Source organism: Sciurus carolinensis, chromosome 13 (assembly GCF_902686445.1).
Source record: "Sciurus carolinensis chromosome 13, mSciCar1.2, whole genome shotgun sequence".
Classification (NCBI taxonomy): domain Eukaryota; kingdom Metazoa; phylum Chordata; class Mammalia; order Rodentia; family Sciuridae; genus Sciurus; species Sciurus carolinensis.
The window spans coordinates 87,216,815-87,360,993 of NC_062225.1; the positions used below are offsets into that span (position 1 = coordinate 87,216,815).

At 43.9% G+C, this 144,179-nt stretch overlaps 1 protein-coding gene and 1 long non-coding RNA gene across 2 annotated transcripts; both read left to right on the forward strand.

Annotated features, from left to right (window-relative positions):
• The first annotated feature begins 7,147 nt into the window (after window positions 1-7,147).
• On the forward strand, window positions 7,148-99,566 carry Nol10 (nucleolar protein 10). The gene is made up of 21 exons (XM_047523315.1): window positions 7,148-7,310; window positions 10,696-10,741; window positions 13,803-13,901; window positions 18,947-19,024; window positions 20,751-20,788; window positions 22,135-22,271; window positions 23,617-23,682; window positions 25,513-25,573; window positions 27,003-27,088; window positions 32,689-32,767; window positions 33,831-33,980; window positions 36,615-36,681; window positions 41,289-41,341; window positions 72,247-72,373; window positions 75,751-75,830; window positions 76,003-76,101; window positions 77,808-77,897; window positions 85,540-85,713; window positions 85,971-86,215; window positions 95,518-95,620; window positions 98,701-99,566. Exons 1-21 carry the CDS (start codon window positions 7,245-7,247, stop codon window positions 98,818-98,820), a joined length of 2,064 nt encoding a protein of 687 aa, XP_047379271.1. The 5' UTR covers window positions 7,148-7,244; the 3' UTR covers window positions 98,821-99,566.
• A 25,059-nt stretch (window positions 99,567-124,625) lies between these two features.
• On the forward strand, window positions 124,626-129,002 carry LOC124963576 (uncharacterized). Its single transcript, XR_007104748.1, has 3 exons — window positions 124,626-125,678; window positions 126,514-126,710; window positions 127,507-129,002. It is a non-coding gene; the product is annotated as an uncharacterized LOC124963576 (long non-coding RNA).
• Window positions 129,003-144,179: the final 15,177 nt, after the last annotated feature.

A 144,179-nucleotide genomic window follows, 5' to 3' on the forward strand; every position in this document is an offset into this window, starting at 1 on the left:
CTAAAGTGTAGGTTTTCCAAGGTTACCAGTTTTCCTGCTAATGTCTTTTATCTGTTCTGAGATCCAATAGAGGACACTATGTTGCACTTAAGACTTAATTGTTACAGTATACAGTCCTGTGGTCTACTTGGAAATTGTATAGATGACATTTCAAAGGAGATACCCTGTTGGTTTTGACTGGATATTCATATAAACTTTTTAAAGAGATGAGTGATAGAGCTAACCCTTATCTGTAAGTTTTGAATTTATATTGTTTCATCCCATGTACAAAACTGTTCTTTTCTACAAAAAAAAAAAAAAAAAAAACGACTTAATTGTTTGAATTGAGCATGCCTGTAATCCCAAGGACTCAGTAGGATGAAGGAGTAGGATCACATGTTTGAGACCAGCCTCACCAACTTAGCGAGGCCATAAACAACTTAGGGAGATCCTGTCTCGAAAAATAAATAAATAAATAAAATAACTGGGGATGTAGCTCAGTAGTGAAATGCCCCTGGGTTTCAATCCCCAGTACCAAATAAAATAAAAAAGACTTGATGGTTTGTAATTTGTGAAAGATGTGTAAATGTGAGCTAGGGGGTGTAGCTCAGGGGTAGAGCAGTGCTTAGCGTGCACGTAGCCTGGGTGCAATTCCCAGCGCACGTACAAATGAATAAATATAAACTTCACTAGACAACTTACTATGAATTTAGCACTTGCATTAATAAAAACCAAAACAAAATTACACATTATTTTCTAGAAAATCTTTATTGATTTTTTTAAAGCAAAACTTTAAAACTTCAAACTGATATCATTCAAGTTAATTTGATATAAGGATTCACTTTTTTTTTTTTTCAGTATGGGGGACTGAACCCAGGGTCTCCCAACCGCTGGGCAAGCGCTCCAACACAGAAGCACCCCGAGCCCGGGCTTGTTTTGATGAAGGTCAGCTGCCTCTTTGCTAAATGAGTAAGCGGCACTGCTATGACAAGAGGCAGTTGCTTTCTCTGTCCCTACATGCTCGGGTTCTGCTGATGATTCCATTCTTGCCACCCCATCCCTGGCAGCTGCAAGACCTTCTTTTGCACAGTGGGCTGTGACATCATTTGACTTCCCTTGGCTCAAACTTATCCCTTTGACATTAGTTCCTACCATCACCCTCTCCCATTGGGTCAAAGTAGTGGCACGTGACACCTGTGACCTGGAACCTTAAATATGAACTTGGCACTGAATTCAAGCAGCAGCATTTCTCAGAACAAGGCTGAGCAGAGAATCAGATTTGCACATCTCAATTACTAAAAAAGACCATCAAAATAAAAAAACACCCTGAAGGTTATTTGGGGAATGTACCTATAAAACTCTGGTGTGAGAAACAGTGCAGTAAGATCACACATGGGGAGACCCTGACATCTGGGGGTCCTGGAGGGGAAGGAGGGTGCCTGAGCGTTACCCAGGTGTGTAAAGTGGGGGAAGTTTTCTCTGTCTCTTGTTTAGTTATGAGATGGGCTCTTGCTACCCAGGCTGGTCTTGAACTCTTGGACTCAGGAGATCCTCCTGCCTCAACCTTCCCAGTAGCTGGGGCTGCATGTACATGCCACCTCACCTGGCCAAGGAGGGTGTTCATAGTAGCTAGAAGAGCAGGAGGAAAGGCAGGAAGGGTGTGAGGAAGGGTCTCAAGGTTTTCCTTTCTTTTTCTTTTGGTACTAGAGTTGGAACCCAGGCGTGCTCTACCACTGAGCTATAGCACCGGTCTCTTTTTTTTTTTGAGACAGGGTCTTGCTAAGTTGCTTAGGGACTTGCTAAATTGCTGGGGCTGGCCTCAAACATGTGATCCTCCTGCCTCAGCCTCCCAAGTTGCTGGAATTACAGGTGTGCTCCACAAGGCCCAGCTCTCATGTTTTCCAAGTTGTAACTCTGATTTGGGAAGAGTGTGGTGAGTGGCAGGAGGTAGGTGGCAGCATGAGACACAGGCTGGGAAAGGAAGATGGGGCCATGTGCCGAAGGATCTGGAGCCACCCAAGTCTTCATATGTGTTCTTTTGTCTGTAGGAGAATTGAAGAGTTTTGAGTAGCAGTGTGCCACGATCAGACTTGCCTGGTAGAGATGCTCTCGTGACAGAAGTCCAGGAAAAGGGATCACACCAGACCTCCGGTGGCAGTGGGAGCAGAGGAGACGAATCTGCCCACTGGCCACAGAGGTAAAGAACTCGCAGAGGAATCCCAAATGTTATTTGAAGGTTTCTGGAAGGGTAACTAATACCAGAACATTTTGGGTTGGTTAGAGTCTATAAACTGCTAATTTTTTCTTTTCTTTTGGTTCCTTACTAACCAAGGTGTGCGTAGTGTTCATGCTGTCTTTTTAAATGTACTGTGTTTTGCTAAATTTAAAAATCTAAGGTGCAGCGACAGTGTCTGTAGTCCCAGTTACTCAGGAGAACGAGGCAGGGAAGTCACTTGAGCCTGGAGTTCAGGTCCAGTGTGGGCAACTCAGTGAGATGAGTCTCTTAAAAATAGTGATAAAGTAAAAGTTCATTAACTATAATCTGGACCCTTACTTCCTACACCACTAGAGGAGAAAACACAGCCAATTAAACATACTGGTACACAGGACACATCCTGATTTCTGGTTTGTTAAAAACAGACTAGACTCAGCAATTAGCAGCATAAACTCTAGATTTTCAGAGCAACCCTCTGAAGAGGGTATTTTTAGCATCCTCATCTAAGAAATGAGGATGCAGAGGCAGAGAGGGTTGGGTTAACGTGCTCTCACAGGTAGCAGGAGGCAAGTCCAGTGCTCAGAGTGAGGCAGTGTGGTGCACCTTGCCCAAGAACAGCATCTCGTCCAGCACTATGGTCAAGTTCATTGCTACCTGGGGACTGGATGCTGTGTTAGACACGGTACTAGACACATTACATCTGCATTACAGCCTTGTCCTTGATAGAAGCAACCCAGCAGAGAAGTAGGTCAAACCCTCAGGCCAGTGTGATTGGGAGAGGAAGCTGCTCTGGCTCTCGGACCCAGCACAACTCATTTTATCTTGGAGAAAATGCTATGTTCCCTGGGATGTGGTTCCTGACACTTCACTGTACCACTCCTGGAGAGACAAGAGTAGAAGAGTTTGACACCACAAGGAACCATGGGCCCCGAGCCATGCTGTTTTCAATATCACCGAGGCTGGACTGCATGGAATGTGAGGCAGGGTGGGATGAGGAGTGTCAAGGTCTTGAAACCCGGGCGATGATGGTATTGGGGGTGGGCCCTTACAATGGGAACGGCTCTCTTGTAAAATGGGTCCAAGGGCGCTCCTCATCCCCTCTGCCCTGAGGTCAGGGTGAGAAGATGTCTATGAAGGAAGCAGGTCCTCGTCAGATACCAGAACTGAGGCCTCTTGGTCTTCCCCGCCTCCAGAATGGGGAAGTTTCTGTTGTTTTAAACCATGCAGTTCAAGGTGTTCTCTTATAGCAACCAGAAGGGACTGAGACAAGGAGACCACTGGTTCATATTTACTACGAGTGCCCCATAGGCCAGGCACTGGGCACACAGAAGTGAACAGGTCCAGTCCCGTCATCAACTCTGTATGAAGGAGAGAGGTCACCTTGTAATCCACGAAGATAACTGCCACAGATTTGCTTCAAAATCACCTAGAATAATCCAAGAGCGAGGCCGGGCATGTGGTCCATGCCTATCATCCCAGCGACTGGTGGGAGTGGGGGTGAGTGGTCAGGGTCTGAGGCAGGAGGATAGCAAGTTTGAGACCAGCTTGGGAAACAGTGAGACCCTGTCTCAAAATAAAAAGGGCTGGGGGTATAGCTCAATGGTAGAATGCCTGCAGTACCACAAGAAACAGAAAAATCCAAGGACGAGGGAGTAGTGAGGGAACCTCTTAAACAAGATGGGTCCTGCGTGGATTGCAGAAGCCCGGGATGGTACGTGTGAGTGTGGGACACCATCCTACATTCCCATAGTTACCAAAAGGATGGAGAAAGGAAGTGACAGAGTGACAGACACATTCAAAGAGTCCATCCCAAGACTAATAAAGATTTACAGGCTCTTTAAAAATGACACTTTTATTTGCCTTGAGGTGATCTGGTGGCCTGAGAAAACATTTGTGTCTGAAGGCAACTACCCAGTGTAGACATTTAATACAGTGCTACTTTCAAGTTCACTATTAGTGCATTTGCAGGGTGTACTCGGTAATAAAAGCGTATCAGTCAGGAAAATCGAAATTGCTATAAAGGTATTTATGGAGGGAAGCATAAGATAACAAGTAAAATATTTAGCAGGCGAGTTTTGAGGAACGGGTGGGGCTTGGGTAGGAGGACCTGAGAGGCATTATAGGGTCCAGGTCAACAAAGATTCAAAGCCTGAATGATGATACTACCACGAATGAAGCAGCAGGCCCATCCATGGATTTGGAAATAGAGTTGAATCAAGTGAGGCCAGGAGGTCAGGGGCCCTTGATTATCAAAATCAGGAGTAGGCTGTACCTAGAAATTCACCTACAACACTTGCAAGCACTTAGTAACACAATTCTAAGTGCTTTGTAGTCCTGTGGGCTTTTACAACACATTCTTGAGTAATAAAATCGTGTGTAAAATTATTCAAGCTTTCTTTAAAGTCATCCTGCATATTTTGGAAAATACGTGTTTTCTATCGTTATGCCTTGTTTGACAGGCCAATTTTATCCCTGCAGAGCCTTCGGTCTGTCAAGGCACTCTGACTCCCCGTGGAGGGCATGCCTGGGGACTTCCTCAAAGAAAGTCTCAGGCAGAAGGTAGAATTTGGAAGGGAACTTCAGAGATGGTTATAACAGGGGGGGAAAAAAAAAACTTTTTTGAGTGACATGGAGCGAGCATGTAGGTTAATCTGTGAGGTCAGTGATTGCTGAAGAAAGCAGATGGCAGCCCCATTAATCACCAGTCGCTCAGTCCAGAAGTCCTTACCCTGCTATGTGTCAATAGAATAAGGCATGTTCTAAAATTGATTGTGGTGATGGTTGCACAACTCTGAGGATACAAGAGCTCATTACTTTGTATACTTTTTGTGTGTGTTGCTGGGGATTGAATCTGCATGCCAGGTAAGAGCTCTATTACAGAGCTACATCCCCAGTTCTGTATGCTTTAAATAGATTATTTTTATGTTAAAAAAGGAAATGCTAGTGGCATTTGGATGGATTTTGTATTTATTTAGTTATATAGCATTTATTTTCAGCTTTATTTTACAAACACTTCCATGATTATTATGTGCCATGCGCTGGACTCTAAGCACTTTACAAAAGAATATATTTCATCCTCATAATAACACTGTGAAGTGGATACTGTTATCTCCATTTTACACAGGCACAGAGGCACCCAGAGGTTACTTAAGGTCATTCAACTAAAAATGGCAGTCAGGATTTGAACCCTGCCAGACTGGTTCCAGAGTCAGATCTTCAGTGTTCTATTATAGTAATTTCACATTTAGGTCTTTATGGAACAACCAAATTGTTCTTTTATAGTGACTGCACTTTACATTCCTACTAGCAACATATGAGGGTTCACATTTCTATTATGTTGCCTTTTCCAACCACATTTGCACTTAACTATGAGGGTCTTGGATTTGTGTAAAAAGGACAGAGATTGGAAACTTATCCTTACTTACAATGCTAAATGTAAATATTTGATAATGCCTAATAAAGACCAGACATTGCCAGGTACTGGGTGGTGGTGGATGGGCAGGGTAGAGAATGTGGACAAAGGACATACAGTTCATTCAAAACTCTCAGTCTAATACTGGTGCAAGGGGGATGAAATGATATACTTGGGTTTTAGGAAATATGGTAGTGAAAGGATTTTCAAAGAAGGATATAGGGAGATCAGTTGGAAATGTGATAATCCAAAAATGATGGATATTTGAACTTGGGCAGGAGGAGTGAAAACAGAATTGAGTTTTGAAGGACTATTTCAGAATTAAAAATGACAGGTTTAGATACTGAGTGTGGGGACCAGAGAGAGGAGTGAAGACACTGCTAATACAATTAACCAAGAGAGAGCACAGTAGAAGGTTGAGAGCTCAGCTGAGGAAGGTAGTTGGACAGGTTAGGTGTTGGGCTGACTGGGATCTGGACATACCAAGTTTTTATAAGCAATGCTTTTTTCCTTGAAGTGAGGGCTAATCTAGCAATACAATAGTAGGGTTACCATGCATTTTGGGACACTGAACCTTGAATCCACTTATTTCTCCAATCTATGATTTGGAAAAATGCCAACCCTGCTTAGTAAGGGAAGTGGGTACCGTTCTGCTTTCAAAAGGCCTAGTGTTAGCCTGCACTTGCCCCTGCAGTTTTTATCTAGCTAAGAATTCTCAAGTCCTCCTACTTAGACAACAGTAGAGGCAGTTCTCTATGTAGTAACAATCAGCATAGAAGCTTGTGAACACTTTTAGAAAATGAGAAATACGGTACTGAGTTGTGCTGTCGGGCTAGCTCACCGCCTCAAAAGACATCAGGTTCAAACACACTTTTCCCGCCAATCTTTTTTTTTTTTTTTTATTACTATTTTCTTTTTTCTGTTTGCTTTCTTCTTTTATTTGCTTCATCTGCAGATGAATGTTAAGTACCGACAGGAACATCTAACTCGCCCCGCACCCGGTGCAGGGGATGAACGCGGGCCTCGAGCCTGCTAGGAAAGCCTCTGCCAGTGAGCTGCGCCCCCGGCCTTCCCCCACCCTCCATTTTACTTTGAGACCGGGCCTCGCCAAGCTGCAGAGACTGGTCAGGAACCACGATCCCACTGCCCCAGTCTCCCAAGCAGCCGGGACCACTAGCGGGCGCCTCCGCGCTGGACCAGCACTACATTTTTGAGGGCCATGTATTCCTAACGTGCAGAAACGCCGGAGGAAGGCAAGAGGAACCAAAAACCCACGTCCACTCGGAATCCGCCCGGTGGGCGTCGTCGCTGACCCCACCCGCCCCTGCCCGGGAACGCGACACCTAGAAGACCACTGCCTGCCGCCCCGGGAGTTGAGAGGAGAAAGAGCAGGGTCCGCCATGCCAGCCCCTGCCTCCCCGCCGGGCCTCGCCGGTTCTCCCAGCCGCACCCCAACGGAGATTCACAACACCCTCTTCCGGGAAGTGCGCGTCCCGGCCCCGGAAGTGCGTCATCACCCGGCGCCAGCCGCCGCACGCCCTGCCCCGCGCCGCGCGGTGCCCGGGATTCCCTTGCTGTGCGGCTCAGGTGCCACAGGAATAGGGGCTGCAGCTAGCGCCCCCGCTTCTCGGTGCCAGCATGCAGGTCTCCAGCCTCAACGAGGTGAAGATTTACAGTCTCAGCTGCGGCAAGTCCCTTCCTGAGGTGAGTCCGCCCACGCCCCCTCACTGGCACTCTCGGGGGCGAGCGTTCCTCGCCCGGCAGCCGCCGCTCTCCTTAGTCCTGGACCTGGCCTCGGCCTGATTTATCTGGGCCTTTTCGGTCCCCGATTCGTGGAGGCCCAGAGGCGGGTGGCTGTGAGCTGGGAGTCTGGTCGATCCTGGTAAAGAAGGACGCTACTGTCACCGCGCCAGAAACTGGACCGAGAGGTGATCAGGGTCGATGAACTTTGCTGGAATTTTTGTGAAGTTCTCCAAACAGACGACGCGTCCCTTTGGGCTTCTGTGCGTGTCTACAGTCATGGCCACGCCGAGCAGGAAAACGTGGATAGATCGGTTGACAGATATCTCTTCCCTCATTTTAACGTCCTCCCGGTTTTCATACCCGTTCATCAGCTGTTTGTTGAGCTCCTATTAAATGCGAGATCCTAGGGTCACAGCACTGGACAAAGGGGATCCAGACTTTACACTCTCAGCATTTATGGTGTAGAGGACAGTGTCTTCGAATCTTGCTGAACTTGATTCCATAGTGTTACTAGAACGTCAGAGACAGAAGGGGCTTGGACAAATGGGTAATACTCCTCCAGTCTTTTCATGTTTGAAGTGTGCAACTGAGATCTAGCCAGGGGAAAGATGACTTATCCATGGTCACACACTAGACTTTGAAGCTTGGTTTTTAGTTCTTTTAAGTGATGGTCAAGCCTCTGTTCAAGCACTTCCAAAGGGAAACTTTTTGTGGAAGCTCATTTCCATTTGCAGGTCTCCAATCTCAGGGAGTTGAAAATTTATAGTCTCAGCTCAAAATTCTCAAGACTGTGCACTTGTCAGAAAGTAGTTTCCAAATGTACTGCTTGCTAGTATACCACTATAATACTAGTAATTCCTCATCTTCCAGTTGTTCTTCACACAGGTGATCTTTCTTATTTTGTATTTTCATTGTGCTTATTTGTTGAGAGTTAGTATGTGCAGAGAATTCCATTTTTGTTTTTTTGCTATCCTGGGGATTGAACTTAGGACCCTATGCATGCTGGGCAAGGGGCAAACCCTCTACCATTGGGCCATGTCTCCAGCCAAGGCAGCTCTATGTGTTAAGGTACATAGTGAATGTGTTAGATAAAGATCCCTGTTGGGGAAGAGGATAATAAATGAATGAGCAAATGAGAAGACAATTTCAGATGATACAAAGTGCTTTCAGTGATGAATGGCTGGGAGTGGGTAAGGAATGAGCAAAAACAAAAAAAGTTTTATTTTTAATACTGAAAGTTTGAAGCTCTAATAAACCTTGAAAACCTTGAGTAGTAAATAGTTGTATATATTTTAGCATTACCTCCTTCAAATGTAAAGGCAAATCGGGTCTTTTTTTTCTTTTCAGCAAGAGAGAGGTCCCTATGCAGTGAGAGACAAGGTCACCAGCATCCCCAGAATTTGCTTGCTTTTGCTTTCTTGTGTGTGTGGGGGTGCTAGGTTTCTGATTAAATTATTTGGTAAGGTATGGTTATTTTCTGTTTTATACTGAGGATGCTTTACCAGCCTCTCATTTTTTATTTTGAGACAGGGTCTTTCTAAGTCACCCACACTGCCCTGGAACTTGTAATCCTCTTTCCTCAGCCTCCTGAGTACTTGGGATGACAGCATGCACCACCACACGTAGTGTAATTCTTTATTAGCTATAATTTTATAGAATATTGAGAGGATGACTTAATTTAGTGAAAACTTTTGGTTCTTTGATGAACTTTAAAAACACTTTTGGCCTTTTTTTCCCTTGTCCCATGCTGACTCCTTTTCCTGTGTGCTGTCAGTGTTTATAGAAACTCCTGTATGAACTTTCCTTTCTTCCCATCTTCACTGCATTGAAGAATTCCTGGCCTTCCAGGTCCCAGGCCCCCAGGTAGAAGGAACTCCCCTTTGCCCCACACTCATTTGTTCAGGAAGGATGAGATCTATGATTGTCTGAAATTTCTCCTTTGTGATCAAAACTTCTAAGAATTGTGAGCAGACTTCTAAGAATTGTATTCTGGTATTTGGTGGGGGGCACCTTGGTAATGTACCTTTGTTCTGCTTGTGTTAAATTGATGTGAAAGAACACATTGAATGCCCCAAAATAAATTCAACATAACATTTAATTAAAATGTTACTGCCTAAAGTAAAATCAGAGCAATACAATCACTGGCATAAATCTGCTTCAGTCCACTAAACACAAAGGCAAGAGGAAGCTCTGGCTCAAACCCAGGCTCTTCAAAGTATTATTCTGTTCTGCATGTAGACACTGCCTCAGATGTCACATTTAGGGACCTGAGTGGTAAGTCTGTATAACCAGAGAGGCCTAAAGATTATGCTGTCATGTCTAATAAGGGGTATACATTGACTTGTGCTTTTAGAGGAGACACATGGTCATTTTTCTTTTGCTTTTCTTTTTCTCCTTTAGGGCAGAGTTTCTTCACCATTATTGACATATTGACATTTTGAACGGGTCAGTTCTTTGTTGCTGGGGCCTGTCTTATGCATTTATCATAGGATGTTTGGCATTGTTCCTGGCCTGTACCTGCTACATGCCAGGAGGGTAACCCCCCCACCCCAGTTGTGACAACTGTATTTTCAGGAATTGCCAAATGCCCTTTGGGGAGCAAAATTGCCCTGGTTAGGAACCATTGGTGTAGGATAATCATAATTTGACAAGTGCTTCCTTATTGTCACTTGATCAGGCAGCAGAATTGAGCCACTTGCTAGGTTGGGGTATAGAACAAAACCGGATGTCAGTGAGTATGACTGTAAAGCATAACATTTATTTATTAGCCAGCGTCAACTATTTGGCCAGTTATTTATCAGTTTTATTCTTTATGAAAAAGAGGTATTTCAGATTTTCTCTTTTTATGTAATATTCTCACTTACTAGATGTAGTTATTACATACATGAGTTATAACACATATTTGAGGCTTACTACTTTTCCTTAGGTTGGTTAGATGAGTTAGTTTTCTTTCATGTGAAACAGAAGTTTGAGAAACTCATTGTCTAATATATGTATGCATATACAAGAAAAAATCCAGAATATCTCTTAACAGTAGTAGTATTAGGATCACAGAATATTTCCATCTTCCGTGTTGCATATTCCTGTCAGGCTTGAATTTTCTAGTATGAGTAAGTATTACTTTTTTTTTTTTTTCTTTTATTTTTTTGTAGTTGTAGATGGGCAGCATGCCTTTATTTTATTCATTTATTTATATGCGGTGCTAAGAATCGAACCCAGTGCCTCACACATGCTAGGCAAGTGCTCTACCACTGAGCCACGACCCCAGCCCCAAGTATTACTTTTGTAAGCAGAAAATAATTTAGGTAAATTTGTCTTAAAATATAATCTCTTCATTTTCTTTAAGTGGCTGTCTGACAGGAAAAAGAGAGCACTGCAGAAGAAAGATGTTGGTGAGTATTGTCTCTTCCTGCTTCAGTGACATTAGTGATCCATATTACAGAGCTCTCACTCGTCCACTGTTGTCATATAGAAGTGAGGAGTTACAAAATGCAAAGGGATTAATATAGTGGAAAATGAACACTTTTGCCTTTTTCTTTTTAAGAAACTTTTTTGTTGCATTCGATATGGTCCTGGGAGGTTTGGGATTTGATTTTATTCTACTTCAAAACTAATAAATTAGCCTCTTGCTTCCTGGGTCAGAGATAGGGAGTTTATTACTCACAGCACAACAAATGTAATGAGCGTCAGCATACTTGTGCCAATTTCCACTTGAGTCCCATGGGGATATTCAGCACCATGCAGATGGATGCTCCCTACACGGTGGATTTGGGTTGCAACTGAGACAACCTGAGCTGGGATTGCTACTGCTTTTATAGCAGGCAGTAAGGAAGTCTGCTCTGTCCAGAGGGGCATATGACTGCATCTGTCAGGTAACCCTGAGAAATGTCTACATATAATAGTGGCAGTGCCATGCAGTCTTGCCACAGGCAGCAAGATGTATGAGAACACAGGCCCAAGGAGGACCAGCTCTCCCAGCGTTCAACAGTTGAATAATTTCTTTGTTCCCCAGTGCATCAAGATCTTTTTCTGTTAAATCCATTTGTCTGTTTTTGAGATAACAAGCATTTTTTTTTCTGAACAAAAGAATTGCACACAATGTACGAACATAAATAGCAAAAGATCATTGCAGAAGATTTTTATTCTTTTGTAATTATAATTTTTTCCCACGTTTTGGTGCATTATAGTTGTAATGCCCTGATGGGAAGACTTTGAGTCTTTAACTTAATGGCAGCAGGGAAAATCAGAATGTAAGATTAATTCATAAATCATTTTGGTGGACAAATTTTCTTTAAATTTTCTCTATTACAACTTATCATAGATGAAGGATTTATCTTTCTTTTTTTTTTGGTACCAGAGATTGAACCCAGAGGTACTTAACCACTGAGACACATCCACAGCCCGTTTTATTTTTTTATTTTGAGACAGGGTCTCTCTAAGTTGCTAGGGCCTTGCTAAGTTGCTGAGGCTGGCTTTGAACTTGTGATAACTCCTACCTCAGCCTCCTTAGCCTCTGGGATTACAGATGTGTGCCGCCATGCCTGACTTTCCCTTATATTTTATTTAAAACTAAGTGTATAAAAATAAAAAATTGAACAGTTTCTGGATGTAGAGTAAAGATCGCAAGGTAAGAATAGATTTTATATAGTACTAAGGTTAGAAAATTAGGTTTTTAAGTCAAAAGAAAACAAAAATTACTGCTTTAATACTTACAGATTTTGATTATATCTGATTAGTCCACGCCCTCCTTCTCATGTGTAACAAAATGGATTCATGGGGCTGGGGTTGTGGCTCAGTGGTAGAGCACTTGCCTAGCACATGTGAAGCACTGGGTTTGATTCTCAGCACTACATAACAAAATAAATAAATAAATAAATAAAATAAAGTTATTTTTTAAAATCCTTTTAAAAAGCAAACAAATAGAAAACTGGATTCACATTATTTAGGGAGAATTTTTTTTTAATTATTTTAAATGGACACAATATCTTTATTTTATTTATTTATTTTTATGTGGTGCTGAGGATCGAACCCAATGCCTCACATATTTGAGATAAGCGCTCTACCCCTGAGCCACAGCCTCAGCCCAAGAAAATTGTTAATGGACTATTTCTTCCAACCCATTGCAGAACTAATATGTAGTTTTTTTTTTTTTTTCGTGTAAGGGATTGAACCCAGGACCTTGTGCTGCTAAGTTAGCATTGAGTTATACCCCATTTACCCCAAGATCCTCCTTGTCTCTCTCCTTTTTTTTTTTTTAAGGTACCAGGGATGGAACTCAGGGGTACTTGACCGCTAAGCCACCTCCCTAGCCCTATTTTGTGTTTTATTTAGACACAGGGTCTCACTAAGTTGCATAGGGCTGCTGTTGCTGAGGCTGTCTTTGAAACTTGAAAACCTTCTGCCTCAACATCCTAAGCTGCTGGGATTACAGGTGTGTGCCACTGCACTGGCCCTCCTTGACTCTTATGTTTGAGTGTAATAAGACAGCAGTGTGTTGTAGAGTGATAAATAGTGTTTGCAGCAGGCGAAAGTGTTAGCATAGCAACCAGCCAGAATCCATACTTTTTTGTAGGAAGAAATGGGTTTTTGTGAGAGTGGGTGTTGTTTTGATGCAGACAGGTCACACTAAGTCTTTCTCTAATGCAGCTCCTCCTGGCCACAGAGTGGTGCCGGCAGAGCCACAAGCTAACTTGATTCTCTTTCTTATCAAGAAAGATTTGGGGGGCTAAACCTATTATTTAGGAAAAAAAAATTTAAGTTGTTTTATACCTATGTTTGAATAATGAGTGTGGTTTAATGTTTATTCTGTTCCCCTTAATTCAGTTCAAGAACTTAATTCAAGAACTGGGTGCTTGATACATTATTGTGATTTTTTTTTCAGTTAATGAGGACACTCTTCCTTTTTGAAAAGTAAAAATAAATTACATAGTATGTGAGTCAACTTCTTGTTACAAAATAAACCTTAAAAAGGAAAGGTTTATTTGGAGGAGGTTTCAATCCCTGTTTGATTGGCCCAGCTGCTTTTGGACCTGTGGCAAGGCAGCCATCATTGCAGGGAGTAGGAGACGGAGGAAGCTGCTTACCTCATAGGCAGGAGATGAGAAGGGGAGAGGAAGAGTGTCCCACAGTCCCCTGTGGTCGTACCTCCAGTGACCTAAGAGCTCCCATGAGGCCCCACCTCCCTGTAGCGCCATGGGCTGAGATCCAGGCCTTTAACAGTTGAGCCTTTGGGAGATGTTCAAGATCCAAACAGTAGCACGTAGCTTAGAAAGACTAATGTATGAGTAAGAAGGAACTTGCATCTTAATGGGTGGGCTGTGCTAGTGTCCTTTCCCAAGGCCTGGAAATGTGTGGGATGTAAATTGCCTGTTTGTAGTTGCTGTGACTGTTGAGCATGCTTTGTTCTCCTGTGATAGAGATTAGTTAAACCGGTTACTTTTTCTCTCTCTGTAGATGTTCGTAGGAGAATTGAACTTATTCAGGATTTTGAAATGCCTACTGTGTGTACCACTATTAAGGTGTCAAAAGATGGACAGTATATTTTAGCAACTGGTAAGCATCCTTTTGGTTCTGATTCACGTACATTTCATAGTGTGAAATGCTGTGGTGGGAAAGGTCACATTTTTTTACCCTAACATTTTATTATAAAAAAATTTCAAACAAAGAAATATTGAAAAAATTGTACGTTGAGCACCCATTTACCTAATACCTAGATTCTGCAATAAATAGCTTATTCTTTATAATAATAAATAAATAGTTTACTGTTTGCTTTCTCACATATCTCTTTATTTCTCTTTTTGTCCATCCATCAATCTGTCTTGGTTTTTTGTTGTTGTTGTATTGGGGATTTACCTAGGGGTTCTGTACTCTGCCCCTCTTGCCCTTTTTTTGCGACAAGGTCTTGCTAAGTTACCCAGGTTGACCTTGAACTTGTGATCCTCCTATCAGCCTCCCAAATAACAGGTTACAGGTATGTGCCACTGTCCCTCCTTCCATCTTATTTTTTGTCGCATTTTAGAACAAGTTGTATGTATCAGCTTACTTCACCCGTAAGTACCTTATTAGCATGTGTGTCATTAACTAGAAATGAGTTTGTGTGTGTGTGTGTGTGTGTGTGTGTGTGTGTTATAGTGCAGGAAATTGGGCTCAAGACCTTGTTGTGCTAGGTAGGTGCTCTAATGCCGAGCTACATCTCCAGCCTTGCGTAGGTCTTAGGTTTACAATTTGTTGAGTTTTGACAAATGCACACACCTGTGTAACCTAAACCCCTGTCACAATGCCGAACATTCCTTCCACCTAGAATATTCCTTCATGCCTCTCGCAGTCAGTTCCTGTGCCCAGCCAGGCCAAGGCACCCACTGCCCTTATTTTTTTTCATTGCAAACAAGTTTAGCCTGTTTTAGAACTATATAGATGCAATCATGCATTGTGTATTTTGTTTTAAGATTTATTTTACTTAGGATTTTGTATTTGAGATTCAGATATGTTATTACATGTATCAATAGCTCGTTCTTTTAAAATTAATTACCAAATAGTTTTTCATTATAATGCAAATACTCTATCCATTTTCCATTTGATGGATACCTAGACTAATTTTTAGCTACTGTTGATAAAGAACTGTGAACAATTTTAAATACATCTCTATTGGGATACATGCTCTTATTTGTCTTTGGTAAACCTAGGAGTGGACTTGCTGGTTACTTTTTTTAGAAAACCTTCAGACCGTTTCTCAAAATGGTCATATCATTTAGACTTAACACCAGCAAGGAAGAAGGACTCCAGGAAGGGTCTCATGACTTTCTGCTTCATGCAGTAAAAAAAAATTATAAGATTTTACATTAACATTTTTTATGCTAAAAAACATGAAATATAGGGGACTTTTAATGCGTTATAATGTAGAACAGTATTGCTGAATGGTTTTTTGGTTGTGATTTTGGTGCAAATGTTGTGTGTTGTCCACAACCTTTTCTTAGTTTAATACTATCTATATCCCTTTTCCAACCATTTTCTGTGTGTGTGTGTGTGTTTGGTACTGGGGATTGAGCCCAGGGGTTCTTTACCATTGAGCTACATCCTCAGTCCTATTTTTTTTTTTTTTAGTTTTGAGAGAGGGGTCTTGCTAAGTTGCTTAGTGCCTTGCTAAGTTACAGAGGCTGACCTCCAATGTATGAACCTCCTGCCTGAGCCTCCTGAATCTCTGGGATTGCAGGTGTGCACTACTGCACCTGGTTCCAATCACTTTCTGTTTTCACACCTTTGTGCACACCTAGGCTAATCTTTTTTGTTCTTTGTTAATGGTTGTCTCAGTATTATCACAGTCCACATCTCTTGCCTCCAGGTTTATTTTCAGAAACTGGTAAGGAGGATTTAGGAAACACATGCTATATGGACATAGTTGTTGAGAACTAGAAGGAACTTAGAAACTTATTTCATTTTGTTCATCTTCTATAGCCAGAGATATTAAGTTCCTGACTAGGCTCACAGTTTTATTATCTAAGAGGGCTAGGATATAGATTAAGGAGTTAAATATGTTAAACTATACTTTTTAAAACTTCAGTTTTAATTAATTAATTAATTGACTATAGTAATTTTTTTACCCCCAGGCAAAAATTAGTAGCATTTTTCCTTATTTCGAATGCTTTAAAAAATTTGTTTTGATCTTTTAAATTTTTTATGGATTGAATTCAGACTGAGCTATGTTCCCAGCCCTTTTTATTTTTTATTTGGAGACAGGGTCTTCCTAAATTGTCCAGTTCAGTCTCGAACTTGGGATTATCTTGCCTCAGCCTCCAGATACCTTTTTATTTCATTTTTATCTTAATATTTCATCAAGAATGTGTAAAACATGGCTGGTTGGTCTGAGGAACTGAATTTGCATTTTCATTTGATTTTAATTAATTATTTTTTACCCTGCTGGGGATTGCATTCAGGGCCTCTTGAAGGCTAGACAAGTGCTCTACCTTTTGAGCTACATCCCAGTCTAGTTTTAATTAATTTAAATAGCCACCCATGGCTATACAGTTGTTTCTGTGGTCCAGAGTCCCTCTGGTTTGCCTTTCTCGAGGCCTTTCTCTGGTATTGGTAGAGGATGTTTACTTGGCATCACCATTTTATTCAACAAAGTCTTGATTTCTTTTTTCTTTTTTCAGTACTGGGGATTGAATCCAGGGGTGCTCTATCACTGAGTTACATACCCAGCCCTTTTTATTTTTATTATTTTTTTCAATTTTGAGACAGGATCTTGCTAAGTTGCCCAGGCTAGTCTTGAACTTGTGATCCTCCCGCCTCCTGAGGCACTGGGATTATAGGTGCAGGCCACCATGCCCTGCCCATCTTGATTTTGATCTTGATCTCTGTCTCTGCCTCTTTCTTGGATTGCCTTTAGTGTTGTAGGACTGTGGCTAAAACAAGTTGAATAAGATTGTTCCCTGAGGTGTTTCAGTTTAGCTGAAGAAATAGACTCTTCCAGGGAATGAACCCAGGGGATATGCTAAATATTGATCTGCTACAAAACTAATCAGCGTTTTGTTACCTTTTGAAAGCATTTGGGTTATGATCATGACAGATTTGAATCTATTCTTAGTTGCATTATTAGCCTTGGGAATGAGAAAAATAAAACAGGAAACAGAAGGACTCCTTTTATTTATATTTATCTTTTTTGTCACTTTTTTTTTGTGATGGCCAGAGTAAAACATGTAAACCTTGTAAATGATATAAAGATAAAAGGCAAAAACAAAACCCAAAACAAACAAAGTGGAAGGAAGGCCCTGCATATATTCAGCCTCACATACGGCCTTTCAGACACTCATATGTACAAATGGTCATCATACAACAGTGGGCTCCAAGTATATTCACTGTTTTTAAAAAAATTTTTTTTAATTTGTTCTAATTGGTTATACCTGACATTAGAATGCATTTGAAACATTGAACACAAATGGAGCATAACTCCTCATTCCTCTGGCTGTACATGGTGTTGAGTTCCACCAGTAGTGTAATTGTACATGTACAGAGGGTGATAATGGCTGTCTCATTCTACCGTCCTTCCCATCCCTGCTGCCCCCAGCCTCCCCTCACTCCCTCTGCATAACCAAAGTTCCTTCATTCTTCCCTAACCACCCCTCACTATGGACCAGCTTATCAGAGAAAACATGTGACCTTTGATTTTGGGGGGGATTGTCTTATTTCACTTAGCATCATATTCTCTAGTTCTATCCATTTACCTGCAACTGCCATAATTTCATTCTTCCTTAAGGCTGAGTAATGTTCCATTGTGGTATATGGACTACAGTTTCTTTATCCATTCATCTATTGAAGGGCATCTAGGTTGGTTCCATAGTTTAGCTATTGTGAATTGAGCTGCTATACATTTACTGGATTTTGTTTTGTTTTTTTGTTTTTGCGATGCTGGGAATTAAACCCAGGGCCTTTTGCTTGCAAGGCAGTCGCTCTACCAACTGAGCTATATCCCCAGCCCCATTTACTGGTTTTTAAACTTCTGTTTATTTATTGTTTTGATGGTGCTGAGGATGGAACCCAGGCCCTTGCACATGCTAGGCAAGCGCTTTGCCAGCTGAGCAACATCCTCAGCTCTGAACTTTTCACTTTTATAGGAAATCTTAGGCTTTGATCCATGCCAAAACCAGAAATTATCTCATTTTCTTTTTAAAAAAAATTTTTGTTTTAAAAAACAATCTTCTTTTTCCCTCATTACAAATGTGATAAATTTATACAGAATGCGCACTTACAGAAATAACATAAAACCTTTTGCAGTATAAAACGCGGAAGTCTTCAGAATTGCCCTTCTCAGAGCTAGGCAGTCCCTGTGAGGTCGGTACTTGTTCCTGCACCTTTTCGCACATGGAGTGCTGACATCAGCAGCGTTCGGTTCTACAGGCTTGGGACCAGAGTGCACCCTCTTCTGTGGCTCTTGCTTCTGTTTTCTTCCTCTGCAGTACATGTCGTAGCTCTCCGCACCAGGAGTCACAGGTCTGCTCCTCCTCTTTATGAGGTGCATAATGTTCCCTTGAGTAGATTTACCACCGTTTATTTAAGCATTTTCCTGTCAGGGGACCTTTTATTTGCTTTCAGTTTCTGGCCATTGTAAACAATGCAGCAGCAAACATTCTTCCTGTCTTTGGTACGCTTGTGGGGACGTTTCTTTAGATTCAGTTTGTGTAAGTTGAAATGTAGTTTCAAGGTATATAAACAAGACATATCCTACAGGTGTTGCTGGATTGTCCTCTGAAGAGATTGTATCCACTACACTAATCAGCAGCAGTATGTAAGAACACTGTTCGGCCCTCCCAGCGGTACAGATCTTCTTCATCTTTGCCATTCTGATGGACAAAATGCCTTCATTGTTCAGTCTACTTTCATTAGTGTCTTCGTGAGGCTTATTATTTGTATTTCATTTTCCATGACTTGCTTGTTTGTCCTTTGCTCATTTCCCTCTTGGACTGCTTTTAAGTTCCTTTTGTTTGATTTGCCTACAACAAATCCTGCCTACCTCTGAACAAAAAGTGTCCTCAGCAGTTCTACAGGATATTGACTATGAAAAGTCTATCTTTAGGTTTTACATTGCTTTAATTTTTTTATAGGAACATATAAACCCCGGGTTCGATGTTATGACACCTATCAGTTATCCTTGAAGTTTGAAAGGTGTTTAGATTCTGAAGGTAAGACACTAACTTTGAGTTTGTAAAAATAGCTTTTGATATTTGTCTACTTTTCTGCTTTTCAAAATGGAAATGGGGTGTTGTGCTAGTCAGCTTTGTCACCGTGACCGAAATACTTGAGAACAACAACTCAGAGGAGGGAAAGTTTATTTTGGTTCCTGCTTCAGTGGTCGGCCATTGTTCTGGACCCAAGGCAAGTCAGGACAGCATGGTGGAGAAGTGCTGCCCGCCTCATGGTGGCCAGAAAGCAGAGAGAAAGTGGGGAGGGGCCTCAGGGAAGATGCACCCTTCCAGGTCATGCCCTCAGTGACTTACCTCCTCCAGCCAGCCCCCACCTGCCCCTGTTGCCACCCAGTCAGTCCACTAGAACTAGGACGGGCTGATCAGCTTACAACTCATAATCCAATCACGTCGCCTCTGAAATAGCTCTGCATTACTGCAGGAACTTTTGGGTGACACCTCATATCTACACCATAACAGTTGTGTATGAGTTTTTTATTGTTATGTAGCAGATTATTACAAACATGGTGGTTTAGCATACATTTAACATTTACTCCTCTGTAAGCCTTTAAGTCCTTCCAGTCCTGCTGAGTTCTGTGCTCAGGACTGAATCAGGGTGTCAGCAGGTGTGCTCTTATCTGTAGGACTGAGCACAAGACTGCTTCCAAACTCACTCAGGTTGTTGGCAGAATTCAGTTTGTTGTGGTTGTGGGACTGGGGATCCCATTTCTTGTGCCAGCTGGCCATGCGTGGCTTGTTGAGGCTGCCTGCATGCCTTGTCACATGGTCACTTCCACATTCAAGCAACAGCTCATTAGATCCTTCTAGTGCTTTCACATCTTTCTGACTTTCCCTTCACTGCCAGCAAAAGGAAACTACTTTTACAGTGCTTATGTGATTATAAATCTGCCGTTTGATATGTAATGTAATGTATCACAGGAGTGGTGTCTCAGCAAGTCACAAGTTTCACATTGGCAGAGGAGGGAGGATTGTATTCAAGTGAAGGTCACGGAGGGTAATTCTCATTTTTTGCCTTGCATAGAAGACACATTAAAATGGAGAAGTTCAACTTTTTATTAGTTGGCCTGGTGTTGGGGATCGAGGGAAAAAGAAGTTAATGGGAGGTTGCTAAGGGCCTCACTAAGTTGCTGAAGCTGACCTTGAATGTGTGATCCTCCTGCCTCAGCCTCCCCAGTCACTGGGATTACAGGTGTGTGCCACCACGCCCAGGGGGAGTGTTCCTTAGAATTATAAGCGCATTCTAACTTGTCTCACCCTTTGCCTTTTAAAACTAGGAATTCTGTGTGCCACGGGTAACAGTGGTTTCATTCTTTATTTTAATTTAGCAGGTAAACTATGAATAGGTAAAGAGTTACACCATTACCCTTTTTTAATCAACATTTTAAAATGTTTTTTAATATGTATTTGAAAGTCTTAAAAATTATTTTGAACATCTTGGTAAAATAGTGACAAAATTTAGAAGTCATATTTGTGCATTTATTTCAGTTCTATAAAAAAATCTAGATGGTATATCTTTAAAAACTGTAAACCTTTGAATTTTCCATTTGTCATTTTGGGGGCAATATGACAATTTCATTCTTGTATGGGTTAAATAGTATTTCTGTGTAATTTCCGTGTTGGATTAGAATCTTTGCCTCAATTTGTATTTGTATTTTAGGAACGTTGGTTGATAATTGCATTTTTTCCCCCATTTCTTGTTTTCCAGTTGTCACCTTTGAAATTTTATCTGATGACTATTCAAAGGTATGTTTGACAGCTTTGGTTTGTGCTGGCTATATTAAAGGAATGAGCGAGTGGAATTTATTTTTATAAATATAAAGATTTTCAATTTTCAGTTGTTAGAAATGGTTGTGTATTAGATAACCTCTTTTTTTCTCTTAATATACTTGTAGTTTAGCACATGGATGATGTGTAGTATTTTTTAGGATAATTGTGGTAGGGATGACCTTTGGCCTGTCCATTTAGCTTTCTGTATCATGGATGAGACCTTATCTCCATTTTTAAGAATTGGTAGCAGTCATCTTTTTAAGACTATCTTATGTTCTAGATTTGCAGTTCTGATTTTTGAACTTAACTCAAGTTTGTTGCCAGGTTGGCTTTGCTCTCTTATTTGTAAGTGAAGAGTAGACTTGCATTCTTATACATTTCATTTTCTTGACCCAGCAAGTGGTTGTGGTGTCTTCTCATACAGTTCAGAACACAGCTAAATAGATTTATTACTTTGCTTTTCTTGGTGCCATTGGTCCATCCTTCAATTCTTACGGTCATTTTCAACAATTAGAAAATCATCAGTGAAGGCTTTATTCAATTTAAAATGAAAAATTTTTATGAAACATCTTGGTATTCCATTAATATGTACAATTTTTATGTACCAGCTAGAATAAATTTAATAAAATAAAAACATTACTTGGTGATGTTGAATATCATTGTGAGGGCTGGCAGTGTAGCTCAGTGGTAGAGTGCTTTCCTCCCTCTTGCAAGGCCCTGAGTTCAATCCCAAGCACCACCAAAAAAAGTCATCTTGAAGGAAAATTGAACTTTCTTAGCTGACATGCTTCATGTATTGTCTTCAGTTCTGGAAACTGTGAGTTCAGTTTATCCTTTTAACTGTGGTAGCATTTATCATGTATTTTTGGGACATAATTTTATAACATTTTCTCTAATATTGATAAATTTGCATTTAAATACCATCTGTAGATTTTTCAAACACTTTTGTAGTATATAAAAAATAAATAAGGAGTTTCTCAAACCCTGTGTGATAGCTGTGGGGTTATTAGAATGTGTTCTTTGGTGAAACAGGAAGTTGCTCATTGTGACTAAAACATACTGGAGCCACGTCAGTGAAAGTGTTTGTTTTAGCTCTGTCAGTTAGAAGGAAAGGTTTACAGAGATGCTGTCAGGGTGCAGGAAGGCATTAGGCTCCAGTGAAGAGTTGTGATTCTTAATCGCACTGGAGTGTATGGGAAAGCCTGGGTGTTCAGAGAAAGCAAGTGTGAGCAATTAGTTTGTTTTGCTTTGCTTGTTTTAGTTATGATGAAATAAAAACTTTGTGTAGAAACCGAAGTAAACTGATTTTCTTTTATTTTCAGATTGTCTTCTTACATAATGATAGATATATTGAATTTCATTCACAATCAGGTTTTTACTACAAAACCAGAATACCAAAGTTCGGGAGAGATTTCTCTTATCACTATCCATCCTGTGACTTGTACTTTGTTGGTGCAAGGTATTGGATCCACTCACTCTTTGCTTTCTCCTTTTCACTTCATGAACAATCAACTTCTCATTAAATTTCCTGTATATTTTGTCTATTTAAATAGCCTTAATAGATAAGTGATGCCTGGTTATTATTTTTTAAAAAAATCTTGGTGGGATGTGTTGGGCACATGCACTAGCTGCATAGGAGGTTGAGGCAGGAGGATCACAAGTTCAAAGTCAGCCTTAGCAGTTTAATGAGGCCCTAAGCACCTTAGTAAGACATTGTCTCAGAATAAAAAAGATGGGGATGTGGCTCAGTGGTTAAGAGCCCTGGGTTCAATCCCCAGTACAAAAAAAAAAATTTGAAAACCTAGGAATAAGCCAAAAATAAGTCCAATAGTCTACATATTGGTGCATTTTATGGATAAGAGGTATCATAATGTTTTAATACCTGTTATTCCACTTAATTAAACATTCTAACAGTAAAAGTATTTATGACAGTTTTTATGTCACAGTGGGTCAAGCAGGAAATGTTGGTAGGAAACATAAGCCTGTTCAATATAGCCCAGTTGCCACAATATTGTTTATTTTACTCTGTTTCCCATATTTCTCTTTATTTCCCCAAACTTGTAGTTCCTGCTTTAAATTTATTCCGTATCAGTAATGAATTTCTCTCTGGACCTTTTGTAATTAAGGTCCTATGTGGTTATGGATTCTAGTAAAAAAACGTTGGGGAGCAACTTTAAACAAAAATAATATATGATCCCTGCTTTTAAGTTGCTTTAGTTCCAAGGTGACTAAATCATTTAGGATGCCACCTTTGACTTCTGTTGCCTAGTGCTCTAAATCCAGAGAGCTAACGTGTGCAGCCTACTAGGATGATTTTGTTGGTGAGAGCTGTTAGCCCTGTTGTGTCGTATTCTAAGACGTTTTATCCTTATATGTCACCTTTTTTATGAATATAAAAGAATTCATATCCTTTTTTGAAAATGTAGAAAAGTACAAAAAAATTCATAATTATGCCACCCAGAGGAAACTTTTGCTAGTATTTTTATTGTATTTCCTTCTAATTTTTTCTTATTTTTGTATTAGATGCATTATATTTCTTTTGGATCCTGCATTCTCCATGTTATTTGTAAATAGTCTAATTCATAATATTTCCTCAGCAAGTAGTTTAACTCACCTTTATACATGACAGGTTTATAAATAAGATGAATATATTTTAGATCTGAAATAAATCTTTTTATCAGTTTTACAAAGGGTAGTGATGAATTATGAGTGGTATATATGTATATAGGTCTGAAATTTATATTTATTTAAAGAAAAGTTTATTGTAGTTTGCCAGATTTTTAGCTTTCTTTATTACTTTGCAGCTCTGAAGTTTATAGATTAAACTTAGAACAAGGACGATACCTGAATCCTCTACAAACTAATGCCGCGTGAGTATTTGAAGTGATGCTGTATTTATTTTGACCAGGAGATGGTGCTAGGTGCTCAAGTCGTTATCAGATAATCTGTATTGTGTTTAAGTAGAACTTTGGTCTACTTAGTTTAAAATTTTTTTCTTAAAAAAAATTCACCCAGAGACCTGTTGATTTCTTAAAAAAATTTCAATTCTCACTTTAAAACTTCTAAAAATTCCTTTGAAAGGACTCCACTTAGGTCTGGGATGTGGCTCAGTGGCTTCATACTTGCCTCACATGCATGAGTTCCTGAATTAATTCCCAGAGCTGCAGCAACAACAAAACAAACAAATACTCAGCTTAATATTTTTATTTGCAGTGTTAAGTTTTCTTTTATGATTTTGCTTTGTTTGTTCCAGATTTTCTCATTTGGAAAATTTTGAATTAGTGTGTGATTTTTAAAAAATTTTATTTTTATGTTATTAGCGTACATTTAAGGTTTAAAAATTTTCCCTTTTATCATACACTACAAACTGCATTTATATTTTATTCAAAGAGAAATTCTTTAGGAATGAATTTATCATTATCATCCTATAGAATAATAAATAGCCATGAGAATGAAAACACCACATGCCAGGCATTATTCTATTTTACTTACATCAGCTTATTCTAAACTGAAGTCAGATTTTGTGGTAGTTTCCACATCTCCAGTTCAGAGAGAGAGCCGTCTAGTGTCAGGGGTTAGTGGTTTGCCCAAGGCCAGACAGTGAGTCCAGGGTGGGAGCTGGATTGTTTCTCATCTGCGTGCAGGAAGAGCTTGTTGAATTTGTCTTATTGCTTTGAGAGTATTTTTAAAGGTTAGAAGAACATAGTGATTTATAAAACAAGTAAACTTGTTTCACATTGATCTGAAGTGCTTTTCTTTTCTTTCTTTCTTTCTCTCTCTCTCTCTCTTTTTTTTTTTTTGTTCACAGGATCGAGCCCAGGGGCTCTCTTCAGCTACATATCCAGCCCTTTTTGTTTTTTATTTTGAGACAGTCTTGCTACATTGCCCAGGCTGTCCTTGAACCAGCTGTCCTGCTGCTTCAACCTCCCAAGTTGCTGGGATTACAGGCCTGCGCCACCATGCCTGTAATGCTTTCTTTCTTTCTTTCTTTCTTTCTTTTTAAAAAGCTTGTAACTTCACGGTACATTATTGCATAACAAAAGTTACCCACTCTTTAGCTTCACGATTTCCTGCTTATAATAAAAGCTGCTATTTATTATGAACCTTTTTTTTTTTTTTTTGGCGGTGCTGGGGATTGAACCCAGGGCCTTGTGCTTGCAAGGCAAGCACTCTACCAACTGAGCTATATCCCCAACCCTTATTATGTATCTTCATACTGTGCATACTGCTCTACACTTTGCAGTCACTTTCATTTAATCCTCACAACAACCCAATGAAAGAGGTGAAATATCTACTTGATAGAGAAAGAAAACAAGACTCAGATCAGTGTACTCGGGTCTCAAGATTACCATAGTGATAGCCTGTGTTCCTAAGACTGCAACCTTGCCTTGGAAGAAAGTAGAATGACCTTTTCTTCTCTAGATGGTGGAATAGTGTTTCAGAAGGAAAGCCTGTCTTGTCTGTCTCCTGGCAGGCAAGAGGTTACCTGTTGCCTTGGGGATTAGAAGCTCTGGTGGCTGCGAGCCCAGGCTTAACTCCTTCATGCCTTGCTGTTTTTCACTTGCAGGTAACGAGAGAATATGCACATTCTGTCTCCTTGGAATTTGGATTGACTGTTTATTTAGAAAGTTAATTGAATACCTCTTCTCTCAAAAGTAGATGCTAACTAGTATTTTCTTCCTGTTGCTTTACTGTTTTAGGGAGAATAATGTTTGTGACATAAATTCAGTGCATGGCTTGTTTGCCACAGGAACAATTGAGGTATGCATATGCTGACTTTATTCCTTTAAATATTTGTTTCATGTTTGATTGTGAATGGGTTTTTTAATTTAAAGACCATTGCTTGATTACTCAGAGCAGAATGGTAATAAGGTGATTGATGACCTTGGTTTTCTGTTTGCATATAACATTGACTTTTGTACACAGACATGTACTCCACAACTGCTGACTGACTGGTCATGCATCAGAGTGGGCAGGCACAGACGTTGAGCTGGGGTACTTGTAGATAGCTAAGGACAGCCTGCCACCGCCCTTGGATTGTTGACCCAGGAGGAGCACTGCACACAGCCACCCTGGTTCTTATGGGAGGCAATATTTCTTGGAGTTCCAACTCTCATTTATTAGATGGCTTCACATCTGTGAATTAGTAATTTTTCCTAAGTCTGAGTTTCTTCATTGCTGAGACAGTAATACAATCACAAGCTGCTTAATGACATTTCTGTCAGTGATGAGCCGTATGGGCTATGGCCCAGCAATGCTGTAGCCATCTTTGTGTTAGTACACACTGTAATGTTTATACAAGGATAAAATTGCCCAGTGCTGTGGATCTCAGGTCATATCCCCATCATTAGGCAACATGTAACTGTACTTACCTTATCAACTCTTCAGAAGTGTGGGTGACATTCACATGAAATAACCTGTGTAAAAACAGCATAAACTAGAAAGGTATGTAGGATAGTGTCTTGTACATGTCATATAGTAGCAGTCAGTAAAAATCAAACACATACACAGTACTTTTCTTTTAAACTACAGTAACTTTGAACCAGTGTGCTTCATGTTTGTCAAGAATTTTTCTATGGGGCTGGGGAGATAGCTCAGCTGGTAGAGTGCTTGCCTCGCAAGCACAAGGCCCTGAGTTCGATCCCCAGTACCTAAAAAAAAAAAAAAAAAAAAAAAAGAATTTTTCTAGATAACTGGGCATGGTGGTGCACACCTGTAATTCTAGGGAGACTGAGGCAAGAGGATTGCAAGTTTGAGGCAATCTGGGCAACTTAGCAGTAAATAGGACTTAGATGTAATTCAGTGGCAGAGTACTCCTAGTTTCAGTCCCCTGTTCTGCAAAAAATATTTTTTTCCCTGAGATTTGCATTTTTCCTTTGGGATAATGATAAATATTCAGTTTTAAAAGATGCACGTATGCCAGAAGTATGTAATAAAAAATGTATTGCCCTGTACCTTCCAGATACTAAATCCTATAACCTACAGATAACTCATGACCAGTTTTTTTCCTTAATTATAAAAGGAAATCAGCTCGTGGAACAATATTTAAATAGTATTAAAAAGGGCATAAGGTAAAAAGTTAAATTTTTACTTCCCATGAGATAAACAGTCTTAATAAATCTTATTTTCAAATGTGTTTTAAATTTTTCTGCTAGTAACTTTCATTTAAAATCGATTTTCATTTGTTTAGGGTCGAGTGGAGTGCTGGGACCCAAGAACTCGAAACAGAGTTGGCCTGTTAGACTGTGCGTTAAATAGTGTCACAGCAGATTCGGAGTAAGTGGAAGTTAATTTGTAGTATAACTGTTATCAGCTTTCTGATTTAAGCAAATGTATCAATGAAATTATAATAAATTGCTACAGGATTAAACTCTTTAGGAAAAAGTTGTACTGTCTGTGACTATTTTACATAAACATGCTCTCATGTAAAAGCTGACTAGGTGGGTGAGCCAGACAGAATTGCTTTCTTCCTCTTTTTCTTTTTCTTTTTTTTTTTTTTTTTTTGCAGTGTTAGGCATTGAACCCAGAGCCTTGAACATAGTAGGCCAGTGTCCTGCCATGGAGCTATATCCTCAGGCCTTTAAAAATTTTTTTGAGACAGGGTGTTGCTAAGTTGCCCATGCTGGCCTCAACCTTGTGCTCCTCAGCTTTTGGAGTAGTGGGGATTCCAGGCATGTGCCACTGTGCCCAACCAAATAAAATTCTTTTCTCACCTACTACCCAGAATGCCTTAGTTCTTTGGTTGTTGTGGAATTTGTTAGTATATTATAGGAATTTATATTCTGATTCTGTAGGATCTAATGATAGGACCAGGGATGTACCACTCCAGTTAACAGGCAAAAAGATGTGCTTCAAATGCTAAGGGTAAGGAAAGCAAGAGCTTTCAGTGTTTTCTTGCTCTTATTTGTCTAATTCCTACACTAAGCACATTTGGAAGAGGAGTACATACTTTGGGTTGAAAACCTCTAACACAAAAAAACAGACTTAAGTAAGAAGGAAAAGCCCTTGCCTCTCCCCACTCAGCAGTGGCATGGTGTCACGGTTATCCTGTGTTCGTAGAAACATGTGTAGATGACACTCTTTTGGGCAGATCCTTAACGTGGGGTTTGTTGCCTCAGTCAGTTCAGAAATGCCTTTCTCTGGTCTCTCATGCTTTTACCAGTTCATCCTCATTTCAGTTCAGTGAGAGTTTAGATCCTTACTGTAGTTGTATACTATGGACGGACGTGGCATGTCCGATGGCTCCAGGATACAGACTGAACTCTGAATTATTACAAAATTTTCTGCAATTTCCTTGTTTGGGGTGGAGAGGGAGAGAAGAATTTATAGTTCTTTAAAAAAAAAAATCAGTTTGTGTGAAACACCTTTGATCTAGAAAAAAAATTAAGAATCACTAAATTAGGAAGATATGTCTTTCTAATAGGTACTTTTTTTCTATGTGTAAATAAAGAATAAGTAGTTTTTTTTCAACTTTTAATTATGACATTTAAAGTGAACATAGGAACATTTTTGTCCTGATTTTTATTGTTTTAGTAGAGCAAACAACTTCATTAATTGTAGAATGGTATACAGAATAGTAAACAATTTTAAACTGGACAATTCATTCCTACATTTGCTAATAAAATAAATTAATGTAAAATGCATATTAATATTTTATTATATAGGCATGAAGTTAAAGAGCTTTACCCACTAGGAAGCAGAGGCTAATTTTCTCTCACTCTTAAACATTGACTATTCCTTGAAGTAGAATAGGAGACTTGGGTTCTGGAATAGGTTCTATTGTCAATTGTTACATCTTGGAAAAGTCATGTAGAAAGACAGGTTAGCAGAAGTTACTTGCAGTCTGTCTTAAGGCTATTCCTACTCTCAATTTGTGACCACAATGGAGGTAACATTGTAGAAAACCTAAGTAAGAGATGTGAAAAAGATATTCTTGTTGGGCAGGCATGGTGGCACACATCTGTAATCCCAGTGAATCAGGAGGCTGAGGCAGGAGGATTACAAGTTTGGCCAGCCTGGGCAATTTGGCAAGACCCTGCCTCAAAACAAAATTTAAAAGGGTTGGGGTTGAGGTTGTAGATATAGCTTTCAGGGTAGACCACTTGCCTAACATGTGCAAGACCCTTGGGCTCGATCCCCATTATTGCCAAAAAACTTTACAAATGAGAGAGTATTTATTCTGTTTATTTAAAAAAAATAGAATATTGATTCACAAACTTTTTTTTACTGACTTCTTTTGTTCTTAGAGGTAGGGCATTTTAGCTGTTGTGATGGAGTTTTTAAAAAAATAAACATTTTAAAATTTATTCTTAGTGAAAAAAGATGTTTAAAAGTTCTAGAAATACAAAGAAGAAAGTAAAAATGGCCTGTGTATATGTAAGTAAAAACCACTGATGCTATAAGATGGGTGTGTACAATTTGGTGATTATTTTCTGAGGGGAAATATCTAGAATCTGAAAAGTGTGCTGAGTTTAACAGCATATTTTTAAGGCATTTGCTCTCTTGCTGAATTGAAAACCTAACATCAGTTTAAATGTCTGCCCAGCTGCTCATAGTGTACACTCTCCCATTTCCTCAGCCCAGGGCATCCACCATAGCACAGTTGCTAACATCCCTCTCTTTTTTTGAGATGAATTTTGTTATGTTGCCCAGGTTGGCCTCAAATTCCTAGACTCTAGCAATCCTGTTTCCTCAGTCTCTTTAGTAGCTGGGACTACAGGTGTGGCTGCCACAGCTGGCTTCCTTATTACTAATCTTAAAGCGTTAGAAAGAGCCAGAGGATATCAATTAGATAAAACTTGGTAGAAATAATAGCAAACACATAGCACTGGGCACTATTCTAAGTTCTTTACATGTAGTAGCCTTTTGCTCTAGTTGCTGTTACTGTATTTACTTTACAGATGAAAAGCATCCATTATTGACATATTTACTATTAAGCCTTTAAGAATTGGTTCAGAAGCATACTTATTACCAAGGAAGGATGCTCCAAATATACATTACAGTAGGAAAGTAAATCACAGAATTTTATCGCATTCTTGAAAGATTCAGAACAGTGAACATGTATGTGTATAGTCAGATGAAAAAAATCTGGAGATAAACCAAAATGTTAAAAGAATATTTCTTTCTGTTTCAGTTTCAGGTTTTTTTTTTTTTTTTTTAATGCTTGACTTTAGTTTTTCCCCACAAACCTTGTAAGCTGTCACTTCTGTTACTTAACAAGTTCTGGAGAGTGGAGTCCATACAGAAAGAAAGAAAAAAGTGTAAATATGCATAGGGGAGGCAGGAGATCATTCTTTGCAGGAGAAATTATTTGCCTGAGAAGTCCCATAGAATCAACTGAAAACCTGTAAGAACTAACATGAAAGTTAAATTGGTTACAAAGTAAATGTACGCAGATCAATGACTGGTGTTTATCAGCACTGTCCTGTTTTATATAGAGGCCCAGAGTTCTCATTCACCACAAAAATTGCAAAATACTGTAGTACTTTTTCTGAAGAAAATGACAAAATTTTATTATGAAACAAAGTTTGCGTAAGTGGGAGAAAAATGTATCAGCATACTAAAGAATTTTTCCAGGGTTCAGTTTTAAGAGGAGGCGAAGCCTGGGGCTTCCTTCTGACAGCCACTTCGTTGGTGCTTCCAGGCTGAGGCTCTGGGTGGCAGAAGAGGCAAAGCTGCTGCTCAGTGCCCGCAGCCTGGCCTGGACCTAAGCCAGAGACTTGCAGCCTCGTACTGAGAGCAAGGACACGTGTCCATTTCTGAGTCGTGTTCCCTCTTTCCATTGTGGATCATTGCTTTTGTGCTGAAACTCCTCTTTGACGGGTAAGAAGCATATTCTAGAGATGTCTTTGGTGTTCTTAGAGATCTTACGGTCCTCATTTGGAGATTAGTCTTTCGTTTTACCTGGATGCAGCTAATCATGAAATGGAAATGTGTACACCCATGTCCAAAAATAAAATTGTTTTAAGTAAAAAACAGATTTTTCTGAGTGTACCTTATCCTTTTTTAATTAAAATGTAAGATAAATGTAGATCACATTCTGTATGTAAAATGTATTTTAAATTTTGGTTATGAAAGTGTGTATGCTAGAAATGTGATTTTTCTCCATTACATTTTTTTTTTTTTTGGTACTGGGATTGAACATGAGGGTACTCTTTTTTTTTTTTTTTTTAATTAAAATATTTTTTATGTTTACAGACTGCATTTTGATTCATTGTACACAAATGGGGTATAACTTTTCATTTCTGTGGTTGTACACAATGTAAATTCACACCATTCATGTCATCATACATATACATAGGGTAGTATTGTTTCATTCTACTATCTTTCTGTTCCCTATCCCCTCCTACCCCATTTTCCTCTATACCATCCAAAGTTCCTTCATTCTTCTCTTCCTCCTGCCACCCTACCTTGTTACATATTGTCATCCACTTATCAGAGAAAACATTTGGCCTTTGGTTTTTTGGGCTTGGCCTATTTCATTTAGTATATTTTCCAACTTCATCCATCTACCAGCAAATGCCATAATTCTTCTTTATGGCTGAATAATATTCCATTGTGTATATATACCACAGTTTCTTTATTCATTTGTCAATTGAAGGGCATCTAGGTTGGTTCTACAATCTAGCTATTGTGAATTGAGCTGCTATGAATATTGATGTGGCTGCATCACTGTGGCATGCTGATTTTAAGTCCTTTGGGTATAGGCAAAGGTGTGGGATAGCTGGGCCAAATGGTGGGTCCCTTCCAAGTTTTCTGAGGAATTTCTGTACTGCTTTCCAGAGTGGCTGCACCAATTTGCAACTCCACCAGCAATGTATGAATGTGTCTTTTTCCCCACATCCCCGCTAACACTTATTATTGCTTGTTTTCTTGTTAATAGCCATTCTAATTGGAGTGAGATGAAATCTTAGGGTGGTTTTTAAATTTGCATTTCTCTAATTACTAGGGATGATGAGCATTTTTTCATATATTTGTTGATCACCTGTATATCTTCTTCTGTGAAGTATCTGCCTAGTTCCTTAGCCCATTTATTGATTAGGTTCTTTATATTTTGGGTGTAAAGTGTTTTAAGTTCCTTATAAACTTTGGAGATGAGTGCTCTGTCTGAAGTGTGTGTGGAAAAGATTTTCTCCCACTCTGTGGGCTCTCTTTTCACATTATTGATTGTTTCCTGTGTTGAGAAAGAACTTTTTAGTTTGAATCTATCCCATTTATTGATTCTTGCTTTTATTTCTTGCGCTATGGGGGTCTTGTTAAGGAAGTCTGGTCCTAAGCCAACGTGATGGAGATTCGGGCCTACTTTTTCTTCTATTTGGTGAAGGGTCTTGGACCTAATTCCTAGATCCTTGATCCATTTTGAATTGAGTTTTGTACAGGGTGAGAGATAGGGGCTTAATTTCATTTTACTGCATATGGATTTCCAGTTTTGCTAGCACCATTTGTTGAAGAGGCAATCTTTTCTCCATTTTAAGTTTTGGGCACCTTTGCCTAGTATGAGATAACTGTACTTATGTGGGTATGTCTCTGTGTTTCTATCCTGTATCATTGGTCTCTTTTGGTGCCAGTACCGTGCTGTTTTTGTTACTGTTGCTCTATAGTAGAGTTTAAGGTCTGGTATTATAATACCTGAGGGTACTCTTAGCACTGAACTCAACCTCATCCCTTTTAATTTTTTGAGACAGGGTCTGGCTTAGTTGCTGAGGCTAGCCTCTAACTAGCCATCCTCTGCCTCAGCCTCTTGAGTTGCTGGAGTTATAGGTATGCACCACTATGCTCAACTCCATATTAGATTTGAAGTGAAGTTTAGCAGCGACCTTGTTACTTAGAATGAGGTTTGAAAATATATTCATGGAACTGAATATTTTGCCTTTCAGGATAAACAGCTTACCAACCATCTCTGCTCTGAAATTTAATGGTGCCTTGACCATGGCAGTTGGAACATCTACAGGGCAGGTAAATAATGTTTAAGTTGAAAATGTTGCATGGAAGTTGGTATTTCAGAGGCATGTGTTGGGAGAATCATTCTGTGGGAACAGAGAATGAGATGTTACTCTTGTAATCCCAGCTACTCAGGATCACAAGTTCTAGGCCAGCCTGGGTAATTTAGTGTGTGTGTAACAGAGGCCTATGGTCAAGAAAGTTTGAAATTTTGCCAGGCTCCTACTCTTGGAAATTCACAGTAGTTTTAAATACATATTGAAGGATCTGAGAATTCCTGCAGACAAGAAATGTGGTTAGTGGATACTTTAAAGGTTTGTGTGTGCAAGGAGCCTTTTCTTCACACAGCACCTTGACCTTATCACTTCCAGTGAGGTCATCAGTGAGCCCATCAGCAGTACTACTCTGAGGAGTAGGTCTGTCTTTCCATAAAGGCAGAGCCCACATATTTGGAAGTTTTCTCCAAGCCCACAAGAGGCCTGAAAGCCACCTCTATTAGGTACACTGCCTCTGTCATTCTGTGCTAGAGGGCCCTGTCACCTAGGCCTCAGACCTACTTCCCTAGGCCCCCTTGCCTCTAAAGACAGGGGTTTGAAGAGATTTCCCTACTCCTGAAGTGCCATGCGGCCAGTGTTGACCTTAATCTACGAGGACTGTTTTCATTCTCATATCAGTTGCTATAGCAGCGGTTGGTATGTAGTAGGCCCTCAGTGTATATTTGTTGAATTAACAAATGAAAAAAATTGCATGTTAAAAAAATTAACAAATGAAAAAAAAAAACCAAATACTAGGACTTTCCTATCATTCCTTTCTTAGTATAGATCAGGAGTTCTCCAGCTTAGTGTACCTAAAAATGACTCTCAGTTTTGAATTCATAAACTATACATTCTAAAGGTAATTTGGAAGTCTTTACCAGAGTATTGCTGGTAGAATGTTAGCACGCTGAGTAAGGGTGTTGATTGTGTTCATGTAAAGGTAACGAAGCAAATGATGGCCTTTTTTCTAACTTTCATGTGTTTCGTTTTAAGGTAAACAGTTTATTTTGTTTCAACAGAAGTAACTTGTTTTTTTCTTTCAGGTTTTATTATATGATCTTCGCTCTGATAAGCCACTGCTAGTTAAGGATCACCAGTACGGTCTGCCCATTAAGTCAGTTCATTTCCAGGAGTCATTAGATCTGATTTTGTCTTCTGACTCTCGAATTATCAAAATGTGGAATAAGAACTCAGTATGTATTTTTGGGTTGGAATCACTTCCGTTTCCATTTGTGTGGGTTCCCAGTGCTCTTTTGCTTCCCACTGCTTCTTTTGAATGATTTCAGTTCCTGAGAAGGAGATTCTGAGGATCCACATGGTAGCCTAGGAGGAGGCCAGGTGCTTAGATGAGGTCTGTGCTTTTGTAAGGTGGTCATGCTTGCTTTCTTCCCCTGAAGTTTTCCAGGGCTGCTAGCCCAGTGTGCGTTTTTGATGTTGAGTTAGGTGGAGAGAAAACCATTGTTTAAAAAAGTCTGTCCCTGACAACCCCTGAGATCTCAGCCTTCGTCATCACCCAAGAAAGGTTTCCCATGGACCATGAGTTATCTTTCCATGTCAGTGTTACTGTAAGTCCCAGTTTTATACCTTTCCTACCTTAAACAGGTGGGTTTTTAGAGATGACACCTTTATAATAATTTCTCATAATATTTTCTTAAAAACAATATTTTCAGGGCTGGGGAGATGGCTCAGTCAGTAGAGTGCTTGCAACACAAGTCCCTGAGTTCGATCCCCAGCACCGCAAAAAAACAAAACAAAACAAAACAAAAAAAACAATATTTTCTCTTGAATATTTTGATATCCCTTTCCTCAATTCTGAGTCTTATTTTAAAAAATAATAAAATTCAGTATTACTGTTTTTAACCCATCTTCTATTTTTTCATTTAAATAGTAGAAGGTAAGTTTATCAAATAAGTCAGGAAAAACATATTCAGTCTAACAGTTGCTTTTAAGACTTCTTTGCATTTAATTAATTAGAATTTAGAATCTTTTTCAATTTTGTTTTTTAAAATAACATAATAATTGCAAAACAGCATGCATAGTTTTAAAAAAAAGGTCACTTTTACAAATTTCATGTCTGAGATGAGTTTGGGTAGAAGGCCCAAGACTTCCACATTCATCTCCCAAAGGCAGCTGCTGGTCTCATGGGAAACTACAGAGCTCAGCCCTATCACCTTGTTTCCTGTCTCTGGCTTTCAGGCCATTGCTTTTGGTTTTTTAAGTTCCACTTTTTGACTCCAACCTCTGCATCTGCCCTGGAGGTTTAGAGCTGTCCTTGGGAGTTTTACCTCTCAAGCCCTAGTTCTGTGAGTTCCTCTTGACTATTTAAGTATTGCAGGGATAGTTAGTTAAGCTGTGTGCTTTGTGGGCTTTAAGTTTGCAGCATTTGGACAGCTTTCTCAGGAAGATTCAGAGTGTCTTAGATCAGGATTTTCTCTGCTCTTTTGCTGGCAATCCAAACTTCAGTGTTAAAACACTATTTTTGTCAGGTAGGGTGGTGCATGCCTATAATCCCAGGGACTCAGGAGGCTAAGGCAGAAGGTTTGCAAGTTCAAGGTCAGCCTCAGCAACTTAGTGAGACCCTGTTTCAAAATTAAAAAAAACAAAGAGGGCCGAGACTATAGCTCAGTGGTAAAGAGACCCGGGATTCAATCTCCAGTGCCAAAATAAATATAACACTTCTTAATACTACAAATGCATGTGTTTTTATTTTTAAAAATCCATATATACTGGTACTGAGGATATTACCTTGGCCTGACTTCTGTCCTAAAAGCAGCAATTTATCAGTTTGGATGTTTGTGTGCATTCCCCAGACTCTTCAGCTGTGTCAAGTTTTCTTGGATTTCTATAATGTGTAGCACGCTTTCATTCTTTGTTGTTCCCTGCTGTTCTAGTTCCCTTTCCCTTCCTTCCTTTCCTCCTCCTTTCCGTCCTTTCTTGTCTCAGTGGCACGTTGACTGCTGCTGTTGATGGAGCTTGCCTGGCTGAGGGCCACTCCCTTCGGCAGCCTCCCCGTGGCCAGGTGTTTTTTCTTCTAGTGAAGATTCAGCTGCAAGAGCCAGCAGACCTCTTCAGCATTGCAACGTAAAACCATCACACTGTAATTGCTACAGTAAATTTTATTTTGGCGTTTTCATTTCTTATGACTAAATACTTCCTCTTGACTAACTCCCAAGTTGCTCGGCTTTGCGTGACTTGCCTGCCTTGTTTATCTTTCTCATCTCCCTTCTCCACACCCATCTTCTATCATTTTTTCTTTTACTTTCCTTCTTTCCTTTTTTTAAAATAGAGCATACTACCCCACATTATCTACATCGTAACTTATCTACATCATAACTGAGACCTTGTGTATTTGTAGACTTCCATTTGTATTTCACGTTCATTGTCTTGGCCTTCTTGTCCTATATTTGTGGTGCAGGAATAGCAGGTGTCCTCATTACCATGGTGGCCGTTTCTCCTCTGAGTTCTTTGAGTACAAATTAAGTTGGGAATATGTCACAGATTATGCAGATTTTTAAAAAAATTGATGTACAACTTATTTTAAACTTTGCCCTTTTCCACCATGTGGGCATCATCTTTAAAACCGTGGGGCTTTTTTGGACAAGTTACTGCTCCAATTTGGGCCTTAATTTCTTCATCTCTAAAATGAGAGCATTTGATAAATTGATATACAAATTCTTTAAGATATTTTAAGTAAAATTTCTTCAGTTAGGTTATTTCATATATTTACATAGCAGTGGGTGGTTGAGTTATGTCTCCATTTTCTTTATGTAACATTTCCAGAAGTTATCTTTAACTATTTAAATAATTCATTTTACTTACTGTTTTAGGGAAAAATATTTACTTCCTTGGAACCAGAACATGACCTTAATGATGTTTGTCTCTATCCCAACTCAGGTATGTACAATGTAGCACACAATGTTCAGTGAGACAAATGTTGGCTATACATTTTTGAGTTTTAAACTATTTTTACTTTCTTAAGATAGTAACAAAGTACTTGGTATTGGGTATTTTACTTGGAAGAATAAAGAACAGGAAGTGGTATGGATGATTCAGGAAAAGGTACTCTTAATGACTCAGTCCTCATCCCGCCTAGCTATTAGTAGAAACTAGTAACAATATTTAGGTAGGCGTCAGGTGAAATGCTATTTTGGTGTGCTCTTTAACTCTTTTATGTGATTAGTAATAGTGGGTGGAAATTGAGGTTAGGGATTGAAGGAGGCTGGGGTTGCCTGAGAACACACAAATGGCTCATGAAGCCATGGGCTTTGGTGTGTTCTCTGTTGTATGCTGTTCAGCAAATTACACAATAGATTTCCATATTAACAGTACATTCAAGACAAATATGAAGACTTCCGGGGCATGAGAGAAGAATGAGAACAGTTTCAACTCTCAAACAGTATATTCTGTGTATGGGCACACACAGATAATCCTAATGCAGGGATACACAGCAGAGCTCCCAGAGTCCTGTCATGTGTATGGACACATGTTAAAGGGAGGACTTTTACCCAGAGTATTGAGAGAAGAGCCTTAGAGGAGATTTTGTTTGGCATTGAGTTTGGTGCAGTGAGTAAGGTTGGATTAGATGGAGATAGGGTCAGTGATCCACTGAGAGATTCTTACACAATTCTTGTCCCTAGGGCTTGACTAGAGATGGGGAGCCTCACACCTGGGTTGTGGTAACTCTGGGAGGACTTGAGGTGGGAACAGGTGGTGAAGGTCCAGAAGTGACATGCTAAGTGACTTGGAGTCTGTCTGTTGTCAGAGCACCTGTTCTGGTAAAGGGTGGATTGGTTTGGAACTAAAATGCCAGGACATGGTGTTTGGAGTTGAGATAGGGAGGACAGGTGAGCCAACAAGTGGAGAAAGGTCGTGGGTTCTAACATTTGAGTGTTAGGAGGTATTGGGACAATGGGAGTGCCCATGAGTCTCACACCTGGTAGCCCATCAAAGTCACTTGGAGAGCTTTTCAACTGCAGAGCCCTTGCATCTTCTAGTTGTACTGACTCAGAGTGTCCATGGATAGGGCCCAGAAATGTTTCTTAACATACTTCCCAGGTGTCATGCACCAAGCCCTGCACCAGCCACAGACCACCTGAGAGCTGTGTCTGGTGCACCGTAGCAACTATCCAGAGGTGAGCAGGTATGCAGAGAGAAAGGTTTGAGACATATAAGTAGAGATTATCTTGGAAGAAGCAGGAGTGAGTGAGATCACCAAAGATGAACGTTTGGAGTGAGACAGGAGGATTGTTAAGAGGGAGGAGGAGCCAGCCGAGAAACTTCACAGGAGTGGACAAGTGACCCTGAAAGAACTAAAGTTTTTGAAGTGCAGAAGAAGACTTAGGTATGAGAGTTTCAGTGAGCATCGATCAGCAAGTATAGGTATCACAGAGGTTGGGACAGGAAGGGAAGAACTGAGAATTATTGAATGCTGTGATATTATCAACCTGGGTACTGAATGCTCTAACATAAATTTATTATTTTTATAACCCTGCATGAGCCACAATTTTTCTTTCTTTTTTTTTCTTTTTTTTTTTTGTACTGGGGATTGAACCCAAGGGCACTTTATCACTAAACTACATCCCCAGTCCATTTTAGTTTTTTAATTTTGAGACAGGATCTCACTAAGTTTAGGGCCTTGCTAAGTTGCTGAGGCTGGCCTCAAACTTGTGATCCTCCTGTTTCAGCCTCCCAAGTTTTGGGATTATAGGCGTGTGCCACTGCACCTGGCTTTTTCTTTTTTGTCTGTTTTGTTACCTCTTAGGTCAAAGCTATTGGATAATGGCTGGTTACCTGGCTGTTGTGTGGCAGGGCCTTGGTTAGACTCTTTCTGAAATGGGCTCATTCTAGTTACACATAGAGAGAGAGAGAAGCAGAGGGGAACCTTGTCATTTGCATTTCACATGTGAGAGTTTGGAAGCTCTTGTAACAGTGGTATGTAGTTGCATCCTGGAGAATTCAGGAATATGTTGCAAGTGAAAATGCTGCAGCTCCAGTTGGGTTATTGAAATGATGGGGGCTGTGGGTCAGGGAGGTAGCTTGGTGGTAAAGCACTTGCCTGGCCGGTGCAAGGCCCTAGATTCAGTTCCCACGCCGCAAAATAAGAGGATCTGGGCTCAGTGTGAAGGTGAATGAAACAGGTCAGTTGTGGTCAGCACAGGGGCGAGGAGTGGGATTGGCTGGCGAGGGAATGACAGTGTGAAGGGTGGCAGAGAGGGGTGAGAGAACCTCACTCCAGAGTAGACCCCTCTCGTTTTCCCTTCTCATGACATTGACCTTTCTAAGCTCAGGCCATTGGTCTTGTAGGGTGTCCCTCTCCTGGATATGTATGACTGATTCTCATGGTATTGTTTAGCTAGTTCCTCCAGCTCTGTTTATCTAAACAGCAGTGAGGTCTAAAGGCTTAAGTTTAGGTTAAATATTTTGGATGAGAATAATGCAGGCTGAGGTCAGTCTTTAGTCAGCTGACCACCCCAAAATTGGCACGGATGAGGCTGGTTTGCTTGTTAAGGGGATCTCTCGATTACAAAGTATGGTTTTCTTAAAAGAAAGATTTTTAGGAGTGACATTTTGGACAGAGGAACAATCGTATTGTCAGGTAACTTGTAAGAGTCATCAGACATCCACCAGCTGCCCAATCATCACTGGACTGTGTGAGACAGCAGACAAGGGCAGGCGAGTCCCTCGCCTCTTAGTGGCTTGGGCCTGAGTGCAGTTGATTCATGGGCTTTGCTTTTTCTTGCTTTGCCACACCTTTTCCCCTCCGCTCCTCTCCGTATGTTTTATGCTTAATCACTGTGAGCTTAATCATATTTTTAAAAAGCTAAAACCTCCTTCTTTCTTTTTCTGCTCACTTACTCATTTTGGAGTAATTAAAGCCTAATCATGATGATTGTTTTGAAATGTTTTTCTAATAGCAAGACTGCTCAGAATATTGAGAAATGATTCTGCCTTTCTAGTTCCTTTTACGGCCAGGCTCTTGTTGCTCATTCAACCCTCTGTGCGGCTCTCGTGTTAAGCAGCTACTCTGTGCAGGTCAGGGCACTTACAGAGGCAGTGTGACTCTGTGACATTGATGTGCATCAGATTCACGACACTTAGTGTATCTGAGTTTCATCTCAACCTGTGGAAGCAGGATCATTGGTTTGAGAAACCATTGGCAAAGATAAAAGATGGACTTTGGGCTCAAGAAAGAGGGCCTGGGGCTATTTCAGGTTTAATGTTATGCCAATATCCCAGCCTCAGCTTTCTTACTTTCCTTACAGGGCTGTCCGAGACCGCTTGTAGTGTTAAACATAAAGTAGCTTTTTATTCTACACCATCATCCTCCGAATACATGGAAACCACCATTGGGGGCATCTCTAAAATATCCTCTGTGTCTTGCAGAGTAAACTCACGTTCCACACTTCAGTCAGAAGTTAACTCGGGGGAGGCACATCCCTGCTGTCCTCTGTGGTGCAGTTATGTTATCACAGCCTGAGCTGTTCAAAGCCAGTGCTTCCCCAGTGTATCTGGTGAAGGACTAGATGATGTTTCTTTTTTTTAGAGAGTTGTGTGTTTGCTAAGAGGCTGTTTGCAGAAGTGCTCAGTATATTATCCAGGACAAGCCAAATGCTTGCTGAGTTCAGTTTTAGAGTGTAGCAATCGGGAACCGAGGCTAGGAGGAGGCTTAGTAGGTGCGTCTCACCACATTGGGCAGCTGCTTCAGAAAACTTGGGGGAGCAATATGTTGCAAAAGTGGAAGAGAAAAGATAACAAAACTGAGACATCTGAATACTCTGGTACCAAATAGTCTAGTGCTGGAGAATAATGACTCTTTAGGTTGTCATTGCTATTAGGGTTATGGGGAATCCTTTACGAAAACTGGCCTGCCTTCATTTATGCTTGCTTACAGTGCTGATCCCACAGAGACTAAATTAACCACTGTCTTGGTCCATTCTGTCACATCTCTCTTGGGAGGGAAATGGTCACAGTATCATGAGGGCTGTGATTCCACGTGGTTCTTTTCTGGTGCAGCACCACATGGCATGCTCCTTAGTCATTTTATTTCAGCCAGGTGTGAAGTTTAATGTAAAAACTAGGAATTGACTATGACAATTGTGGGAAAAGTTGTGGGAAACACTTTACCTGGATTCTTCCATTCCTAAATAACAGAAAGAAGTTCTTAATTCCTCATTATTACTCTAACAAAATAGTACACTGAAACTACATTTAATTCATCTGTTTGAAACTGAAGACTTTGCCAGACTTGGTGTGGATCTGAGCACCTCATGGTGAGAACTGGTCATTAATTTAGCTTGGATAGCCTGGTGTTTCACAAATGGGGAAATTGGCCCTTCTGAAGATTGAGGTCCTTTATCTAGGAGAGGCAGGAACTGAAACCCAGGACCTGTCTCCAAGGGTGCCACTACACAACGTGCACCTCAGGCATTTTAAAATGTAAAATGTATAGAGAAGGGTACTTTGCCCCACGTGTTTACTTTTCCCCTTGTGTTTATTTTTAGGAATGCTTTTCACTGCCAATGAAACTCCCAAGATGGGCATCTATTACATTCCGGTAAGAAATACAAGTCAAAGTTATAATATTAATAAGGCAAGTGAAGGTGGTTCAGTTTTGAACAGGTGTGTAGAGGGACTGGGCTTTGTGTGGCTGTATAAGTGATGCAGAACAGACTCACTTCATGGATTCAGTTTGCTTCCTGGAACCAGTGAAGTGTTGTCCAGACACTTATGGGAGATTGTTTTATATCATGTTAAAGTAGACATTTGGAATAAGGATTTATCCTTCAGAATTATTCTTGTTTTCAGGCATTTCAGAATCTTAAACTTTCAGCTGTTGATCGAAAGACCTAAATCTAAAAGTCTGAACTTGTTCAGTCATTTCAGTGTAGTCTGTTTCTAAAAGAAACAGGTTCCACCCAAGGTTAACATGGCGTGTGGTGATGTGTAGTTTATAATTGACCCTCTTCTTTCCTCTTTAAAGCATTCTTCTTTTATGCCAGAACCTTCCCCACCTTAACCTCTTAGTTTATAGTGAGAAAGAAACATGAGAGATCTCATCTCCTAAGCAAAAGGATGCAGAGTATAAAGTTGATATTAGATTACTTTCCTGAGATTTGGAGGGAAGAGAAATGGGAGAACTGCGGATCAGGACTTGGGAGGTGAGCTCTCCGTGACCTCGGTCAGGCTCCAGTGATGGAATTACTCTGTATTTATGATGGTTCTTTTGGAGTAGCTGAACTATGTGAAGTATTCTGCCTGACACTGAGTTGCTGTGGCTTCAGGAAGCTGATGTTGAAAGTACTTTGTGATATTTCTTTTGATTGGTGGTGAAATGAAGGCCTCTCATATTGGAACCTTTGGGTTTCCTCAGTTTTCCTGTGTTCCCTTCCCTGGGCTCACTGGCTTCCATATTCCCATCAGTTGACCTGTCTTTCCTGGTGTTCGTGTTGAGCACGTGTTTCTGGTGGCATCAGCCGCATGCCAGGCACAGTGCTGTGCTGGCAGTGTGACAGTGCCCAAGAGAGGCCTGGAGAGACTTGAGGTGGGCTGTGGGCCGGTTGGAGGGGCAGGTGGAGTGGAGTGCAGAACAGGCGAGGATCTTGGCAGGAGGGTGAGTGGTGAGTGCTGAGCTCAGGGAGAAGAGCCAGGTGGGAAGGGTCTCATGGCCAGTGCAGGAACAAGGTCCTGGGGTTCTGGCAGTGTTGTAACAGGGAGCAATAGGATCAGAGCTGTGTTTTGGAAAGGTTACTTTGGCTGCCACGAGGAGAATGGATTAGACGGGATCTGATCCACCAGCAGCAAGAGTAGGCCAGGGTGGTCTACAGGAGGATGGGAGTGTCTGCCTGACTGTGCCAGACCTCCCTTTTAGTAGATGTGACTTTGGGTGCTAGGATAATTTGGGAAAAGAAGTCCAACCTGGCGGGCAATCATTTCAGAGGGTTTGTAATCCTTGAACTGCCCAGTGGCGTATCTCAGAGGTGTTCAGTGATTAAGACTTGCGTGAACCACAAGAAACACCTCCTCTAAGCCCAGCGTTATGTTGTCCTCCCCATTTCTACCCCTTCGGGGAGCAGTTGAGAGGCAAAACAGATCAGCTTGACATAAGTCAGCTGTCTGCATCCTCCTCCAAGGCGGGCTTACCATGTTCTCATCTTCAGCAACTGCCTGTTGGTGCCTTGGGTCTTAGATCTCTTCCCTGTGTTAGAAATGGGCTAGCAGGAAGGTGAAGGCAAGGCTGTCCGCCTCCCAGAGGGGCCATGCAGGCCCAGAGCCTCACTATGTGGTGTGGAGATGGGGGTTTGGAGACTGGCAATAAATCCTCTGTGCTGGCTCATGGGAAGCTGGTGACGGTGGGGTGGAAATGGAAGGGCTGTTGAGGTTGTAAGATAGACTTGGTGATCATTTGGATATGGGGCATAAGGAAGAGGAAAGAATCAGGGGTGACACCCTGGTTTCTGCTTGGGCAAATGTGTGATGCTGATGTCATCCCCAGGCCAGGAAGAGGTGGGGGAATATTAGAAATTATTTTTATTTGCTATTTTTGCATTTTATAAAATGACCTTTTGTAGAATAGACACAACTTTTGGTTTGCAAATAATATAAACATTTTCCTGTTTATTCTCAGTGCTTTAAAAGTATAAAGAAATAAAAATCACCCTCATACTGTTAAAGCTACTATTAATATTTGGATATTATACTACTATTAATATTTGGATGTATTGTCTTTCTGTTTATATTTATAATGTTATACATGTGAAATTGTATTTAATATACAAATTTATATCCAGGTTCCTTAAGTTAACCTTAGAGATATAGTACCAAGGCATTAATATTGCCAAAAATCTGACAATGTAACAATATTATATTAGAACTTTAGGAGACTAATTTTCTGGATCTATTTCTTTGGTTTTTTTTTTTTTTTTTTTTTTTTTTTTTTTTTACCAAGTAATAAAAACTTGAAGCAGCAGGAGCAAGAAGAGCTGATAACAGCCATTTGGTGAGAAACTGCTCTCTAGATAACTGCCTGGAACCCCTTGAGTTCTTCAGCCTTGTGACTGAGGTTTAACAGGAAGCTGTGCACAGGTCCAGAGCCCTCGCCTGCCTTAAGCCGCGTGCTACCGGCAGCTTGCACTGCAGCGCTCCCTCCCGATGAGGCCTCTGTCCCGCAGCCCCTGTACCACTGGTGTTTTATAGCGACTCTTATCTTTACTTGAACCTGCTCCTTATAGTACTCCTTCAAAGTGCAGAGAGCCTAGGGGTCTGAAAGGCCGTCGTTTTTCATAAGATTCTATCACACACTTCCAGAGCTGGTATTTGGCTTGAAGTTTCATTTGAGGCCTGTGGAATCAGCGAAGTGATTTATAAGACATGATTTGTGCCAAGTGTAGGCAATCTGGACTGATTTGTATTAACATCTTATAAATCAGTCATGAAATACTCCCACCCCACTTTGGGGCTGTGTAAAAATGAAGATAGCTCAGCATTCTTTCAGCTTGTTCAGTTTTGCCTTTCTGATACCATCTTTCTTGAATACTTGAAGTCTGTAGATACAGGCAGTTCCTGATTTATACTACCTGCTGCCACATCACTACCTAAGTAACTAACTAGTCCTTGGTGACCAAATGGGTTTTCTTTTTTTTTTTTTTTTTTTAATTTATTTTTATTGTAAACAAATGGGATACATGTTGTTTCTGTTTGTACATGGAGTAACAGCATACCATTTGCACAATCATACATTTACATAGGGTAATGATGTTTGATTCATTCTGTTATTTTTTCCTTCCCCCCACCCCTCCCACCCCTCTTTTCCCTCTATACAGTCCCTCCTTCCTCCACTCTTGCCCCATTCCCACCCCCCATTATGGGTCATCATCCGCTTATCAGTGAGATCATTCATCCTTTGGCTTTTTGAGATTGGTTTAGCTCACTTAGCATGATATTCTCCAATTTCATCCATTTGCCAGCAAATGCCATAATTTTATTATTTTTTTTTTTTTTGAATTGGATAATTTATTTTTGAGAATCTTCTTTCTATATACACACTCATTCATGCTTGCAAGAATAGTAGAACAGCAATGTCTTCTAGGTAGAGCAGATTATTGGAATCAGAGTATATCTGATGAAAGCCACCTTAGCATCTCTGCTCAGTCTCAAACAAAAAGATGTGGTTTATACCCAGTGATATCTTTACCAACTCTGTCCTTTTTTGAGAGTCTATATTTTCTACCCCATCAACATGATCTCATCAATATTAGCCTTTCACTTACCTGAAATGAGACAGACATCATTACCCTATGTGAATGTATGATTGCATAAATGGTGTCAATCTACAGTGTGTAGAACCAAAGAAATTAAAAGTTGTATTCCATTTGTGTAAGTGAATCAAAATTCAGTCTGTAAAAGTAAAAATTTTTAAAAATGAAAAGAATTAAAAAATAGTATTTCATATTATGTTGGAAGGAGAGAAACTTTATTTTCTGGAGAAAATATCATGTGAAAGAGAAGAGGTTAATGTATGAGTACAGCATACTCAACTTTCTTGTCAGTGAGATTTAAACCTTGACAAATATTAAACCATGCCTAGTATTAGACCAATGATAGCTAGTATGTAAAAAGTAGTAAACCCATGAATTTTTATTTAAACACCCTTTCAACTATCCTAGAGACAATGACTTGTCAAATATGAGTTAGCAATCTTTAAGTACAAAACATATAACTACAAGGTAGATCCTTCAAATAAAACAAAACATTTTAAATTTTAGAAAGGCATACTAACACATGATTTTGTTTGATGGCATATTAGTATGTTTAAATCTACACAGGATATAAAACCAGAACCAAAACACCATCAAATTTTTATAGAAAATTAATCAAAATTTTAAGATTTAGTAATATCACTCTAAAAATTTTGAAAGTGGACACTAACATGCTACATGAAGTAAACCAATCCCAAAACATAAAGGCCAAAAGTTCTCTATGATATGTGGATTCTAACACACAACAATGGTTGAGGGGAGATTAAAACTTCATTGGAATAGCCAAAGGGGGATAAAGAAAAGGAAGGGGGAATAGAAAATTCTGTAGAATAAATCAGGTATAAATTTTCTATGTTTATATATGAATATAAATCCAATAAAACTCCACATAATGTTCTAGCACAACACTCAGAACCTAATTAGAATGTTAAACTTCATGTATGTACTATATGTCAAAATGCACTCTGTTGTCCTGTATATCTAAAAAGAACAAAAAAGACCTGAAAAGAGTTAGAAAATGTGGAATCTTATAAACTGCTATGCTTGTGAATTGTTTTTGTACCAGGTATAGAGCTCAGGAGCACTTGACCACTGAGTCACATCCCCAGACCTATTTTTGCATTTTATTTAGAGACTGTCTCCCATTTGCTGAGATTGACTGAATTCATGATAGTCCTACCTCAGTCTCCCAAACCACTGGGATTACAAGCATGCAAAACTGCGCCTGGATATGCTTATGGATTTTTTTTTAAATTTATTTTTATTGTAAACAAATGGGATACATGTTGTTTCTGTTTGTACATGGAGTAACAGCATACCATTTGCATAATCATACATTTACATAGGGTAATGATGTTTGATTCATTCTGTTATTTTTCCTTCCCCCCATCCCTCCCACCCCTCTTTTCCCTCTACACAGTCCCTCCTTCCTCCATTCTTGCCCCCCTCTCACCCCCCGTTATGTGTCATCATCCGCTTATCAGTGAGATCATTCGTCTTTTGGATTTTTGAGATTGGCTTATCTCACTTAGCATGATATTCTCCAATTTCATCCATTTGCCTGCAAATGCCATAATTTTATTATTCTTTATAGCTGAGTAATATTCCATTTTTATATATATATATATATATATATACCACAGTTTCTTTATTCATTCATCAGTTGAAGGACATCTAGGTTGGTTCCACAGTCTGGCTATTGTGAATTGAGCAGCTGTGAACATTGATGTGGCTGTATCTCTGTAGTCTGCTGATTTTAAGTCCTTTGGGTATAGACTGAGGAGTGTGATAGCTGGGTCAAATGGTAGTTCCATTCCAAGTTTTCTAAGGAATCTCCACACTGCTTTCCAGAGTGGCTGCACTAATTTGCAGCCCCACCAGCAATGTATGAGTGTACCTTTTCCCCACATCCTCTCGAACACCTGTTGTTACTTGTATTCTTGATAATCGCCATTCTAATTGGGGTGAGATGGAATCTTAGTGTAGTTTTGATTTGCATTTCTCTCATTACTAAAGATGGTGAACATTTTTTCATATGTTTGTTGATTGCTTGTAGATCTTCTTCTGTGAAGCGTGTGTTCATATCCTTAGCCCACTTGTTGATTGGGTTATTTGTATTCTTTGTGTAGAGTTTTTTGAGTTCTTTATATATTCTGGAAATTAGTGCTCTGCCTGAAGTATGAGTGGCAAAAATATTCTCCCACTCTGTAGGCTCTCTCTTCGCATTGTTGATAGTTTCCTTTGCTGAGAGAAAGCTATTTAGTTTGAATCTATCCCAGTTATTGATTCTTGCTTTTATTTCTTGTGCTATGAGAGTTCTGTTAAGGAAGTCTGATCCTAAGCCAACAAGTTGAAGATTTGGACCTACTTTTTCTTCTATAAGATGCAGGGTCTCTGGTCTGATTTCAAGGTCCTTGAACCATTGTGAGTTGATTTTTGTGCAGGGTGAGAGATAGGGGTTTAGTTTCATTCTGTTGCATATGGATTTCCAGTTTTCCCAGCACCATTTGTTGAAGAGACTATCTTTTCTCCATTGCATATTTTTGGCACCTTTGTCTAGTATGAGAAAATTGTATTTATTTGGGTTTGTGTCCGTGTCCTCTATTCTGTACCATTGATCTACCTGTCTATTTTGGTGCCGATACCATGCCGTTTTTGTTACTATTGATTTGTAGTATAGTTGAAGTTCTGGTATTGTGATACCCCCTGTTTCATTCTTCCTGCTAAGGATTGCTTTAGCTTTTCTGGGTTTCTTATTCTTCCAGATGAATTTCATGATTGCTTGCTCTATTTCTGTAAGGTACATCATTGGGATTTTAATTGGAATTGCATTGAATCTGTATAGCACTTTTGGTAGTATGGCCATTTTGACAATTTTAATTCTGCCTATCCAAGAACATGGGAGATTTTTCCATTTTCTCAATTTCTTTCTTCAGTGTTTTGAAGTTTTCATTGTAGAGATCTTTTACCTCTTTGGTTAGATTGATTCCCAAGTATTTTATTTTTTTTTGAGGCTATTGCAAATGGGGTTGTTTTCCTCATTCCCCTTCAGCTGTTTCGTCGCTTGTGTATAAAAATGCTTTAGATTTATGCGTGTTGATTTTATAGCCTGCTATTTTGCTGAGTTCATTGATGAGGTCTAGAAATTTTCTGGAGGAGGTTTTTGGATCCTCTAAATATAGAATCATGTCATCAGCAAATAGTGACAGCTTAAGTTCCTCTTTTCCTATTCGTATCCCTTTAATTTCTTTAGTCTGCCTAATTGCTCTGGCTAGAGTTTCCAGGACAATGTTGAATAGAAGTGGTGAAAGAGGACATCCCTGTCTTGTTCCCGTTTTTAAAGGGAATGGTTTCAGTTTTTCTCCATTAAGAATGATGTTGTCCATGGGCTTAGCATAAATAGCCTTTACAATGTTCAGGTATGTTCCCACTATCCCTATTTTTTCTAGTGTTTTGAGCATGAAGGGGTGTTGTATTTTGTCAAACGCTTTTTCTGCATCATTGAAATAACCATATGATTCTTATCCTTAAGTCTATTGACATGATGGATTATGTTTATTGATTTACAGATGTTAAACCATTTTTGCATTCCAGGGATGAACCCCACTTGATCGTGGTGTACAATTTTCTTAATATGTTTTTGGATACAGTTTGCAAATATTTTGTTAAGGATCTTCGCATCTATATTCATCAAGGATATTGGTCTAAAATTTTCTTTCCTTGATGTGTCTTTTCCTGGTTTGGGTATGAGGGTGATATTAGCTTCATAGAATGAGTTTGGTAGGGTACCCTCCTTTTCTGTTTCCTGGAATACTTTGTGAAGTATTGGAATGAGTTCTTCTTTGAAGGTTTTGTAGAACTTGGCTGAGAATCCGCCTGGTCCTGGGCTTTTCTTGGATGGTAGGATTTTAATGGCTTCTTCTATTTCATTGCTTGATATTGATCTGTCTAAATTGTGTATGTCCTCCTGGTTCAGTTTGGGAGGAGCATATGTCTCTAGAAATTTGTCAGTGTCTTCGGTAGTTTTTATTTTGTTGGAATACTGATTTTTGAAGTAGCTTCTCATTATGTTCTGTTATCTCAGTGATGTCTGTCGTGATATTTCCTTTTTCCTCACAAATTTTAGTAATTTGAGTTTTCTCTCTCCTTCTCTTTGTTAGTGTGGCTAAGGGTTTGTCTATTTTGTTTACTTTCTCAAAGAACCAACTTTTTGTTTTGTCAATTCTTTGAATTGTTTCTTTTGTTTCAATTTCATTGATTTCAGCTCTGATTTTAATTATTTCCTGTATTCTACTATTTTCCAAATGGGTTTTCTTTAACCCTGTCCCATTTTCTGAATATCCTCCTTTTTCCGTCAGAGATGGAACTCTGGGGTTCTGTTTGCTTGTCTACTTCAGGGTCTGACTCATTTTCAGCTTCAAGACTAATGCCAGGAATATTTTTTCCAAGCTTGTTTTTCCTCTGAAACTTAATTTAATCTCTGCTTGGTTGGTCATAATGGACACCTTTGGCAGCTTGTAGACTCCAGAGGGAATCTAGTCCTCTGTGGCACCTACCTCAAACCCAGTGCTGTGGTTGATAACTGTTGCTGTAGAAATGTGTGCAAGTTCCAAGCCTCTGATGCAGTTAGCTCCTGCAACTCCTGGGTGCTGGGTCCTTGGGATCTGCTTGCTTGATAACGTGGATGTGTAAGAGGAAAATTATTATTAATTGTTTTGGAAGCTCTTTGATTTAGAACAAAAAGAATTGAGTTAGTTAAGGGTTTATGCTTTTGGTTTTGTTCTAAACATATAAATTTAAACTGCTATTAAGATTGTGTGCAGCATCACTGCACCCATCTCTTACAGTGGCATTTAGGTATTTAATTTAAAACTTTTTCTTAGGAAAAAATTCTATATGATATCTATTAAAATATTTTATTTATAATGAATCAACAAAACATACTAATTGATTATTTTAGCATTTACTATTTAATTTAAAACTTGGAAAGTAAGTACTTTTGGAACCAAAGTCCCTGCAGATGGGGCATAATTAGAAACAGGAAGGATGAACTAACCTACACTAGTGCTTCTGTTTCTAGTATGAAATGGTCCTTGAACTTCTCCAGCATAATTCATAAAACACCTCAAGTTCTGTCTTGCAAATAGAGGAGACTGGGTGTTGAGAAGGAAAAAACCTTGAGAATATTTGCCTAGCTTAATTTTTAACTACACAGAGGTTCGCGGTAGAGTGCTCGCCTTGCACGCATGAGGCCCTGGGTTGAATTGCCAGAACTTCAGAATGCACGCACACATATGCCACAACACACCCCTTCTAGAGACACGCAGAGTCAAAGGCAATGCACAGATTTTGTGGAATGTAGTAAAAGGGTGTGTCTGGGGAGTATCTTTGTCTCTCTCCTGCAGTGGTTTATTGCACTCTCCCTGGAAGGTTTGTGGCAGAGCAGGGGTTTTCTGAGACCATCAGGCTCCTTTGCTTCTGTCTCTGTAGGTCCTTAGTTACTCAGGACAGACATCTGTGTGCAGTACCTGTGGGGACCACAGGGCAGTAAGTGCTGCACAGGTTGGAGGTGGTCAGAGAAGCAGTAACTTAGAGCATTTGGAAGCTGTTTGTACACAGGTGGCATGGGAAATTTTGTAGGAAATATATGGATAATTGTAGTCTGGCACATTTTTTATTGTTGCTTAACAAGAACAAAACTAGGTGTTGGAGGTGTTTTTTTTTTTTTAAATCAGTATATTTTCTCTATGTACTTTTGTGCCAAAACCAAGTTTGGGTGCAAATGATTTTAACTGCCCTGTGTGTAGTGAATTGAATTTGTTTGGTTATAAACTCAGTCACTATTCAGATGTCTCTTATTTGTGGATAGTTTTGGGCCATATCTATGGGTCCTTCATAGATGACGTCTTTTTCAAGTCCAGCATTTAAAATATTATGTTCTGGTGTGCTTTCCTTAAGGCTTAAGAACATAGCCTCACTCTTTAACTCATTTTTTTTTTTTAGTCATCAATGGACCTTTATTTTATTTATTTATATGTGGTGCTGAGAATTGAAACCAGTGCCTCACACATGCTAGGCAGGTGCTCTTTCACTAAGCTACAACCCCATCCCAACTCTTTAACTCTTAAAGCAGGTGTTACATTTTACCAGCCATCCAAATTAAATGTTGGTTTAGTTCGATATTACATTTGACAGTATCTTGAAATGAAGTGTCTAAAAATCCTAGGTGGATAACTTCTTTGCTTTTTTTGCCTATTAATATTTTTATTTTGACTTTTCCTGTATTGTAAAGTAAATGGGGGAGGCCAGTGTTTCAGCAAGGATGGAATGTGCTGGTGAGTTAGTCTACTCGATGCCCTGTGAGTTCACAGCATGGGAGGGGCTTACAGACATAGAGCTAGGTGCTAAGGAGGAGGGTGCTGGGGCTCAGTGGCCAAGGAAAATACCTAGGGCAATTGAGGGTCAAGTACTTAATACTAGTCTTTTTTTTAGGTAGATATTTTTCATTTTACCTCTTATATAGCTGTTGTATGTAGGTGTCCTCCCCACCCCCTTTTAAAGTTTAGGGCCAGAGACTTGATCTTATATCTAATGATTACAGCACACACTTGGTAAGAAAATGAGAAGTGATGATATTTGTCCTAATCTGTGGGAATTTGGAGAACAGCAGAGTGAGTGTTGGCCAACAGTGCGGTTTTGCTTTTCCAAGGCAGTCAGTTGATCAGTTAAATAGCCAGTCAATCTCCGCACTGATGTATATCTCACGTGCATATTGCCCTACTTTATGTTTATGGCTGACCAGGCCTCTGTGCAACTCTGTGCCAAACTTCCAGAACACCCTGTTCTCCTGGTTTTCCTCCCGTCCAGTAGGTCTTCTCAGTCTGATGGCTTCTCCTGTTGGTGTGGTCCAGGCCTGGGCCCAGCTTGCTTTCCTTCAGCGCTATGTTAGTGAACCCTGGGACTTAGTGCCTTTCTTTTCTTTGCTGTCTTTCCTTAGAGGGCTCATTTATCCCTGGGCTTTATGTACAGCTGTGTGTTGATGACTCCAAAGGTCTCTCTAGCCCTTCTGTCACCTCTGAGCTGGAGTGTGTATCCATCAGTCCTTTGGGCTTCTCCACTTGGATTTCTGCTCACACATCATGTTCATGTGTTCACAGCAAAACTCTGAGTCCCCCTTCTAGACGGCAGGTGCTGAGGCCCCATTCCAGCACGTGTCAGCTGCTGCTGCCACTCGCCTGGATTACCCTCATGGCCTCTTAACCCAGGTTTCTTCTTTAGTTTTGTCCCTCTAATAGTCTGTTTTCCATGTAACAGCCAGATTGACTTAAAATATAAAAATTTAAACAAAAGAAACAAATCAAAATATATTACTCTACTGCTTAAAACCTAGTCCCTGATCATTTTGATCAGAGTAACATCCTAACTCCTCATAACTTCATATATTCCATATGGTAGGCAAATAGGAAAAGACAAAAACAGACAAAAAACACAGATTCTCTCTTTTCTTTCACCACACAGAAAGAGTAGATCTCTGTAAACTATCCATTATAGAGATCACCAAATTGTCAGACCAGAAAGCCAAATCTCAGCTATATTGGCCAAATCCCAGCCAAATCAGCCATTTATTAACCAAAACTGAAAATGAAATTATTTGACAAGAAAATTAAAATTAGAGTCAGCCCAGGTCCACTGCCCCCTTGGATTCATCTCTGTGAGTCGAGGAAACAGGCTGCTTTGACCTAAGTGAGGTCTTTTCAGGTGGACAGTTTTACCTGGCTCTGTGAGGCATCATGGTGAGACCTCCAAACTGTTGAAGAATAACTTTCAAAAAAATGTGAAGAAATGACTCTTGTGTAGATACAAAATTAACATGTTAGAACTTTAACCCATTAATTAAAGGAGGGAACCAGGTATATATTTAATGAGATCAAAAGAGAAGTCTAGAAAGACCCAAATTTGCATAGAATAAAGTTGTATTGAATTAGGAATGTGCAAAACGATATTTTCCAAAGTCATGAAGGACTGACCACAGACATCGTTCATTTTCTTGTCTTTTGTAAATTATTTTGCATCATCTCTGGTTCCTTACAGTCTCCAGAACTGTGAAATAGATCCCATTGAATCAGAATCTGATAACGTTGAAGAGTATGCTCTAGACCAGGTTTTGGGCAAACTAAACATCAGCTGCCTGCTTATAAAAATAAAGTTTTATTGGAACACAGTAAGCTCAGTCATTTGTATATTGTCTGTGACAGCATTCTGACTAATGGCACAGTTGTGTAACTGTGGCAGAGCCCAGGAACCTTAAAATATCTTACCTATGTTTATCCATCTGTGTCTTTATGTGTGTCTTTCCCCATCATATATAAATCATGGACCCAGGAACGTCATTATGTCCCTTTCCCTGTTTTCACTTTTCCTAAAGTGTACCTGTCACTCTATATACTTCTTATGTGTTGAAAAATTAATAAATAGACATGAGTAGCTTATTTACTGACATTTGGAGAGTCTTACATAAGAGTTGTACATTTTGACAATAGGTGGTTTATAATGCTTTTTAACTGTCTTTATTACTAATTTGGAATTTTGCATTTGTTTTTTTCTGCTGTCATTATTGAAATACAAAAGTGGAGAATATGGCTTATAAGTGCTAGAACATTCTTTATACAGCGTGATCAGCATCAATTCCTTTGCTTTGACCTTGCACTCTAATCAGACAAATAAAAGGATCTTGGTGTGATGCAATAGTTGTGTTTAGGAGTGCCGACAGATTTCTATAAGTAATGTCTTGTCCAGAAGATTTAATAGTGATTCTCTTGGCATACGTTTAACCAGACTCTTTCCTAGAAAAATGTGAAAGGAGAATGTGGAAGCAAGGGCTTTTGTTGTAGCTTTTTTGGAATTTATACAAAAGTTGGCTCTACTTGCAGGGCACAATAGGCTTACCTGTTTAAAGACTGGGAACAATACCTGTTGCTTTTCTTCTTGCGCTTCCTATGGGAGTGGTGGAAGTGCAGTGTGTGTTCCTCCTTAAGACTTGGATCTAAGACTGTGGCTCATGCCTATAATCCCAGCATCTCAGGAGGCTGAGGCAGGATGATCCCAAATTCAAGGCTGCCTCAGAAACTTAGTGAGACCCTGTCTTAAAAAATAAAAAGAATTGGGAATGTGATTCAGAGGTAAAGTGTCCCTGGGTTTCCCAATACACACCAAAAAAATAGATTTAGGTTCAAATCTGACCACTGACCACAATGGGTTCTGTGGACCCAAGCCCACTCCAAGCCAACCTTGGAGGCTCATGCACGTTTGCTCATATTATATTGTGGAGAGCACCCAGATGAGAGGTCTCATTGGCCCACTAGTATGTTAAAATGGCTCTGAGTTTATAGGTGTCAAAGTAAAATCCTAAAAATGGTTGGTGATGTTTACCTAGAATGCTCATTCAAACCAAGAGATGTTAAGACATGGTAACAGAAGTAATTTTGTTAGAAATTGCAATTTTATAGTACTACTAAAAACATATTTTCTTGAAGTTGTTCCAGATGCGGAGAAACTGTCCCTGGGGAGTTGACCAGTATACAGGGATGTCCCAGATAGAATGTAAACTAGACACATAGTTGCTGAAATGTTTTCCACACAGAAGTAGTTTGCAGTGTCCTCTAAAGGAAGGAGAAACTTTTGAAGCATGGAACATTAGAGTTGGAAAGAATCTTTGAGGTTGCCTAAGCCAGCCCCTTAATTTTATAGCTGAGGATTCAAGTTATTTATTCAGGGTCAGATGACAAGATGGTGGCAGAACTGTATCTAGGAGGCATTCCCTCATCCCACATCACATGGCAAAACTTAGATTTTGTAATTAGTTGGACCAGAGTTTGAATACCACCTTTGCCACTTAGAAATTTTGTGACATTAAATGAGTTCTTTATCCTCTCTGAGCCCTCGTTTCTTGGACAGGGAGAGATGGGAGGGAGCGGAGCATACACTTACACTTTCTAGCAGTTTGAATGATGTGGCCATCTGTGCCCCTCAAATAACCTTGGGAGGGGAGCCTTTCTCAACTGAGAGCATTCAGCCTCAATTCCCTAAAGCGTCCGCCATGTGCAGCGCAGACGTCTCCTGCTCCTCCTGCGTGGTGGTGCTAGTTACGTGTCGTGTCGGGAGCACTGAAAAGCAGTTCTTTCATTCTTTTTTGTGTCTGTGCTGAGGTGAGGAGTGCTATTTGAAAAGACTGTTGTTTCCCAGTACCTCTCATAGTGATGCCACCCCGAATGTGTTCCTGGTCATTTACCACCTGGGATCTTTTGGTGTGACCTGGTCACAGGATACAAGTCATCCACTGTATCTGTCACTCCAACCCCAGGGGAAACTATTCCAAAGGGATTCTCAAGTTTATTTTAATTATACTGCATTTGGGCCTGTGTGCTTGATTTTATCTCTGTATAAGAGGTTAAATCAATGAAATTGAACTTCAGAAACATTATACAGTAGGTAGAGGAGACGGGGAAAGATTTATAACATAAGTTAGCAGGTTCAGAACTGGTGAGATGGGCCTTAGCAGCAAAATACTAATTAAAAAAAAAAAAAAAAAAAAAAAAAAAAAAAAGACGTAGGGGTTTTGGTCTTAAGCCCAAGGTATAACTATTAAGTAGATTGTTGGCAGTCATCCCTCCTGTGAATGGGGTGGAAAAGGACAAAGTGGTACCCAGGCTGCCCTGGGCCTTCAGTGTGCTGAATGTTCTTACGTTCATTGAGAAATATTCCTGGTTGTTGTGAGTTGGAGAAAGCCCAGAAGAGAGTTCAGGAGTTGTGTTATCACAGGATGTGGGGAAAAAATAAAATCCTGAAAGAAAGGCACCATAGTGAGGTGGAGCAAATGCTGGGGCATTGGACCAAAGTAGTTTTTTATTACTGAGTCTCTACAAAGAGCTGCTGGACCAGGGCTGCCAGGGAGACACTCCCCTTTCAGAGCTGCACGATTCACTTTATATTGAGTTCAAAGATGCATGTTTTTTAGATGACTTGATTCATAATAATGCAAGGGGGACATATGCTTAATTTTATGTTCCAAGAAAGGCACATTAAAGATAAAGCCAAACCTGTAGGAAAGATCTGGAAGGACAAGACATCTTATGGAAGGTAAAAGATCTAATTTTATGGAGAAAAAATGTGGGGCGCTTACAAGCAAACCCAGCAGGTTAGATTCCAAACTGTACATTTTAATTCACTTTTCCTGATTAACAGAAAGGGAAATATATTTCTTTTTAGTGTTTTTCCTTACTAACACAAGGTTACAGTAAATCTGTCATAATGGAATTTTATGTATGAAATTGCTATATAAGGCAGTGGTAGTCTGTGATTTTCATTTACATATTCATAATTATGGAATGAGAAGTAAGGCACAAATGCCAGGTGGCTGATACACATACTCTTGCAATGCAGACAAGTTGTTTGCGACTTTACAGAGGGGAAATGGCGCTTCCTATTTTAATCTAAACACTCTGAGCCAGTAACTGTATCTATGGCATTTTTTTCAACAAAGGAAATCCTTCCCATTTCCCATCACAATTACTGGAGCACAAGAATAGTAAATATACAGAGAGCATTAATGTGTGAAAATGAGGAAGTAATCTTCTGAGCATCCTGTCACATATTCCAAAGTTTATTTCAGTTCCAAGTGGGCAAAAATTCATGTAATTTCCATATGGAAATATTTGATGTACATATGGCACATTGTATTATGTTACTTTAATATATCAAATGATAATTGTTTTTGCTTTATTAAATGGGTAAATGTCTAGCTGCCCATTATCATGAAAATAAATGACGACCTGTTCAGACACTGTTTGAATCCATTAATAGCAGAGGCCTGGCTCCTGGCCTCTGGCTCTTCCTCTGCCTCTGTGTTCCCCAAGCTGATAGTGTTAACATTCTTGTTTTGGACAAGATAGAGTGGGAAATAAACCCTGGAATCCATTGTCCTATTGGTGTGGCCACTCAGGTGGCAAAGATAGAATGTACAGCTCCCATAATGATTGGTTTTTGCAAATGAGAATCACATGGTACTCTCTCTGATTAATATGCCCATTACCTATTTTTTATTTTGTTTTGTTTTATTGCCCTAAAAATAGAAAGCAGATAGCTGATGGTGGCACACTTCTGTAATTCCAGCTACTTGGGAGACTGAGGCAGAAGAATCACATTTGAAGCCCCGCTTTGCCAGCTTAGGCTGTGTCTCAGGATGAAAGTCTTAATAATAATAATAACAATAAAGGACTGGGAATATAGATCAGCAGCATCTATATTCCCAATACCCAGTACCACAAAAAAAAAAAAAAAAAAATGTGGGGATTAGGGCGTGAGGCAGATTACACAGATAGGCAAGACATTTGGTCTCCTTTCTTTCTAAAATCCAGTTTGTAGAGAAAATATAAAAACTGAGGACTTGCGCTGCATTTGCTTTGATTTAGTGTTCTCAAATTCCAAGAAAGGGGCTGGGGAGATAGCTCAGTCGGTAGAGTGCTTGCCTTGCAAGCACAAGGCCCTGAGTTCGATCCCCAGCACTCCCCCCCCGCCAAAAAAAAAAAAATTCCAAGAAAGTTTGTCTTCTGAGACCACTGCTGGGATGTAAATCCCTCCTGGTGCCCAGACTGCTAAAAGAGCTCAGTAAGTTCATACTGGTTTAAAGGAGTGAATATTATTAACACTTTATTTTTATAAATTTCTTATGAAAAAGTTTTAAATATACATAAAAGTGGGAGGAAATATGTTGAACCCTTTCTCTGCTCATCCTGTTGCCTCTCTGTTCAGCTTTCCTACATGCCTGTTTTGGGATTGAAAGTGGATTTGACTTATATTACTATCACTTCTAGGAGGAAGTTGTTGAAATTGATAAAGTCGGAATAAATGCTTGATCTTTACATGGGTACAGATCTTCAGATACGTTTATGTATTTAACTTCTTGAGAAACAGGACAGTATTCTTGGGTGTACAAAAATTATATATGAATGTTTACAGTATGGCATATTGAAAGGGAGTTTAGATCTGCCTACCAGTGCTTCTTGCATGTCTGCAAATGATAACATCATCAGTTCATTAGTCAGCCGTCAAACCTCTGCTCACAGCGGAATTGGGTGGATTGTGGAGTTCTCGTGCCCCACCCCGCACCCCATCAACATTCTGCAACAGAGTGCTATGGCTTAATGAACCTAGGTTGGGACAGTCAGTATCACTTCAAGTCCACAGCCTATACATTCTGTGATTTTGACACTGTGTAGATAGGTATCCGCCGTTACAGTGTCATTCAGTGTCTCTGCCCTAAAAATCTCCCTGCTCTCTCAGCCCTGCACACCCCAGTGATCCCTGACCTTTTGCTGTCTCCCTGGTTGTGTTTTTTCCAGAGTGTCGTAGAGTTGAAATCATAGTAGGTAGTCTTCTCAGATGGGCTTCTTTTACTCTGTATCATGCAGAAGCCTCCTCCCTGAATTTTGGTTAACTTAATGGCTCACTTTGTATTACCTAACCTGTTGTATGGATGCTCCACCGTTTGTGCACCATTCACCTGTCGAAGGCCCTCTTGCTTGCTTCCAGTTTGGGCAGTTAGGCATAAAACTGCTTTAAACATTCATGTGCAGTTTTTTGTGTTCACATAAGTTTTCACCTCAGTGGGGTAAATGGTCAAGGAGCCTGGTTGCTGGATCATATGGTAGCAGTACGTTTCTTATGAGCTCCCCAACTGGCTTCCAAAATGTCTGTACCATTTTGTATTCCTTGTGGCAGCAAATGTGAGTTACTATTGCTCCATTTCCTTGCTGGCCTTCAACATCCTCATTTTTTTGCATTTTGGCCATTCTGCTAAGTGTATAGTGGTATTTCATTGTTTTAATCTGCAAGTGTCATTTATTTTTATATTAGTCACTCAAAAAAATACTGTGTGTTTTTTCTCTATGGGCTTGATGATAGCAAATGTTAATGGGTTAACAACTCTGGTCTTTGGAGGGACTGGGTCATTCATCGCACAAACAATTTGGTGGTCATCTTTTATACGCCTGCATTAAGGCCTGGAGTATCAAAGACATTTTAAGATTTGCATCTTGCTGCCTGGGAGCTTATAATCTAGTAAAGGAGCAGACGGTACAGGTGGTATGGGACTTGAATATACACGATCTTATGAGAGCACATAAGAAAGTCACCTTCCCTTAAGTAGCGGGGGCTGGAAGAGATAGTAAGGTTTGAATTGAATTTTGAAGGACATTTTGGAATTGGCCAATAAAGAAGGGAAGAAATGTGGTAGAATTGGAGAGACCATTCTCTATACTGGGAATTAAAATAAGACAGACCAACCTTAATCAGTTCAGTCTGTTTGCAGGGAACTTGGGTCTTCAGTGAGTGGTGAGGGGCAAGAGATAGGACTGGAGAAGTATCAGGGCCTGAATCTCCACCTTTTGTGCCATGTTGAAATTTTTACTTTTGATTTTAAGTAGAGTAGCATACTTTTGGTGAAAGGTTTTATTCAAGGGTGTGTATTCATTAGATTATTCACCTGTAGGCTGGAAGATGACTTTGGAAGCAGGGATAGGAGGACACATCAGAATTGATTAGGGCAAATAGAGAGAAAACAGACATTAAGGACCTTGTTAGAGTTTGGTGATTCACTGGGAATAGTGAATGAAAGGGAGGGGAACTTAATGAATATAGTGGTACCGTTCGCAGAGATAAGGTAAAGTAGATGCTAAATTTGGTTTGGAAATGTTGAATTGTCTTGAAGTTCTCTCTCCTATTGAGAGAATTAACCTGCTTTCTGGGAGGGAATTTTCCTCATTTTTCTGATTCATCTACATGGAAAGAATGAAAGGTTATGGATTAGGTTCTTGACTTCTCTGGAGGAAAAAAATCATCTTTATTTTCTGTACTCTGAAGGTCTCATCTCAGTTAATAACGTTAAGTACCGATACCATTGTTCACTGATGGCCTCAGTCCCAAATCTTGGGCTGTGTCTCTGCTTCTTTAACAGGAATATTTGAAAGGATAAATGTTTCAGACTGACAGCGCAGGCAGTTGTCAACTACTAGTTATCTCTATCTGTACCTGTATCTGAATCCTTTTAGGATGTTATTAGTTGTGCTTTAGAAGAAAATGCTCTAAAAAAAAAAAAAAAATTACAAAACCATATTCTAGGAAGGAAGAGTCCTTCATCACCGCTCTTCCCTGTGCCATTAGGAAGAAGTCGTTGGTCCATACTCTTTGCAGAGGCAAGTCTCTTCCAACACTCATACTCCTGCATTCGTAATGAATCCAGCTCTCATCATGATATTCTTCTGAAAGGCTTTTTTTGGCCATTTTACAAGATACTGTTCTGGTCATCAAGCTTATTCTTTTTAATGGTTGCATAGTGTTTTGTTGTATAGATGTATCATAATTTTTTTGCATAGTTTCCTAGTAAGGATACAGAACACCTTCATTTTTCAATTCTCTGAACCAAAGCAGATCCCCAATGTTTCTTTTCTTTTTTCTTTTTTTTTTTTTTAATTTTTTAGTTGTAGGTGAGCACTGTATCTTTATTTGATTTTTATGTGGTGCTGAAGTTCAAACCTAGGGCCTCACACATGCTATGTGAGCAATCTACCCCTGAGCTACAACCCCAGCCCTCACCAGTGTTCCTGAGCTGATTCTCCACCTTCCCTGTCCTGTGGTAGCTGCTAGCCTTGGGTGGCTGTTGAGTGCTCAAAGTATGGTTAGTGTGCCTATGGGGCTGGATTTAAAATTTTATTTCATTTTAATTTTAATAATTTTAATGTGAATAGGTATATGTGGCTACTGACTACCATGTAGGAGTGTAGGACAGTGTAGCTCTGGGCTCTTCCAGAGTCACGTCCAGTCTTTAAGCTACTTGCTTGGACCACATTACCATGGCCTTCATAAATTACATCTGTTTCTTCGGTATTGAAAAGTCACGAAGTTTCTTTTGTAAACCTCACCTAAAGAGTGCTATTCTTTATTGGAGCCCCTTTCCAGGTCAGTGATGTGCTGCTTTGAGGTTAGCTCCAAGACTGAATTTCTCTTTCCAGACCTGTCAGTGAACCCCTTATCAAGTCAGCGGTCTTTCTTCCTTGTTGCACATCTCCTTCTGTCAAAGAGCCCAAAGTCAGATCTTTGGTCCAGCTCCAGCATTTGGTCTTTTTCCTCTAATCATCATCCCTACCGAACTACATGGCTTTCCTTTCATTCTGAGCCTACAGTTTGTTATATGTATGGTCTTTCTTATAAAGCTCTTCAAAGTCTTCATGAAGATCGTTAAATTTTACATGAAGCCCTTAGGATCCATCCTGAGACTTCACTAAAAAAAGATGAATAGTATGTGCACACCGCTTCCCTCCCCACAGGCCTGCACACTTCTCCTATCTTAATGAGGTCCTTGATGTTGTCACGTGGTGGATTCCTCAGAACAGCGTGCCCATTTCACACTGAAGTAGACTTGCAGCCGGGGTTGTACACAGTCACTTAAGTACTCTGGTGGTGGTCACATTTTATATGATTGAGACCAAATTGGGTTCTTTTCAGGCTCTCCTTTGCCTTTATTTAGGGAACATATGGGAAATCTTACTTTGTTTGAATTTAAAGTGTGTTCTTCAGGATTTCCTAGTTCCGTACCTGACCCTTGGAGATAACAAGTTCTTGCTAACTGGTGGCAGCATGTTTTTTGACCTTAGAATAGCACCATGAAGATGTGGAGCCTTGAGAAAGTGTTCATAGAACCTTTTTAAAGTTTTAGTCTTCCTTTGTTTCTGCCCAGTTTCCGTCCCTGGGTATTTTTAAATATTATGATAGCCTTAGTTTTTACCTAGCCTTCAGAATTAAAATTTGGAAGGCAATAAGAATACACTGAAAATTTATTAATCAACACCTTTGCCTGCAAGGAAGTAGGGTTGAACCGGAAATTGCTGATGTGCTACCCAAGGGTAATGCACTACGCCATCTGTGGCTCTTGGCAGGAGTAAAGTAACTAAATAAGATCTTGGGGAGGGCTCATTGCCAGGTGTGTGATCAGAAAGATAAGTGTATTCTTGTGTGATAAAATCGGTGCAGTGCCTTTGGTACCCAGTGTGTGTGTGTGTATGTGTGCACGTGCATGTGTGCATGCACAAGGTTAACATTTTAGTGTAATTAGGAAATTGGGAGAGGAAGAAGCTGGAAGCAGAGGACCTTAAGATTGCTTAGAGTCATTGTTATTACAGACTCTGGATGTGAACTCTAAGAAATTGCTCTGGAATTTAAACTGTTACATGACGATAAACATCAAATGGTGGTTGGTACTGAGGTGTAAGGTCAGCCTCTTCAGGAAAGAATGCATGAGAAGGCTTAAAAGAAACATCTGTTTTTCTTATTCAGCTAATAGTGGACTTTGAAGAAGATTGGGACCGTGTTAAGATTGACTTTTTTTCTTCAGCATTGAAGGAAAATGGAAGCTGAGAATTTTTCCATGTTATTTAATGTATTGTTTATGCATTTTTAGTACTGAATATTGAACCCAGTGGTGCTCTACCACTGAGCTACATTCCCAGTCATATATATATATAACTGTGTATACATGTAACTGTATATATGACTGTATGACTGTATATATGACTATATACCTACATTAATTAGCATATGTATGACTGTATGTATATATGACGTGTGTATACATATATGTCATATATATGACTATAGTACATATGTGTGTATATACATATGTATTTCATATATACATATGCATAGTCATATATGCTATTTAATGTATTAAATATAGTCTATTTGTTTATTTACTTTTAGTTTTGAGACAAGGCTCGAGGCCTGCCTCAAACCTGGTGCTCCTTCTGCCCCAAGCCTTCCCAGTTGCTAGGATTATAGGTGTGTGCCTCTGTGCCTGGCTTGTTTATACATTTCTACCTCAAATTAGAATAACTTAGATTGAATAAATCTAGTTTGGAATACTTGAGAGAACTTTAAGAGAACTTTAAGATTTAAGATTTAATCTTAAGATTTATTTTTTGAAGGAATTTCACGGTTTTGAATAGAATGTTTGCTCACATAAACTGCAGTGGTTCATTTGAGATTAATTTTGTTTTCCCCATTCCTAAATTTAGCAGTAGTATCTGGTTTTCACTAAGCATGCCTGTTCTGAATGCAGTGAAGGTCAAAGTTTGTAAATCTCCAGTAGACATGAGTTTAGTTTTCAATAAATTGCTACTTTGATTTCCCCAAATCTTCCTTGATAAATCCTATCTCTTTAAGTAAATGTTAAAATTATTTTTATGTCTTTTCATTTGGTGAAATAAGGAAACAAGATTATTTATACATATAGTCCATCTTTTCAGTTAAGTTTGCTAAAAGGTCATTTCTTATCATCTTCTTTTGAAAAGAAGCCAAGCATGCCCACCTCTGGCCTTCCTTTCTTTGCAGTTTATGTGTGAGCAGGTATTTCCTCCATCTTTCTGGCCTCTCCTCTGTAGCCCAGGGTAGCTTTGTCAGGAACGTAAGCCTAACCAGCTCTTGGGAGATGGTCCCCAAACAAACCCTTGTTGGGTTCCCCTTCCTGGAACCTCATTTTACATTAGAAATTCAAAAACTAATGAAAAAATACAAAAAGTATAAAGCTTTATTAAAATGATAAACACACAACTTCACAAATATTAATCATAAGCCACTTACTGAAGAAGCAGTTTCAAGTGTTCTTTTGGAGTAGTATCCTCCATGAGATTCTTGCCAAAAACTCTTAACTGGCTTTAGTTATGAGGAGCAATCAGTATAATCTTATTGTGAGAAAAAATCCACAAGACAGTGGGGATCTGGCAAGTCAGCTGTCCTGACTCCTAGACAGTGTAGGCAGGAAGCTAGAGAGGCCCTTCTAGATTAGAGAGAGCTAAAGAGACATGATAAAGTAGTACAGTGTGATCCTTAACTACATTTTTTAAAACAACAGCTTTATTAAAATATAATTTATTTACCCTTTTAAACTTAAACCCTGCAAATCCAGTGGGTTTAGTATATTCAGAGTTGCACAGTGGGCACCAGTTTCTATTTCTAGTCATTTCATTACACCAAAAAAGAAAAAGCCTCTACGGTTACTCCCTGTTCTTCTCATACACCCCTGCAACCTCCAGCAACCCCTGATCTCCTTTAGGTCTCCATAGGTTTGCGTTTTCTGACATCTTATTTAAATGGAATCATAAAACATTAGATCTGTTTTTCACTTAGCATACTGTTTTCATGGTTCATGGTTGTATGTCAGTCCTCCATTGCTTTTTTATTGCTGAGTGATGCTCCATTGTGTGGCAACAACACATCTTGTCCATCCATTCATCAGTAGCCGAATGTCTTTCTGACTTGCTAATGGAATCTGGCTCCTAAAGACAATCTTTTGGCTCTTCCCCAGCTCCTGCACATGGCTATGTTTTTCTTGATTTTTTGTGTGCCTTGTAATTTTGTTGAAAACTAGATTTTTTAAATAAGGTAATTTGGAAATTGTGGAACTCCATCTCTTCCCTTCCCAGGATTTGTCATTGTTTATTTAGTGACCCTGCTGGACTAATTCTGTAAACTCTAATTTCTTTGCTCTCTGTGGCCACCAAAGTCTGTATTGGGTTTGCTTGCTTGTCAGCTAATGATTGGCAGAGCTTTCCTTAAATGACTGGAACAAGCAAGTCCCCAGCCTTTACCAAAGTGATCGTTGTAAATACAAGTCAGATCATGTCAGTCTTGTGTCCAGAGCCCTCTGGTGGCTTCCATCTCCCCCAGAGTTAAAAGGTGAAGGCCTGCAGTGGCCTGTGGGACTCCATGTGATCCAACCCCTACTCTCCTTTGTCCCTGTGGAAGGCATGCTGGGCCTGGCAGCTTGGTGGACCAACACCAATAGTTGGAAGTTTCTGTTGGCAGCAGTTTACATTTTAATGTAAGCTTCAGTGAACATGGTTAAAAACTCTTTTAACCATTTTTTTCCAGATTTGACTATAAAACATTTGATCAGGATGTTCAGGCTGCCCAAAGACAATTTGTTGGTCCCCAGTGGGGGCCATCTGACCTCGAAAGTTGGTCATTCTTTCTCACAGAATTTAGAGAGAAAAGATATTGCAGCCGGTTCCGTAATCACTGGCTCTCTTCTGAAATTCCTGGAAATCAGTTAACATGCACTGGAGGGGAGTACATTGTAAGGAAATCCCACGAAACCACGCTGGACACGGGAAATCACATAAGGAAATTTATTAAGCAAACAGAGTGTCTCCCTGCAGGGTAGGAGAGAAAATGAGAGGAAAAGAGAAAGGAAAGAGAAAGGGCGCGCGCTAGAGAGAGTGGAAAGCGAGGAGGAGGAAAAGCAAGTGAGAAAAGATGGTCATGAAGCTATCTTTAAGAGTCCCGCTGGGCTAACGGGACCAATAACGGAGAAGGAGACTTGCAAGCTGACTGATGAACCAATAGCTAGCTAGGATGTTCTCAGACTGACAGTAGTTGGGAGGCAGGGAAATGGCTGCATGGGAAAGGGTGGGGAGAGCAGCTTTGTACATTACATACATGACTGATGTGAGGGAGACTGACCCGTGCTTACACTTAAAGGCAACAAAAAAACAGAAAAGGACAAACAAACACAGAACAGGTAAAACACCAAAGACACAGACAAATGGCCACTCCAGATTCCAGAACAGAGGGACTGAGCAATGTCTTGCCAGTCCCGGACTCAGGAAGTAATGCTGCGTCCAGCCTTCCTCAGAGTCCCCAGATGCGGATCCACCAGAAACAGACTTACCAGACCCCCAGGGGTGCAGAAACAGATGACTCTGTCGGAGAATTTAGTTCAGTCCTGGGGCGGGGCTCCACAGACCGTGCAGCCTGGGGCTGAGGAACGTCTCTCAGAGGTCTTCCCCTAGGAGCAACGCTGTGGCCTCTCCCCTCCGCAGAAGTTCCCAGGTCAGTGGTGAGCAGTGGTTGCCCACCAGGCAGCGAGGTCTCGCTGGGGCCTCCAAATGTTATGGGGCGCAACTTAAGAACAGACCGATCACCACTGAGAAGTCCAAATTTGAGAGTCTTTATTAAGCCGGCCAGCTGACTGTCTCACACAATGCCCCAAAAATTGACTGTTGGGAGAACAGCCCTGACCACAGGGTTGTAGGGGTTCTTATACCAAAAATCACATTAATCATAAGTGTCTGTTGCTATGATTCGAAATTACACATTAACATCATGAGATCATCGACAGAGGGGGAAGTGGGTCAGAATGACCCTTACCTAGGTACAAACTAAAGAATGGTTCCTAACATCCACACAATCACTGTTCACATGGTACATTGTTTAGGAGCAATAGGAATCAAAAGAGAGCAATTCTTTACTACATAGAAGTTGCCATTGTATATTATTAAACATGTCACACCAAGTAACTGATGATGGGCACAGAGGCGGGGTGTTCTCATGGGAGAAGCTTATTTCCTATATAACATGGAGTCTCAGGGCAAAATGGAGTCTGTTTAGTCATTTCCCTTAGAGTCTGGCCTGTAACATTCTCATGGAGACAGATCTGTCAGCCCATCACAGTTCCCTAAGTTTTTTTGTGAGGCATTAGGGGTTCAGCGCTTGGAGTGGAAGTACGGCAACATATGCTTGACTTGTGGCATTCCAGGAGCTGGAAAAAGGAACCAAGGGTCAATCTGACTGGCAGACACTTGTCCACAGGTCAGCCCTACTGCTCAGGTCACTGTGCCTGTGGTTACCATTTCCCCACCATGTGGGCAGCTTTATCGTTCTAGGTCTCCACTGGGGTGGTGGGAACAAGGTGCCTGTCAGCTCTGTCACCTGCTTAGTTTGGGCCCGTACTTCCTCCCATCTGCCCAGCCTGCTGGCCCCACAGCCTGAGGGCGCCTGCTCTCCTGCCCTCAGGGTGGCTTTCTGACCCACTGTGCAATACCTTTTCATAATCATTTACAGCACTTGCAACAAGCTGGGGGGAGGCAGGGTGCTGGTGCTAATGGAAAGCTCTTTAGTTGGGTTAGATTTTATGCTAAAGCGTCTGCCCGTCTTGTCTCCACCGCCCCCCACCCCGTCAGTCTAGGCACCTTGTGCCCGTTTTTTGCTCACAGAGCCTCGTGATGACCTGCCCTCCGTATGTCAACCTGGAGACAGTGTCATAAGCAATCTTACTTTTTTAAAAAAATTAATTCAGTCTTATTTTTCTTATTTCACTTCACTGTTTTTGCAAAAGCTAAATCAAAATCAAATTAGAACATAAAATATTTTTCTCCTTTTTAAAAATAAATATTTAAAAGTGTTGACATTAAATTGTTCTTTTGCTAATCTGATTTTTAGGAACTGAAGACACCACTACAAGCAGAGTACCTTTAAATGACTCATAATTACGTAAATGCATGTAAACTTGGATGTGCAATTAGGCAGCTCATTATACTGCAAATGCAACTACTTGCCTGAAGACATGGCCACTCCCTCTGGCTCTCAGTAGTTTCTCTGGTCCTAGGATTAGGATCCTTTATAATAAAGCCTTGGCTTTCAGAATTTGAAAATATATGCTAGTGCTAGTGGGTCTTTCAACCCATAATGGAGGAAATATTGGAAAAAGAAACTTTCTTGTAATTTGTGTTATAGAGTTTATCATCTTATTTTGCAAAATCCCATTCTCCCCCTGGAGATGCAAACTGTACAATTAGAAAAATTATCATTAATCATAATAGTGCTCCTTTACTTATAGGATAACTAAATTTAGTATGTATTTACTGTATATAGCTAATTTTACTATGTATATTTATATTACAGTATAGCTTCATCATCTCTTATCTATAATTCTCAAATAAAAAAAACCCTGAAATTTATTTTTGTAACTCATTGGTGGCAAAACCTGATCTGACTCTACCTGACCTGAATTACTAGGACTAAAATATGAAACAAAATGATGAGGCTCTTTCTAGCCTTTCTTTCTCCCAAACCTAGTGGTGCAAATATATGGATTCTGCTGCAGACATGGTGGTGGGTTTGACTGTGGACCACTGTCCCAGGTTTCACCCAAGATTTTTGTATGTGGCACTGGGAATTGAACCTAGACCTTGAACTTGCTAGGCAAGAGCTCTACCACTGAGCTGCATTCCCAGTCTCCTCCTCCTTTTTAAAATCTTGTCAACTCCCTAGGAATTTTAACATTCATAATTTTTCTACTCTACTCCTCATCAGTCTGCCCATTAGCAGAATTTGTGAGAATTTTGAGTTTTAAAACTAAATGTTGTATAATTCACATCTTAAAGGCAGATGATAGTCTTGACCTGGTGGCATCTATTTCAGAATTGGTTCTTCTCCCTGAACGGGTTGGGACAGGCAGACATGAGGCTGCATTATAGCAGAGACCTTCCCAAAGTCACCTTCTTTAGGTGTAGATTCTTTTCATGTTTGGGAACCAAGCACTTCCATTTAGATTGTTGATAGAATTATCATTGTCCCCTTCTAGCAATCTGATGAATCCCTTTTCAGTTTTTTACTTTTACTCTCATGTGACTTTAGGAAGTTCTTATAAATTAAAAGTGGAAAGTCATTAACAGATAACAACTTTAAAATAGAACAGTCTCCCAGTTTTCTGAAACAAAATTCTTAAGATACATTAAAATATAGATAAATAAGCAATAATCATTTTTAGCTAAAGGATAGAATATAATAATTTGATGACATATAGGAAATATAGATTGATTGATTGATTGGTTGATTTGGTGTGCTGGGATCAAACCCAGGGCCTGGTACATGCTGGCCATGCCTGTACCACTCAACTGCATCCCAGCCCAGAGCTCCTGGAACATTCAATGTGGTAGTAATAGTTCATCAGTGGTTAAAAGGATGTTTTCCTCAAATTGTAAAACCCCAAATTTAAGAAGTAAATTAATGTATTTCCAAGGATTAGTTGAGGTTTAATGAGGTTTTTTATGTTATGACTTTGTCAACAGCATGGAATTTTTGCACATTAATATGTGGTCAGTGTAAGCACATCAGAGTTAAGCCCTCCTTACTGGCTAAGGTGACCACTGTTTTTGCAGCTTTCTGGCAGGCCTCTGAGGAAAACTCTAGGGTAGATAAAACCTGCAGTTAATGCCAGTCTGAATCAGTAATTTCCACTTTGATATGGTGGTTCTGGTGTTTTTCACTCTGTAAAGGAATTAGGGAAGTGTGATTAATAAAGCCAGCTACCAGTTTTCATTTTTTTTTTGATGGAAATATTTCCTCCCATAAAATTTAATGGCTATGAATCTGATTTCAAAGATTAGTTATCACCACTAGACCTGTCTCCTGAGAGGCAATTTAGAATAGTTCTATTAAAATCAGATAGCTAATCAAAAAGAATGGAACATTATAAAAGAAGACCATATAAAAATAAATTCAGATCTGGTCTGATATTTTGTTATTCCTACTCCTCACCCTCAAAAGAAGTCAGTACACACTTCATTTTCTTTGAAGCCCATGTTTATGACTGCTTTAAAGGTAAAGCTACAGTTGCTCTTTCATATTTGTGGGTTCTGCATCTGCAGATCCCCCAAACCACAGGTTGAAAATATTCTAAAAATAATTATATCTGTACTGAACATGTACAGGTATTTGGGGGGTTTATTAATCTAGACATGACTTTAAGTCCACAGGAGGATTTGCATAGGTTATAAGCAAATATTTTGTCATTTTGTATGAGGGACTTGAGTTTCTGCACATTCTGGCATCTATTGGAGTTCTGGTCAATACCCTGAGAATATTGAGGGACGCCTGTATTATATTGTGAAGTATTGTGGATAGCTGGTGTCCCCTTGCGTTTAGGAGTCAGACTAGATCTAAATTCCACCAGAAAGTGTTCTTATATCCAAGAGTTTTATGATGGGGTATGTCAGTGTTTTTACCTGAGGAAGTAACGTAAGACCACTTGAAAAATACTTTTGTCAAAGAAGACTTTCTACATCTTAGAACCCTTGTACATGAAATCCATGTGTGCCCTGTGTTTGAATGGGTTTATTTATCCAATATTTACCCTGCTCTACAGCTTGGCAGGTGCTGTTATAGGTGCTGGAAATCCAGCACTTAGCAAAGCAGACGTAGTTCTCACTTCCTAAGACAGTGTCTTGGGTTCTAGAAAAGTGGTAATAGTGTACTTTCATACTGAGAGAGAATCCTGCTTTCTTGGCTAGTGCTCCGTCATCTGGTGGAGCCTGGCTCTTGCAGATTAATGACTGACTGACAGCCCCCATGGTTGCAGTAGCATGCATGCACTTGTTCTCGGGCTGCCCAGAGATGTGTCCAGCTTGCCTGTGTGTTCACTCAGACCTGAAGTCCTTCCAGGCACACCTGCCTCTGCCTAAGTGCAGTCTCAGTTCATTGCTGCACATGACTCTGTGACACACACGTGTTACATACACACAGGCACACACCTTTCTGCTGCAGCTAGATTTTGCACTCCTCCAGAGAGACTGTGGTCACATGGTCAGTGTCTCTGGTTTAGCACGTGCTTTATATGTGGTAACACTGGGTGTAAATATTTGTTGACTTCAAGCTACTGTCCTAAAATTTACTTAACAGATAGCAATTCCTTTAAAAAGTGTTGTGCATTGAATTTTTAAAAATGCTTTGAATTTCTTGAAGTTTAGTCTTTTATTGAGTCAAACCATTTGGTGTGTCAAAACTTCTGTTTTTAAAAAATGTACAAATTGCACTAATATGAAACTTTTCATATAAGACTCCTTTTGTGCTCATTAAGACTTAGTATTCATGTTCATGGGCCCTATACCCTTTGTGGTGGAGACAGGAACCACCCTTTCTACTCAGGCAAAATAACATAATTGAAATGAGTATGGCCATGTCTAATATCTGCCTTGTTAAACTGAAGAGAATGTTATCAGGGGCTGTTTTCCTTTAACTCTTCCTCCTGTTTTCCCTTCTTCAAAAAGGTTAAGCTAGATATATAACTTCCATGATGAGCTGGGTTTTTTCCTGTGTGGGTGATTGCCACTGGAATGGGGCAGGTGGATCATCTCTGGAAGTCCCTCTTGTCTGTGCCCAGGGTTCTATTGGTAGCAGTGTGTCTGCCCCATTGACCGAGCAGACTTGCCTTGGAGTAAGCCTTGATCTTGGGGGTGCAGCATTGCTCTGGGAAGATTCGTATCAACAAAAAGTACTCAACAATCACAGAGTTTCATGGAAATAGTGGGATTACAAGGTTAACTATTCACATTTTGTTAGTTGGTTATAAATTCTGTTTAGGCTTTAATTCTTCAACCTTTCATTGGGACAACTCGTGGGTCCTATCCACCTAAGTTACATCTAAAGAATCGCATGTATGGAAAATTTTTAAATTAATTTTTAGTTGACAAATAAAAATAGTATTTAATGTATTAATCGTGTATAGCATGTTTGGAAACGTGGGTACTGTGGATTATGTAATGGCTATATTAAGCTAGTTAACGTGCTATCTCACACACGTTTTTTTGTGATGAGAACAATTAAAATCTCTTAAACTCTCAGCAGTTTCAATAATACAATATATTGTTATTAACTGTAGCCTAGAATTTTAGTTTTCTTTTTTCTGGTACTGAAGATTGAACCCAGACAAGTGCTCTACCACTCATCTATTTTACCAGCCCCCACCTCTTTATTTTATTTTGAGACAGGATCTCAATAAAATGCCCAGACTGGTCTCAAACTTGTGACCCTCCTGCCTCAGCTTCCCAGGTTACTAAGATTGCAGGCCACCCCCCATGGCTGTAGAATTTTAATTTTTAATGAATTAAATGAAGCAGACTATAAGACTGGAGTATAATTAAGTAATTAGTTGAAAAATCTTAGAAGGTAATTCTCATTTTAAAGTTTCATTTATTATAGGTGATAAATTTTTTAAAAAACTGATGTACAAAATATGTTTTGCATAATTCTAGTACTCTGTTGAGTGAGGGAAGTGATGGATGAATGGGTGAAGGTTATAAGTGCCTGAATTATGGAACCGTATTTTGATAGTTCCAATGTAAGAATATCCATTAATATCTTTGTATCTCAGGCTGAGATTTTTTCCATTATCTACATGTTCATTATCTGTATTATATTTCAATTTTTCTGATAGAAATAAGAATTTAAAATTGTATTTAAGGAAATTATTGTAAAATAACTAAGTCTTGATTGACATGATAAGGATGTGTACTTGCTAACCTTTAATAAACACCAACAGGTTTTGGGTCCTGCTCCTCGGTGGTGTTCCTTCTTAGACAACTTGACAGAAGAATTAGAAGAGAATCCAGAAAGCACAGTTTATGATGATTACAAATTTGTCACCAAGAAAGATCTCGAAAATTTAGGTAAAAAGAATTACAACATCCTTATAAAAATTTTTCCACTTTTAGTTTTGAACATTAAAATTGACTGGGCCATGCTTATTTGATTTTCCAAATGTTCCCTTCCTATCAAACCAGATATTAAATGTGCTATAAATTGTCAAATTTATAATCTCTGCTTAGACATAAGGTTAGGTAAATCCAGAAAAAATCTCTAGATTTTTTCTGTATCTTAAAGAAGAAATGGTTTCTTTGAGTATACTACCTACGTATAGGAAAATTACGTCAGCAAAGCAGTGTTTTTTTTTTTTTTTTTTCCCCAAATGCTAAGTATAATATGGTTTTGAAAATATCTCAGAGATGGCAAGTAAATGATTTCTGGTTCCCTTTTAGACTTGTTTATAAACTACCTAATCCAAAACTTAGAATCCATCAAATCTTCAGATATAGAAGACAATACAGATTGAGTATCCTAATCTAAAAATTCAAAATCTGAAATGTTGAAAAATCCAAACTTTTTGAGCACCTCTCAAAAAGTTTCTGAATTTGAAGCATTGCATTTTCAGATCAGGGCTGCTCAGCCAATGTGAGAGTCAATTTTCTATCACTGACAAATACCTGAGGTAATTAATGTATAAAGAAAGTTTATTTTGGCTCCCAGTTTCAGAGGTTGCGGGCTATGTTCAGGCAGACCCATGGCTTTTAGACCTGTGTTGAGGAGGCAGTGGAAGTGCTTGGCCGAGCAAAGGTGCTTACTTACATCACAAAGAAGCAAGAAGGCCAGGGTCCCACAGTCACCTCAGGGACACATCCCAGTGATCTGAAAACCTCTCCACTAGGCCTACCTCCTATAGTTGCCACCAGCTCCCAGTAGCACCACTCTGAAGACCTCGCCTTATAAACACACGGCCCTGTAGGCTGCACTCAATCCAAATATAGCAGCTGGTAAGGTCTTCCAAAATCCAAAAAACTCTGAAATCTAAAACGTCTCTGGTACCAGACATTTCAGATGAGGGATGCTCAATCTGTACTTACTTTATGATTAAAGCCCTAGGTTCAATGCCCAGCATACTCCGCCCCGCCCCCCCCAAAAAAAATCACAAGCCAAGAAATGTTTTCTAATTATAGCAGATACTTAGGCCTCTGAGTTAGTATACTTGAGAGTTGGGACTTAAACCCAGATTCCATCTCTTTACCTCAGCCTTGTCAGTCCCTTGGGAAGGCACATTTATCCTGTTGCCCAGCATTCATTTGTAGGATAAAGAGAGTAGATTTTACTAATCTTGTTCTGTTGTTGGCAGAGAACTATATAGCAAATTATTGAGAGTAGGAAAACTTAGAGGATTCCTTCTCCACAAGTCTGGGCAGCTTAGTTGCCTTTGGAAAAAATAGATGAGAACAGCAGTTGAATATTAAAAGAATAGAGTCATGTAATAATTAGATTAATTGAGCAGTTCTTAAAGCATTATTTATAACTTGTAGCTCATAGCAGTTAGTCCAGACAGAATTATTTTCTACTAGTTACCACCAGAATAGTTATTTAACTTTTAATGTGTTTTAAAAGAAAGGAGCTGCATTCAGCCTTTAGTAAATGACTTACAAAAGAAGCAGGGTAACATAGTGTCTTCTATAGAAGTACCTTCGCAAGTACTGCCAACATAACTAATCTTTGTAATGTCCAGTGTCACATTCAGCTACACCCTTAAGTTGGAAGGGAAAAAGTCATTTTATTTTATGGTTTTTTTTTGTTTGTTTGTTTGTTTTTTAACTATCTTCATTACATTCAGGGTACTTTTTCATTCTCTACTGTGTTTGAGTGAAGAAAGCAGTTAGTTATAAGTTTAGATCCATTTTGTTCAAATGTAACTATATTGCCCGTTTAAGAAAAACTATAGAAATAGAATAGTCAACAAAATCACAGTTGAACTAGAAAGCATGGCAGATAAGTTTGGGAAATGTTAAGTTAAGCTAAGTTTAATCAATTCCATTAGAAGTTCTTAGACCTGTTAATATGGTACACTAAATTCCAGGGAAACATTTCTCAATTTTTTTTTCCTTAGAAGATCTCTTGGGACCAGTACTCTTTGGGAAATGCTGCTGTTGTCAGATTCTGTTTAGAATTGTGAAAAGCTTTCTGGTGTTTTTTTATTTATGACCTTACTTGGTCTATAATAGAAGTTTTATATACTTAATATAAGTAAACAAAAATGATTTTGCTATCACTGATAATAATTTGACAATTAATCAGACCATCATTTTGAGGAAAGATTAGATAATAATCAAAATGGGTACATAAATTTAGGTTGTTGGCATGGTGCATTTTGTCATAGTTCAGCCCTCTTTTTTTAGGACTCCACTGTGAAGGTCCAACCCCTGCAGTTTCATTAACCTAATGAATTTTAGGAAAAAAGTTCTCTGGCCAAGTCTTATGATTACTTCATGAAATTACCCTAAATTTAATTTTGCCTTTTTATGTTTCTCTGTACTGTGTGCTGTTTAACTGTTCTACCAGGTGACTTTGCCTAGTACCTAATTTTCAGAGCCATGGGTATATATTTTTAAATTTTTGAGATCAGAGTAATGTTTTTGTTATAAATGCAGTCACTTGGTATTATACCAAAGTTACTTTTCTTGTAGGTATATCCCATATGGTCTTACTCTGAGATATATAATTTTATAACATTATTCTGTGTGAATATTTGCAATTAATAAATAATACCTGGGACATTGGCAGAAAATCCTATGTGCCCACCAGCACCACTAATTCTCAGTAATCTGAAACCTTACAAAGGGTGTCATTTAAGGCAGGTTTCCAGACACTGATTGGCAGTGAACCTTCCTTGAGTTCATGATGAAGTGGGTGTGTAATATAGGTCTTAACAATATAAATACATGTATTTATAATATAAATAAATAATGTAGGTCTTAATGTGCATAAGTGTGCTTGATATGTGGGCATAAGTTTGTCTGCTATTCTTTCTTGGGAAGACTTAATGCCCTTTCTTCATTTTTGTTGTGACAGTGTCCTTTGCTTTAGGAAATGATGTTTCTCTTTTGCAGTACAAAGTTGAAACTTAACTCTTGATCCCCAATATTCCTTTTTAAGTTATATCAGTTAGTGAAATCCTAAAATCTGAGAGCCACGAATATAAGGAACCCTGTTTGCCAATTTGTCATAGTTCATAAAAACTTTTATGAACTGTGACAATCACTTTTATGCTTAGTAAGGTACTTAAAATGATACTAATGAAGTAGACTAAATATTCTCCATAGATGTTGAAAATTACTAATTCTAATCCCTAGTTTTTACTCTGAAGTGAAATCTTATTATAATCAAATTGTTTTCTGCTTTTAATCAAGACTTCATAAGGACTTTCCCTCTCCTGATTAACTTTTCCCAGGACTTACACATCTTATTGGATCACCTTTTCTCCGGGCATATATGCATGGATTTTTCATGGACATCAGACTGTATCACAAGGTAAATACAAAGCTATAGTGTTTTAGGGACTGACGAGCAATCTGTAGTTGTTTCTTCTCTACTTTTGCTTTCATAGAACATACTTACTCTGTCCTTAGGCATAATAGTCCCAGCATATATGAAACTTGCTGCTAATACCATTCTCTCGCCATTTTTTTCTCCTTTTGAAAAGGTGAAATTGATGGTAAATCCATTTGCTTATGAAGAATATAGGAAAGATAAAATTCGACAGAAGATAGAAGAAACACGTGCACAGAGAGTTCAATTAAAGGTAAAGATTATACATTGAATTTATTGGAGAGAAAAGCTAATTTTCATCTTGTGTGTTCTTCCAAGGAAGTCTCCCATCCTCTCCATGGTTATTTGTCTTTAATTTACATCTTTTACTCATACTTTGGTATGTTTTGCTCACTGTGGAAGTGGGGACTCTTCTTAGTTTTGCCATCATGAACTCTATGGTAATGGTGAGGTCAGAAATAATATAAAATGCCCAGTTGTGTCACCCCCACTAAGAACATCCCATGGTATTTTCCAAACAACTCCAGCTGGGGATGTGAGAGCTCTGCTGATCTGCATTTCTTCCAGACACACCTGCAGGTTCTCAGCAGTCCGGATCACTGGAATGCTCATTAGACTGTCAGGAAGCAAACTGCACCAGCTATATTATAGGTAAAGAGAATTTAATATAAGTATTAATTGGTGTCAGAGAACTGAAAAGGCAAACACATGGAAGTAAGGATAGGAGAGGTGGTAACTGCAGAGCGGCTACCACTTCAGAGCTGTGCAGCAGGAAAGAGGAGAGGCCCCTGGAAGGGAGACCTAGACTTCTGAGGAAGGGCTGCAGGCTGGTGCCCTTTAGGAATAATGAGGATGGACTTGGGCATGTTGGAAACTGCAAATGGGCATCCCCTGCTGCCGCCGGAGCCACCTGCTGCTTCCATGTTGCTGTGTGATGCCGGCCCAGACAGTGAGCAGACGGGGAGGAGCTTCCTGTCTGACTGCTCCTGCCTACTAGTGTCTCTGGCGTCACCATCGATTAAGTTCAATTACCAAGTGATACAAATATTTATAACTGAACATTGGTAAAAATACCTATGTGTGTATGCATGTATATATTTTATATACATGTACCCTTTCAGGCCAAGACTCATTTTCAGGCCAAGACTGTTTTCTGAAATTCCCTCAATGTTTTTTCCTTTTCCTGTACTGTTTAAAATATGGGTATTTTTGTGTGTGGTGCTGGAGATCTCATCAAGGACTTTGCACATAGTGGGCAGGTGCTGTACCTCTGAGCTACATCCCCCACCCTCAAAAGTTTAAGAGGGGGACTGGGGATATAGCTCAGTTGGTAGAGTGCTTACCTTGCAAGCACAGGCCCTGGGTTCTAATCCCCAGCACCACAAAAAAAATTTTAAGAGGGGTTCTTTTGCCCCGGCTCTTTGCACTACTTGTCAGAGTTGTATTTTACCTAATATGCTGTGGAACAGAAAATACTAAGTGGAAGAGGACAGTAGATATACTGTAACTACATGAGAGTTGTCCAACTAACATCTAGAATTCCTTTTAGAAATTTGTCATGTCAGAACAGGAAACTGCAGTGAGTATTATTAGCAGTATTTGCATTTGAGCTCAAGCCTTCAATGCAAGACCTGTGGCCTCCTGTTGATCGGGAAGAGTCCTAGGCCCTCTGTGGCTAATGTAGGTCAAAGGCAGCATCTCCCGGTTTATTTTCCGCATATTGGGAGGAGACATAGGGAGGACGCATGCTCCCCACAGCAGGTGGAGGCTACCATTTTTGTACCACATGGCCTACCTGTAACATCCCTTGTGTCCATGTTATTTCTTCTCTGGGTGTAATTAATTTTAGAAATGGGAATTAGCTATCTCCTGCTTGTGAAATTATACTCCTTAAAGAACTGTTAACTTTTTTAAAGCCAAAATGTAGATGTCTTAACTTTTTTTTTTTCCCCTTCATAGAAATTACCAAAAGTTAACAAAGAACTCGCTCTTAAATTAATAGAGGAAGAAGAGGAGAAGCAAAAATCTACATGGAAAAAGAAAGTTAAGGTAAGATTTAATACAGCAGAGAAAATATTGATAGATTTTTTTCCTACACTTTTGTTGATAGTAAGTTGTATCTTTTTTGTTTCTTTTTACTTTAAAAATGCATGTAGGTGTTTTGTTTTTTTCTTTTTTTGCCTTTAACATGGTATATGATCAATATGGGAAACTTGGAAGTTGGAAAATAATACTCAGAAGAAAGCCACCCATGGTCTTCTATCCAGGGAAAGGCATCATTAATATTTTAGTGAACTTCCTTTTTGTCCTCTCATAAAATTATAAACTGTAATAGCAAGCATTATAATCAAATAGATAATGCATATTGTCTTATGAATGTCTTATAATTTACTTATTCCTTTTATTGTTAAATATCCTGGTAAGTTTGTTTTTCTTTGTGCTGACTAGACTTGTTTATGATTCTGGAGGTAACCAATTCTTACTTAACCTGAGTAACTTAACCTTGGGGTGTGCGGGCTGGCATGTGCCTGTTGCCTGCCTACCCTTTCCTGGTGTGAAGATAGACACATATCAGTTCTACAATGAATAAGGTTCGCACTTTTCCTAGCTGACATTGTGCAGAGGTGAGGAACTTTTCTAGTTTTTCCTGAGACAGGAAGGCCTGTTTTCTCCTGCATGTAGAGCAGGCAGGCAGGGCACAGGTGAGGTGTGGGAGCCTGGCCCTGACCTTGTAGCCCTGGACCAGCCATGAGGAGCCCTCAGGTGTTTGTTTATTCTGTCCTCTGGTTTTTAACCAGGCAAGTGAATGCAAGATAATGGACTCTTGTGCTTATTTTTGTTCACTCTCTTCTTCCCCAGTACCCAGGGACTTCAATGACTGGGTCTTGTTTCTGGGCATCTCGCTCGCTGGTTGTGTGATATTGGGAAGCTTCTGCAGTGTCACTGAGATTTTTCAACTGTAACGTGCAGGGACAGATGGGGCATTCTGGGTGCTGTGCTTTCTGCATGGATCGGGCTCACTGTGTCCTTGCCGCCCTCTCTTCCTTACTCTCCTAACACATCCCTTCATCAGTTTGCTTCATTCTTTTAATATATTGTTTGAATCTTAACTTTTAGAATTCTGCCTTAAGTAAACAGGTGACTTTTATGCTTCCTTTTTCACTGCATAAATACTATATCAGTATTGAAACAGAAACTAAAAATTTCTTGGTATTTAAATTTATGTCTATGTACATAAAGCCTGAAGCACACAAAGTGATCTTCATATACTTACTTATATATGGTAAGTAAGGTGGTTGTGCACCTTCCCCCTGGATGTGTGTGCCTTGAAATGTCTAAAACATGAATGCTTCCTGTTTGGTCACTTTCTTCCTGAAGCATCCATCTTGCTGCTCTTCTTACCTGAGCCTGAGGAAGACTGGACAGGATCTTTCCAGCTTCCTTGTGTCCTTTCACAAGCTGAGTGGAAGTGGTCTTTGTATTTATAGGTCTTGGAGCTTCTTTTTATAAATACATATGTGTGTGTGCATGTGTGTGTGTGTGTATGTATTTAGTTGTTGATGGACCTTTATTTTATTTACTTACTTACTTATATATGGTGCTGAGAATCAAACCCAGTGCTTCACACATGCCAGGCAGATGCTCTTCCACTGAGCCACAACCCCAGCCCCTGTCCTGGAGCTTCTTCAGGTACAGTGCAGAGCGGCTTCAGCTGGGATGTGTGCCCTCCGAGTGTGTTCTTGTGCTTAGGAGTCCTCACCCAGATTTAATAGTGCAGAGGGTTCAAAGGGATGGGGTCATCATGCTATATTGTGCAGCAATGGCATGCTAGAGCTTTCTCATGTGACCCCCATTTCCTTTGGGAGGTTTTTGCTGAGTTTGGGAACCCCTGGAAAAGATTGAGAATTCACAGTAGCTAGCATGTAGAAATGACCTTGAAAGCCTGAAGCACACAAAGTGATCTTCATAGTGGGAAAATTACCATAAAGTGAAGACATTAAAGATCACTCATGAACTGAGGAAAGAATCCTTTCTTGTAAAGAGTACTTGAAAGAATGGTTTACTCTCTCAGCAGATCATTAGTCTTGCCTTTGAACTGTGTGCTCTTCAAAACCCCAAGAACTTTATCAGCTCTGATATCTCCTGATTGAAAGTCATCTTGCAGGGATGGTCTGCTTTGTCTACACCTGAAATTTAATGGAGGCAGACAGTGAAGTGTGTTCCTGAATATCACCAACCCTGATAACATGATAAAGGTCTAGTAAGATGGTTACTGTACAACTGATGTTGATGGGAAGTGACCCACTGCATAGTGTCAATAAACATTGTCTGGACTTTGTCCAAACCTCAAAACTTGGAGGTGTGAATTCTAATTAAGAATTCATTCATTTGTTTTTCAACAAATACACATTGAGTTCTAGGTATGCGTGGGCAGCTTTGAGAAGTGGGGGTATCTGTGATCCATTTTGTTTGTAAGGTTTGCGTTTTGGGTCAAACTATTTTTCCAACAACTGTCTCCTTCTGCAGAACTTGCCTTTTGGGCCAGTTTTTCCACTGTTGCTGCAAAGTCTTGTGCAACTGCACCTTTTCTTGGATCTGCAGCAGCTCAGTCAAGGCAGTGTGTCAGGTCCTAGGCCACATGTGCTCTGGCTAGGAAATTGTGGAAGAGGTGTCTTAGCCTTAGGAATTACTCAATACCATTGAGAGTTTTTATTAAAGTAGTAATCCATCTCTAGGAAAAAGACATGATTACGTATAGACATTTGTATGTAATATTAGATCAGATAGTTTTAATGTCCTGAATATTATTTTTAAAACCTTTTTGGTACCAGTTAAAAAATTGGTGTGTGTGTGTATAATTACATTTATATAATAGTTTTTAAAGCAGAACATTTCTCTGGGTCTGTTAAGATCACTGATTATGCTGGGAGCAGTGATGCAGGCCTGTAATCCCAGTGGCTCAGGAGGTTGAGGCAGGAGGATCACAAGTTTAAAGCCAGCCCCAGCAACTGAGTGAGACCAGTCTCTAATTAAAATGTAAAAAAACACCAGGCATGTGGCTCAGTAGTTAAACACCCCAGGTTCAAGCCCCAGTACCCAAAAAAAAGAAAAAAAAAAAAAAAAAAAGATCATTGACTGCCCGTTGCCCTCTTCCGCTCTCCCCTCCCTCCTGTCACCTCTTCTGAGACAACCACTTTTGCCTTTTTATTTCAATATAAAACTGTCTAATGTTGTCTGTAGTGCTACTTCTCGACTTTTTAGTGTTGGGTTTTTTTTTAAACCTTTCCTCCCAGTAAAGATGCGTTGTAATTTTAGTTATGTCAGTGTTCAGCAGGTACCTGTTAACACTGTGTAAATACCACTTACAGCCAGGTGGCAGCTTTGTTTCTCACACCTCTTTACCCTGGAGTTAGCATTTGTTTGTCTGGCATGCTGGGTAGTTACCGCTGACCGACCCCAAGTTCTTTACCAGGCGTCTATGTCTCCTCTCAAGACATCTCCGAAGGTCAGATATTGTGGTAATTTTGCCTTCCTAAAGAAGTTGCTTCTAGATCTTTCTGGATTGATCACCTCATCCTGGCATCTCCCTTTGCCATTTTTCTAGGGATTCATACCACCTCACTCCCATGCTGGACAAAGAATTAGACGAAATTTGTTTCCTCGAGTGTAGTTTCCAGCCTGGCCTTTTAAGTCCCATACAAGTAAGCGGCCAGTCCTTGTGAGAACATAGTGAAGGTGAGGTTAGACCTGCAGCACTCAGACCCAGCAGCACAGCGCCCTCCTGTGCTGCTGCTCCCCAGGAGGTGACCAGAGAAGGAAGCCGGGATAGGGGAAGCAGCCAGGAAACCTGCAGGAGGTGGGCATGCTGGGCTGTGTGCCTTTTCCAGGCTAGACTCCGGCCCAGACTGCTGGCTGCTTGGAGAGCCCTTCAGACTGGAAACTGGGGTTTGTAGTCCTGGGGAATTTTCCTGAAGAAAAAAAAACCAAATAATTTTTCCTTGGCGATCCTTGGTTACTTGTTCATAGTGAAGAGTGAGGGAGTTAGCTGTGTGAAAACTCAGAAGTGGGGATAGGCCAAATGTCTGAGGAAGGTCTGGCATCAGTCAGTATCTCAGGTCTTCTCTCAGCTGCTCAGGGCTTCCCACTACGGGGTGAACACTAGTCCCATCCTGCTGGCAACTGGCGTTCTGAGAATCTATAGCTGCACATTCTGAGCAGTTGAGGGGTGCTGTGGTGGACCCTGTCCACTGGGACAGGCATGAGGCTGAAGAGCTGGTGTGCTGTGGCAGGCATTCCTCCTGTGTTACTACAGTGAGGCAGAGTGTTGATGGTAGCCATCCTGCTCAGACCTGCAGATGCACTTCTTGGGCTCTGGTCTGAACACTGCTTTCAGATGGTTTCCAAATGTTGCTGGTAGGTGTTGAATATGTGTATATGTGTGTTTATGGGGCAGATCACTAGCCAGACACTTGCCTACTGCTACAGAACATCACTTACTATGCCTTATCCTGCACACCCCCCTTTTTAAAAGACAGCTGTGAAAACAATTAGACCAAGAAAAGTCCCTGGGGGAACTATTTTTTACAGCTGGGTCAGAAGCGTTTTCATTTTACAATGGTTGATCTAAAGCTTGCCTGTCTTAGGCAATGCAATTTATTTTAAATTAAGAAAAGCATCTTAACACCAGCAACAGGGCCTGGGGTTGTAGCTCAGTGGTAGAGCACTTGTCTTGCATGTGTGAGGCACTGGGTTTGATCCTCAGCACCACATAAAAATAAGTTAATAAAGATATTGTGTCCATCTACAACTAAAAAACTTACCTAAAAAAAGAACGTCAGCAACATATTCTTTTTAACATTTTCTCTCTTATTTATTAAATGTGATTATTACTTTAGTTAATACAGTAAGATGCAAAGAAAAATTTTCCTATTGCTGTTTTTTTAACCTAAAAATAGGCACGTGGCTATTGACTTGAGAGTATCTGGATCTTCGGCAGTTCTCTTGTCTGCTGCCTGAGAACCTGTTCCTGACACCTGACGATGTCCTGCACAGCCCAGATGACTCTCTTGTCCCACGCTCTTGTCCCAGTCTTAAAGGGAGTGTCGTTCCCCTGTCCCATGCTTTGTCCCAGTCTTAAAGGGAGTGTCGTTCCCCACCTTCACTCACCATGCCTTTTTCCCAGTGCTCCAGTGGTGGGTCCCCATGTGGGTAACCCAGATGTCTAGTCTAGTATAGTCAAGAGATGCTAGAGAGCCGTTTCTAACCCTGCCTTTTGTGTGCGTGCGTGTGTGTGTACACGTGCAAGCGCGCCAGGGATTGAACCCAGGGGTGCTTAAGTTGTTGAGGCTGGCTTTAAGCTTGTGATCCTCCTGCCTCAGCCTCCAGGTTGCTGAGATTACAGGCATGCGCCCCTGTACCCAGCTTCTAACCCTTCTTTGATCCCTTAACCCTCCCATGTTGCCCATGGCTGCATCTCTCATTTTGTACCTCAGAAATGTACCTCAGTAAGTCTTTCCTGAACCTTTTATTCCCATCACCCTTGTTCAGGCCCTGCCTTTTTCCTGTCTCCTAGGCTGGCCTCTTGGTTGTCCTCAGTAGCCCACCTTACATCCTTAGAGCAGTTAGTTGTGTTTGTCGGCATGGACCCCTGAAGCGCTCCTCCTCCTCTGCAGTGGCTCCCCCAGACCTTCAGATTAACAGTGGTGGTGTTTAGAATCCCTCACAGTCTGGCCTGATCAGAAATGCCTGTTTGAATTGCCAGCTTCTGTGTCATCAGAGGCCTTGCCACTCCTCAGTATTTCTTCACGTTTCTGCCTGTTGAAACCCACTTGTTCCTCCAGCCTCCTCCCTGACGCCATGTCCCCTGGAGCCTTCCTGGGTGTCTCGTGGATCACGGCACCTCTCTGAGCACCTTCAGCTCTGTTGCACTTCCTTCATGTGGGGCCTTGTAGCAAGCTTTTTGCAGATTTTTTTCTTCCTCAGGAGATTGGGGTCAGGAACTAGATCTTTCTTGTCGTTGTTTCTTTCTTGGCCCTAAGTTGGTTTTAGAAGCAGTTTGTAATCAGGGAAGACTTGTTGAAATCTCCATCTCATACATTTTAGGTAAGAGCTTATCAGTTTTTAGGTACATAAAAGTAATAAGCCACATTCCTTAATATCTGAAACATTTCAAGATATTTTTGTAGATCTGTCACCAATAGTGTTCAGAACTCAGCTACTTATATAACCTTATTTATTCTCAATCCGAAAAATAGCCAGTAAAATAAAGCGTATACAGTTGAGCTGGAGTCCATCACAGGCTGGCTTTGAGCAGCTCTGTTCATGGCTGTTTGCTCTGGTTCGCAGTCCATCCTGAGCTGGTGAGTTTACCTGACTTCCAGGCCCATAGCTTACAGGTAAAGTGTAATAAGAGCTGTCAAGTGAAATTGCTGTCATCTGTTTTAATGTACAGGTAAGTTTATAATACATTTTAGGAAACTTTCTGTTTAAAATGATACAAATAGAAAGGAAGTTACTGTCAGCCCTGAGTTATCCACGTGAGTCTTAGTAGCCAAAGTTATTACGTGGAAAATACCCTGTGTCCTTTTAGAACAATTCAGTGGCCTAGGGAAGTGATCCAGTGAAGTCATCCTGTAAGGGTGGAAACATCCCTGCATTTCCAAGTAACTTATTAGAGTTGAGAATTTACATTGCCCTCTCTCCTCACCTGCTGTGTCAACCAACTCTAAGAAGTACTTCTAAGAAGTTGCAGGTGTTGGAGGACTTGCTTATTTCAGTTCAGTGTTGTAGCTATGCTTATATAACCTTATTTATTCTCAATCTACTTATTTATTCTCAGCTACTTATATAACCGTATTTATTCTCAATCCGAAAAATAGCCAGTAAAATAAAGCATACACTTTATTTTATGGAGTCCATCACAGGCTGCCTTTGAGCAGCTCTGTTCATGGCTGTTCAGCTACTTATATAACCTTATTTATTCTCAATCCGAAAAATAGCCAGTAAATAGCCGTGTCCCCCCACCACTATATATATATATATATATATATATATATATATATATATATATATATATATATATATATATATATATATATATATTTTTTTTTTTTTTTTTTTTTTTTTTCTTCTTTGTAAGGATTTTCATTTTGTTTTGTGGTGCTGGGGACTGAACTCAGGGCCTGGTGTGTGTTAAGTAAACACTCCATCACAGAACTCTTTCCCCAGGCCCTTTATATTTTGAAATAGGGTCTTAATGGAGGTTGGCCTCAAACTTGTGATCCTCTTGCCTCAACTGCTGCCTGGAATTACAGGCATGCACCCACATCACCCAGCTCAAAAGTGTTTCTTGACACTAAAAATAGTAATTGAAGAAATTCTTTCTGATGTGTATTGAGCATAAAGTTAACCAAAAAAGTTCACTCTTAGCTCATTATGTATAATCGCCAGTACCATAGATCAGCTGCCAAATAGATCAGTAGAATTCATTTTGTTGGTAGGAGATAAAACCTAGAGTCAATTAGAAAGTTCTGGAAACTAGTTCTAAAGAAATTACATGAGATTATAATTTTTGCCTCATGCAGCTTATTAACTTTACAACTGAGTGGATGTTCGTAAGCCATCTTTCTGGTCAGATTTTATTCAGATCTTAGCTTAAATTTTTATATACTTTTTCCTGTTTTTCTTACAGAACCTTCCTAGTATTCTCACTGATGATCGATTTAAAGTTATGTTTGAGAACCCTGACTTCCAAGTAGATGAAGAAAGTGAAGAATTTAGGCTTTTGAACCCACTTGTTTCAAAAATTAGTGAGAAAAGGAAGAAGAAACTAAGGCTCTTAGAAGAACAAGAACTTCGTGAAAAGGTAAAGTACTCTTTGCTCCTATTTCTTTAATATAAAGTTTTCCATGTAAATTAGGAATACTTGAGGTGTGGTCAGTTCCATCTTAGTGGCTTGGCTTTCGGCCTAGGAGTGTAGCTTATTTAATTAAAGGCCTTTTGTTCCTCTGTGTGTGATGGAGTGGTGTCTTGAACTCGAATGGACTGATGCTATTTAAAAGAATAGTGGGACAGTATTTGGTTGGGGGAATGGAGCTCTCCGCTTACCATTTTTAATTTCAGGAAGAGGAGGAAGAACCAGAAGGAAAACCAAGTGATGCAGAGAGCTCGGAGAGTTCAGATGATGAGAAAGACTGGGTGGAAGAGGTCAGGAGACAGCGCAGGCTTCTGCGGCAGGAGGGAAAGACGACGCGGCAGCAAGTCCAGGAGGACCAGCAGACGGTCCTGCAGCCCCAGTTCTACGAGATCAAAGCAGGGGAGGAGTTCAGAAGCTTCAGGGACTCTGCCACAAAGCAGAAGCTGATGAAGTGAGTAGTGCCCCCTGAGTGGTAGCCAGCCTTGGCACCCTTGTCTCCCTTATTGCTCACGGCCCTGGATATGGTGCATCCCCTTGGGTAATGGGACTGCGGGGCAGAGGCAAGGATGAAGGCAGGGTGGCCTTCGAGGAAGTGATGCCAGGGAAACCGCAGGTGGCCCGGAGGGAATGCCCTGGTTTCTAGCTAGTTTGTTCACTTACCTTTTTGAAGTGTAGTTTACCTGCAGGAAAGCACAGGGTGAACCCCTCTGAGTGTGGATAGATACATGTTAGAACACTTTTAAGCTACAAAAGGCACACTCTTCTGTTGTCCTTGTTTTTCCCATCAGTGTCTCTAACCCACAGGTATTTGTCTTCTTTCTTATTTATTTATTTATTTTGATTCAATGTACACATATGGGGTACAACTGTTGTTTCTCTGGTAGTGCACAAAGTAGAGTCGCACCATTTGTGTAATCATACATACACATAGGGTAATGATGTTTGTCTCATTCTGTTATTTTTCCTTCCCCCAACCCCTCCCCACCCCTCTTTTTCCTGTATACAATCCATTCTTCCTCCATTCTTGCCTCCCTCCCACCCCCATTATGTATCATCATCTGCTTATCAGAGAGATCATTTGGCCTTTGGTTTTTTGTGTTTGGCTTATCTCACTTAGCATGATATTCTCCAACTGCATCTATTTACCTGCAAATGCCATAATTTTATTCTTCTTTATGGAGTAATATTCCATTGTGTTTATATACCACCATTTCTTTATCCATTCATCAATTGAAGGGGATCTAGGTTGGTTCCACAATCTAGCTATTGTGAATTGAGCAACTATGAACATTGATGTGGCTGCATCACTGTAGTATGCTGATTTTAAGTCCTTTGGGTATAGGCAAAGGCATGGGATAGCTGGGTCAAATGGTGGTTCCCAGGTATTGGTCTTGTTCCAAGTTCTACAGATCAGAGGTTTGAAACCTTTTGAAAGTAGTAAATTATAGGTAACTAATTAGTTGCCTATTAACAAAGTTATTTTTTAAAAAAAATTAGAATCACAGTTATGTTTACCCTATCTCAGTTTTTTTGGTTATGAAAAGTTCACTTGGAAAATTTGCCAGATATTTTAAGTCTTTATCAGGAAAATAGATTTTCATAAAAACCAGTATTCTAAAGTTGTTGAATATATAGTGGTGGAGAGTGGCTGCCCAGGGCTGGAGGAGAGGGGCGTGGGGCGGCACTCAGGTGTCAGGGACTCCGTGTTGCAGTCTGGGATGGTGGAGGTGTTCTGGAGGCAGGCGGAGGCAGTGGGCGCACAGCCGTAGGAATGTGGCTAACGCTACCAAACTGTCCCTTCGAGGTGGTTAAAACAGTATGTTTTATGTTATAAATATTTGCCATCATGAAGACAGTCAAACTTCAAAAAGGAAGTGGTATTGTTTGGACAATTTTCAGTTGTCAGTTGCCTCAGCAGGGAGCAAGGTAGGTCCTTGAGTCCATTTGAGAATCCCTAGGCAGAGTATGGATAGTCAAAATTTGGTGTGCTCGATGGTCACAAGAGACGTCTGGAAAGAAGAGCTGGGACGTGACAGGAGCAGCCGTAGAGAGGGTGCGAGGAGTGGGCAGGGCTGCGTCTGTACCTCGTGCTCCTCCAGTGCCAGCTTCCCATTCAGGAGGAGGAGCAGCATGGGAAGGGTGGCAGTGAACAGGCTGAGTTGTTCCCTGGATCCGTCGTGCCTGTCTCGTCGCTCCTTCACCAGCTTCCAGCACAAGCAGGGACACCAGATGTTAGAGTCCTTCCACGTATAATCCAGAGCCTCCCAAATTCTGGTTCTGATTAACAGAAGATATGTTGGTGAATGAAGAGCTAGTAATATTCCTGATATCTCTCAAAGATGTTTTCTTTGCCTACCAGCCTCCCTGTTTTTGAAGTGACTTTCTTGAGATGTGATTTATATAACACACAGTTCACCCACTTAATGCATGCGGCTCATGGGTTTTTAGGATAAAGTTGTGTAACTGTCACCATAATCATAGAACAGTGTCATTACCCCAAAAAGAAACCCCATGCCTCACTAGTGATCAATCCTTGTTGACCCCACCCTTCCATCTCCCAGATCTAGGGAACCGCTCTACTTTCCTGTTTTCATATATCACCTGTCCAACATCTCAAAGAAATGGAATTGTATAAGTATGCATTTTGTGTCTGACTTCTTCCCCTTAGCACAGCGTTTTTATGTTCATCATGTTATAGCATGTATTGGTACTTTTATCAAATAATATTCTAGTGTATGGATAATTCACATTTTATTCATCCATTTATCAATTTATGGGCATCTGGCTTGTGCCCACTTTTTGACTGTGAACACGTGGATACACTTTTGCCTGGATACATGTTCCTGTTTACCCTGGGTGTATATCTAGAATGGAATTGCAGGTCATATAGCAGTAGTTTGCCCTTCTGAGAAACTGCCAAGTGGTTTTTCAAAGAGCTGTGCCATTGTGTATTGTCACCAGCGGTGTGTGCAACCCCACTTGGTATGACTGTTATTCTTAGGTGTTTTATATAGAATCCTGCTCAGAAGCAGGGGAGGTCTTCTGTTTCAAGTGGGTCTGTGGAATGAGTTTTTTGTTAGATTATCTGATATTTTTGTCTTGCTTCATTTACTACCTAGAATAGACACTTGATAAATACTCATTGAAAGGGTGACTCTTCTGCGCCCCAACTACACATCAGGCAACTCAGGAACTCTCCCAGTCAAGATCTGCTGAAAAATGGCTCATTTCTCCAATAGCTCACAGAGCAGGAAAGATGAGGAGCCATTGTTTGGAGCATAACCATGGTACTGGGAGGCTGTGATTTGGGATGGGGCCATGACTAACAACACTAACACTCTTCCTTCTGCCTGTGGGTTGCAGCAGGATATTAATGTAAAAAATAAACAAGATAAAAGTGTCATGTTTAAGAATAAACAATAGGTGAGTGAACCTTCTGCAGTTAACCACTCTTACTAAGTTAAGCATTCTTCTCTAGAAGACGACCTGAATAAGAAATAAGACTTCCGTGAGCCAAAAAGAAAAATCCTGTTGTTTGAAGTAATAACCCTCTGGTATGAATAGCCTGCCATTTGCTAGCCTTTGGCACAAACTGCTTATTGAATTCTAGTCATGACTGGATTATTGTGGCAGATCCTGAACTTGCAGTATCTTAATATTATTTAATGAAACATTGAACCATTATTCTTCAGAGAACTGAAGCGACTCCTTTTGTTTATTCTACGAGTTACTACAAGGTGATCAACAAAAGACAGCATCAAAATTGAATGCCTTGTATTTGAATGTTCACCTGGACTTGCCCATCTTGAAAATCATTTCTGTAAAGGAGAAAGCAAATAGCACACAGTAGCTCAAGTGAGTTGTCCTCTTTGCTCGGCACTGTCGCATGCTTGTGGATAAACACACGTGTCTGTCAACATAGGTTTTTTGTGCCTTGCAGTTAGCCAACTTTATTTGTGGAGTGTTCATCCACTTATCCGCCTCCCCTCCCTCCATCTGTTTGTGAAACATTCATCAGGGGCCTGTGTGAGCCCATTGCCACCCTAGACCCCAGGGAGGGGAGGAAAGGCCTGTACCTAGGGCCCCCATGTCATAGCAGATGTGGTCTGAGCTGTGAGGAGTCCTGGTTGAAGGGCAGAGGGCAAACAGGGCTTGGTTTGGGGGAAATTAAGGAAGTCTTTGTGAGAGGTCACATTGGAATGGTCTTTTGAAAGGTGCAGACTCGAGCACTTAGCACAGGGTGGGGAGTTGGGAGGAACTTTCCAAGGGGAGAGCAGGAGCCATGGGCAACAGTGGGCCTGGCCAGTCCTGGGAAGCCGGGAGACTGTTCAAGAGTAACATGATTAGATCTACTCCAAGCCCTCTGCCAGTAATGTAAATACTTTTATAGTAAACACAGTATGTATTTGTTGTAAAAAAAATAAATAAATAAAGTGAAAACATAGAGGCACAAAAGGTCCCTATTTCCAAGAAACTTGTAGCAAAATATCTTAGTTTTTGAAAAATTAAAGAGGAGAACCTGGACACAGAGATCAGTTCATAGACCGTCACGGTGGTCCTGGACAGAGAGGGGCTGACTGTGGGGTGGGGAAGTGGAACCACAGTGATCACAGAACTGCGGGAGAGTGGGAGGAGAACGGGCACTACCTAAACACTGTTCGGCTACTAATGTGAACACGGAGGAAGAAAGGAGCAGTCAAAATGCCATTAAAGTGTCTAGCATGTTGCCACCGAGGTGAAAAATAGAGAATGAGAACAGGCTTGAGGCTAGAAGTGGTGAGCTGGGAGAACCTGACGACGCGTGTTCTTGAGTCTGACGAGCCGTTTGCTTGTGCTGAGACAGTACAGGTGTGTGCAGTAGTGGCTTGACTCTTAGAGCTGGCACACATCTATTGCTTCTCCAGGGCTGAGTTCAGATTCAGAGCCAGATGAGAAGATGGGCATTGAACACTGTGGAGCTGTCAGAGAGGCAGGGGAAACGTGGAGTGTGCACAGGAGCTGGGGGTAGGGAGGCCAGGAAGCGCCGCAGGGAGGATTGCCTCCTCACGACTTTCTCAGGCAGACCACAGGTCTGATGATGGATGGGAGATTTAAAAATATTGTGTGAACAATTAGTGTACATGATTGTTCCAAGAAATCTGGGAGTGAGGAAGGAAAAAAGTAACGGAATGAATCAAACATCATTACTCTATGTAAATGTATGAATATGCAAAGGTATGCTGTTACTCCATGTACAAACAGAAACAACTTGTATCCCATTTGTTTACAATAAATATAAATTAAAAAAAAAAAAAGAAGTCTGGGAGTGAAAGAAAGGAGTCAACCCAATAACTTGAAGAAGGTGATTTGTCAGTGGTCTGAGTGGAATCACCATGGGAAAGTGGAGAAAGGACAGAGTGGAGTCCACTGTCGGAGCGGGGTTTGTTAAGGAGTCAGAAATAGGACCAGAGCCCTAACCAAGGCAATAGCCTTGAAGAGAAAGAGATACACCTCTTCAGAGCCACCGGGGAGAGAAGCAGCATGCGTGAAAAGAATTGTGTTGAGGTGGGACGGTTGGCAAGTCCGTGCTCGCTGGCCGCAGTTAGGGTCTGGGCACTTGGGCCTTTTCTGGTGTCTGGAGCAGCCGTGGCCTGCAGTAGCATTGCTGATGCCTGCGTTGGTGAGCAGAAGAAGCGTCCTTAAAATCCCCAGCATTCCAGTCGATGAGCATGTCTCCTCTTCCTGGGTAGTAAATACTAGCTGCTGGGTGGCCCCTTCAGTTCTCTTATGAAAGCAGTCTTTGAAGTGTGTACCCTGTGGTAGGTCCTGGAAATTCAAAGATTTTTAAGACAGCTCCTGCCCTTGAGGACCTGTCTTCCCTGGGGAGCTCAGCAGCTCCTGGTGAATTTCTTGTCCTGACTGCATGGTCCACTTGAATTGACAGTGGCTCGTTTTGCACCTCAGCCAATTTTCCACGCTGACAGCGTCTGGAGCTGAAGTTATGTATAAAGCATTTTAAACGTCTTATTTTGAAAATAGTTTCATACCAAACTTTAAATGTTTAAAAAAAGAGATGACGATTAAGTAACATGTACGGTGATCTACCAGCAGTCAGCGTGTGTCGCTGAAGGGTGAGCTCTCCTGAGTCCTTGCCACATGCCACTGTCCTCCCAGCCCGCCAGCTGTGTGCACTGCCATGCTGGTCCACACCACCTACGTGTAGTTGTGGCTTCTCTTCCTTATCATGAATGCATCAGGTTTATCACATTGTTTAACTTGCCCTTTCATTTTAACAGTAAGACTTAGACATTTTCCTGACGAGTATAGTAATTACCATCAGTAGTTACACATGAGTTACGTCTTCATCAGGAGCGGAACTTCATCAGGTGGTTGTGCCGTAATCACGTGACTGTAGTGGGTAGGTTGTTTCTCCTTTTTCTCTTACCTTTTCACAGTTGTGAATTCACAAAACATTTCTTTGCAGTATATTCTAGTGTTGGACGTAGCCGGATCAAAAGAGGGGCGTGAAGCTGCCAGTTACCCTCTGAAGTGCTCCAGCACTGTGCCCTCCCAGCAGGGTGCCAGGCCCTCCTCTCAGCAGATCCTGGCAGATTGTAGTTATGCTCAGATCGGGGCTCAGATTTCATGGTTGCTTGAATTTACATCCCTTCAGTAGGGCCTTTGAAGCAACCTGTGCAGACTGAAGGCATTGAAATGATTTTTAGCAACCTTTACAGTGTAGGGGAAGATTTTTCAAAGTTAGTCAAACAAACTACTTCAAGTTAAATTTTAAAAACACTGAAAACCTCATTTCTTTGTGGGCTCTGTTTCTCCACTTAACTCTCCTGAATTCTGAGGAATGTACCTTTATGTTGTCCCCTGCTCCTCTGCTTCCTCTTCCTGCCAAGTGATTAAAAATTTAGTTGAGGAGCATTATTTTTAATTAAATATTCCTACTTAAAGAAATTGTAGAGTATGTATTTTAAAACCTCAAAGAAGTCAGTCACTCAGCTTTCCTGGGCCGTCTCCTGTCAGGTTTGGTTTTTCCCCTGTAGCTGTTGTACCAAGACCCCCGTACGGATAAGTCAGGTTCTCCCCGGGAGCCCTCTCCATTCGGTACTGAGTAATGCCACTTCACCTGCAGCCTTTTGGAGCCTGGATCTGGTTTCTTAGCAGTCACCATCAATTTGAAGGGATTTTGTTGTTATCATTCACCTTGTCCCAATTACATTTTTTCCTAAAATACTTTACTGTCAATTAGAAAGTCCCACAGTGCCTGCAGACTGGCAGCCTGGGCTGGAGGAGACAAGGGGCTGAAAGGCAGTGGTCCTCCTCACGCGTGCTCCTCCGGGGGTTTCTGCAGAGGTGTCTGGCTCCCTCTTAAGTCCTCTCTCACCAGAGCCACTTAAGTGGAAAGCGCTGAACCACTGTGTAGCAGCCACGTTCAGCAAGCCGAATTTCAAAGGGAGGGAAGTAGGACTCGCCTGTGTAGAAATCTCCACACAGTCCCCGTCTGTGTCTGATCTCCTGCCATGGCTCATTCTAAAACTCAGCTCGTCTCTCCAAGCAGCCGAGACAGAACAAGTTTTTACAAGTGCACATCGAAAGCACATCGAGAGAAAACCAGAATTTATGTGCCCTATCACGGAGGAAGTAAGGTCATTCTTGAAAGAGTAGTAATTTCCCACAATTTACTTGAAAAGTCTTTTTCTTCGCAAATTAGTGTTCTCTGTGTCCCACTTTGTCTCCATGACTCCACAGCTGTTCAGAATCCTGTTAACTTTGAAGCTTGGAGTTTATAGCTGTGAAAGGAAAGAACAAAAATGAGATAAATGGGTGAGGAATTTGCTGGGGCCAACAGTGCACATGCGTGCTGGAGACAGCTGACGCTTCACTTTTGAATTCTTGTTTAAAAAAGAGCTACGTTAAATCTTAATTTTGTTCTGTTTGTCACGTGGAAACTTGTCGTTTGGAACACTTAATGGACTTGTTTCCTGAACAGAACTTTATGAATCAAGTGTGGTCTGACAGTACCTGGAAGGAGAAATCCTGCCATTGGAATCTGGGTTTCATGATCAGATCCCCGCATGGCCTGGGGCGAGTCATCTCCCATTTTACCTTCTTTTTCCATCTGTAAAGGATGAATACTTCCGTCTCAGGGATGTTGAAAGGATTAATTAGTTCGTCTGTAAAGAACTTTGAAGATGAAGAGTGCTCTAAAAGTGCTTCTTAATAACATTATTGCTTAGAAAAGAGTGCCATTTTTCTGCTAACCACTTTATGTCTCAAATTACATAAAGAAAGTATGTTTAGTACATTACTCGTAGTCATAAACTAGGTATAAATTTCTCATGGTGTGAACATCAAACATCAGTTTCAGAATTTTGAAAGGAACATTGCTTTGTCCTATGGATCCTCTAGAAGTTGCATTCTACTCAGTTACTAGTTGTGAAAGCCATATTGCAGGGAAAAGAACCATTTCACACAAATCAGTCTTTTTAAAATTCCATCAAGTTTTTAGTGTTTATTCCCAACACTGAAAGGGTTCATTCATCTTGGGTTGGTGCAATGAGAGTAGGTAGGAAGGGGAAGTGTGTGCTTGTTCAAAAAGGTGATAGAAAAGGAAATTGCATCTTCCTTCTTTCCTTTCCTCTCCTGTCCTCTCCCAGTCTCATCACAGGGGTGGGAATGTGTTGGTTCAGCTATTTCTAGAAGAATCAGCTGTCTAATCTTTAGGCTTCATTCAGGTTTCTTGTCCTCTCAAGTAAGTTAAAAAGGACCAAAGTTCTGATTCATAATTAAACATTCTTATAGCAGCATGCAATGGAATATTGTATAACTTGTTAGACATTCAAATTTAACACTGGAGGAATTCTCAGTTATACTAATGATCATGAAGTGCAGGGCACAACAGTGACAGGCATGGATTGTTGAAAGTGATCCAGAAGAGTCTGGAAAACATGATCAAGAAATGAAATGGGATTTAACTCTGGGATAAAGTGTGTCAGAATGAACAATTCAAGTTACAGCAACTGAAAGGAAAGACTAGAGATCCAGCAGTGAGCACAGTGGAATCAGATAGTGTTGATCCGAAGTATGATTGCTTTTGTTTTCTCTGTGTCGTTAGACGCATCCATGTTCTGAGCTGCTCTTGCTATAAGGTGGTGACTTACAGGACTGAGTGAAGGAGAAATCAGAATGACCATAGCTCTTCTCTGTGGCTCGACCTGGAGGCCTTCGTTTACATTCATTCCTTTGTAGGCAAGTTGCCCAATACGCACATACATACCTCAGTTGTGCATAGCTTAAGTAAAAATGCTTAGGATCAGCATGCCACCAACCATTACAGTAAGTTAGAGGCTTCAGAAATAGATTGCTCGTTGTATTTATGTGGCCTCACAAATATGATTTAGTAAGATAAGTAGCAATCATCGAAATTTTTGGTACTACCCCTTAAAATTTTTTGGAACCTGGGCTGAAGAAGCAGGAGACAGAAGGAGAGCGGTCCTCCTCACATGTGCTCCTCCAGGGGTTTCTGAAGAGGTGTCTCTCTCCCTCTTAAGTCCTCTCTCACCAGAGCCACTCAAGCAGAAAGTGCTGAACTGCTGGGTAGCAGCCACATTCGGCAAACCAACTTTCTAAGTAGAACTTCCTAGTGGGTGTTTTTGTCAGTCACAAAGTCTTTCCTCATGAGATCAGTCTTAATTACACTGGTTTCAAATGACAAATCAGAACATAATGCTAATTAATGTCATTCCTTTCAACTTCCTACAGCAAAACCCTTGAAGATCGTTTGAAACTTGAAGCTAAAAGTGGGACATTGAATGTATCAGATACCACTGTTGGCAGCAAACAATTGACGTTCACGTTGAAGAGGGTGAGTTTTGTAATGTTGTTTTTTAATTTACAAAGGAAAAACAGCCTCTAATAGTTTCCTGTGTCCTCTACCCTCAGGCCTGCCTTCCCAAGCTTCCCCCATGGAGGAAGCTGTTTTGCCTTTTCTAGAATTTTCCCTGCAACCAGAGCCCCTGCTGGTTGACAGCCAGGAGAAGCAGTGCTAGGAAATTACTGGTGGCCTCGGGGAGGCAGGTCTTCATGACCCGGAGTTGGCTGTGTTGGCACTAAGCCAGCCCTCTTGGTTTCTGGGTCCCTGCGGGGCCTGAGGTGCATCTGTATAAAGCAGAAGCCCTAACCATCTAAGGATATAAAAGAGTATAAAAGACCAGGAAGCGGCGAGTTCTCAACCTCCATGGCAGCCCCGTCCGGCTCACTTAGATGCTGTAGTTTCCCAAGATGAATCATTTGCCACTGGTTTTTATTTAACCAACTGTAGTAAGGCCTGTTACATATTGTAAAGGAGGAATAAGCTGCTCAAATATCTTGCTTTTAACTGATGGGTGAAATGACATGGTTTCACTTCTCTAAAAATTTTTATCATTCATCGCCTGTCCTAAATATAGGCACCAAGTAGACAAGAATGACAAAGATTCCACCTCTCTTTGCTTTTTAAAGTACAATTTACATACCAGAAGACTCTCTTTTAAAATATATATAGCTCACTGATTTTTAGTAGATTTGCTGCATTTCGTGACCATCACACTGATTAAAACCACCAGAGTGTGTTCATCACCTGAACAAGAAACCCTGTGCCCTTTAACAGCACCTCCGTACTCTCGTCCCACCAACCCCTGGTGACCACTGATCTACTTGTCTCTGTAGATTTGTCTGTTCAGGACACTGCACATAAAAGGAATCATACGGTGTTTTCTTTTGCATTTGGCTTCTTAGCACAGTGTTTTCAAGATCTATTCGTGGTGTGCCATGGATCAGAACTTCTTTCCTTTTGCGACTGAGTAATACTCCATTACGTGTTTATACCACATTTTGCTTTTCTGTTCATCTGTTGACAGACACTTGGGATGTTTCCCTTTTTTTGCTATTGATGAATAATGCTGCTATGAAAATTCTGTGTAAGTTTTTAGATGAACATATTTTTCATTCTCTTGGATACATTCCTAAGAGTGAAATGGCTGGTTCACGTGGTTACTGTTTAACTTTTTGACAAACTGTCAGACTTTTCCCTACACCCTCACCAGTACTTGTCATTGTCTGTCTTTTTAAAATAGCCGTTCCATGGGCAAAGCGGCATCCCATTGTGATTTTGGTTTGCAGTTCCCAATGACTCAAGATTTTGGGTATCTTATCATGTGCTCAGCGGCCATTTGTATGTCTCCTTTGGAGAAGCCTCTGTTCCTGTCCTTCATCCATTCATTTCTGATACTCCTCGAGTTTTCCCTGACTGCAGCCAGAAGGCCGGCTGAGTGATAGAAGCTTTTTCTTCTCAGTGCAAGAAGCTCTTCAGTTTCTTCTGTGTGGAGCAAATTCACACTTGTGTGTTTATCACTGAAGCTAGAACTGCGTTCAGAATGGCTCTGTGCCTGTGCCTCGTTTCGCGTAAACTCTGTACTGTTTGGCATTTCTTGATTTTGGCATTTCTTGATTCCCTTGTCTAACGTTCAATGAAGTCAAGTGGGGAGGGCGCAGCCTCGCTAGGCTGTGCTGAGTGGAGTGATAGCTGTTTTCAAGAGCGAGGAGACTCGGCCTTTCCTCCTGTTTTTTTTTTTTGGGGGGTGCTGGGGATTGAACCCAGGGCCTTGTGCTTACAAGGCAAGCACTCTACCGACTGAGCTATCTCCCCAGCCCCTCCTCCTGTTTTTTAAATTGGAAAGTACTGAGGTGATTGTCACTTTGAAAATAAGATGGCTCTGAAATTATATAGAAGAAATACTCAGAGTTGCTTCAGATGACCTCCAGGTTGGATTGGGATTGCTCTGGACTGCACAGTAGGAAGGTGGACAGGGACAGGGACAGGAGGAAGAGAGGGCAGCTAGGTAGGTGTGCAGGTTTCGCATGTCTGCAGGGTGGCCTCTTGCCCCTGCACCCTCAGCGCGGCAGGCTACTCAGGCAGACACGCGTGCGCACTTCCACCAGCTGCCCAGGTTGGCGGGAGCTCCCACACTGGGTCTGCGTCATCTCAGCCGTCAAAGGCGGTGCAGCGCTGGGGCTGAGCACAGCGCCGCGAGCATGTAAGCTACGTCCTCTGCTCCTGATCTGCATTCCCAGCCCCATCAAATGAGGGGCTCCTTTCATTTTGGATTCTGCATTGATTCTAAGAATTTCTGCTCAGAGCAGTGACTAGTCACAGTGAGGAATTCCAGTTCTTTTGGGAACACACGAGGACTGAGAACACGTGGGTACTCCCACAGCCATCAGCCCAAGGGTCCCTGTGCTCCTGTAGCTATGAACCCATGGAGTCTGCCAAGCTCCTGTCCTGTTTAATGGTAGCAAACCTCTACTGTCAGCGGTTTTTTTTTTTTTTAAACACCCGAAAATTCCTCTGGTGAATGAGTGTTTAATCAAACTCCCATACAAGTATTTCCTGATTTAAGATGATGTGGATGAGCTCTTGGTTCTGACTTCCTAGCAGAAGGCTTCTGAGAGAGGAGGCGTCTGATAAGCGATGGCACCTTCTTCCGGTGGCTCTTGGGGGCCCTTATAAAGCACATCAAGAGTGTTTGTGGGTTCATCAGAGTGGTATGTTGGGGCACTTCTCCTCTTGCCTGGCATTTAGAATTTCCACTTTCAAAGCAACACTGGAAGGTGCTTGACTGGAATGTGCAAGGCCCTGGGTTCATTCCCTAGCACATGCCCCACTCCCACCCCCGCCAACAAGAGTGAGAACTTGGACTTGATCCTGCCACTCCTGCCAACAGAGTCAACTCCGGTGCTTGTTGGAACCAGGTCGGGTAGCCACACCACGTGCCTCAGCCAGGCAGCCTTTGTCAGGAGGCAGGCCCTTGGGGGCGGGGGTGGGGTGGTTCTCCTCTTGCATTCTGAGGTCACCAGAAGGGGCACTGCCTTTTCTTTTTCTCTGCTTATTTTATTTTCTCTATTTAGTCAGAACAGCAGAAGAAGCAACAGGAGGCTGAGAAACTGCATCGACAAGAAAGGAAGAAGCTCCGTCGTTCGGCTGGTCACTTGAGGTCCAGACCCCAAAGAGGCCGGCCATGGCATTGAGTGTAGAACTGACCTGATGTGACTAGGAGGGACTGCATCTTCATACCTGGTCCTCATGAGGACATCAAACCAGACGAGGGGGTGCATGTGTTCAAGCCGCACGTCAGGGCTGGTGCACGCAGGTCAAGGTTTGGTGCCTGGGCCCCCATGACCGCCCACTCGGTAGCCCCTAGGGTGCTTTTTCTAAGTCATTGCTACTTATAATACTGTCCTTTTCACTCTTAACCAAGTAAACCAGGTTGTTGTTTTTTAATGTTTTAAAAAGTGTACCATGAGGTAAACTTTATCCTGTTCAGAAAAAAAAAGATTTATCATGTTCCTAGGGATCTTTTCCTCACAGATCTACTGACATTCTCCAGTAAGCCCCTGGAAAAACCATTCCTGTGTTACCTGGTGCCTGGGTATTGACCCTGTTTGAGTTAATAGGTTGGTATTGATAGGTTGTTTTGCTTGCTTATATATTAGTTTGGGATATTTTAAAACTATTTTTATACCAACAGCATAAATTAATTGTAATAGCAATAAAAAAGAAATGGAAGCTACTGGTTATTCTTTCAACTTGGTATAAGATTAAATAGGTTGTTTTTTCTTTTCCCCCTTGTTTTAAGTATAACTAGAGATAAACTTACTATAGGAAACATTTAGAAAAATAAACACACCTGAAATCCCAGCAAGTTGGGAAACTGAGGCAAGAGGATTACAAGTTTGAAGCCAACCTGGGAGATTTAGAAAGACCCATTCTCAAAATAAAAAGGAGATTGGAACAAAGTTCAGTGGTAAAGCACTTGCCCAGCATGTGTGAGGTCCTGGGTTCCATCCCCAGCACTGCAAAAATAAACAAATTTAAAAGGACCAAGACTGTCACTTGGTGGTAGAGTATCCCTGGGGTCAATCCTCAGTACCAGAATAAAACAAATAAAATATTTTCATTCAAATAGCCTCTTTGAGTCAAAGCCCCGTCCCTTAAGTTAATTTGAAATTAACTTTGGTTTCTGTAGTTCTTCACATATTGTGATTTTTAAAGATGACTTTATGGAGGTTTTTAGTTTTGTTTTTTATGTACAAGCAAAATTGTCTTTGGGCTGTTGTCGATAGAGTTCTACTTGAAATGGCGCAGGCCAGAGGGGAGGTTCGTTCACATCACCGGGCTCGGGAGCACCTGAGGCAGGCCGTAGAACTCGGTGTGCTCCCCTCCTTCCCTTCCTCCTGGTGCAGTGTGGTTCTGTTCTCTTTCGATATCCCCCTTCTCTTTCCTCCCCATCATCTCTGCTGCTCTGTGCAGGCTCCCCAGGGAGAGGACAGTGTAGGTCACGCGTCCACTTCTGTGGTCTGTGAGGTGAAATCTTTCCAGGAAAAAAACGTGTGCTCTGTGGTGGGGGGGCGGGGCGTGGACAGGCGCAGTCACCAGACCACCCTCCTGACCTGCAGGTCTAAAATCCTCTGGCCATTTCAGTCCCTGCAACCACTACTTTCCTGGCTGGCTGCTTGCCCCAGAACTCCTGTCCATGATCCAGCCCTAGAGGACAGGACCTCAGCTTCCAGTTCTCTCCCAGTTTCCCATACTGAGATGGAGCTTCAGAAGACCTTGGGGAGGGAGTCCCCGGGAATTGGGGATAGTGCTCTAATCTTAGTTCTTGAGGCCAGGCTCTTCCACACCTGTCCTGGCTTTCCTGGCCCCTCTTCCCTCCTTTGGGGACCTCCTTGTTCTCTGGTATCAAGTCCATGTGCTGTGCTGCAGGTTACCAGAGGGTGTGCATCTGCTCTGTTAAAGAGGCTCTTACAAATCAGGGAGGACAGACCACTGGCAGGAGGAGGTGTAGGGACCAATTCTGGACCTGGAGGCTGGTGACATGGGGAAGGCTGGGGTTTGGCACCACTGACCCAGGGTCGAGTCCAGCTCCCATGCTTCGTTTACTTAGGTCGTCTGAGTCACATCCACACCTGGGAAGGCAGCCTGACCTGAGAGTGGATGGGCAAAGGGATGCCTCGCACAGCCCATGGTGCTCCAGCCCCAGAAGCACCTCCCACACCCTCTGCTTGGCTCAGGGCCACACGTGTACCTCTAAGCCCAACATAGTCTTTAAAAGCCAGGCTTTCAAGAACAGAGGTGCCTCTCTGCTTTGCTTCTGGGGAATCCCTGAAGGATAGCTGAGGGTCTGAGCCAGGTCTGTGATGGACATTTGAGAACTTGCTGACCAATACTCCTTCTAAGTCCTACTGTTCGAGCTTATTGCCCTGATTTTCTACCTGTTGAACCCTTAAAATAGACCTATCTCCTCAGGGCTGAGTCCTACAGTACCCGTGGTAACCCCTACATGCCTTTGAAGTTTCCTGTTTTAAAATTATTACACATATTTTGTACCATACTCCATCATTTTTCTGTGTCTGTGATGTATTAGTTGCCAGCCTAGGAAATGACCTTGTTTCTCCTGGGCCTCTAACGGCGAGGTGCTCCCCAGGGGTATTCATGAACCCGTAGGAGAAGCTCGGCCTTAGAACTGGGGTAGCAGGGCTTGGTTCCCCCGTCAGCAGTATGCCAACAGTATACACATCTGTTTGGTAATGTATGTGGTGTCACCCATGTGTGCTGTTCCTCAACTCGATTTTATAACTAATATGTCCATTTTCCCAAGTTGGAACACGCATTGGGAAACCTGCTCAATCTTTTCTGAGAGCTTCAGGGATATTTCATTCTATGACTAGGCTGTAATGTATCTAACTCTGCCTATTTAAGATTCCCCCTAAAAATGTACAGAAAGGATCTTTTAAGAATCCCTTGTATAATGAATATAACCTAAGTTATTTTTTAACATGAACATAGTAGCTTTAGAAAACTTTGTATGTGACAAAACAGTGGAAGTATTTCAGTTTTCATTGTCTTTCCCCTTTGTGAGACTTTAGAGAGATTTCTGTTATTAGTATAGTGTTTTGGCTTCCTGTTTATCCATCATTTGTTATAAGAGCAGAAACAAATATTTTATAACATACTGGTACTAATCTTAACAATACCTTAGCACCATTTAATGGGGTGTTTTGTTTTGCCTGCAGTAAAAATTATTGAGGTTCCTAAGACAGTTGTCTGGGTTCTCCATCTCTTGTGAATGGCCCATAGCATTATTTCTCGCTTCCCTGAGAAGAATGGGCCGTGCAGGTTGAGGGTGACAGTGCAGGAAGCCCAGTGGAGTGGAGGCGGCCTGACTAGGGAGCCAGCACATGCCCCACGGGGGTGAGGGTGGGGTTGCAGAATTTGCTGTGGTGTGAATGTGGAGGATGCAGGGAGGAAGAAGAGTAGGTGTGAGTGCGTGGCCCTAACAGTGACAGGGAGGGAGTTGCCCTCCATAGCCCTGGGAAGCCCCAGCAGAAGCAGACTTAGAGTTGGGGGTAAGGAGGAATTCTCTGGAGATTGAGTTAGATCATGTCTCTCCTTCCAGAATCCCCCAGGGTGTGGCTTAATCCAGCCCCTTCCCTTGGGCTCCCCTCTGCCTGTTGGTGCAGTCAGGACACTGACCTTGCTATTTCTAGAACATTCTGGGCATTAAGCCAGAGCCTTTGCGGTTACAATTCCCTTTGCTGGAGTCCTCTTCCTCCCCAGCTGTCTCATGTGGCTCTCTGACCTGCCTCAGGCCAGGAGCACCCTATTTTAGTGGCCACACCACACTGCCAGCATGCCCCACCACCTGGATTGCACATGGTACCCAACATAACAATGCTTTAGAAAAATCTCACTGTGGAGACCATCAGACACATAACCACGGTAGAGCAGATAATGGCCTCCCTGGAGCCGGCATTAGCAGTCCACAGTGGATCCCGTTTCCCCTTTGCTCCTCCCAACCGCCCTGTCACTTCGACTCATTTAGTCTCAGATGTCATGCAGTCTCACCATGAATATTTGCAGAGGTTTCCTGTTTCTTGTTGTCTCCTGTGACCAGAATGTAAACTCTGCAAGGGTGGGGAGGGATTTGGGGTCTGTTCTGTTCAGTGTTGAGTATCTGGTGTCTAGAACAATACTTAGTGAGTAATAACTAGGTGAATAACTCAGGTGAGTTAAAAGAGGACTAAGGATTGAAACCTCTTTTAAATTTGGAATTTAATACCAGAGGGATACTAAATTTTATTCCAAAGGGGCAATTCTTATTTGAGATCTGTTCCAGAAGGGCCTGGATTCTGAAAAACCTAAATTGGAGTAGTTAAGGAATGGGGGAAAAGGAATCAGAAATGATCAACATTAGTTTTTGATACAGGGGGACAGAAGACAGGACACTTGAGGTCCAGAGAGCATTTTAAGATGAGAGAAATTCCAGCATGTCCGTATGCCACTAGGAATGATCCAGGAAAGGGAAAAAGTGAAAACCAAAGAGTGAGTGAGTATAATTCCTTTAGTGACATCCCAAAACATGTGTAGTGGTTATATATTGCTGCATAACAAATTAACCCAAAATGTGGTGGCTTCAGATGGCAGTTGTCTGAACAGTTTCAATGGGTCAGGAGTTCAGGAGCTGCTTAGCTGGATGGTTCTGACTCAAGGTATTTTTCTATTCTTCCCTGTTCCGTTTCCTTTACCCCCCCCCCACCTCCAAAACAAGTTCACCCATTAAATTGATTTTACATCCCACAAATGACTCTAAGGGCTAGGATGTAGCTGAGTTGCAAAGTGCTTGCCTTGCATACGTGAAGCCCTAGGTTTGATCCCCATTTCCAAAAAAGAAGACAAAAAAAAATACCCAACCACAAAAGGCTCCAAACCCAAGTTGAGGGTCATTGCTTACTACCTGAATAGATTAATTGTAACTCTTGCACTCCAAGGGTACGTTGACAACGCCCACTGACATTTGTCCCAAATGTGTAATTATTGCTGTTTCTTGTCATGTGATCAGTTGTGTAGTACAACATTTTGCTGGAACTTCATGAGGATTTAAATATTTTTTAGCTGTAGATGGACACAATACCTTTATTTATTTTTATGTGGTGCTGAGGATTGAATCCAGTGCCTCACGTGCGCCAGGCAAGTGCTCTGCCACTGAACTGTAGCCCCAGCCCGTGATGAGGATTTTTTTAAATCTTTCAAAGTTCTATCCTCAGCATAAGTTGAATGCAGAATAGACTTTATGGGAGAACATTTATGGTTTCATGCAAATGTTAAAAGATTTTGTGGTCCTTAGGTAAACTTGCAGTGCACACAAAAAATCCGTCTGGGTTTTTTGGTTAATTCGGTTTGAAGTGATTTTCAAACCTAGCTTTACCTGCGTGGCCATGGAGTTGAAAAGTCCAAAGTAAATTAATGCATGTGCCTGGGGTGACTGAATTCTCAGAAATTTTGGAAAAAGATAGCAAGTATCTGTATAAGTACTACAAGTAAATATTTGATAATTTCTTTGACATCCCTAAAAAGTTTATATACAAGTTGATGTAATGTTTTTTTCTTGCCTTTGGGAAATGGCTTTATATTTGGAGTTTCCTTATATTTAGGCATCTATAGTAACTTTATTTAGGTCACTACACATCTCTTTGAACATGAGGGGAGAATTTCAGCCCTAATTTCTATCCTTTAAGTTAATTTTTCATTCTTGTCAATTTCACAAAATTAATTAATGCAACAGAAATCTGGCAGTTAATATTTAAATGAACTATTTTGAGGACATATGTGACTTCCTATTCAAAACACCCCAAGTTCATCATGAACCCACAATTGGTGAAGCACAACTAGTTAGAAAACATGAAGTCCTTACCTCACAAGTACAATGTCCTGAAGCAGGACCCCAGGCAGGACAGGATGGCAGTGTTGTGGCCTCCGAGCCTTGGCCCCTGCAGGTGGGTGGGCGAGGCCGTGCTCACCGGACATCCTGCTTAGTGAGAGTTCCCATAGTACTTAGGAGGAAGTCCTAAGTGCTGGTCAGTCAGTTCCAGACCCTGTTGGTGATTTTCTAAGCCCAGATGTAACTTTGAAACTGAGGGTGAGAGAGAAGCCAACTATATTTTTTAGTAGCCTTGGGTTTCTTTTAGATGCAGTACAAAATGAGTCCTAGACTCAGTATTTGAAGGGTCAGGGATGCTGGCCTGAACGCCTGCCTGATTGGTTTTTCATCTGTCCCTCGCAGCTCCCTGCCCATTTCTGCTTATGCTCCCCAGGCGACCAGAGAGAGACCTTCACAGGAACTCTCCTCATGCCTCCACTCCCTCCCTCCTGCCCTCTAGGGCTCCACAGAACAAGTTTGCTCCTAGCGGCCACTCTGTCCCTGTTGGGAACCCACGTTGGGTGCCAGGGCATCCACTCTAGCTATAGGGACGGGACTGCCTGGCCTCTGTCTGCTTTGCTCCTCTGCCCTCCGTTCCTTGGTCGGTGCTTCTGTGGTGCCTCGCCTCCCCCCACAGAGAAACGCATTCTGGGATTTCTTCCTTAAGCCTTTCATTCCTCCTCCTTTCACAGTCACCTCTCTCCAGTGTTCCAGGGTCACCTACCAAGTGTGGCCTGCTGGCATCTCGAGCTCAGCATACTCAGAACAAGTTTTCCAGCCTAGACCTTTGTTCCTCTTCATGGCCAGTCCAATGACCTGAGGTAAGAGGCCTGATCATCCGAGCACTGTGGCCACTCTGCAGGCGGCTGGACAGAAGGCCTTGCTCTCCCGGCGCTTCCATTTGCACAGGGAGACAGACGTGTCCTGTCAGCACAGTGAGATAAAGTGCTCAGCGGGTGAGGGGAGCTGTGGCAGGGCCTGAACGAAGTGCACTGGCCATGTGTTGGCCAGAAGGCCAAGGAGAATGTTCTAGGCAGAGGTTCTAGAGCTACTCTCAAGCCTCTGAAGGGCTTGTAGAACACGGTTCTGCCTCAGCAGGTCTGAGGCGGGTCTAGAAAATGTGCATTCTAATGTCACACACAGTGCTGCTGGCCATGAGGCTCAGCAGAGACCCAGGGTAAGGTTTGGTGATGCTCAAGGAATAGGCCTTGACCACTGCGGGGAGGGGGGCAGGTGCCGCTTGGTGTCAGCTGCTTGTCCCTTGAAACCCGAGGGTGAGTGCTGGCTGCCCGGCCTCTGTGGTAGCTCTGCTCTCTTGGTTCCTGCCACCTTGCACTGCTGGCTTCTCTGCAGATCCACCTCAGCGCTTCCCACGGCCACCACCTCTGTTCCCTCCACAGCTCCTGACCCAGCAACCTTTGCACACAGATGACAGCAAAGTCTGGGATCCCCAGACTGGGCTGTGGGAAACTCTAATCCTTTAATGATGGAGGACTAAAAATTCAGGATAGAGTCTGATTCGTAAAAACAGAAGGAAACAGGAGACCTGGGTCTGGCCCAGACTTGCTTATGGCTGATTTGCCAGTTAGTGGCGAAGTCGCTTAACTCACCCGTTCCTTGGTGTCTGCATCTGTAAAATGGGTTTAATAGTATCTGTCCCCTAAAGACTTCAGAGGATGTTTGTGGAGCTTAATGAGTGAGGTCCATTAAACTCCTCAGAAGAAAGGTGTAGCTAAATACAAAGCATTATTGTAATTAGCTCGCAGGTTCTCCAAGCCAGGTCGAATCTTGTTTTAAGAGGGTACCATGACAACAGGTTTGCTTGAAAAACACATGTTTAAAAGGCAGGGCCATAAATCTCACCATAATGGGTGAATTTTATTTTGCTGGTTTCTGTCTTAATTGGGAGCCACATAGTCCCTTACCAGTTGTCATGTGGCAACAGCCAGCCATTGCCGCTGGTGCTGACTTCTGCCTCTGTACTCCGTACACACTCCCGAGCACACACTGAGCACTTCATCAGCATTGTTGAGTCAGTAAATTCATAGTGCCTGGCACTCAGTAGGCTCAGGTTGACTCTGGGCTGTGTGGAACGAAGATGGTGCTGGTATTGCTGCTGCTCATGCTCCAGGCAACCAGTGGGAGACGTATGTGTAGAAAGAAGTGTATTGTAAGGAATTGACTCAGAATCATGGAGGCCGAGAAGTTCCAGGACATGGGGTTGGCAAACTGGAGGCCCAGCAAAGCCAACAGGGTAAGTTCTGGCCCTACCATCCCAGGCTCAAGACCCACATTTCAGACTAATCTGAAGGTAGGCAAGTCCAGCGTCCCAGCTTCAGTGTCAGACAGAGATGGCAGATTGTCCCTCATTCCACCTTGCCTTCTATCCAGGCCTGCCTCAGTGAGTTGGGTGAGACCTTCACGTACTGTGACGGGCACTCTGCTTGCTCAGTCTGTGGACACCACCTAGTCAGGGTGGCACAGAATCAACCATCACACCAATATGAACCACACCCTGGTGATGTGACTTGAGAGGCTGGTTCTCAGTGCTGGACACGTGTGGTCTCATCTGATTCTTAGGTTTGGATTGACCTCCTCTGACTGCTAGCCCTTTGACCCAAGGCAAAGTTCTCCCTCATCTAGGCCTCGCTCTTGTCATCTGTACGATGGGAATAATAAGGGCACTTGCCCCACAGGTAACGTCAACAGCTGCACCGTGGCACGGGCATCAAAGTCTGGTGGACCTCATTATCCTCATTTCACAGGTGGGATTCAGAGCCCTGCCCAAAGTTCATGGCTCCTTCACAAACCATGATCCATTTGTCCTGCCACCAGGTGGCTGATACCCTGGATCCAGAGGTGCTCGACTCACTGCCTGACCTTCTCAGGTACTTGGGGCAGGCATCCCTGCCCAGTCCCTGTGACTGTGCTCACAGACACCCCGGCAGAGGGAGGAGCTTGAGCACACACACAGCTTGCAGGGGGTGATGCTCTGGAGCCCCACATTTAATAGTGTTCATGGAATCATTGACACAAGGAAGTCAGAGAAAATCCAGTAGAAAGGTGGCTGCTGTAGGCTTTCCTAGCAAGGGAATTCTTCAGCCACCTTCATGGCAGTAATTATGAGTTGTCCCTTGTATCAGTTTGAGAAAGCTGTGTTGGAGCACATTTAGGAGATCAGGCTTTGCACCAACTAAGGAGGAAGGTCCCAGGAGCTCAAATCTGGTCATACAGAGCCCTGACACCCATCTGTGATGGTGGCCATGCCAAGGAAGCCTAGGGCCGAGGGGTCAAGATCTGCCTGGAGTGAGACAGAGCCAGAATTTGAAGGCAGTGAGGCCAAACAGCAAGCCCTTGGGGATTGGGGCCCACAGTAGCAGCCAGGGACCAACAGGGTTGGGCCACCTTGTGAAGACTTGAGCTGAACTGGAAGGAGAGCAGGAAGGGAGACAACGGACTGTGACCGACATGGAGTCCTGGGATCTCCCGCCAGAGTCTTCCTGCAGATGAGAAGAAGCCTGCCGCAGGGCGAGATGAGTGGCCCTGGTCGGCCCACCAGCCTGCAGAGCAGCAGAGGCTGGGAGCCGCCGCCTCCTTCCTCCTCGACAATTAGGGTGCCTGCTGGCAGGTCTGCTGCGGGGCATCTCCCGTTAATGGTGGATCATTCCAGACCTGTGGGCCTCTCTTCACCCATGAGGGGTGTTCTCCTGCCAGAGAACGACCAGGAAAAGCTTTGAAGAGTCTCTTAAGACATTTCTGCTGGAAAATAATTATTTTCCCTGGGGGCTTGGCCTAGCAAGCAGGGTCATCGCCTTTCATGTAACCAAGCAAAGCTGTGCTCAGGGAAGGAGCATCTGCTGTCCTCAGACAGCGGCAGGCCCAGGGGCTTCAGAACACGGGTGGAGCCCTCCCATCTCGCCCTCCAGCTGGGGTCATCGGGTGACCCTGCAAAGCGGCCAACATTCCCAGGGTCTGTCCTATCTCCTCACTCCACTCTTCTTCAGCTTTTATCATTTCTTTTCAATCTGAGCTCCTTCGTTCCTGGCCTTGTTTGACCTTTAACCCTCAAATTAGCCACTGCAGCCCTGGCAGGTCCAGGAGGTTCAGAGTGCCAGCCCCAGCTGCCCTCTGCAAGACGCAGGGGAGGCACAGTCTGGCTCTTGGTCAGCACCCTCTGTTGACAGCAGTGACAAGGAGCAAGGCCAGGAACAGGTCTTACTCTTGGAAGACTGAGAATCCTTAAAAAAGGCCCTGACCTGCAGGTCCTAGTGAACGTCGGCACGTGTGGAAGAGGGCTCCAGTCTGGTTCCCAGCAACCACAGAAACCCTGTGGTCCACAGACCTCTGCCCACCACCAGGCTCCCCACCTGCAGGCTCCAGGGAGCCTGGTGAGCACAGAGGCCAGATGCCACACGGCTCAGGCGAGATGAACAGGTCTGAAGCCACATTTGCCACTGAGAGTATCTGAAAACTTACAGATATTACCATACCGGTTTCTTTATCAAGTGGACATTACTGTTGCTACCTCCAAATGGAAACAGTGTCGGGGAGTCGGATGAAATAATGTAGGTGAAGAGCCTCATGGTGCTGCCACAGGGCTGCTCTGGCTGGGTCTTCTCCTGCTCTGCCTGGCCTTGCCAATGCTTTGGTCCAGCGCAGACCCAGCTTAACCTGCTGTGAGGGCCGCAATGGATTCTGTCCACAAGTCATCAAACTGGTAAGACATTGCCTCAGTGGAGCGTCTGCTTCCATTGAGGTCCCAGGCCCCACATCAGGAAGCAGGCTCCACACACAACTGGCACAGCTCTGCTACTGTGAAGCCAAGTGGTTGGGAGCTTCCTCCTCCAACTCTCCCATGTTGTCCACGTTAGATCAAAATAACCACTGGCCTCACTGTGTCCTCCTTCTGGACAAAGCCTGCCCGCAGACCTGGCTAACTGAGCCCAGGAACTGTCTTTCGCTAATCGAGTTGTCAACATTAAAAAGTTAAGGTATGTCACACACAAGTTCAGCCAGGCATGTGAGGCACAGAGGATGGGAGACTTATATCACCCTTAAGAAGCTTCCAGAAAGAAACAGAAACAAGAAACCACAGCTCTGAAGAGCCCAAGAAGAGTCAGTAGGATATGGTACCCTGCAGGGGACCCTGGGACAGAAAAAGGACTGGGTTAAAAATTAAGGAAATCGGGCTGGGGAGATAGCTCAGTTGGTAGAGTGCTTGCCTTGCAAGTACGAGGCTCTGGGTTCGATCCCCAGTACCGCAAAAAAAAAAAAAAAAATTAAGGAAATCGGAGCCAACTATGGACTTAACGCACTGCACAGACACTGGTTCATTAATGGTAACAAATGTTCCATACTAACGTGTGATGTTAAAAACAGGGGAAGCTGGGTGTGGGGTGTACATGGAAACTATGTGACATCATCTCAATTTTTTTCTGTAAATCTAAAACTGCTGGAGCAAATTAAAGTCCACTTAAAAAAAATAAAGACCCAAGATAGGACCAACAGTGAGTAGTTTGTTGTGGTGAAAGGAGCCCCAGCCTGTTCTGAGCACTCGCCTGGACTTCTCAAGTCTAGACCCTGGTGTGCACACCAGGGACCCCAGAGGGAAGGCACAGCTGGCCCTCGCAGCCCCATGGGGGCAAAGGAGGTAAGTGGCTATTTCAGGAGAGAAGAATCTGATGTTCCATTTGGAAATGGGCCTCATCCTTCCCATCAGTGAGCTCAGCTCCATGACTTCTGTGGCCTTGGAAGTGCCACAAAGAAAGGGGACAAGAATGGCGTCGTGAGAAGGGTCAGTGGGCTCAGAGGGGCAGAAACTGGGCCTCCTGAGTGGGACAGGTTGGGAGGGCTGTCAGGTTCTGGGCTGTGCCAGAAGAGATGCACCAGGCCAGAGCCAGGGCCAGCGCAGGCAGAGCGCCCGTGGGCTAGCCCTTCGCGGCTCCTCAGTCTCCTGTTTGACTGATGTTCAACCAGGAGGTCAGCACCAGACAGCAGCTCCGAGATCCCGCTCCTGCTTCCTGTCATCCACAGCCTTTTCCTGTGAAAGTACTTGAGGCCGCTGGGGCCCAGGACTCGGGGCAGCCTGTTCCTTCCCGGACGTGCGTGTGTGAGGTGCCCAGGAGCATGGCTGCTTGGAAACGTCTTAAGATAGGAAGCAGAGTCGTCCCAGCTGAGCACCTAGTGACAGCAGGGCTAAAAATCAAATCATTTCCTCCCAGACTGCCAAGTTTGGAGGTCCTGCTGGGGCCCCACATCCTGCAAATGACTCAACTTGAATCTCCCTCCCTATCCTGATGTGGATTCCATGTGTGAAACCAATCTCGGGTAGAGACGGTGACCGCAGGCGTGGGGGACCACAGTGGGTCCTGGTCTGCTCCAGTGCGTGGAGGGTGGCCTCATGCCCCGTGCCTCACATTGCCACTGTATGCGCTTGATGAAAAGTCCCCTCCTTCAACAAGAAAAACAGCCTGTCCTTTCCTGGGGGCGGGGATGACCCTGCTCTTTCAGCCATTTTTAAGTGTAGCCTGGCAGCATTAAGGTCACCCATACTGTGATGCCACCATTACTGTAGTCACCCACAGAGGGTTTCCAGCTTCCCTGGTTGAAACTGCACCCATTAAACCAATTTCCTATGCCCTCCTCCCAGTCTGATGACCTCTGCTCCACCACCACCTCTGTCTGCCTGGTGTGAGCACCTCAAGAAGTGCCACTGCACAGCCCTGGTCCTCGGGTGCCTGGGATTCACCTAACCTTGGCTTCAGGATCCACCTCGGTGGTAGCTTGGGCTAGAATTTCACTCCTTCCTGTGGCTGAACAGTGCTGTGTGCGTGGCATGGTGTGCGTGTCCATCGCTGCTGGACACCTGGGCTGCTTCCTCTTTGGCTGTCATGAGTGATGCTGCTGTGGACAAGGTGGACAGAACCTTGGGCCTCCTGCTTTCAGGTCCTTCACGGACACCTTGGAGTGGTTGTCGGGGCAGTGGGAACTGCTCGTCTTCCTGAGGAACGCGGAACCTGTGTCTACAATAGCTGCACCATTTTACATTCCCACCAGCAACACGCCAGGGTTCCAGCTTCCCCCAGTCGCCCCTCGTTCTGTTTTTCTTAATCGTCACTAATATCTTCATCGTCGTGATGGTGGCCATCCTGGCGGGCATGAGGCGCTTTCTCCTTGGGGTTTTCGGTTTATGTTTCCCTAACTTGCGTTGCCATTTTTCACGTGTGTATTGACCACTTGTTTATCCTCTTTGAACAAATATCTCCTCAAGTCCTTTGTCCATTAAAAATTTTTAAAATTGTCGTTGTCATTGTGTTGTAGGAGTTACTTATATATTCAGGACATCAGTCTCTTATCCTGCTGTTTGATTTGGCCGTCCATACTTAAACTCACATGCCTGGGAAGTGGGCGGGAAGGGGGTCTTGGCCACTTCATGCTCCAGGAGGGGCGTCTGTTAACTGGGTGGCCCAAAGACTGCCTGGGAAGGGGGAGTGTGAAGTCAGAGGCCAGACAGGTGGGAAACCTCCAGCCAGGTTCTCCCGTCTCTGACCTTGAAGGGCTGATCTCTGCAAAGCAGTATCTGGAGGTATCTTCAGGGACAGGTCAGCCTTCATGGCCAGAGCCTTCTGGGGAGCCAAGCCTCCTTCAGAGTCTCCAGTGATGGGCTCCCCAGTATTGCCAAAGGAAACGGCACATGTGCTCAGACTCACAGACCCCTGGGCTGTCCGACCCAGCCGCCCTTCACACAGCCAAGGAAAGCCTGCTCAAGGGTCTTCAGAAGCCAGTATTGGACTTGGTGCCAGGAAAGGCTCCCCTTGGGCACGAGGCCCCCTCCCCCTCGCTCTCTCTGCCCCTGGCTGCTGCAAGCAGAGTCGCTTTCCTCCACTGTGCCCTCCCACCATGATCTGCCTTACCTCAGGATTTGCCAAATTCGGGTGTGGCTTAGGGGTCAGCAGGCAGTGGAGGGGAGGCAGAGGACCGGGCATGGGACAGGAGTCATATCAGCTCTCCAGCCTGGGACAGGTCACAACCTATGGAGCCTCTTTCTGTGTGTCTAAGAAGAGGTACGTGTGGACGAGTGTGGGCACTCTGCGGCTGCGGTGGTCTCTCGAGCTCAGGCAGCTGGCCAGTGGCCTTCCCGCTCTGGGCCTTCGTGCTTGTGTGTCACCACGCAGCCACCTTCATTCTTCTGGCCTGACGGAACCCTCTGGGTGATCACAAGGATAGATAACAGGCTTGATAACCCTCCTTGACCCTATGACTAGGGTCATAGCCTAGACTATTCCAGGCACTGAGTGCTTTCCCTCGCCTGGAACACCCCAGAGACTTGAGGCAGACACCAGCATGCCATTTTGCAAAAGTGGAAGCTTACCAGCTACTTGTCCAGGTTGTCAGTGGAGTTAGGGCCAGGCCACTGGTCAGCAGGATCCACTGGCACTCAGCTCCACCCTGGAGTGTGACGGCTAACTGTCCAGGGCCCTTTCTCTCCTTATTCCATGGATATAAGAATTCCCCATTTTAGTTTGGCATGCACCATGACCCAGGCTGCATTTTGGAGCCCCTAGAAGTTAGGGACTGTGAGGTGTTCCCCAAAGCTCCTTTGTTAGTACAGGAATATGCAGAGGTGAAATGACTGAACTGTGAGAGCCCTAACCACACCAGCCCATCCTAGTTTGAATAGACTGACGGAGTGGGAACTGCAGGCAGGTGGGAGGTGGATGGAGGAAGGGTGCACTGCCTGCAGCCCCTTCCCCTTCTCTCTCTCTCTCTCTCTCTCTCTCTCTCTCTCTCCCCCCCCCCCCCTCCCCTTTTCTCTCTCCCTCTTGCCTCCTGGCTGCTTTCCTCCTCCATGCCCTTCCGCCATGATGTTCTGCCTCATCGCAGTTCCAGAGGAATGGAGTCAACCCACCATGGACTGAACCTTTGAAACTATGAGTCAAAACAAAACAAACTTGTCCTCCTCTAGCTTGTTCCTGTTGGGTATTTTGGTCACAGTGGTGAAAAGCTGACTAACTCAGGTGCCAATATAATGTGGCAGAGACTATGCAACTAGACTGATGGATGATACCTTCGTCACTCTCCCTCTCTCTCCCTCTGAGACCTGGACCAAACATGGAGTGATCCAGTTTGGGCCCTGCAGACTAGGACATCTGTAGGACAAGGAAGAGCCATAGGATGAGAGAAATGTGGGTCCCCAGGCGGCTTCCTGGAGCCACCCTGCACTCAGACCATTATGTGAGAGAATCAAAAGGCTTTCTTCAGGTCTCTGTATTTCCAGTCCTCTGGCTCCTCACTTGGCCACTAGCCTTGGTAGCAGGTGTAACACAGAGCTGACATTCTTGTAGGGTCACCAGTAAGGACCCGCTGTGCCCCACCGAGGAGTGCTGCAATGTGGTTCTTGTCTGCAGCAGAGCACTAGCCGGTGTGGGGGGAAGCTTGCCCTTTCTCATTCCAGCAAAATCTAACAAGTTGTGAGTTCCTCTGCTCTCTGTGATAAGCACCATCTGGGATAAGATGGTCTGGGTGTGGCTGGCACCCTGGGCTCTTGCTCTGGACCATGAGCCATTGAACACGAGTCCCAGTGGATACTGAGGACAGCTTCCTGCCTCGGTGCCCAGAGTTGCTGTTCCACATTGGCAGGGGCCACAGTGGGGAGTTGTCTCCTCAGGCTCCTTAAGGAGGATGGGCTGAGTCCCCAAGTCCAGGACCTACTTGCTCAGCAGGGAATCTCCAGGGGTCCCCCGGCCCAGGGCCTAGTGGCAGGGCATGCAGGAAGTTGCTAAGAATTGGGGCACTGGGGCCCCTGCTGCAAAGCCTTGCTGCTTTGACTTCCGGAGGCTGCCTTTTTGAACATGGGCTTTCCTGGTTGCCGCCATTTTTTCCTGAGAACTGGGCACAGATGTCAACTCCCTATGAGGCAGGAGCTGATTCCCTGAGCTGTGTGGAGCGCTGCTTGCATAAAGTTGCTTGCAGTGCCTTTGAACAACATGAGGCCTTCTTTGCAGCACAACCTAAAAAGCTTAGAAATAAAAACATAAAACCAGTATCTGAAGAGACTACTTCTTCCTTCCATTCCCAAGGGAACATTCCAGAAGACCCTAGACACCCCCATCATTGGACTGGGCTTCTCAGTCTTTTCCCTGTGACTTGAAAACCCATGAGCCCTGAACCCCGGCCTGTGTGGTGGTCCAGCAGCCTGGGGAGGAAGGGAAGACAGAGCCCCACCTCTCTGGAGACCTCGCTCAGCTGAGGAGCTCATGCATCCGGCTCGCACCAAGGCCACCCTGGTAAACAGCCCAGCCCCTCGCTGCCTACTGCCGCCTCCTGCCCACCTGGGTCAGCCCCTTCCTGAATGCTCATTGCATATCTGCACCTCTCACCTCTAGGAGCAGGAATTTTGTCTGCCATGTTTGATGGCTCTGGATTGCTTCATCAAGGAAGCAATGAGTGTGGATGCCAGATGATACGAAAAGGAGGCCCTATCCACAGGAGCATTAGTACACTGGCGCGACATATTTGGAGGACACCCAGGCTCACCTGCGCCAGCCGCACCCGACCCCAAGTGCCTTAACATCCCAATTTCTCATTGAATGGATGTTTGCCACCAGAGTTGGGTTCCAGGGATTTTGACCTTGGTTGTCGTCGTCGGGGTTCGAGCTCTTCTTGGGTGGGGTGAACGCCTGAGACTCGCTGCAGCTTGGAGAGAGTGAGCCATCTCTGCAAGAATGACGCAAGCCAAACGTGCTGGCCCTGCTCCTGGACTGAACCGTGGGCCTGGCCCAGCTCATGGGTGGCACAGGGCCTCCGTGGCTGCATGGTGGGAACACTGTCTTGTGTCTCTCTGGTCAGCCCTCAGTGCTGAGCAGGACGGGGCTGAGGTGGCCCAGCAGCCGGCACAGGTGCCAGACCCTGTTCTCCATAAGCGTCTGCTTGGTCCTGCTAATTGGCCCTTGTCTAATTGCTGCCGAGTCACACTGCAGAGGGCCCATTAGGCACCGCAGGCTAATCCCTCAGCTGTGGGCGAATTCTAACCGCATCTGATGCTATCGCTCTGAGTCACTGGCTTGCCATTATTCCCAGTGGGATGTGGGCCACAGTGGTTTCTGGAGTCGAAGAATACGGAACGAGGTCTTCACGGACGTGTCCTATGCCCCCTCAGGCTCTCTCACGGACAAAACTCCATCGCCCGGCTGTGAGCGCCCCTCACCTTCTGCCCAGAGTGAAGCCTAGGCTTGTGCAGCCCCTGGACTGCCAGCCTTGTATCCCATGGATCCAGGTCCTCAACCTCCATCTTTAAGAGGGAGGGGACATGAGCTCTCTCCAGCAGCCGCCCCTCCTGCCCACACCTCCCGCCACACTGGCCTGTCTGCAGCCCCAGAGCCTCCCTCTGTTACCTTGCTTCTGACAGACTCAGAGTCCCCCTTGCTCTAACTCTGGGATGTCATATGCCCTGGCTCTGAAACTCAGGACCTGGAAGCTGCCACCCTGCCGCATGTGGTGGAATAACGAGGAGGGACTTTGGCGCACATGACACTGCCACAGAGACTTGAGGAACCAGAGACCCCCAACCTGCCGCTGAGGAAACCAACACTCAGGGAGGGTGGGTGGGCCTGTCTCCCAGAAAGCATGGGCTGGACTCGGAGCGTCAGGCTCATCCCTGACCCAGAGCCACACATCCCAAGCCTGGGAGCGGAGGGGTCCTGTGCTGATCCTCTGCAAACTGACCCTCCTCAGCCGTCCTAAGTTTAGAACACACATGGGCTTTCCGCCTGTGTCAGTGTAGACTGGGCCTGACTTGTTGCTTTGATGCTTCTAGAGGAATTTGCTATTTAAGGACATCCTCTGATTAATCACTTCATGAAGCAAAAGCCATCTCCGCTGTTCTGTTGGGAATAGCTGTTTTCACAGGTGGGATTTGCTCAGAGTGGGACTGCCAGTTTAAAAGAAATACAGATGCCTAGTTAAGTCTGAATTTCAGACAAGCGATAAATCATTTTTTATTGAAAGTATGTCCCAATTATTGGGTGGGATTCCCACATGTGGCGGACTGAGTTGTGTTTCCCCCCAAATTCTTATGTTGAGTTCTTTCTTGGGGGCAGCAGGGATTGAACTCAGGGCACTTAACCACTGAGCCACATCCTCAGTCCTATTTTGTATTTATTTAGAGACAGGGGCTCAGTGAGTTGCTTAGGGCCTCGCTAAATTGCTGAGGCTGGGATTATAATCCCCAGTACTTCCAAATGTGACTTTACTGGGAGACGGGGTCTTTAGAGAGGTAATCCAATAAAAATCTGGTCAACAGAGTGTGGGTAACAAAATAACATGATTATGTCCTCATTTATAAAAAGAGGAAATTTGGACACAGGGGAAACACCACGTGGACATGAAAGTGGAGACCCAGGGTAAGTCTACAAGCCAAGGGCGTCCAAGATGCCAGCAGAACACCCCAAGTTGAGGAGAGTCCTGGGACGGATTTGCCCTCTCAACCTTAGGAGCCAGCTCACCGCTCCTGGTACCTGACTTCCAGAGCCAGGAGCTGACGCCTTTCTATGATCCTAGCCACCTTTGTAGTGCCATGTTACAGCACATCTGGTGACCCTCATCGGGGACAGCTTGGGAACTCAGGAGGAGTTTCTGCCCTGCCCAGCCCTGCTCTGGGTAGGGGTCTCCACAGTGGTGACCTGCAGGTCTCTGTAGCATTTTGCACCCCTATTTGGGGTGGTGGAAGGAGCGATCCTGTGAAGCCGATGGAGGCTGGTCCTTTAAATCAGACTGGAAAGGAAGGATCCCGCAAGGGGAGTCCAGAGCCACCCAGGTTAGGGAGTGAGGCAGCCCATGCATGGCCCAGGGACACCCATGGGCTTCAGCAGCAACTTCGTGGGGCTTGTTTGCTGGTGCATGGAGAGGGGCAGCCCGGGGACTTGCAGAGGGCGGCCTCCCAGCCTGGCACGGCCCAAAGGGTGACCGCCTGTAGCCAGCCGTGCGGGTGCTGGATTATTGCTTCCTGGATGGCGCGGGTTGGGCTTCCTTCCCGGGGAAGAACCTCCCTGTGAGAGCTGCAGACACGTGTATCCTGGCCAGCTGGGGTTGAGAGTATTTCCTCTTAATTGTTTGAAGGAAAGTTCAGGGGCAAATATGGAAAAAGCCAGCAGAGTGTGGGCGGGCTGCCCACACCCCAAGAGGGGTAGCCATGCCCCGGAACGCGGCCTACGCTGTCGGGCCAGGGGCGGCCCCCAGCTCCCAGTCCCCGGGGCCTCTCTCAGCAGCCCGGCCCCACCTTCGAGGCAGGAGAACCCGGGGAGCCATGGGGTCCATGGGTACAAAGTGCAGCCTCACTCAGGGTGCAGGGGACTCCCCACTGCCTGTAGCAGTGTGCACCTTGGGGAGCCCCAAGGGACCTGGGCGCCTGAAGGGTGCTCTGCAGGCGGCTGCCCCTTGCCACACAAGCCTGCCCCTTCCCCAGGACCTACTTGCCGTCTGTCATCCTGCCTCTGCCACTGGATTTAGAACGTGCCAGGACAGAATCTGTTGTAATCGTCCCAGTTCGGCCTGGTACAGAACAGGCCCGCGACAGCAGCGTTTAATTTTTACAGGTGGAGGTTGAGAACCATCGGTGTCCAAGACAGGCAGGGAATGAGCCCCTCTGGATGGGTCTGTTTGAAAACAGGAGTGGGGACTCATAGCCTGGGACCCCAGCCAGCCCACCTCTCCCCATGCCAGCTGCTCCTCCAGTCACGGTTCCCGCAGGCCCAGCGTGGCACCGTGGGCCACCCCTAGGGCTCCCCATGCCCTGCACCTCTCCTTCCTCTCTGACACACACCCCAGGCTGAGCCCACGCATCTCTGGAATAAAGACAGCGTCCCCAGCCTCCTCCAGCTGGATGCAGCCATGTTTCTCCCTCTGGATGAGGAGACCTAAGCAGAAGTAACGTGTGCCACTTCTGGGAGTCCTTCCTTTAAGGAGGGAGTGTGCCTTCTAGTCTCCTGCCGCCTCCCCAGTGGCTGGAATGCAATGTAATGACCCAAGTTCCAGCAGCCTTCTTGGGCCATGAGAACAAGGACTGCACCCCAAGGGGGAGGCCAGGAGGGGCCAGTCTGGGAGGCTGAAGTCTGAACTTTTCCTTGGTAGCGGGTACTCTACCATTGAGCTACATCTGCAGCTCTTTTATTTTTATTTTGAGACAAGGCCTCTCTAAGTTGCCCAGCCTGGCCTTGAACTTGCAATCCTCCTGCCTCAGTCTTCCAAGTAGCTGGCATTACACAGGTGAGCCACTGCACTTGGCTGGATGTACACAGACACGAGAGGACACCACTTTGGATTTTTCTGCCTTGTGAATGCCAAATCTAATAACTAATGTCTCCAAACGTCCCCAATAGTCCTGATTTTCCTTGAAGGGAGATACTGTATTTTACTTTTCTTTGTAGCACATAGTAAGCGTTTTGATTTGATTTGATTAAGCTTGTAAAATCCTGCTACCCAGGAAGTAACAAAGTCTACACAGTGAGCAACCTGCTGTCTCACACAGTCCTGGCCTCTCTTTATCCTGAAAACGACCTCATTTTGTCCCAGACAGGACTTTTTGAGGGAGGCTAGGCTCAGTTTTGGCCGTTTCTGCTGATCTTGGTCTGGATCACACCACTTCTTAGGTCAAACCTTTGCAAATGAGGAGTCGCCCCAGAGGCCGCTGTGGGCGGCTCCTTGCACGTCAACAGTGTCTGAGCCAGGCCACGTGTGGGGTCAGAGTCACAGAGAGGAAGGGCTTCCAGGAAGGAAGGGCCAGGGTCAGCCGGCAGACGCAGCCCCAGGTGGGGAGGCAGGCCTTCCGGTACCGGGACCCAGGACAGGTTCCTCTGGTAGACAGCAGAGAGTCAGGCTGCCAGGGCCTAGGACAGGCGGGCCAAGGAAGCAAGCAGCAGAAAGCAGCCCTTGCTGAGGAGAGTCGCGGGGCAGGAACAGAACAGGGCAGTGGCTCTGGGAGCCGCGGCGACTTTCATATGGAGAATTTTCAAGGGAAGGGTAGTGTCTCCTTTTCTACCTTCAGCAATAATTCCAACCTGGCCTGGGTTTCTTCTCCAGTGTTGCTGGGGAGAAGGCAGGGAAAAGGGGATATTTTATACTTTTCTTTAAACATAGCTATATTATCTGTATTTTTTTTTCCCAAAACTTATTTGTTTACTCCTGTCATTTAAATGGAGGCAAAAATTTTGAAAAAGAAATTAAGAGCTGGGCACGGTGACATACATGGCAATCCCAGCAACATGGGAGGCTGGGGCTGGAGGATCACAGCTTTGAGGCCAGTCTGGGCAACTTAGTAAAAAATAAAAAGGGTTGTGAATGTAGCTCAGTGGAAGAGCATCCTTGGGTTCAAAGCCCCCAGTACCAAAAAAGAAAAAGAAGGAAAAAAGAAGGAAGGAGATGAAAGAAAGAGAGAGGGAGGCAGGAAAGAAAGAATGAATCTCTAATGATTAAAAATAAAACCCCAGGTTCCTTTGCCTTTCTCTGAGAAAGGGGCCACTGGAGAGAAAACCCTGGGAATTCCAATTGCTGCAAGGACTTGGCTTTTGGTGAAAATGTCAGAATCAAAACAGGGTGGGCAGGAAGCACGCCCTCCACCAGGTGAGGCCTGGGGACCTAACTTCAGTAGTCAGGGTTCCCCAGAGAAGCAGGACCAACAGAATATACGAAGAATACAGCGTGGGATTGGTTTGTAATCACAGTGACAGAGAAGTCCCAGGCGCTGCTGTCTGTAAGCTGAAGACCCCAGGACCAGGACCTCTGTTGTCATGGGACAGGGGAAGACAGTGTCCCAGCTGGAGCAGAGAGCCACTTCGCCCTTCTTCCGCCCTCCTCCTCCTCAGACCCAGTGGTTGGGATGGGACCCCCACGCTGGGGACCGTAGTCTGTCTACTAATTCAGATGCTCACTTCTGGACACTTCCTCAAAGACACACCAGCAGCTGCATTTTGCCAACTGAGTGTCCCTTTGCCCAGTCAGGTTGACACATATAATCGACTATCGCACCTGCTCGCATGTGCACCGCGCAGCACCAAGAGCCACGTTCTGTGGGAAACGTGTCCTACCTGGCCTCTCCAGCTGCTCAGCTCACCCCGGAACACTCGCAGTGTCTGTCCATTCGGAAGGGACAAAACCAAGGCTGACCAAGGTCCCGTAGCCTCAGAGTGGCCCGTTGGAATTTGAATGTATGCCTATCAGTCCTCCGATCTGAACTGTGCCTACCCCGAGCTGGTGCAGCCTGGCCCGCTGAATGGGCTGGCAGCACAGTGTGTGTCCACCCAACTGACTCCAAGGCTCAGGGTCACTTGAGATAGATTGTACTGTTTTCCTACATTTGCATCTATTTATCAGGCATCTGCCCACCAAAGCTGGCACTGAGCTCATCAGAGGCACAGGAGGAAACAATGCCAGGTCGCCCTCCCCAGGGCTGCCGTGGGACTGGCAGGCAGGTGCACGGGAGCTTTGCTGGGTGCACATGGTGAGCGTGCGGGACCCCCGCAGAGAGAAGGGAATAGTCCCTGCGGGAAGGTGGGGTCGGGTGAGGTCTGAGGCGTGAAGGGGACCTGAGAGGGCCAGAACAAAGGGGACTGTCCCCCAAGGGAAAAACGGAAGAGCAGAGGCAGGCATGCGTAAGGTGCCTGGGGACAGCAGATGAGTTTGCCTGGAGCAGCAGAGGTCGCGATGGGAGCTGGAGGGAGGCGAGTCTGGGAAGTACTAATAGAATGCGATTCCGTCTTTAAAAGGAGGGAGGTTCGGACCCTTGCCACACCACGAGCACACCCTGAGGACACGACGCTAAGCGAACTAAGCCAGGCGCGAAGGAAGCTCTGCATACTCCCCTACACACCGTCCAGAGGAGTCAGGTTCTCAGGTGGAGAGCAGAATGGTGGTTATCAGGGTCTGGCGGTGGGGTGGGGGCAGCGGGTGCTCAGTTTGGGATGAGGAAGTTCTGGATATGGGCTGGTGGCCGGGGCTGCACCACAAGGTACTAAGGCCACTGAACTGTGCACCTGGAATGGTTAAAATGGTAGGTTTTCTGTTATGTATATTTTATCACAATTAAAAAAAAAAACAAACAAAAGCTTTTTAGAAGATTGGAAGGAACAGACAACTTTTGAAGGGCGAAATGTGCAAGCTAAGGAGTTTGGACTTCATCCTGGCGGGTGATGATCTGCTACCAGCAGCCACCAGCTCCTCTGCTCACGGTTCTGTGGGCAGGGACCTGGGTGGGGTCCACTGAGGAGTCTTTAGCTCCATGTGGCACTGGCCTGGGTCTCTCATGTCATGCTGCCAGGTGGCAGCGAGGGCTGGGACACTCAAGATGGTTTCACTCTGGCAATTGCAGAGGTGCATGGGGGACGAGGACCTCTCTTTTTCTCTCTACATCAATAATGGGGTGGATCCATCCCAAGCAGCCTCCCAGGCAATCACAGTGGAAACTGCATAACTCTTACAGCCAAGCTCGGAAACCACAGAGCATTAGTGCCACCAAATACTATTGGTCCAAACCAGCCCAAGTTCAGAGGGAAGGAAAAAGCCTGCCCTCTTAAGAGGCCGGGCCACTTTGCAAAGACCAGTGGTGTTCTATCTCTGTTGTTGAGATAGTGGGTATTGTTGGCCAGAAAGTCTTGGAGCAACTTTTTAAAAAAGTTTGGTTTTTTGGTGCTCAAATCAAACTGGGGGCCTTGCACCTGCTAGACAACCACTCTGCCACCGAGGTAGAACCCAGTTTCCTGGAGCAACATTTATATGTACGTATGTTGGCTGCCCAGCAGGGACTAACCTCAGGCCTCATGTCTACTAGCCAAGCACTCCACCCGAGCCACAACTCCAGCTTTTTAAACTTTCATTTTGAACAGGTCCCACTAAGTCACCCAGGCTAGGCTTGAATTTGCAATTCTCCTGCCTCAGCCTCAGCTTTTGGAGTGCCTGGGGTTATACTCTGCACCACTATGCCCACCATGTTACCTTATTTGTAAATTATACTCATGCATTATTGTTCTGATCCATTATGCATTTATAAAACTCACACAAAATGGAATGGACAGACTTATTATGAAGTCAAATTAGCAATATTTTGAAATGATTTTATTTCTATTCTCAATACTGGTACAAAACCTTTTGTCTAAGCTTGTCAATAATCAAATTTTGTTGGTAAAAATAATGCAATTAGGTATGGTTCATTCTTTTTAAAATAATCCTGCTTTAATAATAGGCTTAGTGACATGAGGATCTTGCACTAGGTTGTTTATTTTAATATTTGGATTTGATAGGCATCGTAGCTGAAGAACACACAGCCCAATATGGGAGCCAGAAGGAAGGAGGGCTTTCTTGTCCACTCAGAGAAAATTAGCTTTCTCTTTTAAATTCACCAGTTACAAAAAAAAAAAAAATAAATTCACCAATTATGCAAAGATTTTTATTTGTTTTCAAAATATGATGAATAACTTTCCATCATTCCTGCTGTCAACCTGCTGCTTTTGCAAAGTATTTTTAATAATGTGTTCACTTAGCAGGATATTCTCCAACTCCATCCATTTACCTCCAAATGCCATAATTCTATTCTCCTTTAAAGCTGAGTAATATTCCATTGTGCATATACACCAGAGTTTCTTTATCCGGTTATCTATTGAAGGACATCTAGGTTTAGCTGTTGTGAGTTGAGCTGTTATAAACATTGATGTGGCTGCGTCCCTGTAGTATGCTGATTTTAGGTCCCTGGGGTATAGTCCAAGGAGTGGGATAACTGGGTCAAATGGTGGTTCCATTCCAAGTGTTCTAAGGAATCCCACACTGCTTTCCAGAGTGGTTGACCAATGAGACCAGTTACTTTCTTGGGATGATCAGCATGTTGCTTTTTCCCTGAAGGGTCAGAATGTGCGTGAGTGCACGCACACTTTAAGGATTTGCTGTGGAGCCACCACCTGTGCCAAGAGCCGCTTGCCGTGGACAAAGTGCCAGCTGATCTGGAACACTTGTTTCAGGTCTATTTGCTTAAGCTCAATGGGTCCTTTAAACGTCTGTCACATGATCAGTGAACCCCTGGAACAAAAGACTTTGTTCGTTCCTGCACTCATTGCAAAACATTGAAAAGATCCTTGTCTGTTTAAAGGTTCAGCTTTTTGTTCTGTTGTTTGCTTTTTAATCAAACCAACAATTTCCTGTGTGCTGCACTTCCGGCTCATCCTTTCCCTGGGGATGCAGGTAATGAACTCCCAGTCTTTACCTTTGTAGCCCTATCCTGAATTCCCCCACACCCTTTTTTTTTTTTTTAATTCCAAGTCACATGTAGCTCCAGCAGCTTTGAGTTTTTCAATAACACATTGTTTTACCTGAAGAGATCATTTACAGTTGAGAAAATACCTTCTCTGACTGTCATTCCTTAGTGGCTCACAAAAAAAGCAGTTCTTTATGAACTTCAACATTGAAACCTAACCTTTTTGGATACAGTAACAGTATCTGTAGTTTTATCCAATCAAGCAAACTTCCCACTGAAGAATTTTTTCTAATGATTGTTCGAATGTTCACAAGTGTTTTCTAGGCGTTTTCCAGCAGTATTTGTTGACAAAGGGATGTGTTTTGGTTTCTTACTAACTTGTATTCCATTACTTACTCCATATAAGCATCAACCCACTGATACTGCCTCTTAGACACTTTCTATTGTTTAAAAAAAACTCAAAAGAATTCTCTAGACGTTTTCCATTAAGTTGTTAAGAATTTTGTAAAGACTGGAGGCTGGGGTGAGGCTCCGTGGTACAGCGCTTACCCTGCATGCTCAAGGTATTGATTTGATTCTCAGCACAGGAAAAAAAAAAGAAAAATCTTGTCGAGAACTGAATTGACAGGGTGGTATGTGTGATCACCACCTGTTATGGTTTAGATGTGGCATGTCCCCAAAAGCTCATGTGTCTGATAATGCAAGAAAGTTTAAAGGTGAAATGATGATTGGGTTATGAGACCCTTAACCCAATCGGTGTACTAATCCAGTCAAATGGATTAATGGGGTGGTAACTATAGGCAGGTGGGATATGGCCAGAGGAGGTGGGTTATGGGGGACTTTGCAGTATATGTTTTGTCCTTGTTGAATGCAGTTTAGTCTCCCTCTGCTTCCTAGCGCCATGTGCTGATTGCTTTCATCCACCACATCCTTCCGCCATGATGTTCTGCCTCAACTTGGGCCCCACGAATGGAGTTGGCTGTCTATGAACTGAGACCTCTGAAACCATGAGAGCCAAATAAACTTTCCTCCTCTAAAATTATCCTTCTCAGGTCCTTTGGTTATAGCAACAAACAATAAACAACAACAACAACAAAAAGCAAAGCTGAATAATATACCACCCCAAGAAAATGGCAGAGGTTAAGGAGAAGAGGGTGAGAGAAGGGAACATGTAAAGGGCAGAGGGACACTAAGTGAGGTTTTTTGACCATCAGGGGTCACTGTGAGGGCACAAGACAATGAATGTTTATTGAACACCTCCTATGTCCAGATAGTATGCTGACTCTGGGGACAAACCTATGAAATAAAAGCTGCCCCTCATTCAGGGGCACTTACAGACAGTGCTGAGTTGTCCTGGGTTCTACATGCTTAGCTTTTACCAGTGTTGCTAACTGAAGTGGCCTTGTGCAGTCTGGACCTGTCACCCCACGCAGAGCATGGAGAGAGCTGCTCGGAAGCAACTGCCTGGACACAAACCCAGCCAGCACTGGAGATGCCTGCCTGTCCTACCTGAGGAGATCTCCATTCCCCTTTCCTGGTGTTGGTCAGCTCCGTTATCGCGTGTGGTGTTTTTCCTCACCAATGACCGATTCTCCAACACCAACTTGATGATCAACAATTGATTCAATTCTGATTCTGTCTGCCTGGAGTTGGGAACAGACCTCACAAACTAAAAGGCTCAATCCCACAAGACTTCTCCCAATTTAGATGCCAGCCACACATATGGGTCCCAGGCTACCCACATTTCTGCCCACTGACTGCAACTTCAGGCGCTCACAACTGTCCGTCCCTCTGGTTTGGTAGGATAACTCTCTGGAAGACTCAGAACTCAGGAAAGTGCACTGCTTCCGGTCAAAGTTGTTACAAAGGAGACAAGTGAATGGCCAGATGAGGAGGTATGTGGGCAGCGTCCAGAAGGGTCCAAAGTTGAGGGTCTGTCCCCACAGAGGGGTGTGCCACTCTCCTGGCGCATGGTCATGTTCGCAGACTGGGCCGCTCCCTGGGCCTCAGGGTTCTTATGGAGATTTCATGCACAGACACAGTGCTGGACACACGGGCCACTGAGAGTCAGCTCCAGCTCCAGCCCCTCTTCTCCCTGGAGGTCAGCGCGGGGGTGCTGAAAGTTCCAGCCCCTAACCATGGCTTAGTCTTCTTGGTGGCCAGCTCCCACCCTGAAACTCTCTGCGTGTCCCTCTCTACCCCGTGACTCATTGACTAGCATAAAAAGACGCATCACCCAGAAGAGTCAGAAGGGTTTTGTAGATCTGTGTCAGGAACTGGGGTAAAGTTTTAAAAAAAAGAAAAGTTTTTTTAAAAACCACACCTCTTGTTCACATGGGCTTCTATATTAGGATTCTTTTCAGTTTGGGGATTTTTTTTTTTTTTCCTGGATTGTTTTGTCTTGTCTGTGGGGCAAGAGATCCAAGCCCAGGCCTTGCACATGCTGGCAAGTGCTCCACCCTTGAATCACACGCCCCTGCTGGATTGCTTTAAAGTCACTTCATTTTAAAATAATTACTTAGGTTAAAATCAAGTAGCATAATCCATCTATCCATAATGAATCCTCTTAAATGGGTACAAGTGATCCGTAAATGTCACAGGATAGTAAAAACAGACAAATGTGGGTGAGAGCCAGCTCCCCAGGGTTCTTCGTGTGGGAGTAACTTGACTCAAATGGGAATTGGTGTCAATCTGAGCGATAAATATTTGTAAATCTTCTTTTCTTACGAGACGGAGGTACGAGAATCCCTGAGGTGGAGTGACGTGTAGGTCCTTCATCCCACACAAGCACCGGGAGCTGACTGCGTTCCAGAGCTGATGCGAGAGCTTCTAAAGTCACAGGGCAGATATGAGCCACAGTCCTCGACTTTGAGAAGCCACAGTCCAGTCGCCAGTCCAGAGGGCAAACCAAACACCCATCATAGCTGGTCAGTAGCAAGGGGTGGTGGGCGCTGACGCAGGGCAGGGGCTCTAGCTGGGTCGTGAGTCATGGGAAAAGGTCACAGATAAACTTCCAGGGGGAAGTGATGCTGCTTGCTAAACTTTGAAGGTCAGAGTGAAGTTGTGACCTCTGTTATGCCCACAAGTTCAGGAAGCCACCAGGACAGCCACGAAGCCAGAGGGAAGGTCCCTATGTTGGGTTGAGGGGAAGAGAGGTCAGCGAGAGGCCAAGTCGCAGGTCTGTGTTCACATGGCTAGGGAGTTTTGATGTCACTCAGGGGCAAGTGGCTGAGAAAGGGCTGAAGAAGGGAGGTGATGGTCATATCTGAGTTTCGGGGAGAACTTTTTTTTTTTTTTGTGGTGCTGGGGATTGAACCCAGGGCCTTGAACTTGTGAGGCAAGCAATCTACCAACTGAGCTATCTCCCCAGCCCTCTCAGGGAGATCTTTCTCACTGCTGGTTGGAGGAGATGGAAGGCATGAAGCCAGTGAGAGGGGTCAGTGTCCCTGTGAGGTGGGCAGAGGATGAGACCTTGAGGAGGGGAGCTCCCTGGAGCAGCCAAACACAAGGCTACGGGCTTGTCCCCACACAGGGAGCTCACTTCCACACAGACGCCAGTTCAGGGGTCCCCAGCCACCCTCACTTTAGACCAGCTGGCTACAACTTCAGTGGTCCCCAGAGACTCCCTCACTCCTAGTAGTTCCTTAGAATGACTCAGAGCTCAGGAAAGTGCTAGACTTAAGGGTCATAGTTTTTTGTTGTTGTTTTGTTTTGTTTTAATAGCAAAGGACACAAATCAGAACTGGGCAAAGAAGAGGGAAGTGGACGAAGCCAGGGAGGTTCCAGCGTGAAGCTGCTGTGTTCCCTCAGGTCTCACCACCTCCCTGAATTGAAGTGTGACAATACGGAGGCTTTGTTGGGGTTTCCTTATATATTCACAAATGATGGATCACTGGCCATGCGGTCGAACTGGACAGCTGGTCCCTCCAAGTAGGGTAGGACATTGTGGCCAAAGCCCCAAACAACCTCCAGTGACCTGATCAGTCTTTCTGGTGTGGCAAGCTCAGCCCGAGTTACCATCTTGTCATGTCAGCATAACTATCAGGGACCTCCATGAGTTGTAACCCAGGTGTGGTCCAAGAGCCACATGAATGACAAGGACTTCTCTATTGCCGAGGAGTTTCCAAAGGTCTAGAGGCCCCTCCCCAGTGGACATAGGCCAGTCAGACGGCCTGTGTGTGGAGTTGTTGCTGGCGGTGGTCTTAAGGTTGAGTGTGTCCTTTGGCTCTTGTGTTCTCCCAGGAGAAAATGTCAGGCAAGACGTTAAATAGAGTAGAAGTATATAGCAAAGTGTATTAGAGGAGAAAGGAAAGACCCTCAAGGGAGAGGGATGCGATGTCCCTTTGTTACCAGCTTTGCAGGGGTCTTAGGGAAGTTTCTAGAGAGTTTTGCCCAGGTACCACCTCAACAACTTGAATGACAGCAGGATTCCCTCAGGTTTTTAAGTCCTTTCTGCCCAAGGTTTTACCCACGGGTACCCAGGTGAAGCCCATGTGTTGGGTGGCTTTTACTGTCACAATGAGAGTAAAATGATCTGAAGCTAAAGAGCGAAAGGCAACTCTCAGTCGCCTTGACCTGTGCTGACTAGTTCAAACTGGACCTAGTTTTTACAGGTTTTATGGTTGGTGGGCTTTGCTTTTCATTATCCTGTGTTCCTGAGTCTTGGAATCTTTGTATAAAGGTCACCAGAGTCCCCTTTCAGGGCAATCTGTGCTCCGATCAGGAAGAAGGAGTCTTATATTCCTCACCCTGCAAGTAGCTCCAAGGGTACCGGTTGTTTGTGCAGAAATGTAACCTCCTGTTGATTTAAGGCAGAGCAGGGTCACAATGACCTTGCTCAGGTAAATCACTTCTTAAAAGAAAGTGTGCGGAGGGCAGCCCAGGCCCAGTCTGCGGAATGACCCCTTTAATTTCACGTACCTACTGCTCACAGTGAGGGGCCTGGAGCAGGGGTGTCGTGCTGGGCGGGACCGAGGCGCCTGGGAGGTGGAGCCTGTTGCCAGGTGCCACCATTGGTTGTGGCTCTTGCCAGAGGTGCAGCCAGCTGTTCAAACCAGGTTCAAACAAGACTGACAGGCCGTGACCAGCCACGCTGTCTCCTAACGCACTTCCTTTTTCCTCTGAATCGCTTCTTTTCTCAGCTCTGACAACCTGCCCAGGTGGCGGGCGGGCAGAACATCCTGAGCTTGTTCAGTCGGGGCGGCTGCCTGATTTCAGAATCTCAAATAAAGGAAGGGAAGATCTACAAACTAGATCTGTAGTTTCGCCTTTTAACCCAGCTCGGAGGCAAATGCTGTTGCAGTGCATTTACACGTGGCGCTAGGCTAGAGTGTAGTCACGGAGGCCGCCTCAGGTCAGACTTCACCGCCTTAGCAACCGGCCTTGCTTGGAGGCCGGAGGTGCTGCTGGTGGCAAAGGGGGATCGGCAGCCCCCATCCTCGGGACAAGCCCTCCCTCCCCTAGAACCCCACGCCTGTTCCGGGCCTCAGACCCAGGCAATGGGAAGGTCTTCACAGTGTGGGCTTGCAGTGCTAAATCCAAGGGGGGCCTGGGAAAACCGGGGCTGCACCCCTGAGAAAGGAAGGGAGGGTGCCACTCTTCATCCCGAGATCCCTCTCCCCTCTCCAGCCTTTGGCTTTCTCCTAAGTCCTCTCTGCTCTAAGCACACTGAATGAGTTAGAGTGGCCGGCAGCTGCTGGCTACTTCAAGAAAGGTTTTCTAGATGTAAGAAAAGTCAAAAGAATACGAGGCTCCAAGGAAGTCCCAATCAACCAGGCTCCGCTGTTTTTGAATCCCCCTTTCGAGGCTTCTGGACTGCCGCACATCTGAGCTAGGCAAACAGGAGCGAGGAGGAGCCAGCAGCATCTATTGGTTACAGAGCTCACCCGGGGAGAGGGCCAGCTTGCTTTTAATAGCCAAGGAGTCAGACAGGAGGCGCCCTCCTAGCTGAGTCCCAGGGCGTCGCAATGCTGCACATAAAACACCAGCCCACAGCTGGCGACAGGGCCAGAGGGCACGGGCTGAGGCCTCTGTTCAGCACAGCAAGTGCTTGGGCTGGGAGCCTGCCAGCTTCCCACGTGGGAAGGGTGCGTGAGGAAGATGTCAATCCTGAAAACCAGGAGGCGGCTGCTCAGGCATCTGTTTATGGAGTCAGGCACTGAGTGGGTGGCTCTGAAGGCTCAGGAGACCTGGCGTGTCCTTGCCAGCTCTGGGTGCTCAGGTAGCCAACTCTCACCAGATGGCTTACGGGGATGTCCCGGGTGTCCAGTCCTCGTCGTTACAATTGCCATCTGTCACCAGGGATCCTCAGTCTCTAGTTGCACAGCCCAGTGGTGGGGAGCCAGGTGCCTGGTGTCAGTGAGTTGCTCTGGTGTCCGTCAGCCCTGCTCTCCATGTCACCAGGCCTCCAGCCTCGGTTCCGCCCTCCAGGGCTGCTCTGAAGAACCGGGATTCTTTTTCCTGAGGGCACTTCAGTGTTTGAAAACGACTTTGTAGGGCAGGAGGAATCCTCTTCCTCTGCCTATCTTAGGTTCTCCATCTGCGGCTCTGCAAATTACATGGGCAAAGAGTCTGATCAGAGAAAAACAAACGGACGTTTAGGAGAACGAACACGTGGGCGCCCAAGACAGCAGCTGCAAGGGGCGGGCAGATTTGGGTTTCCTACCACCTTAGGCTAAACAAGGGAGGGCAGCCTGGATCATGGGAAGGTGATGAGGAAGTACAGTAAACAGGGTGTTTCGTGAGGGCTGTTCTGCAGATTGAGGCCCATGCCTTCTCCATTGTGAGGAGACCTCTTGGGTTGTGCACTGGTGCCGCTCAGTGGGAGAGCTCAAGCTGAGCTTGGGCTGGGCCCTGGGCTCCATCCCCAGTGCTAGAGTAAAGTCAATCAATCAATCAATTAATCAGACTTCATAAAAGGTGGGAGAGAGACACCTTTTATAAATGTAAATTTCCTTTACAAAAGTAAGTCTTGTGCCCTATTTTTTGTTATGTGTGCCTTTATTTTCTTAGTGCCTTAAAAACATACTTGTTTTAAAGATCCTAGAATAAAGAAGGGTCACTCTCTCGGTGTGTTATGTTTTTTTAAAAAGCGGTATTAGAGGAATCTTATTCATCACACAGTAGTTACAAGAAGCTCAGCTATACTGATGTAGACAATCTGAACCACAGGTGGACTGAGAATTTACACAGTGTAAAAAGAGACATGTTGAGAGTTAGCCCTGTGGGCAGATGCCGCAGCAGGGAGAGCCCTGGGGCTTCGGGTGACCAGGGGGTGGGGGCCAGGGGTGACCATGTCGTGGACCCCTCTCGCTGAGTCACTCCATGGACGCACACAAGGACTACCTGAGCCCCGAGAGTCTGAAGTGGTATCACAGATCTTTCTGTGACGCTTCCAAGAAGAGAAAGTCAACAGTGAGCCCCAGGCAGGCAGCAGGAGACCCGGGGGCTCATTCCAGTTTGGACCCGGAGTGTCTGTAAGGCAGGTGCGAGTGTTTGTCAGGAGCAGAGGACTCCTGCTCTCTTCCTCATGGTGGCTGTAGAGATGGGGGACCCTGATGGGTGTCTGACTGAACTACTCTTAAGAATGAGAGAAATTTCTAAAAACTTACTTAGTCGCACACTTACTATTAAAAAAAAAATGTATCTATATCTTTAAGCCAAAATGCAAAGGGGGAGCATCTGAATGCCAGTGGCCTGTGGCTCTACCATTCTAAGGACACATGGGCACGCTGCTGGGCCACTTACCAAAGCAGGCCCCGTCTGAAGTCTGAGACCAGAGAAAATCCAAAACAGAAGAAACAGCACTTTTCTCTGAAGACTTTTAAGAAGCTAGACCTAAAGTACGCGTAATTCAAGGTTCCTACTTCGTACTGAGCCGTGGAACTTTCCTGTGTTAATTGTCTAGAGAAGAAAGCAAGGGAGAATTTTCTAGCACTGTGGAGCGTGGTCCCTTGGCATGCTGCGGCGAGGGGTCAGGAACCTGGAGCTGCAGGCACGGCTGCTTTCCCTGGTGCCTGTTTTTAAAGAGCTTCATGTGGGCTCTCAGTGGCCTTTAGCGCAAGGTAACCCACAGGCCCAGCAAACCCATTTTGAGGTGGGATATTCTCGGTCCCCTCAACTTGGTTCTCTCCAGGAGTCGTCCATGTTGTCCAGGTTGGCACACTGGGCTCTGCTGAAGGTTCCAGATTTGATGAGGCCTCCAAATCGCCACCTCGATTAGGATCAGCTACAGATTTTGTAAAGCCCATTGCAAAATAAAATGGTGGGGACCTTGTTTAAAATGTTTATAAGTTTCAAGAGCCCTGACCTCACACAGGCCTGTGCGTGTAGAGTCCATCCTGCTCCCTCTTCCTGGGTTCTTTCTGGTTTGTCAGCGTCTTACCTATAGAAGTGTGATTCAAAACAAGGTGTGGCCTGCTGGTCATAGGCTGGGAGGGGGACCCAGGAGGCTGTCCCTTCTGATTCTTCTTGACCTCTCCGTGCAAAGTTCCTTCCTCGTGGTAAGGGACAGTTCCCTTCTGAAATGAAGGTCTTATCAGAAAAGGTAGGCGAGAGAATTTCCTTATGGCCAGCTCCTACACAGAAAGGTAGTGTTGTGGAAACGACAAGACGGCCCTGGAAAGCAGGAGAAACCAAACTTCATTTTACGCCGTCGGGTTCAGAGATTAGCACTCCAAAATTCTGAGCACCTCTGACTAAATTTTCATAATATTTATAGGCTGTCTTGGTGTCAAAAATTTTCTAGTCTAAAACAGTACATAATTGGACACAAGGTTTCAAAAAACCACATATGATTGTGTTGGAGTGGGAACTGTTGACAGAAGGTGATAAGGAAGCTGGCTCACAAGGTCTTCTGTCTCTCCAGCCTTGAACCCGAGCTTCCACAGGGACGTTTACACTTCAAAGGGACGTGGTTAGGTCCCAGGGAAAGTCCTTTACATTCTAAAAGGAAGGAATAAATGGCGCTAATTAGTTGTCCTGAAGCCCAGCAGGCGGGGACAGGGGAGGGGATCTCTCACTTTCGCAGGCAATGTCCTCAGTTTACTTCATGTCCAGCCTGGGTCAGTTACCCACTACAGTAGGAGAAGTTCGGAGTAATAGTCCTAGCTAGCTCTGGGGAGAGGGGTTCGGGTTTCTATGACCCACTTTGGCTCTTTCATTCTTTCTTTGATGGTGGGGCTTGAACCCAGGGACTTCCTACCCCTGAGCCACATCCCAGTCCTTTTATTTTTTTATTTTGAGGCAGGGGTCTCACTAAGTTGCTAAAGCTGGCCTCGAACCTGCCATCTTCCTGCCTCAGCCTCTTGAGTCGTTGAGATTACAGGCGTGTGCCACCTGGTCAGCAAACCATGGCAGATTCTAAGGCCTGCCTTGGGGTAGAATGAGGGGAGACAGGAGGGCAAGGGAAGGTGGGGGAAGGCCGGAGCACAGAGACCTTGGTTCTGAGGCCTCTCAAGCTCAAAGCTCCAGGCAAGCCAAGGTGCCATACTCTGGGTATCCTGTCCTGAGCCCCAACACATTGATATCAAATGTTGTTTTAAAAAACTTCAAGAATATATAAAAGTGAAGAACCGCACCCATGACCTGGTTAAGGTGATTATCAGCTCAAAGTCCTCCTCTTCTGTCCTCGAAGGGCCTTCCCATTCCACAGCCACCACGCACGCCCTCAACGGTTTGGGAGCAAATTCCAGCTGTCATGTTGTTTTATTTGTGAACATTCCAATGTGCATCTCCAGGAGATAAGTCTTCTGTTTTAAAATAGAACCACCATTATCACACCCAGAACAAATTAGCCCGAAGGAAATGCAATTTTCTATAAAGATGATGTTATTAGATATCACGTCGAGTGCCTGCTGTGGACTGACGTCTTACATACATAACACACGACGTTTTGCATACGTTTTGCAGTTGTGCGTTTGTTGAAGCTATGGCTCAGACATGGGCGTCCCCCCAAAGTGGATGTGCGAGTCATCACAAGGTTTGGAGGTGAAATGATTATAGATCATGGGCACTTTGATCTAATCGCTGGATTCATGCACTAATATGGATTAGCTGGGTGCTATCTGTAGGCAGGTAGGGTGTGGTTGGAGGAGGGGTCACTGGGGTCATGCCTTTGGGGCTTACATTTTGTTTCTGGTAAGCAGAGTGTTCTCACTCTCGTTCTCTCTGCTTCCTGTTGCCATGTTCTGAGCTGCCTCCCTTCTTCATTCCCTTCTGCCATGATGTTCTAACTCCCCTCAGGCCAGAGCTGTGGAGTCAGCTGACCGTGGACTGAACCTTTGAAACCTGAGCCAAAATAAACTTTTTTTCTGCTCTAAATTGTTCTTGTCAGATCTTTTGGTCACAGCCATGAAAAGCTGACTAAAGCAACAAATGAGGAAAACAAGTCTCAGGGAAATAAAGTACGTGTCCAGGAGTAGGTAACTAATATAGAGCCACGGGGGTCTGGTCCGGGAGGGCTGGTGAGAATGTGCCTTTTTCCCATGTCCACATCCTCACTTCTTGAAATTCTGATTACACAAATAATACCAAATATCATGACAGCCTCAACCATTGTGGAATCTGTAATTGAGATTGGAAGAATCCCTCATTATCTAATAGAGATAATCATTAATTATTTTGGATATTTTATAGAGTGCCCTTATTCATAACTTATTTTCACATTATTAGAGACTCTCTGGACATTTTAAGAGCAGCACACAGAGCCTTTCTTCAGCTCACCTAATGGCAACATCTCTTGTCACCAGGGACTGTGTCATCCCTGAGCTGATGTTGAGAGCACACTGGTGAGCAGAGCCCCGGAGGCACTTAGTAGGCTCCATGACCCTGCACGTTGTCTGGCAGCAAGCTCTCCCCTGCCTGGCTGCACTTCCAGACTCTACCTTTGCTTTTTGGAAATGCTTGGTGTATAAGAAATTTCTTAACTTTGTATTTGAGCAGTGATGCTGGAAACCCAAAGGAACAAATTACAGCTTTTCTAAGGGAAAGCAGCCTGAAGTGTCACAGGAGCAAAGGTCAAATCAAATCATCTCTATTTTTCATGTGAATTTTATATCCCCAGATCTAAGTTCGAACTTGTGGCAGATGAATGAACGAATGCCTGCTCGATCCAGCCAGCTCTCCTTTCCTGGAGGCTGATGTGGACTGGGGTCAGCGACTCTAAGCAGTAGAGGACCCTACCTGCTGCTGGCTGCACCCCGGGCTCTGTGGCAGCTCCAGTTCCAATCTCCCTATCTCGGCAGGGGTGACTGAGCTGGTAAAATGCTCAGGGAAAGGGGTGCTTGGGCAAAGTACAGCTTGGTACCAGTGCCACCCACATGGTGACCACGAAGAAAGTGGCTTCACTGTGCTGTGCTCTTTTAAAAAGCAGCCCTGTGGAGACATAGCTCAGGTGTCGCCCCGTTCAGTGGTTTTTAGTATATTCACAGAGCTGTCCATCCATCACCACCATCCAATTTCAGAATATTTTTATCTTTATCTAATTCCAGGAAAAAAAACCCTCATCCCTAGCCAGGCATGGTGGTGCACGCCTGTAATCCCAGTGGCTCAGGAGGATGAGGCAGGAGGATCCTGAGTTCAAGGGTGGCCTCAGTAACGTAGCAACTCAGGGAGACCCTGTCTCTAAATAAAATACAAAAAGGGCTAGGGATATGGTTCATTGGGTTCAATTCCTAGTATCAAAAAGAAAAAGAAGGAAAGGAAAGAAAAGGAAGGAAGGAAGGAAGGAGGGAAGGAAGAAAGGAAAAGATAGAAACCCTCATCCCTTAGCAGACAAGGCCGCACTCTCTGCACCAGCCCCAGGTGACCCCTAATTTACTTCCTGTCTACAGATTTGCCTGCCCTGAACACATCGTATAAATGGAATGACAGGCTGTGGCCCTGTGTCTGAGCCCCTTGGCTGGGCGTAACGTTCTGAGGGGCACCCTCGTGGTATTAGGCCTCAGTGCTTTTTTCCTCGCCTGGCTGAGTGCTATTCCGTGGATCCACACACCACATCTTGTTTTTCCAGTTGGCATTTTAGTTGTTCCCAGCATTTCCGTTATTGTGAAGATGCTGCTGGGGACATGCAGGCACAAGTGTCTGTGTGGCTGTCGCTGGCTCTTTGTGGTACCAAATCCACAGGTATTTGTCACTGCCTGCAGCAACAGTCTCTATAGGTGGTGGACTGGAAACTGAGCTACTTCTGTTTCTGAGCTACTTCCTTCCTTGCTTGTTTGTTTATGGAGGATAGAGGAAATGAGGCTTACTTGCCTTGAGAGGAGAGAGAGAGAGAGAGGCTTTGCTTATTGGAGAGAAAGAGAGACTTTGCTTAAGAGAGAGAGAGACTACATTTTCAGAGATCCATGTCTTCTTAGTTTTGCTGCTTCTACTTAAAGGTGTGTCCTGCATCCTGTGAACTAAGGGTGCGTCTACCTAAGGTGCTTTAGTGATGTGCCCCGCGTACTGCGATCTGTGATCTGCAACCTAAAGATGTGTTCTCAGTTCTCCGCTCTGCGATCGATCTTCCGCCGCTGCCCCGACTCACTGTTTCTATCTGCTTGCCGCTTCTTCTTCCTTTCTGTTAATGGCTCCTCTGCTTTCTGCTAGCTGGTGCCTTGCTTGCTGCTGCTCTTTACTGTCGCGCCTGTCGCACCTAACTCTCGTGCCTTACTCTCGCGCCTCCGCCCACTGCCTGCTTATAATCCCTCCAGGAGGCGGAGGGCGGGGCCATGCCAGTTGCGATCAGGAGAGGAACCAGCTGCCCCATCAGGCAAGGGTCAAAACGAGCAGGCCCGAGCAGGCGCGCCTGGGAACACCTGTGCACGCGCTGTGTGCATGGACTTAACTGAATACAGCCAGTGATAAATCACCTGAGTGCGCTTATGTCAATTAACCTCCTCACTGCCTATGTGATCAGGCGCGGTTCTGGCTGGCACAGCCCCCAACAGTGGCTGTGTTCAGGTATGCGGGTGCATACCAATGGGTGGCTCCCTGTGCTTTTCAGAGGCTTGGCCCAGCTGCCCTGGGAGCAGATCAAGTGTCCTTCTACTCAGAGCCTCCCACCTCCAGGAACAGGGGACAGTCTCTATCCACTGCCTACCCCACATTGGGTTCCTTATGCACAAATAAAACTGAGCAAATGCCGGGAGTTGACTATGGGGTCCTTGAACTTCATTGGTGGTTCATGGCTCTGCTCTCTCACTCAGCAAGCATCCTGGAGGAGACACAGAAGGAGGCCAGGAGAGAGGCAGGCCTGTCCTGATGAGGCTCTCACTGTGCTGGTGGGGAGGCAACTCTCCTCCTTGGACCCAGGTGGCTGATCCTGGGCACACGGGTCATGCTGCTTGAAATAGCTACCTCTTCAGTGGTCCCTGTGGAGGCCACTCTGCAGAGAATCACCCCCAGAGCTGGGCCCTGGATGGGATCGCCTATGCCATTCATCAGACTCATTTTGGATATTCCCATAAGTTCAAAGTGTCTTTAAGAAAGGGCAGAGATTGCCAGGGCTGAAGATATTCAGGCATCCCTGGAAACGGATCCAACACAAGCCAGCAGGAGCGCGGGCATCCTCAGAGTCATGAGCAGCTCTCGCGGGCCACTTTAAGGGACTGGTGCTCATTTTGATATTTCAGCGATGGTGTGTTTATTTTTACCTGCAACAATCTATGGAGGTAGAGATGTTGTCCTGGTTTTATGGTCCAGGGAGTTGAAGATCGGGGGGTGGCAAGACTTTCTATGGAGATAAAAATGTCTGTCTTAGGCCAAAATGAGGAGTCAGGGGAAATCAGAACCTCGTGTCACCCAAAATGCTGGCTTGGGCCTGCCATCTGGTCTTGCTGGGAGCGGAGGTGCTGAGCGGAGGCTGGCAGCCCATCCTCAGCCCTGTCATCTCCTGCCTTTGTGAGATGTCTTCACACCCAGATCCGGGGTTGCCCTCTTACCTAGCGGTCATCGCCATTTTTCAGCAGCAGGAGTGGAGAGAAGCTCCACGTACTGGCCATGGGAAATCGGTGCGTTTATGGTACAAGTGGGAGTGGCCAGATCTCCGGGATCCACATGGGAGGATAAGGTGCCCAGGTACCGCGCTTTGAGGAGCTGCAAAGCAAACCTTTGGGGATAAAAGTCTGAGAGGGTAGTGACCTCGAGGACCAAGCCAGACAGCCTGGCAGCTGTGTGGCCCAACCTGCAGAGGAAGCCTGCAGATGCCAGCTCCAGCCTCGCTGACTCTCCAGGGCACGTCCGGCACAGGCTGTGTTTGGAGGTGGCTTTGCAGCGGGGAACTGCTGTTCAGGGTCCTCAGGGCCCTCAGAAGCTTAGGCAGAGCACCAACATGAGTCTTTCCTTCAGGAGGCTGGGGCAGGTGGAGGGAGCTTCTCCATTGCAGAGAGGCAAGAGGTTGGGGCGGAAGGAGGGGATTCCAGGGCAGTGACCTTGGCAGAGGTGGCCAGCTAGGAGCAGCACCAGGACTCAGGGCAACATGTCAACTCAGCCTCTGATTTCTCCAGGCAAACAGCTGTGCCCTGGGTGCTGTCAGGACAACGCTGGGGGCTCCGGCTGCTGGCCCCGGGAAAGGCTGCTGGTAACAACAACCTTTCCCATGTCCCTGTCCAGGGCCTGGGCAGGCAGCTCGGACCCCCTGGATCCACCACTGGGTTTGGCCAATATTCACAGACCAGAGCACCACTGCACAGCACGGGCCCAGGAGGCCTGCCTCCGGAACATTCCCTCTGAAAGTCAGCAATAGCACACTGACAGCAGAGGCACTCGGAAGGAATGGAAGGAAGAATCTCCCAAGACTGGCGTTGAAACCAGCGTCTCCATGACACATTCTTTTTTTTTGGCGGGGGTGGGGGGCATTTTTCTTGTGTAAATATTTCATTTCTTCGGTTTTTGTCAAGTCCCTGACCACACACGTGGCCTGGTCTTGCTCAGCTCTTCCTGAGTTGATCTGACCTGTATCCCAGGTGCACTTGGGATTTCCGTGTGATCCTGGCCCTCAGGTGTCCTCCATGAGCAAACTGGTTCTTGAATCGTCACATTTGTGGGTGATTCTAGTTGAAACCTAACTTACCCTCTTCCTCCCGCTGTGGGAATGACGTGGCCTGAGCCGTGGCTGTGCCCAGAACCACCTGGGGAGCTTTGAAGAAAAATGCTCTGTGCAAGCCCACTGCAAGGCCCGGCCCAGGGCTGCTCACGCTCTGCAGTACCTGTGCCGCACCTGAGGCCACAACCCAATAGGGGCTCTGTACCTACCAGCCCTGACCTTGACAGAGCCCTGGAGCCCTCTGGGCCTTGCATCGAGCTCTGCCTTCAGTGTCTCCCTGGACTTCCAGAACATCCGATGACTTAAAGGGTGGGGCTAATTCAAACCAGCAACCAGGAAATGCTCTACCCTCAAGGCAGCCCACGGGACCAGGCCACACATGCAGCGTGGCATGGAGCCCGTTCACTCTGTTGTTTCATGTTTTCAGGACCCAACCTGACTGGGGCCCATGCCTGGAAGGACCCAAGCAGAGGAGGCGGGCACCCGCTCCAGGCGTCTGGGCCAGGGGACCTGGGGTGTGTTTGCAGGCGTTAATGGCACAAAGGCACGTGGGACCAAAAAGAAAGTGATTTTCTAAGTGGAGGGTTCACCTGAACGTGGAAAGAGACGGCTCTCATGTGGTGGCCATGAACAGAGGGCCTGGGCTGCCCGCCCATGAACCCAGCCTCCACTGGAGGAGCCGCTCCCTCTCAGTGTCTTCACCTGTGCAATGGGCGAGAGTTGCTCAGAGGACTAAATGAGAGTCCTGGGCAGGCGCTCACCTTGTAACCGTCACTACTGGGTTCAGGGTTGAGACTAGCACTCTGAGGGTGCAGTTGCTGTTCTTCACAACGGTCCTTACCATCAGGTGTCATCCTTTACAGATGAGGACCTGAAGGCCAGAGGGATCAAGTAGCTGCCCGAGCAGGCAAAGCCAGCGGAGACAGAACCCAAGTTGGAACACAGGTCTGCTTACCTCCCCGACTGCTCCAGCCTCCGCTCTTCTGAGCTGTTTGAAAACAGGAGGGAACAAGCACCCCAGGTGGGGGCAGGAGGGCCTGCAGGAGGGCGGGGGATGGCGTTTGTCGGGGTCCGAATGGGGAGGACAGCAGGCGGCAGGTGGCCAGCAGCAGGGCCAAGGGTCTGGGACCTGGAAGGGTGTCCATGTTGTCTGGGCACCTAGTGCTTGCCAGGCTCGAGTTGGTAACATGTTGGTTAAATCAGGAAAATTCATCCTCTGGGACAGTCCCTGAGGAGGAGCGATGGTCAGGTCTGGACACCTGGAGATTGGAAGGATTGCAGTAGACAGGAGGGCAGGAGGTCCCGAGAGCTGGGGGAGCGGGGACACCCCTGCCCTGGGCTGGACCAGGCATGAGAAGCTGGGAGCTCACCATAATACCATCATGGCAACAGTAGCAGGTCGCAGCTGTGCCTATTGGGAACGAGGAGCCACACAAGAAGGCGTGAGAGGTGTGGGGCGGCGGCTAATTACAGTGGGAGTTTACAGGAAGGAAATGGCCGGCTCCAGGCTCCGTCACAGAACAGCGCGCTCTCCTTGAGAGTCCCTGGGCTAGTGCAGCTGAGAACCAGAGGGGCTGCTTCAACACTGCTGCATTCCCTGCCTCTGCTGGAAAAGAGGGAACCCTGGCAATCCCACTGGGGGCCCATGGAGGACTTCAGGGACTGTCCATCCTGACGTCCTGCAGCCCTCAGAGCTTCCCTGGCACGTGAAAGCAGCCACTCCATCCTATCTGAGGGGGTTGTAGACCCCGCGCACAGCACCCTGCACTGTTGCCTGGGGACCGCTCTCCCCAGCCATGATGCAGGAGAGAAGGACGTGCACTCTTCCAGGAAAAGAATGGTATGTTCCTGCTCCACAAAAAGAAAAAATAATAATAATAATAAAAAGAAAGAAAAAGAAAATGATAGTTTCCAATTTATCAGGTCAAAACTGAGAATGTATGAGAGAGAATTTGAGAATATTAGGATAGCAAAATACATAATTTTAGATTGGGCTGATTTTATTAATGTAGCAAAACTATAGCAAAATTAGTGCAATATACAGTGCAATTTCAGCAACATCCTGGGTCCAGATTTAGCAAAATTCTGGGCAGTTTTAGCTCTGGGAGCTGCCTGTTGTTCACTTGGCCTAGAGATTGACTGACCCTGGACTCAGAGTTGGCCTGTGGCAAAGGAAGTTAAGCTTCCAGAGTTTACTTCTGCTGACATAGAGCAAGGAATTCAGATGCTTGGGGAGAATGAAAGGTGGGGTGGTCCCGAGGACACAGAGGAGCCCCTTCACCTCTGTTGCTTGAAGGAGAGCTGTGTGACCACTGGTGTTGACCAGGCCAGCTGTGGGTTACTTCCACTGAGATGGGCTGATTCCAAAGGGAAGGCGGGCTGTGCCTGAGGTGGGTGGTGGGCCCCCTGGGGTGATCAGAGAGAGCTGGCCTGGGAGGGCCTTTGGCACTGGCTGATGTCAGGCGAAGACCTGACTGGAGATATCATGATGGGAGTCACAGACTGTGGAGCTGTTGGAATTATGGGGAGGAAGTTCCCCTCGAAAACACAATGAGTAAACACTCTAACCTTCCCTGTCTCTCCAGGGCCTGTGGCCAGGACAGCAGCAGCTGTGGGGTGGGGCAAGAGCAAAGACTTTGGGGGGGTTATTGCATGTTGCTTCCTTGTTCTGATGACTGAGGACAAGACAGTGGGGACGGGTGACTAGATCCACCAGTCAGAACCGGGGTCAAGTGACAACACATTTTGACGCATGCCATCAGGCGGAGCCTTTGGACCCAGGAGCTTTCTGTGGTTAATTTTCTGATGTGCGGTTGGAGTGGATCAGCCAGGCAGAACTCCTAGGCTGGCTTCCCAGCTCAGCCCAGAGGCTGGTGCAGAGGGAGGGGCCCAGTGGGCACCTCCGAAGCTCTTTCCAGAGGTGCCAAAGAACACCCCCCGCTGGGGAGTCGGAGAGATGTTTTCATCATCCCAGACGCAACACGTGGAGGTGAGTTTGCTTCTGTCCGAAGAAGCCCTGGCGCCTGGAGGGCCACGGTGGACCCGCAGGCTCAGCGGTGTTCAGGCGCAGCCCCTGCCGTGCTCCTCCACCGCGGCCTCCTCTGGAGTGATCTTACCCAGTGGCCAGTCCTGGGGAGCAGTGGCGGGCCTGGGAGAGGCACCGTCCCGTTCCCAACATGGAGGGCTCTGAGGCAGCTGCTTCAGCCCTCGGGGTCTGCAGCTTTCCTTCCCTACACGGCTGCCCCCTGACTCCTCGCCATGATTGAGTCCACAGGCTGTGAGCATCTCACCGCGGGCACCACACTGACCACAGACCGACCTGGGGGCAGGAAGTACCAGCGACATGCAGATGCTTTGAGGAAACATGTGAGAGACAGAGGATGTGATAGATCCCAGAAGACCTCCGGGCTGAGCCGGTTCTGGAGCTCGTTGGGAAATCCCATCCAAAATAAGAGCTAAGTCACGGAACTTTGCATCCTACCCCGAAAAGGAGAGATAGAATGAATTGAGTCCCAATGGGCTCTGGAGACAGCAAATGCCCCATTTCCATGTGGCTGCTCTATCCCGCTTACCGAACAGCTGTGCCCATGGGCCAGAGCAAGAAAAGGCTCCCTCACTGGGACAGGCCTCTGTGCAGGGAGCCCAGCGGAGCCACGGGTTCTCCATCTGCCTGCACCAATCCTGAAAGTGATGGAGGGCCTGCGGCAAGGCCCCAGAAGCAATCACAGCATAGCTGCCCAGAGGGACGGGGGAGAGTCATGCTTCCATCGACAGGTAACTAGTCTCCATTTCAGAAACAGATCGTAGGCTGCACACCAGATATGGGAAAGCCAGGTAACAAGAACATGAGCCAGGCATCTCCTACTGAGTGTCCTGGGAGCCGGGAGCTGAGCTGCTGTTGGGTGTGCCCAGCGGCAGTCAGTCATCCAGGGAGGGGGTCCTGGAGTCCTGCACAGGTGGGTAGAACGGCTGGTGGCTCACACTACTGCTGTACGGACCCCTGCAGCAAGGCCATCTCTTTACTAGGCCCAGCCCCGGGTTCCAGTGAGAGTCCCTGTGACTAGCTGCCTTAGTTCTCTAGGGCTGCTGTAACAAAATGTCACAAACCCAGTGGCTTAAACAACAGAAATGCATCGTCACACAGTTCTGGAGGCTGGAAGTTCGAGATCAAAGTGTTGGCAGGGCCACGCTCCCTCTGAAACAGGTAGGGAGACCCTCCTGCCCCTCCCAGCCTCTGGGGGTTGCCCCGTGTTTCTTGGCTTATAGCTCATCCCTCCGCCTCTGCCTGTCTTCACATGCCTTCTCCCTCTGAGTCTGCTTCTCTTCCCCTCTTCTTCTAAGGACATCGGTCATGCTGGGTAGGAGGCCCAGCCTATTCTGAGATGACCCTCTTTATATTCTGATGCACAGGGGTTAGGACTTCAGCATATCCCTTTGGCTGGACACAATCCAGTCCATACACTGGTGTAGTGACTGCGGAAGGAAAGCCTGGGCTTGGAGGTCAGCTCTGCATGGCCACTACCCCGGGCTGGCCTCCTGCTGCTCGCAGATCCCAGGTCCAGCCCTGAGGGATGCTGGGCAAGGGGTGTCTTTTCAGTGGGCCAGCCGGTGGCACACTTGAAGGCTCTCAACGGCGAGGTGAGAGGAACACTTAGACTTGGTCCTTGTTGGTCCAGAAACCAGGCAGGCAGGCCAACACCCTGGAATACTGCTTTGTTTAAAGCCTGCAAAGCACCTGTCTAGCAACCACGAAGCCTGCCTTTTGTAATTAGTAAAAGATATGCCAGCAAAAGCTTGAGGGGGGTGGGTACGGCAGGCCGGAGGGGAGGGGCACCTCTGAGTCCCAGATGGAGGATGTAAGGAGGAAGGGCTGCGGAGCAGATTTGTGGGCTGATTGACACATTGGCCTAAACCCCTATTTGGGGTTGGAGGAGAAAAGGAAAAAGAGGAGAGGAGCGGAAACACAGGCTTAGACTGGGCCTGGTGTCTGGCCTCTCAGAGCCTCGGGGTCTTAGCTGGGACCTGGGACACTGGAATTGAGCTGGAATGCCGGCCTGGGAACCGGTTCCAGGCTCTGCTTCATGACAGCCGCACAGTTGTAGGAGACATAGAAGGAGCAAATCCAGGTTTTCAGGGACCTGGGGCTTATTCAATTTGGGGATCCCCGTTTTAAAAAAGAACACTCAATTCTGAGCACCATACTGCCGGCTCTTTAGGTTCCCAGCACACCCGCGGGGACAGGGTCGGGAGCCATTCAGAAATCGAGGGCGGGAGGCCAGAAGCCAGGGAGACGTGGGGCGGCGGGGAGCAGCCGGGGACCTGGGAGCCGGGAGCCAGGAAGGGCTGGAGCCGGCAGCCGTCGTGGGGAGGC

Coding starts and splice junctions, on each gene's coding strand:
- Nol10 (XM_047523315.1), top strand. CDS start 7,245: ATGCAGGTCTCCAGCCTCAACGAGGTGAAGATTTACAGTCTCAGCTGC. Junction 76,102..77,807: donor CACAGAGAGTTCAATTAAAG/GTAAAGATTATA, acceptor TCCCCTTCATAG/AAATTACCAAAAGTTAACAA. Junction 85,714..85,970: donor AACAAGAACTTCGTGAAAAG/GTAAAGTACTCT, acceptor TTTTAATTTCAG/GAAGAGGAGGAAGAACCAGA.